The following is a 115,048-nucleotide window of genomic DNA, read 5'->3' as shown; positions in this document are numbered from 1 at the left end:
TTTCCCCCCTTATTGAGTACGATGCCAGCGCTTGTGCAAAAATAAGAACTCGTGTTGACCACTGCAGACATTTTTGGGCTAAATGCCCTTCCTCACAGCACCCTCAGGCAGATGGTCATCAACAGCCTCGGCTGTGATTATCAACAAAGAACGTCTTACCGCTTTTTTGAAACATTTTCACTTTCCAGTCTCATCTTCTGCTCCATCCCGGCCTCTTTCCTACTGAAAGACTTAAAATTATTGTGCTCCTCCCAGGTGGCCTCTCACCTCCATGGAACAAAGCTCAACCACTTTAGTGTATTCCAGATACGTTCCAGAATCAGTCATAGAATCACAGAATGGTTTGGGTTGGAAGGGACCTTAAAGCCCAGCCAGTGCCACCCCCTGCCCTGGGCAGGGACACCTCCCACCAGCCCAGGTTGCTCCAAGCCCCGTCCAACCTGCCCTTGAACCCCTCCAGGGATGGGGCAGCCACAGCTTCTCTGGGCAACCTGGGCCAGGGGCTCACCGCCCTCACAGCAAACAATTTCTGCCTGAGATCTTACCTAAATCTCCCCTCTTGCAGTATAAAACCGTTCCCCCTCGTCCCATGGCTCCCCTCCCTGATCCAGAGTCCCTCCCCAGCTTTCCTGGAGCCCCTTTAGGGACTGGAAGGGGCTCCAAGGTCTCCCCGGAGCCTTCTCTTCTCCAGGCTGAACCCCCCCAGCTCTCTCAGCCTGTCCCCACAGCAGAGGGGCTCCAGCCCTCCCAGCATCTCCGGGGCCTCCTCTGGCCCTGCTCCGACAGCTCCATGTCCTTCCCATGCTGAGGAGTCCAAAGCTGGATGCAGTACTCCAGGTGGGACCTCAGGAGAGCGGAGTAGAGGGGCAGAATCACCTCCTCTTCCTGCAGCTCCCAGCTTCACTTGGTGCCCGGCCTCCCACCACTCTAATAGAGGGGACAGGGACACCAAGGTGACGTTGCCCAGCACCTACGGTCCCAGTTACCCGCTCTCAGCACCAGCCGTGGTGCACCCACACCAACGGGACACCGTTGGCATTTCACTGGCATTTCACAAACTTTTGAGGTTTAAGCCAAGGCCATCATAGCGAGTTTTAGGAATGGGGGCAACACCCAAGGGATGTCCGGTTTTAACTTCCATGGCAGAGAGGCTACACTGAGCCCCCGCATCAGGAAGGGAGGGCAAAAGCCTGCACCTCTGGTGCCTGCATTCCTCAGAGATGTCCCTTGGAAGAACAGTTCATTCCCCATGGGGTACACACCCGCGGCACCCCACCAGAGAAACTGGCTCAAGAGGTTAAAGATGCTCAACTGGAGCACTAACACTCTGTCCTCTGCTGCCGACGAGCATAAGCCATCCTCAACCCTGGTTTTGTGAAGGAGGATGAAGAAAAAAAGAGGACGCTACCACGGGGATCTTTTTCCTTGCAATAGTAATCTCTACAGTGAAACATTCATAACTGCTCAACAGAGTAAAAATATGCTACATCAAAACTGTACCAGAAAAAGCAGGACCTCTGTAACAGCTGGAGAAGACTTTGCAGATAAAAATCAGAATTAAACAGCCAGCTTAAAAATATGCCACTGAAAACATATGAGGAAATAAAGAGAGTTGTCCTTTCTCTACAGTCTGGCAGACTTGGTGCCACTCACAGACTCCCATCTTCTCCTTTGATGTTGCCGATGGCATCTCAGCGTGTTGTCTCCCCGAGGAACAGTGCGGGCACGGCTCTGCAGCCAGACAAGCGTGGGGTGAGGTCCCTTTGACTGTACGGAGAGCTGGGAGCCCGCTCGAGCGCTCCCCTGAGGCAGGTGCTCGACTCTTTTGAATTAAGCATCGCACAGTACGCTCCAACAGGAAACGCACCGCCTTCCATCTAAATTCTCCTTCCAAACCACTGTAGAGGCGAGGACAGCCGCTTGGAATCTGCATGAGAAGGCGAGTGCACTTAATACTGAGAACTACGCCGCTCGCATGATCGAGTGCATCGCAGGTCCATATAAAATACAGAAAGCTAAGACATTCGTCTGCTCTCCTGGGAAGTACATACTGTTTGGATGGCAGACAAACTACCGACGAAGACAGGTTCCAAACTAACAGCGTTTCCCAGGGAATTAATTTACAAAGTGCCACTGGTCCTTGGAACCAAATATAGTGTACAGAATATATTACAGCAACACTGGCTCTACGGCTTGTGTTGGCCCATCTCTGCACTATATGCAGAAGGAATCCAATGTTCAGGCTCTTCACAATAGACTCCTTCCCTTTTTTATACAAAGGAAAATAAAAACATAAGCTAAACCAGCAATAAATAAAACTACAGAACGCGTGTGTCCTGGTCAGCGCCCTTTGTGCATTCCAATCAGACTGGAGAGCTTCTCACAGTGCTCAAGTTTCAGCGATTCCGCCTTCTGTTTTAACCGCTCGTCTCTGTATAGCTTGGCCAAATTTGACAAATCAGACTCTGAAAGATGAAAAAAATATATATATTAGGATGAAGCCGTCCGCCTGCTTTAAATAACTGCTTCCCGTTGCTCTGTTATCCTTGTGGCATGCTTTTTTTTTTTTTTAATTCACCTCGTTCCAGTGAAAATGGGCATGTTAATAACTTTCTTTAAAGAGAGGGCATTCTCTTTAACCAGGCTAGCTACTTAAGAAAACAGTATTTTATATATATTTTATATATATATAAAATATTTATATATATTTATATATATATTTTATATATAAATGCTTGAAAACTCAGTTATAATAACCCTTTCTATTAGTGCACTAGTAAGACAATAACCAAAACAAAAAATAAGTTTACTGTCTGCAAAGAAAACACAAACTATAGAAGTGTAGCTTAGAAGTCACGAAACACTAAAAATTCTGTTAATGATCTAAAGAGTAGCCGATTGCTGTAAAATATAGGTATATCGTTAAACTAACCATGCATAAAAAGGGACTAGTAGGAGACCACTTGGTTTGCCACACAGCACCTGCTTTAGGTGACACCGCTATTCACATTTGAACCGCATCTCGTCCCTCCTGCACCGATCCTCACCGGCGGGTCACCAGGCGCAGACTGGCTCGGAGCGGGGGGTTACCCCACACCTACCAGTGGCATTTCGCTGACAAGCCTCATGACTCCTTTTCCTCTGGCTGCCCCGGGGCTGTGTCAGCTGCCTGCAGCCTCCTAAACTGAGCAGGAATTACCAGACATACATCCCTGCCCACGTAACCCAGAAACGCAGCTCTTTTGGCACATCCACTCCGCAAGGGCCCAGAGCACCCGTCCAAATATATACTTTAAGGCATAGATAATCAGTTATTTCCACGCTGCACTTCTCAGAATTCAAACTGTCTGGCAAGAGGTTTGCCCAGAAGGCATTACAAATCCTTTTAATTTTATTTTATGTTTTTGGTATTGATTACAGGAAGGTGAACAGCTCGCCGAGGGACGTGTCTGAAAGGCCTCTGTGCCCTTCCATTAACAATACAATCTCGAATGTACTTTGCATATTTTGCCCCCTTCTTCTCAAAAGCAACATAAAAGTGAAATAATCCCATTGTTTAAATTATTTCCCCCCAGTAATTCAGAGAAGTTTCTTTTGCTGATTAGGTAAGGAAGTCTTAATATAGCTTTCTCCCTGGAGAATAATTTAGACTGAGGATTAGATGCACCTAAGAGAATCGCAGTAATTTGTTTCTGAAAAGGTCAAAAATTCCCTAAGCACAGGCTACCTGATGACACTCAGTTTTTCAAAGAGCTTTTATACACCCTACAAGTCCTTCATTTTACAAAATCATTCAGAGAGGAACGAACTTCAATAGGTCCTTTCATGCCTTACGTCCTCCGTCCCTGTCCCACTGAAATTTAAAGCCCTTTAACCCTCCACCTATTTATTGAAAAGCTTTACAAACTGACAGCCACGAATATTTTATTTCGGATCAGGAATCAATTTTTGATGTTTTATAACTAAAATGCCACGCAAGTACTGCTGGGCACACAGCCCCGACACGCCTTCAGCAAAACTAGACTCGGGTAATTGTCTCTGAGTCCAGAGTCCCTGGAGTTCTGCAGTGAAGAATTGTAGTTCACGCTTCTCCAGTGGGGCAAAATTACGCAAATGCTTGCACTTCTGACAGCATTCATTCTGTCACCTCTGTTTCTTGTCTTTTTCAATCTTGTACACAGAGTTGTTCCTTTGCACTTTTTAATGAAGTCCTAAAACACCGAATTCCAGCTCCACATCCATATTTACTCTGTTTTCAGTTGCCTCTCTGTAATTTTCTACAACTCGGAGCTCTTTGCCGTCTTACTTTACAGTTGTGCTATCACAGCTGAACAACCCCCTGCAAAAACCTGGCACGTGCTTTTTGTACTTAATTGTATCAAAAACTTCAGAAGACCAAAACCCACAGCGTACGCAACTTTTACACGCTCTTCTGCTGTGAGGGGAGGAACACTGTCTAGTGCAGCAGCATGAAAGTGACTGCCTGATAAATCAGTTACTTTTAAAGTTTTCCGTAAGGTAGTCGGACACCAGGTAAGACTTGTCAGGTCATAAAATCAAGGACTTTAAAAATCAACCTGTTCCTACGTAACTAATCTATGTCCATTGTGCTGGTGCTAAAGAGAAATGCACCCTCAGTAAACAAAACAAATGCGCTATTAATAGGCATTCAACTGACACACAAAAAAAAGCTGATTACACTAAATTAAACACTTAAACAAGAATTAACGGACCAAAGTTATGAAGCAAGAGCTGACCAAGAACTGTCTCGACATCTCCAGAGAACTCTTCCCCAGCACTCCATCTTGTATTCACAGTTTATTTTTACAAACGTGGCTGTGCTAAAGTTAGCAGAGTCTCAGCTGTGCTCATTACCTGCTCGCTGGCCTAGATGGTAATCATTCTGAAAATGTTTTTTTTTAATTACAGTGGTCTCCTCAGGCTACTGCTAATTGTGGACCTTGTAAATATATTTGCAGATGTGTGACTAATGAAGTCTCTAAGTGTAAAAAGCTGCAGAGGAGCATCGTTTTGCAGGCGTTAGTTGGCATTCGATGCTGGATCATCTCCCCCTCTCCGACTACCCTCTCTGTAAGCCTTGCAAACCCTGCTGCCCGTTTTGGGGCACGGCGCTCCTACGTGAGAGAGACAAGATGGCGACTTTCAGTCGCACAAGGTCAATTAAAAGGATTTTTCTGTAAGAACTAAATTCTCTCTATAGCAAGCCTACACACGAAGCCTACATTTACGGTTATTAACAGCCACGTTATACCTAGAGGCTGCTACCGCCAGCCACAGATGCTCAAAGATCACAAGTCAAGCACAGCAGAAACTAAGGGACTGTTTGGGATTTTTACAGTCTTATATTATGGGTTCTTTGCTTTTCTAACTTCAGAGCCTACCTCTGTGCATTTCTCTTCAAAAGCAAGATTGGTAACTTTTACGTAAAATAAAACAAAACAAACCTTCCCATCAAAAACCTGTAAATAGTTTGGAGTCAGCAACACTCATGTTACCTCTAGCCCAGGATTAAACAAGTCTTGTTTAGACAAAGTGTATGCTTCCATAACGATGCAATTGGTAAAGAAACTGTAAACAAGTGCAAAGTCAGTTTTTAGTAGTGTGCCGAGGACTGCAGCAATTTAGAAAGCCCTACTAGTGTGTGAAAGCAGCTTGCCGGCTATTAAACATTGACACAGAGACAACATCTTCCAGTTTCCTTTACGCACAGCAGTAGTTTGTGTTTACGCATTTAAAGGTGATGAGTTCTTTAGCTGAAAAAAAAAAAAAATCAGTCACGACATCCCCACTTCAGTTAGTCCTTGTAACTTGATTTCTGTACACTATATTGTCCAGATTCTGTACGATACTGTGCAGATTATTCTGTACAGTTACAAAAGAAGCTGGGATTTGCTCTATTTAAAATGAACTAGAAGAGTAATAATTAACAAATAACACATTACGAGGTTAAAATACACGCCTTTATAGGTGCCACTGATTGACTTAGGATTGACGTGAGAATAATCATTTTGAATGATCACATTTTTGTGTTCTCCCTTTCTGCATTCCATTCTTGTTTTTAAAAGGCAATCTTGACTATGGTGAAAAACATGATCTCAAACTCATCTAAAGATAGGAAATGCAAATAAGCGCACAAAACAAGTACGGGAGTACGCTCTTTGATAACTGATACCAGTAACACAGTCCACTGCAAGATTACCAAAAGCACCTAAGTAGGCCAAAACTTCTGATGAAGTTTTGAAGAACTTAAATGATGTTCTCATGGAGCCAGTCAAAGCAAAAATCATTTTGCTCCAGCAAAGGAAATGTGTAATAGGTGACGTCTCAAGATCTTTTCTAGCCCTAACAATCTGTCAGAGCCAGACAAATGGGGTGGATTATACGTTTAAAACATCATCGCTAAGAGTTATTCAAGCATAAAAAACTGAGTGGAAAAAAACGTCTCAAACGGCGAAACCTACTTTCCGCTTGTCTCTCAGAATCACCTAAAATTAATTTTGACAGACCCTCAAGAATAGCAAACACAGTGCTAAGAGCAGATGTGAGAAATACCAGTGCGAGGTTCGAGATCTTATAAGCATCAGAAAATGAGGCTAAAACCGGCAGTGCTTTGTGAAGCATAGCCACCATACAACTACTGATGGGTTGTAGGCACACACTTGCAACAAAAATAACTTACTTTGCTGCTTCTCCTTCCAGCAGCTGGTCTGAATATAGTCTATGTAATCTTTTTCAACCGTTTTCTCTAGCTCTTGAAGTTCCGCTCCTTGATAATTCTTTTCAAAGTTTTTATCAACATAGTAAGGCACCTGCAAATTCTCCGTTTCTCTACTAATAACATGGCCTATGGACCTGTGAAAACATCATGGAGAAAACGGATTTTTTTTTTTTAGCAGTTCAAATATAAAGAAATCAAGAGATGTTGCTTCATATTAGTATTTCCAGAGGACAATATTTACAACTTATTTACAGTTACTTTCCGCAGGACTATAGCTCCCTCAGCCATCCAATTAGGAAATTACAAGTCTCAGGCACAGCAAGCTGTGCACTACAAACAGAATTCACACGCACCTCCCCTCGCCTAAAAACCATAGGAAAGCATCTAATATTTGGAGAGATCTACAAAGAACTGACTCGGAGCTGACACTGTTCCTTCCAAATACTGGGTTTGTTCTCAACAGCTCAGTCAAGACAACTACCAAAATGTAAGAGCAAAGTTTATCTGTGAGCAGAAGCTCCACATGCTTTCTTCTGCTTGCTGGTAACTTCTGGCAAGTTAGGTCCAGAAATCCATAGGAATTCATGAAAAATATAGAAATTATAGGAAAGGCATACAGCCCTCATATTGCTTAGGGCATAATGCAATTGGATCTGGACTTTCCCGATTTCCGGATCCTTTAGTAGAAATAAAAATTATCAGGGGAGCGTCTTGTTATACTTTCCTTTAGGGTTTTATAATCATCAGTAAGTGAAGTGGGGCATGGAATACCCCGCAGAATATCCTGTAGGTAGACTTAGCCACTCTGACACAGCCCCTGGATTAAACTATACCCTTATACTGAACTTCCTTATTTGAGCAAAGACACCCAGGCGTTTTTCCAAATCACTGCCCAGAGAAAGGGGCAGGCAGCCAAAACACAAAGGTTACGCGCTACTCAATGGAATCCAGTTTGTGCCTTCTGTTTCCTGGACTCTCTTCTTTCTCTCTCACTATGTCTCAGAGATGTATGCTCGCTTTAGATAAACCATTTCGTTTAGTTTTCAGGCTGTTTGTTTTTTCAAGGATATGATTTAGAGAAACAGCATAACTGTGTATGAGGTTTGGGCCTGACTATCTCAAATCAACAGTAGAAGGGGAGATAGCGAAGACAAGCAGGAGAGATTAGCTGCTCTGGCAGCAGTGTGGGAGGTTTCACATGGGACTGACAGATAGCAAAAACACCCTGAAAAAAACCCCAAAATCCAAACCAAAAAACAACCACCCTCTTGTTCTCATGCTAGCTCTACACACTGACATCTTGTGGTAAAAAACGATAAAGGCTGTTGGGCTACTATGACAGTATATGGGCCTAAAGCTGAGTAGTTTTGCTGCTAGAAGGGAGCAAGGGAAGTCTTTGGAGCACTCTGCTACTGCTGCGTGCAGCAGGCTCTCCAAAACCTGCTGACTCCCACTCCTATCCCAGTAAGAGCCAGTGAAGGTGACTGAACTGGTCAGCTCTTTCCCACGAGAGCTTCCTTCCTCCCAACACTGGATGCCGAGAGGGGCAAGTAGATTTTCTTCTGTCCTGTAAACTCAGATGCCAGCAGGTTCTGCTTCCAGAGCTGACCAGTTCAGGTTGCCCTCTGCAACCCCGGGGTCCTGGTTCTTTACAAACGTTAAACCACGGCACTTCAAGGCTTTAATGATCCGTGGAGCTTGACAATTCTTCCAGAGGAATTCAGGCTCCAGAGCAGATTTGGATCTATATTGTGAAACAGCAGGCTTCATTTCTTAATTGCTTTACGGGGACCCTCAGCAGTCGTCCACAGCTCCCTGGGGGCTGGGCAGATGAGAGGCGGCTCAGCGGCGTAGCTGAGCTACTCCCACATTCCTGCTACTGTAGCGCTGTGCGAAAACATTTCACACCAGTTGAGAAGCGTTCTGGCTCGGCGCCTCGGTTTGTTCAGCACACAGCACAATAAAGCTCACCATAGTTAACTTCACAGCGATAACGCTTAGGAGAACTTGTCAATGGAGACTGTTGGTATTTCCTTATTTACAAATTGATAACACTTTCTAGAAAGAGGAGAAAAGAACACTGACATGCATTTTGCTATCAAGTCCGACTTCCGTCTACCTCCTTATCACAAACACCGAGGACCTGAAAAATGTGTTTTCAAATGACTTACGATTTGTAGAATAGGCTGTAGGGTGGGTTTGTGGCCATCAGTTGAGTTACTACCGACACTATTATTATTATGAAAATGGGCATCAACTGAATAAATGCAGAATATGAATTCTGAAACGAACAAAAGAAGAATTAGCAGTCAAGAAAAGATATAGATGGCAAAGGATGCATCTGTTCACAGAAACACGGCTATCTATCCAGATCAACAATGTATTAAACGTAAACTGAAAGGAAAAAAAGAGGAAGTACTTTCAAATTTTGAGAGGGATAACATCTTAACTTCAAAATATTAGCAATAATCTCAGGAAAGTCTTTAAAGCCATTTTCTTTCAATTATATTTTCATGACTTTTCTTTCATCTACAGCTTCCTTCGCAAGGTGATAGATGCCCACAGTGCTGCACCCGTCAGTCACCAGCTGACAACCCAAACTGAAGGAAGACACTGCAATTCCCATTTGTGCCTACAGCTTTCTGTGCATCTTCTGAAGCTTGCTACGTGCCTTCTGAAAATCTCAATCTCTGTTCAAAGACTGGATAAAATGGCTGCAAAGGAAAGAGTTAAGAGACTGTATGCAGTGTGACTTGGGACAGGATGCAAGCACTTGGGTTTTTTGTTTGAATGAATTTAGTAGAACAAAAGAGTGGGTAAAAAATATCAAAAGACCAGAGTTCTGACAGCCATAGAGAAAACACAGATCTGTACTTCTGCTCTTCATCTGATTTTTAAACCACCCTTCTAAAATGCCTTTTCTCATCAGGAGCAAAATATAATACGCAGCTATTTAGATTTTGCTCATTGCCCTGGGATAGCAGCAAGAATACCTGACGCAGCAGTAGGTGGGATTCATTTGCCCCAGCTTAGCTGTCTATAGGCTGTATCAGGTTTTCCAGAGCCTGACTGCAAGAGATTCACAGGGAAAAATTAATCCTCCTTGGAGAAGGATCTCATTAGGTTAACAGACTGCCTCCAGAGGAAGATTTTTCCAAGGCAGATGGCACGTGTGTATGTGCGCTAGCAACAAATGACACCTCGTGTCTCACCCAGAGGTTTCAGTTGGTAGAAAACTATCCCAGACCTATCCTGCCCCAGGCTGGAAAAAGCCTGTGCAGCACCTGGGCAGAAACTGTGAGCTAATTTACAGAAGGCTTAAATATGCCACGAGGACAAGCCAGTACTTCCGTATCTGTTATCAGTCCACATTTGGACTAATTGTTGTTGGATTACAAAACCATCAGAGCTTGCAAAAAGCAAGCACTAGCAAAACACTCGATGACAGAAGCTCCAGGGCCTGTAATCCTATTGATACAATGTATTTTTAATGTAGTGATTAATAACAAACAATGTAGTTACTTTTGAAAACATCCATTTTGGCTGCAGCACTTGAGGATAAACACTAAGCATTTAAGGATGGGAAAGTCTGTCCTGGCTTCAGATGCATAAGTGGCCCCCGCACCCTGGTGAAATATTTAAGCCCAAGAGATGCCTCCTCCTGGCTACCTGTGGCCTGTTTTCTTCCTCCTCCTGCTCCTGCGTCCATGGTCTTTCATGTCGGTGCCTCCGTGGATAATAGTGTGCATCTCTGGCTACATTTGAGAACATATGGATATTTCCTGTTAAAAGAAACCAAGAGAGAGTCACCATTTTCATCCAGTTGCTGGTATTCACCTGTATTTCTCAGAGTTTCTAGTTGATTATCTGCACGTTGTGAACAAGAGTTGGGAGACCTCAGATTACAAAGCGCAAACACACCTCAGATTTAAACGTCAAAATAATATGCCGTTCCAAAAAGCCTACCAGAGAAATCGTAAAGTATGCCCCAAGTCCTTCTTAATTTAAACCAAACTGCAGAAACATGCCAAAACTTTTATTGTTGTATCTCATATTTTAATATTGTTTTTGTCACATTCACTTGCAAGGCCATAGCTCGTGTTGCATCCCCAGGCGCTACGCAGGAAAATTAATCTGCCTCACCAGACTCAGGCCATGAATTATGGCTTCCCATAATTACTGAATATGGTCTTCTACGCTCATTTCTACTTCCTCTTCCTTCAAGCTAATAATAGTTTCCCTTAATGATTTTACAATAAGGAAAAAGACTTAAAAAATGAGTTAAAAAAAAAGAGTACAATTCAGGATTTCCTTTCTTGCACACTGAATGTAGTTGATTTATTTTAAAAAATTCTAAAATGAGGAAAGAATTGCATATGTTGTTTCAATTTGAAGCTTCAACCCTGATTTTATCGCCATATGAATATCTTAATAATCGCTGTGCTCTCTCTATTGAAATTCAGAATGTCTTTGTATTAAGAGAATTGAAATTTGTGGCCTTATCATGACAACAGAAATGCAAATCTATTTTTAAGCCCTGTGAAAGTTGCTACATTATTTTACATTGTTGGACTGTCCTTTCTCTGAATTTCCCAAAGAATTCTACAAGAAACCTGGGCGGAAGTGACCTTCGGTATTGTGTCAAAACGTCTGTTTCACTGCTTGTTCAAACATTTTTCCAAGGTTCTAGACATGTTTGTAGTCAGAGCTCCAACAGAGAGCCAAACAAAGCCCACGGGAAGAACGGATGTTTCTTTCTTGAAAAAGAAAGTTTGTTTCTATTATTCAACACTGCCCAGACAATATTTTACCAAGCTGTGAAAAAACAGAAGCACGTGCGGGAAGAGAAGAATGGATTTTGCGGGGTGCCTAGAAAAAAGTTTTCCCAAATCCTATGTTTCTCAAAGAATTTCTGCCAGCAGTTTCTTTGCTTCCATTGTGCATTTATTTTATGAGAAGGAAGTTCAACTTGTAGCCTCTGCCCATTATAACTGTAACACTATGACAAGTGCAGAGTCTCCTTTTAGACCTATGAGATTTAACATTTTAACTTTTAATATTTTTCCACTGAATTTCCATAGAGGAAAAATGCACAGTAAAAAAACCCAACAACACCATAAACCTGCCCACAACAGCTGTAGAAATGAGTTTACCCTAAGTGAACGAGTACTCCCAAGTTTACCCTAATGAGTTTAATCTTATTCAGATTTCCAGAAAGCCTGGTGACAGCAAGGCGTCACAAAACAAAACCCAGCACAACGCTGCAGCTTCGCACAAACTTCAGCTCAGGCACACAGGTCCTACTTAACATTAAGACACTTTAAAAAACATCGTCTTTATATCAACTATTTGCTCACCCTCTTACTAGTAGTTCTCTCCCTAAGTAGAAATTGTGTAGACTTTGCCTACTTGGAAAACTACTGAACTGTCAATTTTCCATGTTTTAAAACTCACTTTTAGATTTGGAAAACGTACATAAATTCAGACCCAAACACTTTTTTGGCGAGGAAACTATTGTTTACCACCAACGCCTATTACTATGACATTATCTTTTTATTTTTTTCTTCTTTGCCACTTCGACAAAAATTCCCATTTACTTCTTCATGCCACTCTACCTGTTAAATTTGCCATGCCCAGCACTCAAATTCCTCCCCTGGCTCCTCAATTTCTTGTCCCCAACTCCAAGCACCCCTGCCGCCCGCAGCTACATCGCAGTCATGTTCCACGAGGGCAACGTTTCACTGGTGGCTGAGGCAAAAGGCACACGCAGGTGCAACTTCTTGCAAAGTCAGAAACGGAAAACTTGCAAACGCCGTGTGCCACGCTGAGTTTGGCTCCCTTTGCACATCTACCGATGGCATTTTGAAAACAATTTGAGGTCCCCTGAGCTGCAAGATGCTACCACAGAGAATAAGGTTACAGGGAGCTCGTAAGTAACTACCTGGATCTGTGAATTTAGGCTGTAATTGGTGTGTATGTTGCTTTATACCACGCCTCAGAGGTGAGAGAGTTTACAAGAGTGCTAAAGCAATTCGCTAGATACTGCCAGGAAGACTCCTGAGCTCACCATACCTTTCAGATTTATTTTGATCCAAACCCGTATTCCACCAATCTTGCATATCTTTCTATTTTTTCTACAAATACAAAAGCCAAGGCTGGACTGAGACATGCACCGAGCTTCTACAGGTAGGGATCTGCTGTTCTGTTACTAGATATTGCATACCCAGTAACAGCCAGCCTTTCCTGGCAGGCATCAATTTCTAAGCTAAGACGTTTTAATTTCTTTACAGCGTGCAAGCTGCTGTGAGCAGAACGAACTCCCATGTTTTCCTAGTTAGAGGGGCACTGAGACCACAACGCCAGGAGCTGCTGCCACGGTGCACTGGAACACAGTAAGGTAGAATCATAGTATCATAGAATCACAGAATTGTCCAGGTTGGAAGGGACCTTTCAGATCATGGAGTCCAACCACCAACATAACATTGACAAAAAAAAAAAACACTCACCCATGTCCCTCAGCACCACGTCTACCCATCTTTTAAAAACCTCCAGGGATGGTGCCTCAACCACTTCCCTAGGCAGCCTGTTCCGATGTTGGATAACCCGTTCGGTGTAGAAATTTTTCCTAATATCCAATCTAAACTTCCCCTGGGACAGCTTGAGGCCATTTCCTCTCATCCTATTGCTTGTTACTTGGGAGAAGAGACTCACCCCCACCTCTCTACATCCTCCTTTCAGGGAGCTGTAGAGAGCGAGAAGGTCTCCCCTCAGCCTCCTTTTCTCCAGGCTGAACACCCCCAGCTCCCTCAGCCGCTCCTCACCAGACTTGTGCTCCAGACCCCTCACCAGCTCCGTTGCCCTTCTCTGGACCCGCTCCAGAATCTCAGTGTCTTTCCTGTAGTGAGGGGCCCAAAACTGGACACAGTACATCATCGTCAGCAAAGATGCCTCTGATACCTTCTCATTCACCCCTTATTTTACCTCCCATAACATTGATGGGTTAAGACAAAGGAGGGAAAAAAAGCAAAATCAAAAAGAAGGCTCTTTAGCTACAGCCAGTATTAAAACGTTGCCTTCCCAAGAATCAAACAGCTTAACCCCCTGCCAGACTAAAATGTTCTTACCCCTGACAAGTACTGTCAGAAATTTTCAAGAGAGGCTGGGAGGTTAGGAACTTCTCCCAGCAGCAACAACCATTACCCCACTGGCAGCTCTCTCTTCCAGGCGCATTTCTGGACAGCAAAGCTGGGCTCTGACAACATTTTTTGGGGAACAGAGTTGCTAAAATCTGTAGTTTAAACCATGCATTAAGGGAGCTTTTCCAGGCATAAAAAGCTAGGAAGGGAGAAAAGAGTAAAAGCAAAAAAGTTTTTCCTCTTTTCAGAAGTATAATCAACTCCCTGAGCAGTACCAAGAGAAGCTGAACTTCCTTTATGGTCTAGTGTCAGTGCATTGCATTTCAAAAACAGCGCAGACAGATACTGACCTGTAGGAAAGTGCCCACCAAAAAACACATTGAATATTTCTTCTGGTGTAATGTCTGCTTCAAATTCTGTGTAGTAATTATAGTGCCTGGCCTGGCCAGTGCTGACATGCTCTTGGTCGCTTCCGAATTCATCGTATCGTAGTCGTTTTTCAGGGTTGCTCAGAACTGCAAAAGCATTGCTTATTGCTGGAGAGTGAATTAAAAGAAGCGTTACACAGGCATATACCACGCAGTATTTCCAGATCTCAGACTTTTATAAGCAGAGTAGCAAAATAGCCCAAACAGGCATAGAAAATCTGTGCTTGATCAAAGACTGAGTTACTTTCGAAAGAACTGCCTTTGTAAAAAAAGCATTACAACACTGTCATTACCTGTGATGGAACCTGTTTCCTGCTATCACTGATACCAGGAGAAAGACAAAAGTGTTAATGTATATGGAAAGGGTCCAAATATTTGTAAAACTGAGGTGAGAGAGACCATTTCAGTTAAGAGATTGAGTGAGACTGCAACATTTTATCAGATCAAACTAAGTGCTGACATAGAAATACACCTCCATATACAGTTGATACAAAGTTAATAACGGCAGACACTAATTAAAATGCAGAACGAGGTTCCGAGTTTTTCTGTCAGCAGAGATGCTTGTGAAGCTGTAGAGCATATCTATTTCACACTTTATGTCAAACCACCCAGAAGTGCTTGTTTGGTTCATCTTCTTCCTTGATCTTCCTCACAACACGGCTGTAAACAAGTTCATAGAGAAATACAACCATAACACAAAAAAATGAAGAAAAGACCTTCAAAACCTCCTTAGTCTAATAGACTATGAATGACTATCTTTCTTTCCTCGCGCTGCCTTACAGTGCTCTTGCAGACAGCTGCAACAGAGCACAGAAAAGGCAAAAAGATGTAAGAGTTTAGATGCTAACATAGTTGATACAGGTTTAGATCGCAACGCTACTGAAAAGACAGTGAATATTGGACTCAAATTTCATATGCTTGCATTTATATATATATATAATTTTATTTATGACACAGAAGTTATTGGTTACACAACACCACATCAACACCACACTCTCCTGCATGGCCAGTATTATTTCCTTGCATCATTCTGAACCTTTAGCAGTACATAGGAATGAGATCTGGGATACATTTCCCTTTCCTCCTAATAGAAATCTATATTCTGGAGATTAAAAGGCAAATCTTGCCGAGCGGCTATGGGATTTTGTGGAGATGCGCATATCTGTCTATAAAAACGACAAGCTATACAGGCCTGTGTAATGCCTTTATTTATATAAGGTGCAGAACTGTAAGCCTGAGGCAGCCTGTCCCCGTTTTACTCTTGCTGTACGGCTTTGGAAAGCAGGCCAGCCCCCTTTCCCCTCACCTTTAAAAGCCTCTGTCGCCCCGGGAGCGCGGTTCTTGTCAGGGTGAAATTTCAGGGCCAGTTTGCGATAGGCTTTCTTCAGCTCCTCCTCGCCGGCGTCCCTTTCCACCCCCAGAATCTCATAGTAGTTCCGACACCTCTTTATTCTGGAAGGGTAAAACAGGGTTAGCTTCACCGGCCTGTCCCCCACAGACACCGCCGCGGAGACTTGATGTCCCCCTTGCTGCCTGTCACCAGCCTTCGATGCTCCCTCAGGAGCTCCATGGGCCCTTCATGCTCCCTCAAGGGCTCCATGGGCCCCGCTGCTCCCTCAGGCGCTCCTGCTGCCCCCTCAGGAGTTCTATGGGCCCCGCTGCTCCCTCAGGCGCTCCTGCAGCCCCCTCAGGAGCTCCATAGGCCCTCGAAGCTCCCTCAGCGCCTTCTGCTGCTCCCTCAGGGGCTCCATAAGCCCCCGCTGCTCCCTCAGGGGCTCCCCCGGCCCGCGGGAGCCCCCCCCGCCCCCGCGGCCTCTCTCACCGCCTCACGCCGTCCAGCTGCTCCGCCGTGTAGGTCATGGCGGCGGCGGCGGCCCCCAGGGCAGCCCCCCCCGCCCCCTCACCGCCCGCCGCCCCGCATCGCCCGCTCCGCCATGTCGCGCCGCGCGGGGGCTTGTGGGTAGGGGAGTCCCCCCGCGAGGACTACAGTGCCCAGCGGGCGCCGCGCTTGTGACGACATAGTGAAGAGGGATGACGTCACAGGCAGCTTCCTGAGGGGAGCGGGTGACGGGGAGGTGGCGGGAGCACCGCGGTGCTCCCGCCACCTCCCCGTCACCCGCTCCCCTCAGGAAGCTGCCCGTGTGTGGGGACTACCACAGCCCAGTGTCCTGCCTCCAGCTCTGGGGCACCAACGGCAGGACACGGAGCTGTCGGAGCGGGTCCAGAGGAGGCCCCGGAGATGCTGGGAGGGCTGGAGCCCCTCTGCTGTGAGGACAGGCTGAGAGAGCTGGGGGGGTTCAGCCTGGAGAAGAGAAGGCTCCAGGGAGACCTTCCAGCCCCTGCCAGTCCCTAAAGGGGCTCCAGGAAAGCTGGGCAGGGACTCTGGATCAGGGAGGGGAGCCGTGGGACGAGGGGGAAGGATTTTACACTGGAAGAGGGGAGATTGAGATGAGATCTGAGGCAGAAATTGTTTGCTGTGAGGGTGGTGAGCCCCTGGCCCAGGTTGCCCAGAGAAGCTGTGGCTGCCCCATCCCTGGAGGGGTTCAAGGCCAGGTTGGCCGGGGCTTGGAGCACCCTGGTCTGGTGGGAGGTGTCCCTGCCCAGGGCAGGGGGTTGGAACGAGATGAGCTTTAAGGTGCCTTCCAACCCAAACCATTCTATGACATCGCCCTCTCGGCGCTGCAGGGTCCTTCCTGGCAGCGCTGGTGGCTTGGCGGGGCCATGGGAGATGGTCTTGAGTCGTTGTGTTGAGACTGAGAGGAGCCCGGAGGAATGCCAGCTCCACACCTTCTGATCAGCCTTTGGTTGGAAACCCCTCACGCGCTTGTCCTGCAGCTCCTTCCCTGCATTGCTTCCCTTCATCCCACGTGCCAATTAAAGCTGCGCTAATGAGCTGTGCGAGTGGAGTTGTGGTGTGAGAGAGCTGGCGTCTTCCACCAGCCTGCTTTGTAGGAGCACAGCAGCTTGGAGAAGACTTCTCCTTTCATGTGAGCAGCAGCGACTGGAAGTTAGGGGCTACATCACTTCTATTGTTTACTTCTTATTCATTGTTTCTTTTGAACAAGGTCAAAGTTGGAAGTTTGCTTTTGGATGTGGATCAGTTTTAGGGCGGAGCAGGCTTGGGTTATTTGTCAAGACCCTCAAGAGTCTGTGGGAAGAAGGAGCGCACAGGATGGAAAATTAAGCATGGGGACACCTTTCAGAGGCTGTTGTGGAGGGGAGGTTAGTTAAAGCTTGACAGTTACTGAAGTGTCTGATACCACAGGTGCTTACCCGTGCCTTTGTCGTGTCTTCCTGGGGCTAAACCCCTACTTGTGAGGCTCCATTCACCAAGTCACAGGTCTCAGATCTGGAGCAGTCTGGATCCACCTACCTAAGAATCACCTGGGATCTTGTGCTTGAGCAAGCTCACCAGTCTGGTGGAGGCTGAGCAAGTGGGGTGGTGTCATTTTACTTTCCAGGAATTTTACCAGAACGGCTTCATTTCTTTAAAAAATACACCATCAAACTACCTGGTGTGTACGTGAAAGACAGAAATTGTGTTGGGATCTTAGCAGGAGTTGTGCAAGCGTTGCATTTATTTTGCTGAATGCTTAATTGCCAGCTGCAAAGCACAGCTACTTCTAGCACTGCGCGTTCCAGTAAACATCTCTTATCCATCCTATTAAATTAAATCAAGCTAAATTATTATGTTTCATCAAACTGTGCAGGGGATTGTGTGCAGTGCTACCTATCTCGAGTGCTTGGCTAGATCTTTTTTTCCTTAACTTCGCAGTTTACCTTCAGGGTTGATGGATGTCGATGCTCACGTTAGGAGAAGGCGGTATCTCGGCGTACTGCTGCTGGGTGGACGAGGTGCTCTGGAGGTCTGTGTTGACTCTGGAGCTGGCGAAGCTTGCCGGCAGGAGTCATGGTGAAGATGGGCAGAGGTAAATATAGTTGCAGAATTAGTGATTTATTACATTATGCTGCCGAATAAAGCAGTTGAGACCTCCGGAAATACCCAACAGCGCATCATTTCTCTTATGGTTGTGTGGAAGTTGGGTATGACAGAATCACAGACTGGCAGGGGTTGGAAGGGACCTCTGGGAATCATCTAGTCCAACCCCCTGCCAAAGCAGGGTCACCCAGAGCAGGTGGCACAGGAACGCGTCCAGGCGGGTTTGGAATGTCTCCAGAGCAGGAGACTCCACGCCCTCTCTGGGCAGCCTGTGCCAGGGCTCTGCCACCCTCACAGGAAAGAAGCTTTTCCTCACGTTGGGATGGAATTTCCCGTGTTCCAGTTTGTGCCCGTTGCCCCTCATCCTGTCCCTGGGCACCACCGAAAAGAGTCTGGCCCCGTTCTCTTGACACCCACCCTTTAGATATTGATAAGTATGGATAAGTATTGACATCTCCATCATCCTTTGTCACTCGGCTTATAAGGGTCTATTTTGCTGTAGGCGGTAGAAGTGGCTGGCAGCTGGGGCTGAGCTGGCTCGGGTTGTGAACCAGCTGGCTCCTAACATGAGCTGATGCACCGTGGAGTCTAACAGAGGACTGTTCTCCTTGTTGTGGCCACTCGAGGGTGCACTGGTGGCTCTTGGTGCTGCCGTAAGGTGGGTGCTCTGTCTGGACTGGGAGGGGCATCCGCTTTTCTGGTCTATTGGAAAGCTCTGGCAAAGCGGTGGTACAGAAGATGGATACTCTGCCAGAAAAACTGGGCTGCCGCACTTCCGAAGCTAAAGTAGCTCAGCATTTTTCTTGCGGCCACTCCTTTTTTGCACTCAGATAAAACCCTGTCTATGCAGAGACCTTGTTCTTTACACTTGAGTCTTCTGTGAGCGTGTTGGACCTGTGGGAAGATAGCCGTCTGCCTGCCTGAAGCTCAGTTATTAATAATGAAGTATTTACGATGGCAATTTGCATTTCAGCAGCACCTTTAATTCATGGCTCTCCAAATGCTTTACAGACATTGATTAACATAGCCTCACAACAACCCTGTGAGGTAGGTGGATATGGTCATCCCCACCGCTGCGGGGACAATGAGGGCACCGAGGATAAGGGACTTGGAGCAATGGTGCTGGGATTTGACCTAGCACTTGGCCATTTGCGTCCCATGAGGCCGTCAGCTTCAGACCGTGCTCTTCTAATGCAGGGGTTTGACTCAGTGTGGCGCTGTACTGATTAACGAGCCTGTACGTGGCTCGCGCAGACTATAAAGGCCATTAATCCAAGGCAGCAGTTTATTAGCGAAGTAGATGGTTCCTCGGTGCTTCTTGCTGCTGGAATAATCTGAGGCTTTGAAGGCATATAAAAAATAGAGTTAGATATCAACCATTGAGCATGGCAGGCTGTAACTGGAGAAAGCCCTTAGGCCCCAGGCGAGGAAGCTATGTGGGATGCTACTGTAAATGTATTGATCAGAAAGGACGTAATAATTTATATATAAAGTCCACCCTCGCTCTTCCCCAAGGTTGAAAAAAAGAACCTAGGTAGTCACTGCTGATTGTCACGAGTCAGCTTCAAGCTCCGGGTCCTTGGCTTCATAGCACCTGCAAAAGGAAGAAAACATGGTGCATCAGCAGCAGCCTCTTTGGGCTGGCAGAAGAAGTTAAGCAATTAACTTCAACCAGTCCCAGTGCTAGTTTAGCTTTAAAACAGCTTAAAATGATGTGAAGTACTGGTGTGGGAGGGATCTGAGAGTACTGATGGGAATGTGCTCCGATATCACCTACGGAGCAGGGGTGTGGTGAACTTGGACTAGAGGGGAGACCTCGACTTCACAAAGGTTGGCTTATTGACCTCTTCGTTTAGTGACAAACCACTCCAGCTCTGCTGGCTGGCCCTGGCTGATGGCACCTGTATACATGAGGTAGACGTGATGCCTTGAGCTCAGGCAGGTTTGATAAACCTGAGATGGGCATCCAAACTTTTCACCAGGCTCACAGGAACCAGTTTGGACCTCTGGGAGTTTGACGGCAGCTGGTTTTTATTATCTTTCTGAAGGAATAAGGATCAAAGGCATGCTCTTATCCAGCAAGATAAGTAATCCCCAGCTAACTCTAAAAGGTGAGGCTTAATTAAAAGGGAAACCTTTTCTGATGGTGGGTAAATCATGCTGTTGTTCATGTTGATGTTCTTCATGGAGATCAGAGTGATGCTGTTATCCTTCTGGCTTGTGCCTGCTGAGCAGCTGTCAAGAAGAGAAGGCCGTATTAACTACTCTGGAAAAGGAGAGAAGGGAGTTTCTTTGCACACAACTGGAGGCGAACAGGCAGGGCTGCCAGCTGGCTGGGACCAGGGCTGACCAGCCCTTGGAGCTGCTGTCCTGGTTCAGGCCCATCCTTAGTGCCAAAGTCCCCATGCCCGGTCTCAACACAGGTTGGGAGGTCTCAGGGGAAAGGAGAAGTGCATTTAAATGGTTTGCCCGACAGGAATCACCGTTGTCACCTGCATTGCTATTGTGGGAAGAACCAAGGAGCAGTTTGGATCTCGTTCCCAGTGACTGAATTACCTTCTAGCCCTGCAGAACTGGGACAAAAGGAAACATTACCGTGTCCCTCTGTCCTATGCCCATCAGTTTATTTGTCATACGAAAGGAGCCCTGGATATTTTTACATCCCATGCCGCTGCTCGTGTATTGCCAGCGCCGCTCTAAAGAGTGAGAGTTACCAGTGTTAGGACGGTGGAATTCCCCTTTCTCCCTACCCTGAGGGCTGGGATATGCATTTAGTGCCAATGGAGACTGGATGACTTTGGGGATTAGGGTGCCTTGGGGCACAGTGCTCTGCTCTGACATGTCCTGCCTCGGTGGCTGGAGATCACTCAGATCACGATCACTAAGGGTTTTTGTGAATCATTCATGGTGATGCAAATTTGGCACCTAAATACTGAGGGACTTTGCTCCCTGTGTCCTTTCTCTCTTTCCAAACTGGGGTTTATTACTTTGGTAGGAAACTATCAGATGGAAAAATAGGAGCAACGTGTTTTGGTCCCTTCCGGCTCTTGTTTTATGCTGCTTTCCCACGTGCAGCCTCTCTTCTTGGGTAGCAGTGATGGACCATGGGCTTCAGATGGACCATCTAGATGGAATGCATCCAGATGCATTCAGATGGACCTTGGTGCTTCTCTTCTGAAGGTCTCTGGATTGGGGCCCCCTTATCCTGCTCTTGCTAGATAACAGTAGTAGGTATTACGGGAGATATTTTTGGGCACCTGATCTCACCTCACTGAGGCTGCTTTGAGATCCAGAAACCTCAAGTCTGTATCTAGGCAAAGAAAGACAAGCAAACTGCTTTTGGAAGGTGGTGCGTCTTCACAGATGTCACTGCAGCGTTGAAACGAGGCCCCTAAGTATTGCACTTCAACCTTTGCCTCCATCAGGCAGAGGATGAGGTGCTATCAGTGCTCATTTTGTTTGTTTACCTGTCTCAAATGTGTCTTGAAATGCTTCCTTCCACCTGAAATAACCAAAGCAGCCTCTTTTCCTTGCTAAAATTAGTTCTGGAATAAGCAATTTCAATAGGATGTGAATAGCGTGAGCAGCCTTACCTCTCCGATACCATGGAGGTCCCTGGCTTCTGTTTGTCTGCAGGGAGAAAGGCAGTTGGTGACGTAGAGGTGAGAAAACATCACAGCCAAGCAATAAGTCAGCTATATTCAGAATTGCGTTGTACAGGGTTACAAATGAAATCCAAACGAGATTAGAGACACCGCGAGGGATACTCGAGAGCTGATGAGAGAAAATTCTTCAACTAGTGTGACGTAGGGGCAGGACTGGATGCTTTGCTGTCTCTTTAGTCACGAACATCCTTCGGTCTTTTGGCAGGTACCGGCTTGCTGTAGAGCAGCCTTGCCCTCTAGCGGGCACTGTCTAGCGGGAAATGGGATTCCTGGGGAAGAGGAGTGTCGAACTCCATGACTTTTGCTGGAAGAGCTGCCCAGCTCTGGAAATCTGCACATTTAACTTTGGAGTGTTTCCTTGTGCGGGAGGGTTTGGGCTGGGGCTCTAAAGAGGTGGTCACACTACATTCCTAACTGCGGAATCTGCACTCCAGCTTGGCTTCCAAACCTCCCCACCGCATAAGCTCTTTAAAAGCATCTTTTAGGAATTGCTAACTCCACGTGGAAGTGGATGACTTTTTCATTAGGGAAAGACAGATCGCCCCAAGGAAAATACCTTCTGAGTCCTTTGAGCGGTTACACTTGAACCTCAGGCTGACCACGCTGACCAGAATGATCACGACCACTATCAGGATAACTATGAAGCTGATGACACCTGGGGATGGAGGAAAGAACTGTCTGTGATTGATGTAACATCGTGCCTGTCCTCGGCTTCTGGGGTAGCGGAGAGACTTTGACTGTCATCAAAACTTGGGTAGGAAATCAATATTTTCATTAAAATGAGCATAGTACGTAATAGTCAGAGAAGTAAGAAGTCACTGGAGCGAATGGCTTATCTTCCTGAGTTTTAGCCTCTGAGGGCTTCTAATGAATAAATACTTAATTGGTAAGTCAGCGCCAGGAGGGCAGAAGTCAGCTGATTACACTGGGGATTGACTGAAGTCAATATGTCCCTACTACAGTTGGTAAATCTTATCCTAAAGGTGTATAAACTCAGATAAATACGTAATATAACAGGGAGAGACAAGCTAAAGACTGTGAATGATGTTCTCTGTCTCATAAACCAGTGGCTGAGTGTGGATTTGATTCTGACATCTGGCATCAATAAATCAAATTATTCTTTGCAGGGGAGCCTTGTCCTGTAAGACCGCTTCAGGATTTCTCCTGGCTTCCCATGGAGGATATAAGGAAACGATACTTACAGAATTAACACTTGACTTTTAAAAATGCTTCTGAAGTAACACTTTTTCCTACAATGTGATAGAAATGAGCAAATTGGGTTTTTTTGCTTGTCTTCACGGAGAAGGGGGCCAGTATAGCCCAAGGCAGAGTGTGTCTCAAATCTGCCCCGTGCCTATCTTCAAATCTATTGCCAGGTTAAGGTACGGCATCTCTTGCTCCATCCTTCCGCAGTCTGATGGATGCGGAGGACTTGGCTGCTTGCTGCCAAGCAGGGTGAGCTCTTCAGGGGAAGGCAGTAAGGCAGGGTGGGAATGAAGTCCCAACAGGTTTGCAGGGAAAAAAAAAAGCCTGTCTAATCTTCCAGGCGGGTAGCATATTTATTCTAGACATTATCAGCGAAACAAAGGCATAGCACGGGATCGTTTGTGCCCAGGTCTTGTCCTAACAGGGAGCTGGGGCAAACACTGGTGCTGGGAACGAGATCCCAAGCTCAGACATAGCTGTGATGGACTTCCAAGTTGTCCGTCCCTTGTGTACTGGGCATGGCTGGGAGTATTTCTAGGTGCTTTATTGCCTGCTGGTGACAAGTCTTTTTCTCAAGGGTTTTTCCTCGATCCTGAAAACTCCAGGATCAGGCATGCTGAAGAAGAAAACTGTGGAGCCATCTCCAGGGAAGTGCCTTTGAAGCTGGGTGTCCAAAATAGACCCCCCCTCCTCTCCCCAGGTTGCACAAGACCTTACCAAAAGCTGCCACCGTCAGCGGTGATTTATCATCTGTCGGAGTGGGCGCAGGCAAATAGCCAGAGGACTCCAGCGTTGGGGTGGCTGGTTTTGAGGTGCCTATAAGAGGGGAAAAAGGTAGCTTTTATATAAAAGTCTTTCTTCCGAGGTTGGGAGGATGATTTCTAGCAATGCTAGAGGACCTAACTCGCACTCACCAGCCCCATCAACGTTAACAGCAAAGTGTCCAAGACCTATGTGTGAATCGGATTGCCTTGGCGTGACCCCTTTTATTGACAATCTGAGAACACCCACAGGGTTTTCTGCAGGGACCTAGTGAGGAAGCTGAGCGGGGCAGGTGAAGGACTGATCAGGCAGCAGGGGGGGGCTTGTCCTGCCTCCCACAGCCTTTTGCTATAATAGCACCTTCCCTGCTGTGACTCACAACCTCCGTTCCCAGGCTCAACAGATTGCCCCAAAGTGCTGCTTCTGTGGAGCTTTAGAGGCTTTTCAAGGGCTAGATAGCATGGCCAGCATCCCTCGCGTATTTGTTAGCCCTTCACAACGCTGCCTTGAAGATAGCAGTGTGATGGCCTCGCTGTTGGCTGTGAAAAGGGCTATAAAATACCTAGTGGTAATCATCTCTCTGCGAGAGAAAGGAGAAAGCACCTGGAGCTGCTGATGTTGTGGTACTCTCGCTTCTCCTGGGCTCTTGACCTGCACAGAGAAATGCAGAATGTGAGTCTTGTCCTTGAGTGGCATCTAATAACCAAAAGAATTAATGGGCGTGCTGGAGGGGAGAAGGGATTCCCAGTAATGCTGGTCATATCTGGGAAAACATGGAACTCATACTTGGGCTAAAACCTTCCCACTAAACACACTTTAATACTATTTTCCATGTCCAAATAGAAGCTCATGGAACCAAAATTCATATACCCTTGTATAAACTCTGCAGTCTCAGATGCAGTTTTTTGGGCAGATACAGCAATTGGATACTGGAGGAGTGAACTAGGAAGGTTATAGATTTGCTATTGCTCATGAACATCGAGACTTTAGAAAGAAGCTGCTTAGGGGAAGAAATTCTGCAGATTATGGGTGTGGATTGACTGGTCAGCTTGTCCTTGGAATTAGTGGATATGCTGTCTCGGGTTAGCTAGAAGTAATTACGCAAGTGTGAGTTGGGCTAACTTGTACACCATATGCAGTCTAGCTGTGGCAGCGCAGAGGTTTGTTCGAGCGAGGACTCCAGTTCTCAGTGGGATGAACTGGCTTGTACGAAGCTCTTGGGTTTGTGACAGCTGCTGCCAATGCCTGTGCAAGCAAATTTAACGCTGGCCTGCGTGTTTCACTTGTACAGAGAAAAAACCCTTTGTTGCCCCCCTGGGTGTGTGTTGAACCACCAGATTATTTGCTTTGACCTTAATGAAGAGCTACAGACCCTGTCAGGAGGCTAAAAAACGATACTTTAGAGCTTCTGCAGATCATCTGCAGGTTGAGTAGGATCTTCTTTCCTCTTCTCCCATCCCCACCTTCCCAACAGCAGCATTGGCCAAAAGCACGTGCTGCCTGGAGGAGGGTGAAACAGCTCCTGGCACTCTGCGGTGGACCGCAGGGCGTGCAGCTGAAACTGGAGTTCCTGTCTTGCAGAAAACATCGCTGTTTCAGAATGTAATTTTGCCAAAAGCCAGAAGAAAAAAGGGTAACGTATGAAATAACACATCTGACTGGTTCAGAAGCGGATAACCACACGTAGCAGAAGAGTCTGGAGAGGCAGGGACTACTGCTGTGTGATTTTTTCCAGCAGTCATCATCAAACCCTTTGTTTCGTTCTGAAATTGTCCTTCTAGCCACAGGCGGCAGGCAGAAGCCGTGGTTTGCTGAGCCTGGCACAGATACCCCGTCCCTCGACGATGTTGGGTCTCACACAACAGGAAACCTGGCTTTTGGAAGCATCAGCAACATTTCTATAGCCAAAGATATATGGAGTTTTTTCAGATATAAAGCAGGGTTATAATTAATAGCGATCTGCTCTGATGCAAAGGGCTGTTGGCTTCGCTGGGCACAGGCATGCTGGTTGGACATCTGTGCAGGCAGAGCTGACCACGGGTTCTTAACCTTGCCTGCATTAGAGAAGATATGAGAGGTGCTGGGAGAGGCAGAGCAGTTTCTCTTGACCCTTGCAGATTTTTGAGGCTGAGTCTTTAATGGGGAACCAGCTCGGTTGTCAGATTTTCAGTCTTCCCACCCACTTGGATTCTGCCCTTATTCTGAGAAAACTCTTACTGAATTCTCTAATTTTTACTTACAAGCTGGGCTTAGCAAACTGTCAAAAGCAAAATGATTTTTTTTTTTTTAAAGGATGTTAAAAGGGCTCCCTTTTCCCATGCATCAATCAGTCTTTCAACTGTTCAGGTTCATCTCAGGCAGAGGATAAGTGCATTTGGTCTTGTGTTTTATCACTGCTTGTAGGGATACCAGACGTGATTTTTGAGTGTTACTCATGGCTTAACCCCAAGATAAAGACTTAGATAACCCGCACCATGTGAACCAAGTAAGCTAATTGCCACGAAATTATCTTAAACTTATTCTTACTCTATTAAAGGATAAAATACCTTGAGGTGACGAAGCTGCTGTGCTTCTGCTTCCACTAGACTTTTCATCTGGGTAAAGAAAACATGGGAAAGGACAATTAACTCTTGAAGCTGCTCCTAATGGTGCTATGGAGAGCTGTTGGGTTTCCATGGGGTAAGAAACTTTGTTTGGGTGAGGCTTCCCCTCCAAACAAACGTCAAGATGTGCAGCTAGCAAGCTGTGCAGTCCATGTAGAGAGAGTACGTGAGGGCTGAGCTTGGGAGATGTCAGCTGGGGAGGCTGGAGTGCCCGTAGCTCCTCCACAAAACATCATCTGGTGAAGTGCCACCTGGGTTTTCTCTGCAGCTGCCACAACCGGGTCATGGTTGTGTCCAGCCCTGTGCTTTTGGGGAGCTGCGATGAGCTGCTCTTTTAGCAAAAACTCAACGAGATTCAAAACTCGCTCCTGCTGAATAAGTAGCATGGTGTGGACCAGCCCAGTCTTTCTGATGCCCCCAGTTTTGCTTGGATAAGGTCCTACCCGAGCAATAATTTGAGTTTTCTATACTTACCTCGCATGGTCAACGCTAGCGGCGTTGTAGCAAGGGAAGAGGATTTGGCTGTAGTACTTTGACCCAGAGTGATGAGATTCAAGTGGGTTGGTGTCGTTGATTCTGCTGCAGGCTCTGTAGAGGAAGCGTAGCATTACTTCAATGGGCAGAGAAGAACCTAATGAGGTTCAACAAAAGCAAGTGCAAGATCCTCCACCTGGGGAGGAAGAATGCTAAGCACCAGTATAGGTTAGGGGTGGACCTGCTGGGAAGTAGTTCTGAGGAGAAGGATCTGGGGGTCCTGGTAGACAGTAAATTATCCATGAGCCAACGATGTGCCCTTGTTGCCAAAAAGGCCAACGGAATCCTGGGCTGCACAGGGAAGAGTGTGGCCAGTAGGTCGAAGGAGGTCATTCTCCCCCTCTACTCTGCACTGGTGAGGCCACAACTGGAATACTGCATCCAATTTTGGGCTCCCCAGTTCAAGAGGGACAGGGAACTACTGGAGCGGGTCCAGCGTAGGGCAACTAAGATGATTGAGGGACTGGAGCATCTCCCTCATGAGGAAAGGCTGAGAGAGCTGGGACTCTTTAGCCTGGAGAAGAGAAGGCTGAGGGGAGACCTTTTTATGGCATATAAGTATCTAAAGGGTGGGTTGAAGGAGGATGGTGCCAGACTCTTTTCATTGGTTCCCAGTGACAGGATGAGGGGCAACGGGCACAAGTTAGACCATAGGAAGTTCCATTCAAATACACAGAAAAACTTCTTTACAGTGAGGTTGACAGAGCACTGGAACAGGCTGCCCAGGGAGGGTGTGGAGTCCCCTTCTCTGGAGATTTTCAAGACTCGCCTGGACGCAGTCCTGAGTAATGTGCTCTGGGCAATCCTGCTTTAGCAGGGGAGTGGGACTAGATGATCTCTAGAGGTCCCTTCCAACTCTGAAGTTTCTGTGATTCTGTGATTCAAGGAGCTCTGCTCACCACCAGCTCTGCCCAGAGACAGCTTGGAGGAGGGCATGGCTATTGCAAAGGGTCCTCACACTCCTTGGGAGTCATGGATAATTGGCTAGGGAAAGCACAGGCATGAGTAGACAAGGAAATAGCCTTCGTCCTGCTCAAAGTCAGGGAGCTCTTGTACTTCAGCATTAGCTTTTGCTTTTTCAAGTGTACGGAGGTGCTGAGTCGGCAGAGCTCAGGAGGCACATGGAGAAAGTCTGCTTTTTGCCACCGCTTTTCTCCTGCTTTAAAAATGAAAGTATTTTTACCACTGGACACTGTCACTGGCCAGAGCTGCCTGGCACCTACGTGTTTATTTGCTTGCTATCTGAAATGCTAACTTTTACGTTTCATTTCACCGAGAGCCTCTAAGCACAAAGAATTCAGTTCATGCAGTCGTCTGGGGGCTCTGTCATCTTCCTCAACCTGCTGCTCAAAGCTGCACGGCAAGAACATGATCCGGAGCAAGATGGGGGGGTAAAAAGCTTTCAATACGCCCTCTGTAAGGAAGAGTGCCTCACCAGTTTGGAATTTATAGCCAAGTTCCTTGTCTAGACTTCTCTTGGCTTCGCAATAAAAAGGAGAAAAGAGTGAAAATGATTTTAAGGTTGTGTGGGTTTTTTTTTTTACCTTTTATCCAAATGCTCCACCAAAATATTTGAATTTAGAAATAAATTTCTTTTTTTTTTCCATAAGGCATGGAAGCAGAATCTGAGATCTTTTTGAGATCATTTTTCCTTTATGTTTTTGGGGTCCCTTTGGAAGGATAGCTATGCTTAGGGAGATATTTTTTCCCCAAACTTAGCAGGAAGAGATTTGTCTCCAGAGATCCAGGTAGGCTGCCAGATGTCGGTCTGGAGGTGGAGAGATCTCTTCTTGTGTGTTTGGTTTTGGTGTATTTTTCAGACTGAAACACGTAACTCTCTGCTAACGCCTCCCAGGGCTTCTGTGCGACCACGTACGCGTGGTGGTGTCCCGAAGCTGGTTTCAGCAGGAGGGGAGAACAGAAAAAAGAGAATAACGTAAGGGGATTCCTCAGAGGTTCGTATCCCTTTTAAATATTATTCTGTCCTTATGAGTGATTGCTGTTGCCGTGAAGGTAGGTAAGAAAGCAAAACCCCCAAGAAGAATAACTGAATTAGAGCTAAGGCAGTATTCATCCCTGTGCTGACACTTTGTACAGTTTAGGACAAGCTTCTTCATGCTTCCCGTTTTCCTCTTGGAGAAATGTGGAACATGTTGCACGGGAAGTGCTGAGGGTGTGCAAAGCACTGGAAGTTTTTAATTAAAAAAAAAAAAAAAGGGGGTCAGGTTTGTCAAGAGAGCGGTATTGAACTGTAATGCTTGGAATCTGTTAGAACAATGACTTCGTTGCTGTTCCTTCCTCCAGGACACTCGGAGCCGGGGCCAGCGCTGACGTGCGAGGCACCGTGCGTGCTCGTACTGCGGTCCGAGCACGGGGAGCGGCTACGCAGAGCAGGTGATGCCAGGTGGGATGATGAAGAAACATGGACACCACCCAGCCTGGCTCCTTGCCCGGGCAGTCGCATCCTTTGTGCGCACAAGGGGTTTTCCCTATTCAATTTTGCAATTTTTCCCTGTTCTTACTCTCGCCTGTGCCTTGATCTGGGGTGAGCTGGCTGGATCAGAAGCCCTTACGCCACAAATTTCCTTCTTCCCCATTGTTCTCATCTAATCTGCTGCTGTACAGCCCCATTTATGGCTGGATGACCCAGCTGGACTGAAGGCCAGACCAGTTACAAGCCAGGATGCCCTGAACTGCACTTTTAGGTCTTTAGATGATGGTTTAGTGGTGGTTTTTGTCAGTGTTAGGTTGATGGTTGGACTCGATGATCTTAAAAGTCCCTTCCAACCTAGGCAATTCTATGATTCTATTCTATGAGCGTTACCTGAGGTATGGTTCTTCACTTCAGGGCTGTGTGTTGTTGACCGGGATTGATCTGTAACACAAGCAGAGAGACATGGAGATGACATCTCCTACACATGCTCCTAGTTGGTGGGATCCCCCCAGGGAGGGTTGAAGGATGGGCTGGAAAGGGACCGTTATAGCCAATAAGAGATGAAAGGGTGACGGGGGCAAGAGACGCTAAGGAGGGAGTTTGTCACTGGTGTGGCTGTAGGGACCTGTGGGCAAAGGGACCTTGGCTCTGAAGATCCGTGGAGGAGAGCATGCGAACTGCTCGGAAACATCTGGGGGAAACGGGGAGCAGAGATGAGACAGGATCCCTCTCCTTTCACTAGGCTTCCTGGAATTGCTCTCTTTCAGGCAAAAAGGGGAGCCCCTGGAGACCTGGGGGTGAACGATGGCAGGTGGGGCAGGCAGATGTGGGCAACGCGGGGTCCTGGGAGAAGGTGCTTCAGCGGGGAGCAGTTCTGAATCTGGTTCCCATTTGTGCCCTCTCCGTTTGCATCCCCACATGGGCATATGCATCCACATCCCAATAGGCATCCAAAGCAGATCACAACCCAGGAGATACCTGTCACAGCGTGGACGGAGGAGTTTGTGGAGGCTGTAGTACCTGAAAAGGAAGAAGAAGAGTATTAGCGGTGCTAATCTGTGACTGTCACTAAGGCATTGGTGTTCTTGCCGGTTGTCTGGTTTGGCTTTTCCTCACCTGCTGTAGGAATGGCTTTGAAATACATGACTTCCCCAAAGAAGCAGTAGCAAACACTTGAGTGCAAAAGTATTGGGTTCTGAGTAAATTAGTACTGGAGTTTATTCGTCCAGGATAAATGCCTTCCTCTGCAGATGGAACCCAACCCTTCAGGGAACCATCTTCCTCTGCTACAGGGAAAATGCAAGGCCGTAGAAATCCGCGGGGTCGTTCCCTCCCTGTGAGCTGTTTGCCCCCAGCTCAATCTGGGCCGAGAAAGGCTGTTTGACATACTCTGGAGCTGTTTAAAGAGTTAAAACACATATTTGAACGCTTTATTCCCTTGAGACCTTAATGACTGGATGGATGAGGTTTGTAAAGGCTTCCAGGACCAAATGGGACTGTTTTTCCTTCCTTTCTCCTACCTCTGATCCTCTGTCCTGTGTATTTGTGTCCTGGGAAGCTGGCTGAAGGCTTGTGGCCGTGTGACCGTGGACGCAGCAAGGGGGCTGCAGCCCTGGGACTGACTGGGAGCTGCCTTCCCCGGTGGTGGTGGGTAGACCTGTAGGTCCATGCAAGGCTTTGCTCTCCCAGGACTGTAAGTGTTGCACCGAGTCCCTCGTTTCTCAACTGAAAGCTGGTTTTGTTTGGGTTTTTTTTGGGTTTTATTGTGGATTTATGACAAAGCATCCCTACACCAATCCCCCATCTTGCCTACTCTCAGGATCCCTGGTGTTTTTCTTAAAGGCCCAGCTCCTGGATTCCTATGGTTAGGTGAGACGCCAACTGAAAATGCTGACATTTAAAATGAGAAAAAGAAACGTCCAGTTCCCATACTTGGGGACAAGAACTGGAAAATGTAAATGCACTTTAAAAGCAGCTCAAATCAAACCCAAGTGATTTAACTTTGAAAAGATGACTGACTTTGAGTACGCTATTTTTGAAATGCACATCCTAATTGGTATTTTTAAATGCTTATTACCAGTGATCCTGGTGCTGCCTGTGGTTAAGATTCATGAAAGAAGCTACATTACAGTTACAGAAACCATCTGAATCTGATCCCACCGGTGATTTGTCTCACTAGAGTCCCAGGAGAGCTACAAGTTTTGGACAAAAAGATACGGCAGGAAGGGTTGAATCCTTCCAGCTCGCTGTCGCCGTAGTGCCCGTAGCCCCATTGCGTCGGTGGTCAGCCGTGCGGTGCAGTGCCTTTGTGCGCCTGGTGGGGTGGCAGGAGGGGACACCCAGCAAAGCAGTGCCAACCGTGGCAGAGCAGGGCTTGTGTGCCCCTTTCCAGCCCAAATCTATCCTCCCTGTACGCGAGAGTCATCTCACCTGCTGCTCTGCATCTCTTGTGAGCCAGCCTGCAAGAGAGCTCGGCTCCTGCCTCGCTTTCTCTCCAAAGAATCACAGAATGGTTTGGGTTGGAAGGGACCTTAAAGATCATCTTGTTCCAGTGAAGAAGACCAGGCACTTCTAAAACCCTCTTGCTCTGACCTGTTTCAGATGTCTACCTCATTTCAGATTTCAGATTTCTACCTTACTCCAGCTGGGTCTGGAGGAGCCGCAGCCTGCAACATCCCATTTCTTACCAGCGGCCGTAGAGGCGATGTAGGCGATGAACTTCGTGGCAGGTACCTACGCTGTAGGTGTCTGAAAGAGGTCGGATGAGTGCCCTGACAGTGGTGTGCATCTGGAACGAGATCTTTAGTGTCCAGGGTGATGTGAGTTACCGGGGCTTGGCTCAGAGCCCACCCCTCAGGACTGGCTGGGAGTAGCAAGCTCCTAATTGATCTCATTTTTTTTCTCGTGTAATGGTGTTGGAGCCATAATTGTTTTTTTGTCTGAGGCTTTATGACAATGATCCCAGCCAAACAGGAACCAAAACAGTGCGTAAATCACGGTGAATGCACAATAAAACTCTTTCCAGATAGGATTTGGCTGTGAAAATCAGACCTGACTTTTCAGATCTTTTCCCTGCTTTTCTCTTCTTAACGTACTGGGTGGCAGGCTGGCAAAACTCTCATGTTTAGTCCATGAAAGAGGAGACATGATCAAATCTTCAATTACACAGAGAGGAAGGGACTAATTTGTTTTCTAAATCCGTTGGGAACGGGACCAGAAAACAAGGGCTTTTAACTGCAGCAAGGAAAAGGGAGGCTGGGCAATAGGAAACTGCCTTAACACAAGGACAGTGAGTTGTTAGGAGCGATTGTGTAGGAGAATTACGGGATATCCTTCTCCGCAGGTTTTGAAGAGCAGGTTAAATGAGCATCAGTCTGGTAAAATAGAGAGGATTATGGACAGATGTGACGTCACTTACTAAATAAACTAATGTAATGGAAAAAAAGTTATTTTGGGCACACGGTTGCCCTTCTTTAAGAGGTAGAGAAGCTTTTTTTGGGGGAAGGGGAATGTCCCCCTTTGCAGCCCTGTCTGCTGGGGCGCTGTGGGGCACTGCCTGCCCCCGGGGCACAGCCGACTCCACGGAGAACGTGCGGCGACTCGGGCAGTTTCCATTGATTCCAAGAGTTTGCCAAGTTTTTCCTTTGTTGCTGGGCTTCCTCTCCTTTAACAGCTTTGCAACACAATTTCTAGATGCTGTGGTACTCTGTATACATTCAGCACAAAAAATAATGTGCCGAGATCATCACAGGGGCCAACATCCTCTAGCAGCTGCCAAACTCAAGCAGCTCCTCTTTCTCCAAATTTCCCTTGCAGAAGCCGTTGTGTTGTTCCTCCGTGGGGAGAAGTAGCTGCTTGTAACACATTTTCTTTCTTAAATTATCACAGGCGCTCGTTAGTGTACATGGCACGTGAAAGCGTCAAGAATCGCTACAGAAAGGGCTATTGTCTACACTTAGTCTTTGCCAAAGGACAAAGGGAATAGAGGTGCTGAGCTGGCCGTTTATTCTGGCATTTTCAGTGCAGCTGAGCGGCAACCTGAGCGCTTGAACTGAGCCTTGAGGAAGCTGAGGACAAGGGAGATGATGTTGCCCTGTAGTGCCACCCCTGGTGGGACCACCCCTTGGGCTGTCTCCAGCATCCCTGGCGCTAGGGCAAGAGGAGGAGGGTCGCACTCAACGCTTTCTTCCACCACAGCTCAGCCCTTTGCTGAAGGTCACACCACGGCACTGGCTCATGGGGAGTTCTCCGTTTGCAAAATTAAACCTTGGGGTTATTGTAAATAAGATGAATAAGCAGGTTTTTTTCCAGTGCCTGGAATTCACCTGGGCAAGTAGATGCTCGCCCTGGTCTAACGCGTTTGATCTTTGCTGTGGAGAAGTGGCCAGTCTTGCTGCGAAGAGGCCAAGGGATGGAGATCCCCTTTCGGCACTTTGCTCCTGAATAAATGGCCCTGGCTTCTCTAGACACAACCGTGCGTTATTTCAAAGCGGAGCAGGTCTGGCTCTGACTTCTGGCCGCTGCTGCTTGTTATGCCTTCCCGGCCAACTCAAATAATCAAAAGCCCTGTTACATTAGGTGTTTTCTTTTGGCGAAGGTGCTTTAGCATCCTGGTTGAATTCCACCAGAGGGAGACGGACGTGGTCAAAGTGGGAAGAGACCCAAGTCACGCCATGGAGCCGGGCAGCAGGATGGGTACGAACAAAGAAGAGCCACGTGTCCCGGCTCCCTGCGGACATTCCTGGGGGACTCTTATGCAAACGGTGCTGGAAACTGTTTCCTCCTGGTGCCGCTGCCAGCGCAGCCCTGCTCCCTCTGCGGAGCGCCCGGGCTATATAAACAGCTAATGATAATAGTTAGGACGCAGCCAGCACAGCTGTAATTGCAATAAACATCAAAGCCACTCAAATGACTCGCCATTGAGCATAAGCACTGCCGCGATATTTGTTGCATGTTTGGGGGCAAGTGATTCATAGCTGGATTGTGCGGTTCTAGGTGGAGACGGGGAGCCTGCTGGGGGATTTACGATGGGAAATATGGCTTTCTGCTCTTGCTGTGATGGGGAACTCCTCATTACCCACCGGAGCCACAGGGCTGCAGAGGAGCACGGCGGAGCTGCAGGTGCATTTCAGCCCTGACTCAGCTCTCGCTGCTTTTTGGTTAATTTTTCCAGAGGATGAACAGGGGAATTTAGGATTTCTGTTACTTGAAGTAGTTCTGTGAGGTTAGATGTGAGTGTTAGACTGAGAGCAGAGGGGTCTTTCCATGGAGCCTTCTCTTGCGGGAGCTGGGGTGTTCCCGGAGCCAGCGGCTCACCCTGCTCACCCCTCAGCACAAAAAGAGAATGACGTAAACCAAAAGAAAGATTAATTTTAGGTATTTCTGCCTTGGTGTTATTTTTAGCACTCGTAGACATTTAAAGCGTGGTTTCTCCAGATGCTGACCAAAGACAGGCACTGACATTTAAAAAACCCCCAATCTTTACATTGGAGCCTCCACAGAGCAGCACTGCTGTAGCTGAGACCTGGAGCAGCTGATGGAGACACCTCGGCAGGGTTTGGATGAGGCTCAAGAAGAGCTCGTGTTGTCCAGCCTGTATTCACAGAGGGACGGAGTCACAGGGGAGGATCGCTGGCACCAGCACGAAGGCACAGGGACTGGTCCTGTTCACTCAGAACTGGTGATGGAGAGGGACCGTCTATCTCCAATGACGCGTAACCCTGGACTTCTCCTCCCCTGGGGGGAGAAGTGGCAATGCACGCTTGCAGCCCAGAAAGCCAACTGCATCCTGGGCTGCATCAAAAGATGCGTGGCCAGCAGGTTGAGGGAGGTGATTCTACCTCTCTACTCTGCTCTGGTGAGACCCCACCTGGAGTGCTGTGTCCAGCTCTGGAGCCCTCAGCACAAGAAGGACATGGACCTGTTGGAGCGGGGCCAGAGGAGGCCCCGGAGATGCTGGGAGGGCTGGAGCCCCTCTGCTGTGAGGACAGGCTGAGAGAGCTGGGGGGGTTCAGTGTGGAGAAGAGAAGGCTCCAGGGAGACCTTGGAGCCCCTTCCAGCCCCTAAAGGGACTGGAAGGGGCTCCAAGCCCCTGGCCCAGGTTGCCCAGAGAAGCTGTGGCTGCCCCATCCCTGGAGGGGTTCAAGGGCAGGTTGGATGGGGCTTGGAGCAACCTGGGCTGGTGGGAGGTGTCCCTGCCCAGGGCACGGGGTGGCACTGGCTGGGCTTTAAGGTCCCTTCCAACCCAAACCATTCTATGATTCTATGATTCTATGTCCTACCTGTCCCCAGGTGGCAGGGAGCTGCAGAGCCCATGTGGCATTGTCCAGCCTCGCTGATGTACCAACCTCAGCATCACCCTCTGCTTGCCGGTTGCGTAAAACAAACGCTTTCAGAAAAGAGATCTAGCCACCTAAAATTAGACTTTTCAGTTCATATCTTGGCCCTTCCGTTAAAATGACAAAAATATGCCGACCGTTTCATGCAAGCGCAGCTGTTTCCTGGGCGAAGCGCAGCAGCTGCCGAAGCAACGGAGAGCAACAACACCCGATTCTTAGGACTTTCACGCGGAAGAAAAAAAGGCTGTATTAAGAAACCTGGAAAGGAGAGAGCTCTGCAAAAGCCCGGGTCCTATTTTATTAAGCGCCTAAGAAAGGTTGCCTCTGCCTTGAGGGTCTCACAGCAGAAGAGGTAAGGTGGAAATTGCGGTGGAGAGAAAGGAAAAGCGTTGTTACGCAGGCTGGATAACTGACAGCCTAAATCAGGTCCCACATCCACAGAGGTACTTAAGCATCTAATTCCCAAATGACAACGGGGCGGGGGTTGGCAGCTCGCTGCCAAGTGGTTCTGAATTGTAATGACTTGGCCAAAGTGTTACGGAAAATTTAGAGAGGCAGGAATTAAACCCGGATCTCGTCAGCAATTAAAAAGAACCTTAGCCTTCCTCTGCCCCTCCTCAAGGGCTGCGCCCGGCTCTGGGCATCCCTTGAGCATCACGCTCTGTGCTTCTCTCTGGTGAGCTGTGCTGGAAGCAGACCATAGCGGAAGAGAATTAAAAACCACTTGAATGTAAGAAAACAAGCCGGGAGACAAACAATGCGGGGAAACCGCGTGCACGGAGCGGGCTCTGCCGCATCGCCCTGCGTGCTGAGGGCTTGGTTTCTCCACCGAACGTGGTTGCTCTTGGAAGAGCAAAGCAGCGTGGCTTTTCTCCTGCCTGCACTGCCACTGTTCCGAGGTGTCTGGGGAGTAAACATCACGCTGCTGCGCTGCCACCCTCCCAGCCACTTACTGGTTCCAGTTTCCTCCGTCACCTACTTGTTTTAGAGCTCTGTGTTTGCTCCTGGTCTCCGTAGCACTGGTGATGTGGGTCTTGCCCTTCCCCTGGCTATGCTGCTCCTGGGATTTGACCGTGGGTCTGGGAGTTTGGAGGAGGAAACCGCTCCATGCCCAGTTCAAAGGAAAGATGGGGAGACCAGTTACCCAGGTTTGATGGGAGACGGAGCCCAACGTGGCCTTTTTGCCTACCCACAGATTTTTTTTAAACAATATTCATAGAATCACAGAATGGTTTGGGGTGGAAAGGACTTTAAAGAACATCTCTTTCCAACCCCCTGCCCTGGGCAGGGACACCTCCCACCAGCCCAGGTTGCTCCAAGCCCCGTCCAACCTGGGCTTGAACCCCTCCAGGGATGGGGCAGCCACAGCTTCTCTGGGCAACCTGGGCCAGGGTCTAATATTATTCATCAGCAGGTCTCAAAGCGCTTTACAGAGGAGAGGGGTGGCGTTAGCTCTGCTTTGTTTTCTGCAGATGAAGAAACTGAGGCACGGAGGAAGCATCCCGAGTTGCAGGCTAGTTTGGCAGTGCTGCTTTTACACCTTGATGAGGCTTCCAGCCAAGGTCCTGCTCTTGTCCAGGCCACCTCGCAGGTCGTCCTCATTAATTGGTATGATTCTCTTCCAAATGTTGTGTGCTCCAGCTGCTGTATTTGCTTTAAGGCTGCGCCTCCAGACAGGTATCCGTGAAGCCTGGGACAGCACAGGCGTTACCATGTCCTGCAGCATCACAACCAACCTGGTGGGTTGGCCATTGGTCCCTACCAGGCACATCTCGCTTCCACCGAGTTCATGGGGGCTCCTTGCTACCGTTTCCAAGTTTATTCACAAATTTATTAGTTTTTACAGTTATTCCAAGATTCCCCAGGTTTATTTGGGCGTTGCTGGTAGCAGCCGGGCTGTGAGGTGTTCATGAACCACCATGCAGAAACGTGATCTGCTGGGATCGGTTCAGCTCCCACCTTGTGATTGAGGTGTGTGAGGAGCTGGTGAAACAGGAGTTTCTCATAATTCCTTTCTTTCCACTTTCTTTGCTTAAGTCTCCTGGCTTGCGCCCCGGGGAAGCGGCTGAAGGACACCCCTGCCTGGATGCGGTCGTTTCCGCGTGTCGGTGCTGGGGAGGCACCGTGCGGCTGCTGCCTTGGAGTGTCGGAGAAGCAGCAGCTAAAGACCAGGTAAAGCATCTTGGCCTGACAAGCTTCGTCTGAGTCCAGATTTTAGGTGAGTGACCCCCTATCAGCTAGGCTTTATTCACAGATTTCAAAGCACTTTATGGAAGAGGTAAATTTTATTATCCCTATTTCATATCCGGGGACAGCGAGGCATGGGAGCATTCTGTGGCTGTGATAAGTGGCAGACGCAAAGCCCAGCGGTCCTGTGTCCCCATCTGGTGCATTGTCAGCTGGGACATGCTTCTCCCTGATTTCTAATTGCACTAATTTTAGTGCGATTCCAAGATTTTGAGCAACTCCAGAGTCACTTCTAGCTAGTGTCTGAGAGGACCTTATTGAATCACGTGTCTGGAGCTGCTCGCCCAGAGCTGTGCTGCCCTCGGGACCATGTTGGGTCTGCAGTTGTGCCTGCCGATGGTGGGAAAGGTGGGGGAGACCCACCTCGGGTCCCCTCCCTTGCCCAAAACTGGTGATGGCTGTCCCCAGTGGCTGTTCCCAGTGGCACAATGGTTTGCCTGGGGTGCTCCGGAGGGTGGACAGACATGCTCCACATCTCTGTGGACCCCTTTTCCACATTGCTGCAACAAACAGCTCCACTTGAGCTTTCTTTGCCTCCTCTTCACGTGGGGTGGCCAGCCCAAGCTTTATCTTTACTCCTGTACTATGATGTCCCTGTCCCATCACTGTGTCCTGGATCCCTTGATCTCAGGGAACTGGGTCCCAAGCCAGTGGTTTCTCACCAGAAAGGGGTTAGAAGATTCTTCCTAACCTGTGAAACCCAACTGCTTGTAAGGCAGTGCCATTTAACTGCATCCCTGATGTTTCATCAGGTTTGTAGGAAGTTTCATCAGGTACTGGCACTAGGGGCAAAGTCTCCTTGAAACTTTTATATCTGCAAATGCTGCTGCTGCCAGAGTTACTAGAGGGGACTTTGCTCCTTTCTGCTGTGCTGGGATGATTCAGCTGAAAGGTAAAACCAGCCCCCCCCAGCTCATAAGTCTACAAAAAAGACTGAATGGGAGGTTCCTCCTGGTTGTGGTGGTTGGGTCATGCTGAGTGGGCTCCTCTGGGCAGTGGAGTAACGAGACCTTCTCACCAAGGCTTGGCAGCGGTGCCTTTTGCTGGTGCTATGCAAGACACAGATCTCCCTTTTCCAGCCTCGGGCATAAGCCCATGCCTTGGCTTTCCCAGCAGGAACATTCCCGGTGTTGGCTTACCAGTACCGTCACCTTCAAGGACACCTGTTGTTGACTCACCTATTGTAAATGGGACATAATTCCTGGAAACCGTCTCTGGCCACTTCGGTCAGATTTGCAGAGTCATCTGCGGGGTTTCGTGTTACTAGAAGGGAGCAGTTTGTTTTGTGAACAAACATTTCTGCTCACCACCTCCTGCTTTCTCTTCCTTCTTCACCAGGTGAGGGTTGACCTGGCGTCTCCTTTGGCCTAGGATGCACTGGATGCCCCAGTTTAAGGATGCAGGTACCGGGTCTGGAAGGTCTCCTGGTAGCTCAATGTCTGTCCTCTCGCTGCACCCCATGTTTGTGATCATATCAAAAACATATAGTGACATATTTATAAGTTTTCAATGCTTCTCGTGGCATTATCCGTCCACTGGCTGTGGCGCAGATAAGGAGGGCCGTGGATGGAGTGACAGTGGGAAAACCCTGCTGGGTTCTCATCAGCTTCGAGAAGGAATTTTTCAGTGGAAATGTTTTGTCTGGAAAATGCCCGCCCATTGTAATGGAAACGGTTCATAGGAAGAGGTCTGTTTGGACAAAATTTCTGTTAAGTGTTTCTGGGGGAGGAAAAACAGGTTGGAAATGTTCCAAACCTTCCCACTCTGGTGGTTTCAAAATAACAGTATTTGAACCTCCCTTTAGAAAAAAACCGGAGAGAGCTTAGAAATTTAAATTAAAAAATAATAAATTCATTAATAAATTAATGAACTTGCACAAAGTAAAAAAAAAAAAACCAAAAAACAACAAAACAACCTATGTGGGAACAGGCAGGTATTAGTTTCCAGCCAAAGAAAATTCTGTCTCTCCTGCAAGGTTATTTCCACCTCCGCAGGTGCCGGGAGATGTCTGAGCGTTTCTGTCTTGGCCAGAAGCTTTTCCTCAGCCAAGTTTTATACCACTTTAGTGACTTTCCTATAAAAAGTTTACTGAGAGCGGTCCCGGCCCCGTGATTTTAAGCAGGCTGCAGGGGATAAATACGATGCGCTTGGGACCAAAGGACGGAGTGTGACATCCCTTCCATCTGCTGCCGGGTCCCCCCCGGAGGTGACTCCCAGGGGCTGGATCTGGGTGTGCAGCCGAGCCAGGGAAGGTGCCATGCAGCCGAGCCAGGGAAGGTGCCATGCAGCCCCCGTGGCATTCGTACCCCGTGCGAACCACAGCAAGTAGTTTTAAGGGGAAAACCAGCGTTCTGGCCAGGCGTTAAGGAGCATCGCCCTATGGCCAAGGGTCTGAAAGCCCCTTGCCTGACACCAGGCACAATTCGCCCCTCTGCTGAAGCCAGCAGGATCGCCGCTAACAAAGAGAGAACTTTTCCGATCCATCTTCTCTTACTTCCCAGAATTACACGGCTACCAACTGAGCTGGTTTCTATATTCTCCGCCTTTTAAAAATCCTGTTATTACCAGCCCAGTGGCTCTGACCCACGGGCAACTTCTGTATTTCAACGACAAACGCTTTGGATTGGAGACACGTTATTTTTAGGTGGTTGTCTATTAGAAGCGGCGGTGATGTTGCAGTCTATATTCCTTTGACAGCTTTTCGGCTCCTCACTCCTACGGCTGTCAGCAACCCAAGAGGTGCCCGACCAAGCAGGAAAAAACAACCTGTCACCCTTCAGAGCAGGAGTCTGGTCCCTTCAGCCCACACCGATGTGGGAAAGAGGAGTTAAAACAGAATTATCACAAAGAAGCAGAACGGCTACAATAGGGACAAGAATCATTTAGGTTGGAAAAGACCTTTAAGACGATAGAGTCCAGCTGTAAACCTAACACTGCCAAGTCCACCACTAAACCACGTCCCTCAGCACGTTCTGCACGAGTCTTGCCCATGCTCTTTGTATTTATAGCGACGAGAGGAAAAGATTAAAACCAGCCAAAGAAAAAAATACCTCTGAGGAAAATAATGTCCTGTCCACTTAAATGTTCTACCTTTACGCTTATTTGACAAAAGTCACTACAAACTGCCTCTGCACCGCAGCCCTCACCACAAACACTCCTTTCGTTAACGAGGAAACAGGTTCTTTTATTCCAGCGCCATCAAATAAACCCTGTAAACCTGGTACGGCTGCATTTTTTCCCGCAACCTGACTCCTGCCACCCCTGATTTTAAAGGCTGAGCTTTCCCATGGCAGCTACTGGACGTTTGAACCCCCTGGTACCCCAAATCCCCCGCCTTGGTGCCGCTTCTCCCTCCCCGGGGTGCGAGCGGAGCATCTCACCTCGGAACAGCACGCAGCCGCAGAGCCAGAGGAGCGGATGGATGGACGGAGCCAGCATCTTCTCGGTGGCTTGTGGCTCTGCAGCCCCGCGGAGGCTCTGGCCATCCCGGGAGGGGACGAGAGGGCGAGGAGCGATTTGCCTGCCCGGGCTGACTCTCGCAGAGCTTCCTGTTAAAGAATAGAAGGAAACGGGCTGAATCCACTGGGGAACTGTGTTTTTTAGCCCATTATGGTCGGAGAGGATGTGAGACATCACTTACCGACGGCAAAGGAAACCTCGCCATCAGTTTGTTGGGGGGATTCGGCTCTCACAGAGGAGGGGGAGCGGTGGCACGGTGGACCTGCCTTGCTTTGGGCCTTTTTTTTGGGCTTCTTTATGGCGCGTGGGTTTTTTGGGGAGATGCTACGTTTGTGATGAAGGTGTGCACCCCAGGTCCAATCCCCACAGCATCAATCCTGAGGGCGGCAGGCGGCGTTGGTCCTTCCTGGGCGAGGAGCTGCTGGAGGAGCCCGTCCTCCCCTCCCACCTGAGAGGGGGTTTCTTAACACCTCCGGGAGGGATGTGGAAATATTTCCTCCTCCTGGGGCCGGGGTAACCCAGCAGCTGGTGCTGCCCTGTCCCCCACGCCTCCCTGTGCAGCTCCAGAGAGGGCACCGGGATGTGCTGGCTTTGGGACACTGGTTTTCAGGGGGCAGCAGCATCCTTCCCCGCAGGACACGCAGCCCACGGCAGGCTTTCACTCACCCCAACCCCGGTTCCTTGACAAGGGCAGGAACTGGAAAAATGGGCCAGTTCTGCCCCCAGTCCAGCCCAAAGGGTTCGGGGTGGCCGGTTTCTTGGCCCCGACCTTGTGACACACTTGTCTGTGCACGTCCTGTCCGTCTGTCTGTCCCTTGCTGGCATAGTTTGAACTTAGGAGGTAACAAGTTGCCCTGTGTTGGATGCGACCGGGTGTTTGTGGAAGGAAAGGAAGGATCTTAGCATCCCCATGTGGGAAAGGCTCCTGTGGCCTCCCATCTCGGAGGGTTCGGGATGCAAATTCCTGGGATTGTGGCATTGTCACCCCCTCTGGGAGCCTGGCCTGATCCGCGTAACACCGTGCTGGGGTGGTGTGAACCTGCAGGAGCTCAACCGGGGCCCCAGAGGAAAGCTTGCGGTCCAGCCCAGCCTCTCGTCACAGCCCGGTCCCCGTGTCCTGGCTCGGCTGAGGGCGGCGGAGCTGCTCCTTCCCTGCATGGAGCGTGTCTTACACCCCCGGCAAGATCCTTGCTTTCCACGGCCAGGAGGCAGCAGCAGGAACAGAGGGAGTGATGTCCCGGGCGCTGCGCGGCTCCTTACGTTTTGGTGGGTCTCCTCAAACACCTCCGAAACCCCGAGGAAACCGTCAGGCCGAAAGCTGCCCCCACCAACCAGCAGCTCCTTCGGCTTTACAAAACCTCGGTGAGCAGCAGCCTCCCCGCCCCGTTTTTCCTCTCCCTTGCACAGATGTGATGCTCAGAGATTACGCTGTAGATTAAGGTTTTACCGAATCCCGAAACGAGTGCAAATTCCCAGAAGCTCTAATGTGCGGCCAAATCTCTTCTGGACACTCGGCTGGATGGGGGAAGAGGCATTTCCCACCCCGTCCTCCCCATGTGTGGGAAAGACGGAGCCCAAATACTCACCCCAGCTCATCTGCTGAGAGCCTCCAGGTAAGAGCAGTGCTGTTTTGGGATGGAAAGATGGAGAGATGTGTTTCCTAACGGCTTTGCAGACATAAAGCTCTGGAGGATCCATCTTTTCTCTGCGATGTGCTCGGGGTCACCCCAGCTGGCAGAGGGTCCGACGGCCCGGCATCCCTGGACCAGGGGGATGGTACCGGCCTGCGCGTGGGGGAAAATGCTGCCACACTCGAGGGCATCCCTGCGAGCGCGAGGGGAGGGATGTGTGAGCACCGACCTGGCTCCTGCCCGCGACCCACAGCGGGTCCCAGGGTCCAGAGCTTCAAAACATCTTCAGCGTGACCCCACGGCACTGCTGGTGGATGGTCCTCCCGCAGCAGTGGGATCCCCCTGGCAGAGAACATCAGCCCTTGGGCTGCATCATCTCATGGGGTGAGGGTCTTCCCAGCCCCTGGATACGCTTTGCCAGACTGTGCAAAGAGCTCACCTGCAGAAGAAGGGTGATTTTTTTCCTTTTCTTTCGTTTTTGTTTTTTTTTTTTTTACACCCATTTCTTAACCGCATTAAATTTAAACGCCGGGTGGGTGGAAGGAGGGAAGTTTCCTGCCGTTGGGCGGCCGGGGGTTGCGTGCGTGCAGCCGAAGGGGCGGTAGGTGCTTTCTCCCCGAACAAAAGGGCGCTTGTCTTGCAGCGGGGCGAGAGGAAAGGTTTTTTTTTCCGGCGAGGGTGCGTGTCAGCGAGGGAGGGGGTGGTGGAGGCGGTGATGTGGCACCGGGCGAGGTAAGGGAGCACCTCTCCTGTTCGCCAGGATGAGCAGGCGCTTCCTCCTCGGCCCCGGGGAATCCCGGGGGGGTGTGGGGCCGAGGTGTGACGTGGCAGCCTGCGAGGTGAGTCGGGCTGCACCTACGCCGGAGAACCATCCCACAGGTTCTTCTGCTGGTCCTGCCCTCAGCCTCGCCGCTGGAGAGGATGATTCCCACGCGGCAGGGACGGCCAGGTACCCCCGCAGGGCTGGGGAGGGCTCTGCCTCCCACCTCTTCCCTCTCCCCGGCTCCCACCCGTGCTGGCTCCAGTGGGATTTTTGGGGTTGCGGTGAGGGATGCCTCGGGGGGGGGTGTTTTGATGGGGTTGGGTCTCCCAGGGAGATCCCCGGGGGTTTTGGTCTTGGGTTAGCACCGTGGGGCTGGGGGCCAAGAGGGGAGGGTGGAGGGCTCCCCACCAGGGAGCAAGGGGTAGCGAGGAGGGAAGAGCCCCATGCTGAAGCTGTCCGGGACGCGGGGGTGCAGGGCATCACCTTCCCGGCTGAAGGTATCTGGGCACAATCCTACAACCCCAGATACAACCACCAAAATCTACCCCGTCCCACGAGCCTGAGGGAGGGAGCACTTACGGGACTGTCCCATTCCCCGGCAGACACAAGCGCAGGCAGGAGCTGCCGAGTCGAGGGCAGGAGGTGAGGACACTGGGTGGCCTCTGCTCGGTGGTCACCCCTTTCCACCTCGTGTTCTCTGTCCCAGGTCAGCCTGCTCAGCCATGAACGCCTCTGCCCCTGGCAGCCAGCTGAGACAGCCCGAGCCCCAGGATGCCGCCGCCTTCACCCCCGTCTCCATTGTCCGGAGCATGACAAAGAAATCCGATGCCCTGCCCATGATCTCAGTGATTGTCGTCATCTTCGTCCTCTTGGCTGTCTTCATCATCCTCGTGGTGCACTACGGCCCTCAGCTCCGCACTGTCCAGATCACCCTCTATCACGAGCCCATGCCGCAGGACCTGGACAATGGGGTGCACCTCACGGACTGGAAGAAGCTGGGCTCCCAGAAGAAGCCACCTGCCCAGCCATGCCAGCAGGAGCCGGGTGGCATGGACGCGGCCAGGGTGAGCTGCCACTGCTCCTGCAGGCATCACCTTCCCTGCGGGAGCGCTGAGCCCAACATCATCGAGATCACCTACCTGTGACAAGGCTGTGGGCCACCTGGGCAGGACTCAAGGGACCACGTCCCACTGGAAAAATAGTGACTGGGACGTTAGCTTAGCCTGAGACTCACCAGTTCCCGCACGCTGAGGTTTTAGCTCCCCAGGATTGTGTCTCTAGGCTCAGGTAGGAGGTTGAGTGTCACTGCGGTGATGCACCATCAGCCCCCAAAAGCCCAGCCGGGGGGTGCCACTAACCCCAGGCAAGAGCTGGGTCCCCAGCCCAGGCTCTGGGGCTGGGTCAGCCTGCGTGGGACAACGTTAGCACCTCTTCTGGTTTTTCTTGCCCTCGTTTTACCTGTCCTACGCTGCCTGGGAGTGCCCAGGAGAGCTGCCTCGGTTCTTGCTCCAGCTGGGGAGCACTGGGCGTACGCTCGGCCCCTTGGCAGGAGCTGGAAGTTGCATCATCTGGAATCGCTTTCCAGATTAAAGGTGTTTCCACATGCGTGGTGTCCTCATTGTGCCCTTTATATGGCACAGGAGAGCCCCCAGCCCCTCTTCTCCTCCACGCCGCAGCCCCGTTCCCTCCATCATAGGGCTGAAACACTGTCCTCTCCCTGTCAGCCCCGGAAAGGAGGCAAACAGCCGGAGGAGAGGAGGCAGCACCTCAACCTTGGTGTTTCAGCGGTGGAGCCAGCAGCAGAGGACAACGCGTCTGGTCTCACTGTGGAGGTGGGTGAGAGAAGAGAGGTGACACGGCAGAGGCAGGAGAGGTGATAACGGCACATCGCCCCCTCCTTGCTGTTGGATGAACATCTCGAGGTGTTGGCACCAGTGGAGAAACACGTACGTCTCTGGGCAGAGCCTGCAACATCTCTGTGCATGATGACAAGGATGGGGAGACCTGAGGTCCTCTTCATTGTGGTCGTCTTTGTTGTCCCCAGCAGCGTCTGCTGTCCCTGTGCCAAGGGATGCTCTGCCCGGGGACCTGGGCACTTGGATGGTTTCAGCATTGGAAGCAGCAGGGCACGTCCCAGCTGAGGAGGGAGCGACGGTGGGGTCGGCGTAGCCAGCAATGTTGGGATTGACGTTGATGTGGCTCGGTCACCATGGGCAGAAGCTTGTTGAGGTGGCACAGAGGGAGCAGATGGAGGGGTGAAACTTCATCTGAAATTCCTCGGTGGTAGCAGACCACGGTGACCTGCTCAGCCCTGGGAGTCTTTCTGATGGTGCTGGGCATCGCTTTGGACAAGAAATTGGTCTCAGTTTCTCCTGGATGAGTGGAAGCTGGACATCAAAGCCTGTCTTCAGTGTGTGGGCTCGGAGGACAGTCCCTGGGGAGGGAGCGCAGCCTCTGGGATCACCCTCAAGGTTTGATTTTGCTGAATAGTCACAGGAGTCAAAATATGGTTCCTGCCTCTCCCCATCCCAAAACAGACAAGCCAGATCCCTGTCCGTCCTAAACCACATCCGTGGCACAGACGCCCCTGTGCACTGCTGGACAAGAAACGGGATGTTTTACCTGTTCCTCCGGGTGCTGGAGGTATTTCTGACACGGCAGATGCTCCAGCATCCTTCCTCTCGCTTATTTCCAGCTTCTTTTCTCACTTACTTTAAAGCTAAGTAGTGGTTGGACTTGCTGGAAAATTTTAGCCTTTACAATAAACGTAATTTATATGACTTTTTTGGGGGGGGTTGTTTTCCCTTTTGTTTTCCAGAGGTGATAGTGCATTATCAGCTTTCCCACGCCTGCGTTAGAGGAGATAAGGTCTGTCACTGCAATCGAAAACCACCGAGAGTCCCGTTGCCCTTTATGCGTCTGCGTTGGGCTGATTTTCCATAGACTCATAGAATGCGTTGGGTCGGAAGGGACCTTTGAAGGTCACCTAGTCCAACCCCCCTGCAGCAAGCAGGGGCATCTTTAACTAGATCAGATTTTTATATGTCCCGAATTAACAAGGACCACGTGAAGAGCTAACCACCTTCCAGGGACACCTCTTTAAATGACAGATGTAAGTTGTGATAACCTAGGTGTCACCCACGCCGAGGATGAGGGCTTGCTCTGGGAGCTTAAGAGAAGCCCTTAGGACCATCACCCGGTACCCAGGTACCCACCGTGGTACCCAGGCCGGCTGCTTTGCGTCTCGGGGACACCGGCTGGGCACTGAGGTGGTGACACCCGTCCTGGGTGAACCAGCGGAGGCGTCACCCAACTTTTGTGGTTGTGTCGTTTTGGGTCAGGGAGCAGCTTGGTCCCATTTGAAGTCTTCAGTCGGAGAAACGGGGGCCTTCGTGGCAGCACCCGCCGAAGGCCAACCGCGGCAGGGAAACATCGTGTTTGCAAAGAAAAGATTAAAAACTTCCAAATATTAATAAAGAGGAAGATAAAATGGGTGGTTATTACTAAAAAACATTGATTTGCAGCTGCTGGGGAACTCGTAAAGGTCTGGTTTGTGTCCCAGCGTGCTGTGGCCTAGATCTATCACTTCTACAGAGGAGCAGCTGGGGAAACCCCACTGTTGCCAAAAGCTTTGCCGTCGTTCAGGTATTTCAGATTGTCAAACTAAAAGCAAATATAACTGGCAGTGAACGGTGGTGCCGATGGGGCTCCAGCGTCCCCTCCCTTGGTCCCATGCTCTGATCCTTCCGGCCCGGTCCAGTAGCGACCCTTCCTCCTGTAAGACCTTTTCCGGAAAGATCAAGTATCGAAGTTCTTGCCTTTAGAGGTTTTTTTTTTTTTCCATGTATTTCATTTGCAAACAGACATTGAGATATAACATTTTGAAATACAGGAAAAAAATTTAGACTCGTAACAACAAACCGGATCCTATCAGCAAGCGACAACCTTTTGCCAGCTTTCTCCTCCGGGAGGACACCAAGGCTTATATCCCAGCTCTGCTTCTCGCCGCTTTCTCCTACACAATGAAATGCCATTTTTACAGATTCTCCTCTTTTATATTTGGCCAACTCCACCGCTATCCGCTTATAGGATTGCTCTTTGTAGCACAAGGCTTTATAAAATACATTAGGGTTCTCGAGCGGCGGAGGCTCTGCATGCAAATTATCGTAACGTCATTATTCTCTATTCAAACACTGAGCTTGTTCCAATTTATTTCCCTTATAACTTTCTTCCCCTCCTTAACAATAATCTTTTTATGAACGCGGAGCAACAATAACTCTCCTTATCACACCCTCTGCACGGGGGAGGCTCCTGGAGCACAGCAAGCAGGAGCTGATGGAGACTTGTACAGTCGGTCGCCTTTCTGGAAGCCAGATTTGTGCCTTAGGGATCTTTTTAAAAGCTGCTGCATCACCTCTTAACCCTGCCCCGGTTAGGGGTTGCCTGCACCTCCTTTGATTTCCCTGCTAATTAGGGCGCTCACCTGCTGGGGGGGGTGGTGGGGAGAGGGGACAGCTACGCAACCCCTGCACGGACACAGAGGGTTTTAGCAGGGGTTTTGCGGGTGGGGATGGGGGAAGCTTTGCTTTGTGATGTTGCAGCGTTGCCTAAAATTGCGCAAAAACTGAGGGGTGCACCCAGAGCATCGGCTGAGGTGGGAGGGATGGGGGGATGGGGGGATGGAGGGATGGAGGGATGGAGGGATGGAGGGATGGGGGGATGGAGGGATGGAGGGATGGAGGGATGGGGGGATGGAGGGATGGAGGGAGGAAGGAAGAGGCTGCAGCATCACTCGGTGCCTCCTTGCGGGGCCGGGAGCCACCTGAGCCCCGCTGGAACCTCTGCCTTGGGGCGAGGGTGGGCAGAGACCCCCCCCCGGCCGGCGGTTCGTTGCTCGCCCGCGGGCTCGGTGGCTCTCTGCCCGCCGGGCCGGGCCAGCGCGGGGCAGCAGTGGGCTCTTGCGGCGGAGGCGGGGGCTGCAGGGGGGGCGGGCAGCGGGCCGGGATGGCGACTTCTGCCTCCCTCCGCCCTCGGTGAGGGCGCACTTGCGGTGAGTTCGCGTCCGGAGGGATGCGCCCGGTGTCGGGCTCCCCGGCGCCGGGAAGGCGCTGCTGGAGGAGGGTCCGTACGGGAATGGTGCGGCCGGGAGCGGGGGAGGGATCACCCCCCTGTACTGGGCACTATGAGGCCCCACCTCAAATACTGCGTCCGGTTTTGGGCCCCTCACCACAAAAAAGACACTGAGGTGCTGGAGCGTGTCCAGAGAAGGGCAACGGAGCTGGTGAGGGGTCTGGAGCACAAGTCCTGTGGGGAGCGGCTGAGGGAGCTGGGGGTGTTCAGCCTGGAGAAAAGGAGGCCGAGGGGAGACCTTCTCGCTCTCTACAGCTCCCTGAAAGGAGGGGGTAGCCAGGGAGGGTCCATCTCTTCTCCCAAGGAACAGGCGATGGGACAAGAGGTAACGGCCTCAAGTTGCACCAGGGGAGGTTTAGGATGGATATTGGGAAAAATTCCTACACCAAAACGGTTATCAAACATTGGAACAGGCTGCCCAGGGCAGCGGTGGAGTCGCCATCCCTGGAGGTATTTAAAAGACATGTAGATGTGGTGCTGAGGGACATGGGTGAGTGGTGGTCTTGTCAGTGTTAGGTTGGTGGTTGGACTCCATGATCTGAAAGGTCCCTTCCAACCTAAACAGTTCTATGATTCGAAGTCTTCACTGTGATGTCAGGTGAGGTCCTGAGCAACCAGCCCAAAAGGGACCTGATCGGGGTGGGCGGCTGGACCAGGTGGCACCTGAAGGTCACTTTCAGCCAGTGTCAGCTTCTGATTTTACAGAGAAGATGGGCAGAGGGAGAGGCAGAGCCCCCTGAGAGAAGGTCCATCCACCTCCTGCAGATTTGTGTGCTCGCTGTTTGGTGTGAGAGGCTGAATCATTCCCTTCCTCCTGAGAAAGGTGCCCCCAGAGCCCCCCCAGGCAGGGAGCTGAGCATGGGGCAGCTCCTGGGTCACCTCACCCATCCGCACCCAGCTCCTAAACCATCTAATGCACAGAGAGAGATTGAGAAAACATACTTTCTTTCTGCTGAAAAGGGAGTGAAGCCTCTAGAGAAGCAAAGCCTGTCTTTGAAGGGCTGAGAATTGGGATAGTTGAGGGGGAAAAAAAGCGTGATCCCTGGTGTAAGGGCCCCAGCTGGTGAGAAGCAGCCATGCTTTTGTTTGCTCCGTCTACGTTCGCAGCCGTCCTCCTGCTGAGGATGGCGCTCTGCGGTCCGGAGCCGAGCCTGGAAGAGAGCGTCCCACCATGGGATGCATCCCGCTGTCTACGGCCTCTGTGTCCTGCCCCCCAGACACCATCTCCCACCGCACGGAGCAGCTGCAGAGCAGAGATGAGACCAAATCCTGCCTCCCTGAACGGGCCCACAGGGTCTGGGGAGCCCTGAGCACCCTAATGAGGCCAAATCTTGGCACGTCTTTAGTCATGCTCATTTTGTACTCTTCTCCTTTGGATGTTGTTTTTCATTATCAGATTTGGGGGGGAAAAAGAAAAAAAAAAAAAAGGAAGAAAGAAAATTCTCTTCCCTTCTCATTTTTATGTTGCCCGATGCACCCTGCTGGCGACGCGCAGCACAGCTCGTGCTTCCCGGCTTGCACCAAGCCACCCCAAAATGTCCAAACAAAGTCTGAAGACCTCCAGCTGCGCAGCGGAGCTCGAAATAACGTGGTTGGGCCGCTCGCGGCGAGCGCGTGGTGCCTCGAGTACAGCTCTGCGCCCCTGGGAGGTTGGGGCGTCCCCTGTGTCTTCCTCCGGAGCCTGGAGAGCAGCTGAGCTTCAGAGGAGCCAGATTTTCGCACCACTAAATAGCATTTACATCTGCTTCGGGCACTGATGGCATCAGGCAGAAGCTGATGAACGCTACCGCAATAATTGAGTGTAACTGATGCTCTTTCTGAGCTTTAAATGATAGGTTTTAGGTGCAGCTGGGGGGGATATTGTATGTTCATAGGCACAACGTTGTCTGTGAAGGTCTTGGAGCACCTACGCGTTGGAAACCTGCCTGCGTGTGCGCAGGAAAAGGGAGGAGCCGCGTTCGGTTTTTAGCACCCCATCTTATTTCACTGCGCCTGCTTCTGGCAGGTCTCGGCTCCACCCCGTTTTTCTTTTCTCTTTTCTTTGCGAGCATCGCCTTGCGTCTTCCACCGAGACGCGGCCGGCGGGGTCTGCAGCTCAGCAATGCTTTCGCTGCGTCCTGCAGCCGTCCTCCCTGCGGACTGCTGATGTCCTGATGGCTCGGGGCCACGGGTCTGGTCTATAGGGATTCATTCCTGAAGCATCAATAGTAATTAACGCGTTGGCTCCTCCAGCTCCACTTCTCCTGGGCATCTGACACCGGTATCCGCACAGCCGGAGTGGGCACAGCCCAGCTGGTGGTGGGGGACGGTGCTAGGAGGGGGTCACAGCCCTCGTCTCGGTGACTGTGGCTTCTCCCAGCGCCGGGATTGTCACATCAGCCTGTCCCTACGGCGGCTGAGCAAACTGCTGCTCCAAATCCCATCTGCCTCCCTGCCTTTGGGGAGAAAAAGGAGGGGTTTGGGGCTGCAGCAGCCTAAAGGGGCTTCATCCCTCCGGCTGGTGGGCTGGGGGCTGCACCGAGCGGGGACCAGCACACGGGGGTGTTGGTGTCGGGGGGAATATATCTCCTGGTGCATCAGCGCTGGGCTAAATGTGGGACACTTGGTGAGGTTGGCTTGTTCCGCAGAAGGCCCGGGAGGCGATGGGGAGAAGGATTCGTCTTGCGGGGCTCTTTGGGGAACCCCCCGCAGTTCTCCGGCATAAGATTTATTTCCTTTCCTTGGTGTTATTTCAGTGCGGTTCTTCTGTTCCTCTCCATCCCCGAGAAAGGAAGGCATAAAAAAAGGGAGGTGGCGGGATGAGACACCCCCCCCCCCAGAAGGAAACAGCCTTCCCACCACCCCCCCGGCCCCAAAGCAGGGCCCGGGCTGGGAGACATCCGCTTCTCCGTCCGCAGCTCGGCGGGCAGCCGGCGAGCGGGAGAGCATCCCTCCGGGAGAGCCCGCGGGATGCCTTCGCTCAGCTGAGGAGGAAGCGAGAGCACAAAGCGGGGAAATGACTTGGCAAAGGTCACCTGGAGCTGGGGCCGAGCCCAGGAATAGCACCGGCTCTCCTGCGTCGTCCCTTCCTCCCGCTGTGCGGAGTGGTGGCACTGACCCACCTGGGGTGAAAGGGCTGGTCGGCACGGGGGTGGTTCTGCTTTTGCCATTCGTTGTGGCTTTAAAATTTACGATAATCAAGAAAAAAGATGAGAGCAGGGATGCTGGCGATGGAGACCCTCAACTGGGAAAAGCAGAGCTGCGAGGGGAGCAGGGAGGGATGGGAATAGGAGGGGGGTACAGGGGTATCAAGGCTGGAAAAGCAGCAGGAGAGGGACAAGCTGGGCATGGGACACTAATGGCAGGCACAGGGCCGCTGGAAGCTGCCTGGTAGACGTGGGGAGCAAGACAAAGAGGATGTGGGTGGTGGGACTCAAACCCCACCATGAGGATGCTCCGCTCTCTGTAACGGCCAGGGAAACTTCTGCAGTGACTGTCCATTGAGGACACCTCAATCACCTCGAGACCCGAATTACAGCCCAGCTTGGGGTAAGCGGGCTCCCCAGCCTGCTTAGGAGGGATACACGAAACACCTTCATGCTCGTGCAGGGCTGGCCAGGGGGTGGGCGGTACGGCTGTGCCAGGGTGGGGGCTCCGGATAAGGTGTTGAAATAAGGCAAAGAAGGGATTTGGTGGTGCAAAATCAGCGCTGGGTGAGGAGTGACCCTGGGGGTACCAAAGCAGAGCCAAGTTGGGGATAGAGCACGTGCCAAGGCCGGGGGAGCTGGCCAGGACAGACGGACGTAGGGGACGGGGAGAGGCCGGACAGGACACAGCTCGCATCTGCCAGAGGCTCCTTTCTTCCCGCGTGCCCACCCGGCCCGTGTTTGACGTGGCAGCTCTCCCAGTGACTCATTAGGTCACCGTGGTGTGTCCAGATGAAAGCGATGCAATGACATAATCAAAAGCCGTATGTTGGAAAAGGTGGCATGGGCGCGATGCCCTTTAAAACTGACGGCAAAAGGCAGAGCGAGGAGCAGGGATTTAGACAAAATGAAAATAAATCGAAGAAAGTCAGGAATTGGACAGCGTGGGGAACAAGTCTTTGGGATAACGCAAGAGCAGGAGTCCATCATCGCTGGTCCTTGCAGACGTCTTCCTGAAGCAATGCCCGAGGCTTTGCAGATGGGTTGGGGACTGTCTGCAGGGATTGTGCCGTCTGTAAAAACGCGTTTTGCAGGTGACAGCAGGCAGCGGTGGTGGTGGTCCCTGCAGGTTGGAAACCCAGGGCCCTTCCACACCCCCACGAGCCCCCACCCCGCCCAGGCATTGTACCAGCCCGGTCCTCCCTTTTCCTGTAGGTGGGGTTTCCATAGGAAACACGGCTGGTCCACCTCCCGGCCCTGACCCAGCCGGACGGACGCTGCTCCCCGGCTGAAGCTGCGGTAGTGACGGTCCCCTCTGCTCCGGGCTGAGCGTTTCAGCCCGGGGAGCAGCTGGCTCTCCCGGCTGTCCCCTGGCGATGGCGGGGTGGGGGACAACAGCCGGACTCACTCGCCATTTCTCCTTCTTTCCAACTGGTGGCTGGCCCCTATGGGACTTGGGCATGGGAAAGGATGCCGAGGACTTGCAATCGCCGTAAGGACCATTGGGGGATGCGGCGGCGGGCGGGCAAGCCCGCAGTGGCGTGCCGGGGCAGCGGGGCGGTGGGCTTCGCCAGCAGCATGCTGCTGCTGAGCCGCTCCGCTCTCCATCTCCCCACCTTGTGGTGGTACCTCTTCCTCTCTGCCGATGCCCAGGAGGTGGCCACGTTCACGGTGCAGTACCGGGTGTTCGAAGAAGTGCCGCCGGGAACGGTGATAGGGACGCTGGCCGAGCACGTCGAGGGTGGCGAGAGCGGCGAAGCAGCGGATGCCTTCCAGCTGATGGAGACCCCCGGGAGGTTCCCACTGCATGTGGGGAGCGGGGACGGGGTGCTCAGCACGGCCGGGCGGGTGGACAGGGAGCAGCTGTGCCGGCACAGCGATCCCTGCTGGGTCTCGTTTGACGTGTTGGCTGCCCGAAACCTGGCTCTTATTCATGTGGAAGTTCAAGTGCTGGACATCAATGACAACGCGCCGCGGTTCCCCACGCCCGAGCTGGAGCTAGAGATGTCGGAGAGCGCATCCCTGCGGACGCGGATCCCGCTGGACCGAGCCCTGGACGCCGATGCCGGCCCCAACGCCCGCTGCTCCTACGCCCTCTCCCCCAGCGAGCACTTTGCCCTGGAGGTCGTCTCCAGCTCTGATGGGACGAGGCACGCAGAGCTCGTTGTGGTTAAAGAAGTGGACCGTGAGCTGCACTCCTCCTTCGACCTTGTGCTGACAGCCACTGACCATGGGGAGCCACCAAAATCAGGTACCGCTTTAATTAAAGTCATCGTCCTTGACTCCAACGATAACAGCCCCGTCTTTGCAGAGAGCTCTTTGACGGTTGAGGTTTGGGAGGATGCTCTGCCCGGGACCCTCCTTGTGACAGTCACGGCCACTGACCCCGACCAGGGTCCCAATGGGGAGATCGAGTACAGCCTGAGCAAGCACGCGCCCCCAGAGGTGCTGAGCACTTTTGGCATCGATGCCCGCATGGGCAGCATCATCCTGAAGCACCCGCTGGACTATGAGGAAACCCACTCCTACGAGCTGGATGTGCAAGCCCGGGACCTGGGCGCCAACCCCATCCCAGCACACTGCAAGATCCTGGTCAAAGTCCTGGATGTCAACGACAACGCTCCCGATGTCCATGTCACCTGGGCCGCACGGGTGCCCGTCCTCTCCGAAGCCCTCCCCAAAGACAGTTTCGTGGCTCTGGTGACGGCCAGCGACCCTGATTCGGGGAGCAACGGGCAAGTGCATTGCTCCCTCAGTCAAGGGTATGAGCACTTCAGGCTGAAGAGGACCAACAGCCACAGCTACGTGCTGATGACCAACGCCACGCTGGACAGGGAGCTGCGTGCCGAGTACAACCTGACGTTGGTGGTGCGGGACCAGGGTGACCTTTCCTTGGCGGTGCTGAAGCATCTCACTATCTGCATCAGCGACGTCAATGACAACGCCCCCTCCTTCGAGAAGGCCACCTATGAGGTTGCTGTTGCTGAGAACAGCAAAGCACCTGCCTTCTTGCTCACCGTCCGTGCCACCGACCCTGACCTGGGTTTCAATGGGAAAATCACCTACAGCATCTCGGACTCCTCTGCTTCAGGTCTGGTCTCAATCGACCCCACCACTGGGGATGTTTTTGCCCTCCAAGCTTTTGATTATGAGCAGGTGAAGAGTCTGGAGTTCCTGGTGACCGCGGAGGATGGTGGTCACCCCAAGCTGGCGTCCAACGCCTCCATCAGGCTGGCTGTGCTGGACCAGAACGACAACGCACCTGCCATCACCACGCCAGCGCTGGTGGGAGGCGCAGCCACACTCTCCATCCTGGTCAATGTGGAGACGGGGTGCTTCTGGGTGGTGCCTGGGAATGGGAGCACCCAAGGGACTGCAGCGGTGACCAATGCAACACTCGTGTCATGTGCCAGCACTCCCTTCCTCTTCACCATCGCGGCCAGGGATGTGGACTCTGGCATCAACGGGGCTCTCCGGTATGATCTGGTGGGTGGGGATGATGTTGGGCTCTTCATCCTGGACCCTCTCTTGGGGCAGGTCTTCCTCAACGCCAGCAACGCCAGCAGCCTCGCCGGCAGCGAGCGGGAGCTGGTGGTGCAGGTGAGCGATGAGGGGGACATCCCCCTGCACACCCTGGCCCGGGTCCGCTTAGTTTTCCGGCATCACGGGGCGTTCTCCAAAATCTCAGCCCAGGATCCTGGGTGGCTGAGCCCGGCCGTGGTGGTCGTTATCTGCCTGGCCGCTCTCCTGGGCGGGTGCCTTCTCCTTTTGGCTTTAACCCTGTCTTTGCGTAAGAAAGAGAAGAAGGACAGCATGGCCTACAACTGCAGGGAGGCAGAGGATGCCCGCAGGCAGCAGCAGCTCAAGAAGCCCCACAGGCAGATCCAGAAGACGGACATCCACCTTGTCCCGCTGCTCCGGGGCCGTCCCCGGGAGGCTGAGCCCCCCCGTCCCTGCCAGGAGGACCTGCCCAGCACAGCTACCCCCGCGGTGGGTGGCTGCCCACAGGCTCCCCTTCACCTCACCCCCACTCTCTACAGGACCCTGAGAAATCAGAGGACCCAAAAGGACTCAGACGAGCAGCAGGGGACCTTCACCCTGCCCATCCTGCAGCGCCAGCCCCACAGACCAAAAAATCCGGCGAAAGAGGCTGTGAGCCCCCTGGATGCACCACCGCACTGCAAGAGCTTGGTGAAGCCACCAGAGGGGCCCATGGGAGAGCCCCCACTGCCACCCAACCAGCCCGTGGGTGCTGGGGGACCTGGGCAGCCCCAGCCCCACCAGCACATCCTCAGGAGCCTGGTCCGGCTGTCGCTGGTGGCACTGGCGGAGCAGAGCCCCACGGGGGAGTTCGCGATGGAGTCACCCCCGGTGCAGGTAGGAGATGCTCTGCGTGTTGTTGGAGGTGTGGGCACCCCTCTCACTTCCCCCCAATGCCTTCCTTGCCCGGGCCTTGCACACCCTGGGGTGGTGGGAACGTGCAACCTGATGGTCTTTGCTTGGTCTCTTCTCCCAGCCCTGGGCAGAGGTGCCCCAGCAGCAGGGGTTGGGTAGGATGAACGGCCACCACACCACGGCCAGGGTCTCCCCACACCCACCAGGACACTCTGGGAGCTGGGGGTGGAGGATGGCTGTCACGGGGAGAAGGGGACAATCCTGTGCTCGCTTCCCCAGGGGAGGGGGCAGGCAGGGAACGGTGGGCAGAGATGGGGCAGGTGGGCTGCCCGGCCGCTTGTTTCCACCCCCCCCGGCGTGGGGATGCTGAACCATCTGCAGGAGGAGGAAACGCTATAAAAAGGCCGGGGGGGTTCGGAGGGGACGTCCTGGCAGGAAGCAGCTTGAGTGGCGACCCACCGGGGCTCAACAGGCTTTTCCTGCCTTACAGCAAATCTCCCAGCTGCTCTCCCTGCTGCACCAGGGCCAGTTCCAGCCCAAAACAAACCACAGGGGAAACAAGTACACGGCCAAGAATGGCAGCAGGTAAGGCTGGCTCTCAGCCCTTCCCTTCCCCACGCCCCGTTGCCCCGCGTCTCTGCTGCCTCTGCTTCAGCCCCACTGGCCCAAGAGCCTCCAAGGGCAGGAGACACCAGGGCAGCAGACACCCAAGGCAAGACCTCGTCGCCGGTTTTGCTGACCTGAGTTGGGGAGGTAGGTCCTCCCTTCAGGGGCTGGCTGTGCTCCTCTGGTCCTGGCTCCCCATTGGTATCCAGCAACCTCCTAGGGCTGCTCTTTGCCTCCTTCCTGGAGGTCCTTTGGCAGCTCCTTCCATACTCGCCTGAGCTCCTCCATGGCCACGAACCATCTGCCTGTCCTTGCTAGGGGAACACCGATGTGTTCAAGCGTGACGGGAAGGTGTGCTCATGAGCACAGAGGGTCCCAGCTTTGGAGGCAGCAGCAGCACAAGGGTGCGTTTTCCCACGGCTCTGGGTACCTGCTTAGAGGTGCTGTTGCCTGTTGACATGAGTTTAGGGCATCTGTCCCTGGGCCAAGAGGGAGATGCTGCTAGCAGGGATGGGAAGGACTGAGACATCCCAGCTCTGAGCTGAAGGTGTTCCCAGAGACAAACTTTATGGTGTTCCCATTAAATTATGCTATTGACATCTCTGGATGAACGCTCCTGAGGATGCCAGGGCTTCATCACTTCTTCGTCATGTCCTCCCTGTCCCGACCTGCCCAGGCCATGGGCAGACACAGCTTTCCACCTTTCTCATCACCATCTCCACCTGGTGAGGACGGAGAGGGAGGGAGAGCCGCCCTGGGGCTGCAGGGGCAGGGCTGGCCTGGGCTGCTTCTCGCCTGGTCCTGCACGAGGGAAGCTCCTCCGAATTCACGGGGAAGAGCCAGCAGCTCCCTGTTTGCGCAGGATCTCCCCACAGAAGGATAAAAACAGACAATGCCCACATCCCACCTCTGGGAAAAAGACAACCACCTTCAAAGTAATCGTTGGGGCAGGGTCGTGCTGAGAGTTAAGTGTGACCTGGGTGTTTTGGCCCCCTCGCAGGGCTGCGGGGCTGGACGCTGACTGCCTGAGCACGAAGGACAGCGGGCACGGCGAGAGCGAGGCGGAGGACCGCGATTCGGAGAGCGGGTTTGAGCTTTCCGTACCGCAGCTGGTGGGAGAGGAGCTGGAGACCCTCCTGGAGCCGCAGGCAGGTGAGGTGGCCTCGCTACCGGGAGCACTCTGGGGCTGGTGGGGGGGGTCCAGCCGTGGGATCTCCTCAAGTAACACACTGAGCCCATTCAGAAGAGAGAACTGGCTGGTCTGCAGCAAGCCAGGGGACATCTCGTCTCCTAGGGTGGCTCTGACAGTGGCAGATACTTGGGACAGTGTGTGTGGACCATCCTACGCTGCTGGTACCAGGCAGTTTACAGCAAAGGGACTTGCTGAGCTTCATGTTGGATTTTTTCATGTGTTTAATCGCGCTTGGTAGATCTTTCCTCCCATGGATGCGTCTTCTGTTGTTGAGTTGATTTGTGAGGTAGACCTCTGTTGGGGTGAAGTCCAGTTTAACTATGCACCACGTGAACCGCGTCCCATGCTGACCTGAGCCCCTTCGTTTCATGGTCTCCAGAGTGAGAAAGGTGAAGCGTTGTCCTAGTCACGCCTCTTAAAATGTTATATACCCTTTGAACCCCATCAGGCTCCTATTTGCTACCAGGCTGAACCAGTCCTGTCTCATCTCCTGTGGCCAACCTGTTACTAATTTTAGTTTTTAATCTTCACTGAGATGTGGTGACCAGAATTGTGCGCAGTGTTTAGGATACATTTACGCTGGTGGTATAAGGAGGTCTTCTGCTTTGTTCTTCATTCCTGTCCTGCCCAAGCTCCACGCTGAGCTCTGTTACCAAACTGTCCATGGTGACTCCCAAATCCCTCCTCTGCGTGATGGGAGAGTCATCAACACATGACAATCCCCGTGACAATTATCCAACAGCGGATGACACAGAAATCCACCGGCCACTTTTTGCTCATGGCACTCGGTATCATTAGGTCCTTCAGCAACCCTCCCCCCTCCGCTTTTATGTTGTTGGGTGTTTTAGTGGAGTCAACACCAACATCCACCTCTCCATGTCATTTATCGCTGGGACTCCACTAATGACCTCCCTTTGCAGGGAAGATTATTTATTCCTACCCTCGCTTTCCAGCTTTTAACACATACCAGTCCCTAACAGAACCTGGCCGCTAATTCAGGGGCAGCTCAGGTCCCCTGGGAGCCTGGCTGGTGCTCTTCTGAGAGCTTGGGTGTCCTCGGTCAACCAGGACCCCTTCACCCACCTCTTCCAAAGACGCCAACACATTTGCAAAATGCAATTCCCCACCTTGCAAATGTCACGTCCGTTCTTGTCCGAGTGGCAGGTACCCGGCTCTCCCTCTGCTGAGTCTCACATATGATGGTTTCTGTCAATCTGCCTGCTCTAGGTTCACCTTCATGCGCTTAAAAACTTACGTCACAATTTCTGCCTTCCCTTCCTCTGATACCGTATTCATTTGAAGCAGTAGTTAACGAACAGCAGTTAATAAACCAAGCAATTTCATATCTGAGTTCCTCTAGCACTCCGGGGTGAATACCATCTGGGCCTGACATTTTCTACATGTTCCTTTTATTGATTTGTTCTACAAAATCTCTTCTACTGGCATTTCAATTTGAAAGAGTTGGGCTGACTCACGTCCTGTAGCAGAAATTTCATTGTGGAGCCTCCGCGCTCCTCCGCAGCAAGAGGAACTCATTGAGGTTTGCGGCTGCGGTGGTTTTCATTCCAGAGCTGGGCGTTTTCTGTCCTCTTGCTCAGACGGAGAACCACGCTGCTTCTCTCCGTTTGCCTTCCTGCCCTTTTATTCTAGTCAGGAGCAAGTGAAAGAAAGGTTGGGTGAAACAAGAGCTGGAAGTTCCCTCAGATTTAAAGGTCCTGCAGCCAAGAGCAGGGAGCAAAGAGGCTGCCCAGCTCCATCCCATGCGTGCACTGACATGCACTGGTCCCAGTAAAGGGACTGGTGGACCTGCTCACTAGATCTGTCTGGATGCAGTCATGCCCCGACAGGTAGCCTGCTAGAAAATCTGTGTTATGGCCAGCCATATCCGTGAAGGGCCGCCTCCCATACGTCGTGGATTTGATAGGAAAAAAACCAACCCACCCTTTTACCAAATTAGTGGAATTTCACAGCAAACGCCAGTGGCGCGTGCTGAGGCCATGTCAGTGCGGCTTCCGGCCCACGCAGCAGTGCTGGCCATGACAAAAGAGGCTGCCCTGCCTCAGTGGTGAAAAAACAACCTTAACCGTGAGCCCAGACCTTCCCAAAGAGGCAACGGAGCGCAGACGACGGAGCTGCCGGGCTCCTTCCTCCTCTCCCAAACACAAACAGAGAAGCGGACTTGCATCCGGAGAGAGGGAGGAAGGAAGCATTGCTTGGGCTCAGGAGTATCGTAACAGCTGGCTGAGGCCGTCTGGCTCTTTGTGCTGTTCGCAGCGGGGGGTGTGTGTGTGTGTGTGTGTGTGGGGGGAAACAGCAGGAAAATCTGTCCCAGCCACAATCGGGGTTGTTTATGCTCTAAGCATCAAGCCAGGGGCTGAACTCTCCGCGCTCAGCACCGTCTATTAACACCTATTCCCCCACCAGCGAAACAAGAGCGTTCGCAGCAGCAGATGAGAGGTATAACTTTATTCATTATAAAAATAATAAAAAAAAAAACAACCCACCAAGGCCAAACACCATTAAAATAAGGCAGTAAAGAGTTATCGGTCAAATTAAACATACCTAATTACAAGGTTTCATGGTCACAGGACCATCAGCCTACAGCGTCTCGGTTCTCCCCGCAGCGAGCGGACTGCTGCTGTGCTCTGCTCCAGAGCCGAAGCGTCAAAATATTCAGGGAATGCTTCTCGCAGCCCGAGGAGCAGACAACTGTGAATGTTTTAGAGCAAAAATGTGGGATTTCAGCACGCTTGGGAGATCTCATAAAGAACAGTCACCGCGACGGAAAGAAAATACTGCGATTGCAGAAAGAAATCCTGGAAGTTAAGCAACACAAGAGAATTTTGGGGCTTCAGCTGCAACAAAATCGAAGCGATGTACTTGCCCTTTTCTCCCCACTAGGTTTGAATCCCAACCCTCACCCCCATCCCACCCCAGGACAGAGTTGTTTTTTAGAGAAAAAGGACTAATTACTTAGCTGGCTGAGGAAGGAGACTTGTCTCAGTGATTGAGGGCCCCTGCCAGTGACTGAGGACCACGTGTCCCAGGCGGTGGCAGGGTATCGATTACCTTCTGGCAGCAGCATTAAGTGCATGAGTACGGGGACCCTCCTCTGGGAGGGCACTTTATAAGTCAGAGCCACAAAATCATTATAATAACACCAGCTCTTGCTATCTGGTTGGGACTGCCGGGGTTTTTGGTGTTTTGTTACCAGACGCCAGCGATATGTTTTGCTGCCCTCCGACTCAACGGCGTTTCACGAGCCGGCGGTCGCCTCCAACCTCCCGGTGGTTCCGGGTTACGCTGTGGAAACGCAGCGACGCGGGGCTGGACGGCGGCGTCTGTGCATCCCATCACGGAGCCTTGTTTACCAACTGCAAAGCTCTACTTTAAAAAACAAGAACCCCCGTTTCCTTTCCTGCCGTCTGATGAGGAAGCTATTCCAGGCTCACCCTGCTATGGGGTCCTTCCTTTCATTTCCAGTTTATGTCTATTCATGGACAGTTATAATCACTTCTTCTTTTGCCAACGCTATTTTAAGCATAAAGATTTCCTTTGTCGGTGCTTATCCCATCAAAATAATGACAGGTTGCAGCCGGATCCCCAGTGAGCGCTTGCTTCCTTAGGCTAAGCAATCCCTACCTCTTGGGGCGTCCGTCATCTAAGCCTGGACCCGCTCCTGTTCCCACCTCAGTAGTTCCCTCTGCACTTCTGTCTTTTCAGATCCTCTTCCCTACAGAGGGATCATCAGATTTGTACGTAACGCTCCCAACCAGGTCTCGCCAGACCTAGTGACAATGCCACGGCTATGTCTTCGCGCCAACAGGGAATAGCTTGACCAGCACATTGTCTGATTTCATTTGCCCGTTTCGGGGCAGAATCGCATTACTGGTACATTAACGAGCCCGCAGCCACCACCCACACCAGGCTCCCGCTGCTCCTCATCTGTTTCTCTAATTGATGAACTTTACAGCTCAATTTTTTTTGTTACTAGTCTTCTACCATCCAGCTGTGCATTTTATAATCCAGAATTTAATTCCGCTTCTGTTATTATTGCTTTTGTAATAACCCGTTTCTTCGCGGACTCAATATGCTGGCTTAGCAGCAAATTCCCACCTGAGAGTGACCCTTAAGGGAAGTCCACTAGTGACCTTCTTTCTGTCCGATACTTCCCCCTCGAAAGCTTTCCATTGTCATCTCCCCTTTAGTCAGTCCTAAACCCTCGCTTGCCCCGGCTTTGCTCACAATTTAGTGAAGCGCCACTTGAGGCTGCAATAAATGAGAAAGCAAAGCGATCGTAATGGTTATTATATTAAAAAAAACCAAAACCCAACAACCCAACACAAAACCTCCAGTAGCTTTAAGCCGGTTCTAGTTTGTTTGTTACAATCAGTCCTCTCACAGTTGATTTCAGGAAGTCTCCTCATCTCTCAGTATTTTTTTTGTCTTTCTTTTGTGCTTTTTTTTTTCTTTTTTTTTTTTTCCCCTCTCGTCCACTCCACGTCTCACCAACAGTTCTTGTTTTCGCTCCCTGCAGAGCTGGCCCTCAAGAGGCTGACGGCTGCTGACCCGGCCTGGGTGGCTCGGCTCTCCTTGCCGCTCACCAGTAGTTACAAGGACAACGTCTTCTCCCCCGACTCTCCGCATTCACCTCAGGATGAGGAAGCTGCGAGGCAGGAGAAACCAAGGACCTTTGAAACCTTCGGCAAAGGTGCTGGGTCTGACTCGAACGCCGCTGGGACGAGACTGGCCAGCACTTTCCTTTCAGAAATGAGCACCCTCTTTGAAATGATTTTGTCCCAGAAGGTCCAAGTCCACAACGAAACAGGCTCGGGGCTTCTGCGGCAGCTGTCGGCGCGTGGGAAGAGCCTTGGACTGGAAGACGGTGCTCCTGTTCTGTAGGCAGCTTGGTGGCTGTGATAAGGAGAGAAGAGTCAGACAGAGCTTCTTTCCGCTTTCGGGGTGCACACGTGTGCTTTAACAGGGTCATTGTATCATCCACACCTAGACTGATCACGACAGGCATTTTTCTTCCTTTGCTTCGCCCCATCAAACTTCTCCACGACTGATGTCACCTTGTTTAGTTCCCTTCTACCTGCCTGTTCTTGCCTTCCCAGCTTTCCTCCTCTCCCACCCTCATCCTTCACCTTACCGTCGCACTCCAGTCGCACAACAGCAGGAGGGTCCTTTCCTCCCAGGGCAGACCGATCGGGGTGGGGGGGGGATGTTGTTAAATTAACCACAAGCACAACACAGTCGAGCTACACCCACGTGATTGTAGACTGTGCACCACGGATGATAAAATATTACAGTCATGGACTCTGCAACATGCTGCAGAGTCGGGCTCCAGGATCTCAGTCCTTATTTAAATAAAATTGATTTTTTTTCTAACACTACCGTCTCGGGAACAAGGTGCACTACAGGTGACATGATGATCTGTCTGCAGAGAGCCTGAAAAGGCAACTCAGAAAGGGATATCTGCCTCTTGTCTCCCGCCGATCCTTTCAGCTTTTGTGGTTCTACCACTGCGAACTTGGCATTTTGTAAAACGCCCCAAAACCAGCGCTTCTGCTCTGGCATCCCTGCTATGGCTGCACTAGGTGCCCACAATTTCCTTCTCCAGGCTCTCTTTTGAGGCCATTGGATTTTGGAGCGTAGTCCTTGCCCAGAAGCAGACAACAGATGGCTGGAGTCTGCCAAAGGTAACCTGGGAAAAGGGAAGCGCGAAAACACTGTTCTGAAATATTCAGTCATGAGCTTCACCCATACTAGGGGTTTTCACTTTGATCTGCGTGTATGTGAGCTGTAAGACAGTTTTAGGGTAATAGCACGTGTAGGAAAGCTAAGATACGGATATTGGTAACAAAGGAAGGTGGTGTAACCGTGGGGATTTGCGCTCGCAGAGAATGGAAAGACAACAGTGGCGTAACCACCCGGAGCGCAGTTGTAGGCTTACGCAGCGGTGCACGCACGGCAGGTAAGTGCTTCTGGATGGTGTACACACAGGGCTCTCTTCTGTACCATAGTTTGCGCCTTGCAACTACGACAGAAGACACCAGAAGAAATGTGGGGCACGCTGGCAAAGCGGCCGTGTGGGCGGGTGGGCAACCACGCTATGGGAGTGAGGGTCAGCCACCACCTCTGCTGCCAGCAACGCACAACATCCTTGCTTGTGACTACATAAGCGAGGCTGAGAAGCGACTACCAGCCTCCCCTCCGGCACAGCGCAAGGCCAGCAGCGCTTTATACACACGGCTTTCATTCCTTCACCATCTTTACCTTAAAAATACTGCGCTGACTTCTCCACAGACACCGCAGTTCACAACGCAGGTTTCTCCAAAGCTAACTTGCTGTCACGCCAGGTGTCTCTGGGTGATCTTTTTTAATTTCCTCTTTACTGTTGAGTTAAAAAAGGACAGGCAGCACCACCCGGCAGCCATGATCCTGGAGCATCTCAAGGGTGTCTTACCTGTGTTCCTTTTCCATGCACCTAGAGGTGTCAGTGCCCTGCTTTTAGTGCGTGCACACACAAGCCCCAGCAGCAGACAATCATACAGATAATTTCAAGCAGAGTAAATGAGAAAGTTATCCCTTCCTGTTGCTCTTGGGACCAAAGGGCAAAAGCAAGAGAGTAAGATTTCCCCAGGCAGACTCTTTAATATTCAAAATACCCACTGTTGCATTTGGAGTTTCTGAAGTGCTTTGCAGATGACCCCATCGCTGACAATAAACTACGCTGATGGGTTTGCCCCAGCCTGCTTACACTGCCGTTCTGCTAATAGAAATGCCCTGCTGTTTTGTTTCACAAACAAAACCGCCTCTTGCACCAAAACAATGACAGTGAGCCAAATTCTAACTGAGATGCAGCTGTGCAAACCACGAGGGAGGCATATCTGTGACTGCGAGGAGATGCAGCCCTACGGGATTCCTCTGCATCTTGAGAACACACACAGAGGACAAACACGCGGCACAACCTCACGTCTTGCTCTGGAAAGTTACTTTGATGTGCCTGTCAAAGGACAAAACTTTACACAAAAATACATTATAATAAGAAGACTAAAAAGGAGACAAATTCCTCTCTCGGTTCAATTTCCTGATTCTGCAAACTCCTTTCAACCCCCCCCAGCCCTTACCCCCGTCCTGTCCTGACCAATGCGTAAGCACGCTGCGGATTATCACAGAATAGGAAATCCACCCGAGGAATTTCCTGCTAATTGTATCCTGCTTGATAAAGGAAACGGGCTAAGAAAATTTGGTCTGAGAGCAGAAGGAGAGACCAGACTAGAAGAACAATCGGACGTGTTGAGCGCTGGCTGTGCCCCTCCCTGGCTGAATGGAGCCCACAGCAAGTTCAGGATGGGGCCGTTGGCTTTTGTTTTTTAGAGCCTGATCTACACAAAGCACCAGAGCACCACGGCTACAGGAAGCTGGACAGTTTGTACAGATGCCCTTGAACCAGTTTAAACTGGTGTGGACAAATGTCTTTTTCCGGATTCAGCTGCCCCAGTGGAAGAAATTACTGTACCAGCTGCTTGCGGCTGTCTGCCTGACGGTGGTTACTGCCCGCTGGGAGCATTCCTTATCCACTTCAGTGAAAATGAGCTCGCGTGCTTAGCAAACACGTACAATATAAATTTTGAAGCAAACCTTGCTCATTGTGCCTCACAGGGGTGTTCCCACGGGAGCAGCTCACTGCCAGAGCTGGAGGAATAATAACTGGGGACAAAGGACGCTGACAATGGTGCAGGATGGCTGAGGACAGCCGTTAGCGTCACCAGTCCAGCTGGATCCATAAGCCATATCCCACAAAAACCTGTGTCCCAATAACGAGAATTCACTCTCCTGCTTGCACAGGTTTGAAAGCAGATTAAACTGCCACGATGGCAATGTAGAGACAAGCCCAGATTGTGCTGGTGGCAGAGCCACTGTGGGCACCGCTAGCCTTGAAGTGAGATCAAATCGCCCCACAGGGCGCAGGCCAGGCCCATCGCAGAGTCAGCTGCCAGCATCACCATACGGTGGCTTGCAAAATTCACTGGGGGACCATGTGCAAGATGTGGAGGGCTACTGGGATTATAGCCCCAAATCACAGCACCGTGGGTGGCGTGGTGGGAGTCTGTATGTAGCTCTATGCAGAAATGCAGGAGCCTAAAAACGTCCTTGTATTGGAAGGCAGAGGGCCAGACGACGTGGTGGCGTAAGAGATATCACAAGGTTTATTCTCAAAGCCCTGGTATTTAAAAATGGCTCCTGTTCCATCAACAGAAAGCTTTCTCTCTGCGCTCACTGCTAGCCTGCTTCCAGCTCCACACAGCCTAAGGAGGGCTGCCTTCCCTTCTGCCTGCGTGTGTCACTTACCGACTGCTCTAGAAACAGCAGTGGTGGGGCTCCAAGCACTGCAGCTCCAGTGACGTTGCCCCGTTTCCGAGGGCACGGCTCCATCCTGCACCGCCGAGCATCATCATGTGGAGTCCATCTGCGCTCCAAGAGTGGGGCAGGGCGGGGGCAGATTGTCTTGGCTGGGTGGCGTGGAGTCCCGCAGGCACACGCTCAATAGTCCAGAAACAGGGGCTAGAGGAAGAGGCTCTTATTCCGGAAGGGAAGGGATGCTTTGTTTGCACATCTGAAAGTCCATTAAAACATGATATTAATGACACGTCGTACTATGGGAATGGCTTCTCCACTTCAGCTCAACTGGAAATAGCTGGTAAGAAGTAGAAAGAACTGAAAAGTAAAAGCGTTCCCTTCCCTTCAGTAAAAAGGACTCCTTTTTGCCATGGCCCTGCGCTACCCTTCTTCTGGCAATATGGGCCTGGCTTTCACGGGGTCACTACACGACGCAGTCCCGCACACCCTCTTCCCCCGCTGCCCGCGGTACCTTTCACCTCCTCTTCTAACACTCGCAGTCTCTCCCGGGCGTTCCTGTTCCCCGCAGCAGCTGACTGTCGGTAGTGCTTCATCGCTTCTGCCAGGTTCTGCTGCACTCCAAGGCCCTTCTCATAGCAAACGCCCACATGATACCTGCTTTGGGCATCCTAGCCACAGGAGAAAGCACGGCAATCAGCCCCGCACGACGGAGAAGTGACGACAGCACATGAAAGGAGAACAGAGAGTCTTTAACACCTTCTTTAAAGTTTACTGCTCTATCTTTGGTCACCTTCTTTAAAGTTTACTCCTCCATCTCTCAGACCACATCTTCAGTAATTGAGTCCCTTCTCCGAGCACACCGAAGCAGAATTTCTTACTAGCTATCCCTGACTCTGCTCTTTCCTATCGTTTCGCAATTAAATTCACTGATTTCCCTTGGACATCCAGGTCTGTGTCATGGGAACAAAGAATTGGCTGTCTCTGGAGAACATCCCGATTGTCTCAGGGGTCAGAGCTAAGAGGACTCGGGCAGCCTTGACTGCACCCACATCCTGATCACACCCAAACCCTGAGCACGCCCTGTGGACTGCCCTAACGCACACGTCTTGTGAAAATATAACAAATGCCAGAGAGGTATTTGCTGCCAAAGGTTGGAAGATTCCCCTTGGCAGCATCAGGCCTTCAACACCACAGTGCACCGCTATCTTGCTCAGCCCCACCTAATTATATTCCAGAAGAAACCTCAAGCGACAGAAATGAAATCAAGCAAGTTAAGTGCCAGAGAAAAAGCACCTGAACTACTCAGACATAACTACCTGCTGGGCACGAACTAGAAAGCAGAGGATGTCACTGCAGATGGGTCTGTGAAGCCAAATCCAAACCTGTGATACGTTTCCATGTCGGCTGTGGACTTCATCTTTGAGATCCAATAGGAGACAAAGAGCGTCACACATAGCAAGGAAGCAAGATGATGGTCCTGAAGACATTGAAAAGACAGCAGGGGCTAGTGGTCACCCAGGCCTTTTCCAGCAAAAAAGCCAGCAACATAACTTGAAGAGGATGACTGCCAGAAACAGAATCTAAACAAGGCTTTGCAAAAAAAGAAAATAAGAGGAAAAAAAGGAAAAAAAAAAAAAAGGAAGTAAGTAGCAAGTTTTAATAAAGCCATGAGAACAGAACATATTGCAAGCGTTGCTGTCTGGGATGGAGCTGGTAGAGGAAAGCGAAGAACTCAATGAGTGGGTGCTTTGCAAAATGTTGCAAGTCTCGGTTTATGACAGCAATAAACTTCTTTAGAGAAGAGATAAACATGTTGAAGGATTGGCACTTCAGATGTGACAAGAGACAGGGTTAAAGAAGTATGAAGTATTCCACTAGCCATCTCTTATATGATGAACGCCTCAAAGACAAGACCGCGAGGAGAAGAGATCCCCAAATTAGCATGGCATAAGTGACTGCGATATTCTTTGAAATCTGAAGGTCAAACTCGGTTCTCCGACAACACTTTTTAATGCGGTCTTTATATTCCGTGGTTGCATGCAGAAAATAAGGGAGGATAAAAAGTGGTAACCAAAGTAAAACAGTTCTCTGAAGCGTTGTTGTATTTGGAAGAACACTCGTCTGAGTTCCCCCCTTGGCTCTAGCACAGAGCAACAACCTGAGAGAAACACTGAACCCACAACTTATTGTGCCTCTTTTCCCTTTTTTGGAGTCGTAGCTAAATGGTGCCATCCTTGCTTCACCCATGTCCAGTAAACCTAAATTCATACTCCAGCATAACGGGAAAAGAACGTACTCACAGAGCCCTTCTCCCAGCAGAACGCGTGAGGTTCCATCCCAGGGAGCCGAGGCACAAGCCTGCCGCCAAGGATGAGGCTGGGGCATTTCCACAGCCAGCATTCATCAGGAAGCAGAGATGGGGAAAGATGATTGGGTTCCGAGAACAGTCATGGCTGCGATTAAAACACGCAAAACACCAATCTACTGAGGTGTACCCCTTGGACCTGCAGCTACCTGCTAGATTTTTCTGTTGTTAAGGGCTCACTAGGCGTTCAGTAAATGAAAATCGTCTATTTCATGAGATAATTCATTGTTATACTGTGCAGCATACGCCTCTGACATCAGGCTGGAAGAAAGGAGTCAATGATGCAGCTTATGAGAGATCTTTAGCTGATTTGGAATGAAATACTGTATCGTGATGTCTGAGCTGCTGTGGCTAGTCAGGTCTAGTCCCACCAGTGATCTGACAGTGTCTGCATTCTTAAAAGTGGGTGAAAACTGAAGTGGCAAAGTTTGCAAGTATTGTAATATCATTCGGCGTGATCAAACTTACTGTAAAGAATTAATTGGAGAAGACCTCACAAGATCAAGAGTGGGCAACACAATCACGGAGGAAACTTAGTGTTGACAAATGCAAAATAGTGTCTCTAGAAAGAAATTTGTGAGTCACTGTGATAGTTCCCTGAAGCCATCAAGTCACTGCTCAGTGGCATGCAAAAGGGCAGACAACATCAGGAATTATTGGACGGGAAAACAGAACAAAGCAGAGGATCTCATTATGTCAGATCCCTGGCACACCTCCATCCTGAATCCACTTTTAGTCCAAGCATCTTAAAATGGTCAAAGAAGAATTAGAAAAATAGAGAGAAGGCTGACAAGCAAAACGGAACAGCTTAACTACATGGAGAGACAAACTAAACTAGCGCTCTGCAGCCTGCAAAAGAAATGACTCAGAGAGGACACACTAAAGGGCGACCGAATCACAAGTATTAGCCAGAAGAAGAGGGAATAGCTATTCATTATTTTCCATTATACAAAAGCTGTGGGGACTGAAGTTAAAATGAACAAGTTCTTCAGAAAAAACCAGCTATTACAACACCGTGAGAGCTGAAAATGAGCGAACAATGTCGCAGCGCTGTAAAGAAACAGAACTGTGGGATGCAGAAACCTGGCTGCAAGGCGTGGCATGTCATACTTCAACTGCTCTAAGTGCTGGTAAGGGTTGAGGAGCAGTACTATGCCAAGATTGTGGCACTGCCCTTCAAAAAAATAAGCCTGGGTCACTTGGAGAAAGTTCAACAGCAAGCCAGAAAATTGTTGGTGATCTAGACCACGCAATGCATCAGAACGAACTCAAACGACGGGGGAAGGCGGAACGGAGATTCAAGTATTTAAGTACGTTACAGGTCCCTGCAAAGAAATAGAAATAACTTTTCATCCTCTCTACAGAAGGGAAGAAATAGCGGGGCAATTTTGAAGAAGAGATTCAAGATAGACGCAACAAACTTCTCAAAATGATACAGTAGTGAAAGAGCTTGACTGAAGAGGGTGTAGATGCTCCATAATGGAAACCTGTAAAATTATGCCAGATGAATATAAACACCGGTGCTAGAAGAACTACTCCAACCCAATAGGGATATTTCTATATTCATGTTTTGTAGGGTCTGTGTCCCAGGGCCTGTTTCGTCTCCAAGATGTGCCAAGGCTCCACTCTGTCCTTTCAGACAGCATGATAAAGTCCCAACACTCAGTCCCATCTCCAAGAAGCCCTAAAATCTGCCACCTATAACCTGCAATGATCCCAAACTGAGAACAATCGTAGCTTACAAAGGCAGTACTTACACCGTTCTTCGCTGCCAGCAGCAGGTACTTCAGACCTCTCTTTTCCTTGGGTTGCAGCCCCCTCATGTAGAACACCCCAAGATAAGCCTGTGCCTGCAACAAAACCACATAGTACAAATCAGCCTGGATTTTCCCCCTTAATTACTCCAGTTCTTTTACTGATTTTGCGAGTTGATCAAATGCTGGGGTTACTGAGGCAAGACGGGTGTGCTAAATACCCTGCTTGCTCAGAGCCTGACTGAGAGAAGGAGGGTCTGTCCTAGGAAAAATGAGGCTGACATGGTAAACATGAAAAGTCACATTTCATCGATAGAACTCCACTATACGTGCAGTAACATAGAATCCTAGAATGTGTTGGGTTGGAAGGGACCTCTAAAGGCCATCTAGTCCAACCCCCTGCAGTCAGCAGGGACATCTTCAACTAGATCAGGTTGCTCAGAGCCTCATCCAGCCTGGCCTTGGATGTCTCCAGGGATGGGGCCTCCACCACCTCTCTGGGCAACCTGGGCCAGTGTCTCACCACCCTCAGTGGAAAGAACTTCTTCCTAATGGCTGATCTAACCCTGCCCTGCTCTAGTTTAAACCATTGCCCCTCGTCCTATCGCTACCTGCCCTTGCAAACAGCCCCTCCCCCGCTTTCTTATAGGCCCCCTTCAGGTACATCACCATGCTAACACCGTAAGACCCAGAATATCTTTTCTAACTGCACGGTGGAAGTCAGAGCCAGAGAACGGCTCCTACCCGTGAGCTGTCCCTAAGATACAGCAGATGCACTTCCTGGAACAGCGTGCTACATGAGATACAGTCAGACTGCCAGGACGACTGCCATTCGCAACACAAGATGGCACATGCCTAAACGCATCTCCTAAAGAGTGGGAAAGGAGGGCAGGGTACACAGATCCATGCGGATGAATCATCTCGAAAAGTCACAGATACAAAATGAGGATCTGTTCTTACTTCAAGCAACTCATGGAAGTTCCTCCAGCAAAGTAAGCTGTACTCTCGGAACTGAGAGGAGATGAAACACAGAGCTGTTTTCAACTGTAGGTCAGTTCTCCTAAGCCAATGGTCTAATCTAGGTGTCTAATCTAGGAGCTGCATTAAAAAGCCCAACAGCAAAACAGACAACCACCACAGTGAGTACCTAGTTGCTTCCCATGTGCAGGCAGAGCAGTCTCCCATACACTCTCAGGAGTATAAATACGTAGGAAGCATTTTGCCTCCGGTCCCACAGATGCAGCTTTCTAGGATGTCTTGTGGTTCAAATCCTTTAGACAGGGTTCTCTGCTGGCTCTCTCCGATGAACCCCCATGCTGCGGACACTAACCTCTGTAATCCCGGCCGTAGCTGCTTGCTCCAGCAGAGTCACTGCTTTCTGATGCCTGTCCCATTCATTTTCAGGTCTGTGGCACAAGAGGTATCGAGCGTAGCGGTACTGTGCCATGGGGTGACGGCCGCTGGCCGCGTGGTAGTAATAAAAAGCTGCCTGGAAAAACAGAAACACACTCGTGTGATTCAGGCAATACATGCCCTCAAACATGACATGACTCCCCTCTGGCCGGGACAAGCTTAACCTCTCTGTCTAGATCTATCATAAGCTGCACACGCTTACCCCAGCAGCTCTCCCGCGCCTCCCCGCTGAAGAACACGAGAGTCTTTAAGCGAGACAGTGGACTGCGACTATACGAGAGCCCTCTAACCACCCTGCCTTCTCTAGTCAAAACTCCCCGTGTTGAAGGGGGTGGCGCTGGGCCAACGACACCAAAGCTTACTCTGTGCCAACGGGGATCTGCACAATTACTCCAAAGAAGCCGCCTTTGCAGATCTTTCCAGCTCCAGAAGATGCTGACTACGGCCAGCGCGCGCTAGGTGGCAGGCTGTAGCTAAGGTACCCAAACTGGACGGCTCGAGATGTAAAGAAGCCCTCGGATGTGCAACGGTGTTTTAAATACAGTAACATGACAGGTTTCTCCTTGGTACCCTCCCGGGTGCCTGTGGCACAGCCTGTGTACCGACGAGAAGACCTCGGCAGCTATGAGAAAGGGGATTTCAGGAGCACCTCTCTGGGGGGATCTATGACACTGAAGCCAGCACTGCAGACCCGCAGCTTCTATTATTTCCAGCATTTTCTAACGAGACTTCAGACTGTCACACCCATGCATAAGGAGAAAAGCGTCCGCGCGCCCAACAAAGACCACTCTCCTGGTCTGTGCCGCACATATGCAACCCGACAAGCCGTGGATACCTTTTCCAAGTCTTTTTCCGTGCCTCTGCCATGCTCGTAACACAGACCCACGTTGAACTGGGCTTTGCTGTAGCCTCGATCCGCTGCCAGTTTAAAGCAGGTATAGGCTACCCTGTAATGGCCCGCTCTCATACTTTCAATCCCTGAGAAGAAAACAAGGTAAAAACAGGGGAAAAGAAAATGGACAGAATGTAGCCTGAAACGCAGCAACCTCCCCCCCTGTCCTGCTCCTGGGCCTTCTCTGGCCCATATGCCAAGTGCTCTGGTCCGCTTCTGGCTGGCTCACCAACCCGCAGTCCACAGGAGCCAAGTTTCCTTAGGAAAAATGGCAACGCTGCGTTTTAGGAATTTTTCTAGTCTCCTTGCAAAGAAGGATCACGGGCTAACGCAACGTATGGTTCGCACAGAAGCGGCTCGTCGCTTTTTTAGTGCCGCAACTAGTGGTGTATATAGGGCAGGGATTTTTTTCTTAGATCATTGCATCTTCTTTCAGCTCTTCTTAGAGTTGCAATTCTGCAACTGCTTTTTCAGCTTGCCAGGAAGACTGAGATCTCAGACAATGAAAAAGGATACAAGGATATGACAGCTCGTGTCGCAAAAAAAGACAGAGATGGCTTAATTTCCAACTACAGATGTCAGGACAACAGTGCAGGCTTCAACCAAGCCTGGATTTAAATATGCTGATATAAATCAGGTGGCAGGATGGGACAAAGGGCAATAAATCTCTTAAAGCACAGTCGAAATTGCTGAAAGGAGGCTTCAGCTTGGGTATACGCCATCTCTGCCTTCACACAAGACCTGCAACGATTTGGAGGTCCTCCAAAAAGAGAAAAGTGTGGTTTAAGGACAAAACAAATCCAAGTCCACATTACCGAGGATATTCAATGCAATGGAAATGTCAATCCGGAAAATCTGCTGCAACTGGAAAGCAGCTTCCTCTAAACGTCCTCGCTGAGCTGGGTCACCCTGAGGAGTTAAAGAAGAAAGCTATTAAGACAACAAAAACATACCAAACCTATAGGAGATTATTTCTTGGAAACTGAGCAGTGAGACACATTTGTACTGTACTGTAGTTATCAAGAGGATGATGTAATCTGGTGTCATGCATCCACAAAAAAACCTCCCTGTCCTACACAGCCATCTAGCTAGGGAAGCTGTATGGATATTGCTCGCCTCCTCCCTGGCCAGGGAGCTTGGTGTAGCCTCTCGGACACCATCAGACCTTTCAGAATTTAGCAAATACCTGATACCACTCACAATTCCCTTTTCACAAGGAAAATTAGCCCTTGTTCACCCTCTCATATCATGTCAGCAGCACAAACAGTCTCTGCCAAACATGCACTGATGTATTTGTACACACTTTACACAGTCCCAGCTGAGCCCACACCGTGAGCTTACTGAACGCTGCAAACTCCTAATAAAATCCTGCATGGCAGACAATGCCTTTTCTTTCTCAGTAACGAACAGTATTTTTTACTTTACCACAGCTCTGGGAGGTGGGAGGCGGATTAGCCTGGCCTGCAGCTTTAGCTTCCCAGCTTGCGTACAAACGCAGTGCCATCGAGCGGCAGCAGTACACACTGCACACCACCGGAGATGCCACCGCGCTCCGGGAAGTCACGCAGCAAAAACGCCCCTTGCCACCCAACAGCTTTACTGCTCAGCCAGCACTCAGAGCTGCTCACCAGAGGACAAGACATGGATCAACTCCTCTCCTCTCCCGAGAACCTCCTGAGACCTGTCCCACTGCCTACGAACGAGCCAGAGACTCTTCCTACGGGCCCTGCAGAAAGCAGCGTCTCCCAGGACGGGGAGCTCGACGCTCATCCCCCCAGCAGATCAAGCCAATGCCTTTCTGGAGGTCACTTCCATGTCAAAGAGAGGATCCCGCTCTGTTAAATACTGAATTTACTCTGTTCAAACTGTCCTTGAGCAATTGCTCCGCTGACTGATTTTTAAAATGGGGAATTGTCCGCACCTATGACTGTGAACTGCAAGAAATTAGCAGGTTTAATCGCAACAAGAACAATAACAAAATTCACAGCCTTGCAACTCTCAAGCTGAGGCACCCTTTTCAGGCCCAAAGTGTCTTCCGCTCCATAACAGACAAAAGCCAGTCCTGACGTCCAGCTGTAGGAGGAATGACATCCCCTTCTCCAGTCATGGGTTGTCTGGTAAAAACCAAAATAGCACCAGCATGTAATCACCTAGTGAAAGACTGCATCCAAATGCAAACGTGAGAACAGACTGGTGCTACTGGACAGGGTTTGATTTTTTTTTTTTTCCCCATTTTCTTCCAGTTCTCCTCTACCAGCACCACTGTTAAACAGACACCTTAAAGGATGGGGATGCCAATTTGTAGTTCCTGGAACTTTGCTCTGGCTAAAGGATAGGGCAGCATATCACGTCTCTCCTTCTCCTGGCCTCCAGCCACTCAGGGCAGAAAAGAGTCTTGTGTGTGAGCGGATCGCTCAGGCTGGGCTTGGGATCGCATTGAGATGTCCTCCTGTAGGAATGGGTCCTCAGGTGCAGACGGAGGGTGTGAAAAAGGAAAGCTCACCTTTGGAGTGCAGAGAACTGTCCCCAGGCTGGAGCTCTCAGAGGTGCGGAACTGCCCTACGTTAAAAAAAGAACAAAAAAATGAAGTTGAAGCAATGCTGTATCTTCACCTCTTCCTCTTCTTCCCATCCTCTCTACTCCACAGCTCTCTCCTAGAGGACTGGTCACCTGCCCAGCCAGGGACATTAAGAACAGAAGGGATGTTGACCAGCCTGACCTTTGTAAAAGCGACAAAATGACACGTGAATACAGTCCTGTAAGGTGCAGCTGGCTAACGCGCCTCCTCCAGAAAGGCCCCCAGTCTTGATGTGAAGACACGAAACGGTAGAGAATCTCCCGCTTCTTCTGAAAGTTTGTCTCAACAACTTGTAATCGCCGCTTTAAACCTCTGGGCTTCATTTCAAATTAAAATACATCTGGTTTCTGCTCGCAGACACTGGCTCTTCTAGGCCTTTTTTCCTCTTTACTAAAAAGCCCATTCTCCTTTGGAAAGTCCTGATACGACTAATCAACCCCTCTTGATTCTTGTCTGTGATTCTAAACAGACCGCGCTGTTCATGTCTTTCAACTGAAGTACTTTTCTGCCCGAGTTGATTAATTTTCTGACTTTTTGCCACTATTCCTGAATTTTCAACATTGTTATTGAAGCGCGGACCCTCTCAGCAGTGTCACAGGAAGGGTAAAATTGCCTCCTTATTCAAATTTGTAACTGCCTCATTTGCATGTACCAGAATTGTGCTCCTGTTCCCATTGCCCAGGGCATCACACCAAGATCTCACGCTTAGGTGCGTGCCTCCCTAGCTCCTTTTCCAGGTAGTTTCTTTCCAGGATACAGTTCTGCCGCTGCAAGGGGATGATCAGACGTGCTATTCTGGCTGCATCGGATGCAAGCTTCGGTTATCACCCCAACGTGCCCCCCTTGCTCATCTCTGCCCTCTTAGATACGCTGGCACAGCCACGTGCTCAGCCACTTTCAATCAGAATTATCTAACGAAAACATCACAGCAAAGGCTAAGCCACCTCGCTTTTAGCAGAATTGTGCTGGAAGTGATTACACAGGCATTTACTCCAGCTACTCCAAGAGGACGGTGACCTCCAGCAAAGAGGATGAACAGGCGAGGGCTGACGGAGGCCAATTATTTTTAACCTGAATCGCCACAAGCGGCTGGATCCCACTGGACACCCAACACCAGGTGCTGAAGCCCGGACCACTTCAAGCCAGTGCTTCTAACCCAAGAAGTAGCTGTGTCCCCCCGTTCACCTCCCAAGCTGCGTGGCTGCAGAGCAAGGAGATAATACGAGTGAAAAATCAGGTTTTTTGGGTGCCCAGTTCCCTGATTCCTGGCACTATACAGCTACACCAGCACTTGTGTTGGCACAGCGGCGGAAACGAGTGTGCAACAGGCGGAATTGCCTCTTGCAGTGCCTGCACCGTCTTACAACGCATGCGGAGCCCTGGCCGATGTTCCAGCCGCAGCCTCATTATTCCCAGATAAACAATTCCCCTCTGGCTGTATTAAAATGTATTTTATCTGAACAAGCCCCACTCACCCAACAAGCAAGATCGCCATGGCAAACACAATTTCTATTCATCATTCCATCAAAAGTAATACAATCTGCGAATTTATTAGTTGTGCTTTACATTTATTTTCAGATCAGGCATAAAATTATCTGATCTTTCTCACTGTAAGACTCTATCTTAGAGTTCAGGTATCTCCCTCATGATGTAATTTATTTTTTTGCCGTACATACAACGACAAATCTCATTGAAAAAAACGTCTGTATTAAAAATTCTCCCAACTAGTTGTTTAAACAACATTAGTACGCTCACGCTTTCAGGAAACTTTACATTTGGCAGAGACATCTACTCCTAAATCAGCGATTCGTCATTTACTAAGAAAACATGCTGCAATTTGGACAAACTACTACCCCATGAAAAATAAACAGAAATTAATTCTGAATTTTATCAGGCTGCAAAACTGTCGCCTGCCTCTCTCCCACTGGAAACCCGTCTTCACCCAAATCCCTGCAATCTCCCTAGATTAGAGTTACCGCTCCCGAAGAGCATAAGGTCATCTGGAAGAAAAAAAGAGGGATGCACCGATCCCGACACCCAGCCCCGTCTCCTGAAGGACTAGATTAATGAATTCTCTCAGAACTCACCTTTGAGGCTGGGCAAGCCTCAAACCAAATCTCTTCACGGCTGTCCTGACTTTGAAGACTTGCCGGTTTCAGAGCAGATGCCTCAGTACCAGGCACACAATCTAAACACATCACCTAGGCTCCTTCAGCAGTAAATGGAGAAATAAAAGCACCCCCCGGCAGCAAAGAATCCCATCCCAATTCAGAAGAATGAGACGACCAGCCTAGATTAACCTTCAACCTGATGTTAGTTCATACAAGTGCACCCCAATTGTTTGTTTCTTACTTCCCAAAGAACGGTCAAGCTTCAGCAGAACTCCCTAGGAAACTAGGCTTTGAACAAATTCATCGCTATATTGAAGACACAAAACCACGTTAAATTATTCTTGAGGTTGTGCGTTCAACGCACGCAAAAGCTGGGAACACCACAGTTGCAATTTTCTGTGCAACTTCATTTCTACTTCTCCAAACACGTGCTACGATGTAACGTGACTATTCATCCTTTATTCCATGCAATCTTGCAGCTTTCAGTGTACTGGATGCCCAACGCTCAGATATTCAGCAGCTAATAAATATTTTGTATTTTCCCACTGTTCATCCTGTACTAATCAAATGTTGCTCAAAGCTAGCTCCAAACAAGGAATTAATAATCTTCTCATAGACAGTCTAGATTGCTCATCCCAAAACATCCAAAAGCTTCACAAGAATGAATTCACAACAAGAGCTGGACAAAATCCAGGATTTCTGCCTCATGGAAAATTTTAGTGTTTCCAATTGGTTTCATTGTGCTTTGAAATGAAAACACGCTTTCGAAATGTCTGTAATCTCCGAATTGAAATAACGAATTTTACAGTTCTGCCAGGGGTAAAATACAACTCCCCAGGGCAGCATTCAGCTGCTATAACACTGAGACTGGCTGTAATCACCCGCTCGTTCAATATGTGCCTTTAACTTTCGGCAAAAAAAGCTTCGAGCGAAGCACGAATTGCATGAAAAAAATAAGATGCGATCGTGCAGCTGAAGACTTGCTGATAGTAATATCCAGAATGCTATTTATAGCAACTTTTAAATGAATTTCCTCAAGTTTTTTTTTGTGGGTTTTTTTTTTTTTTTTTTTTTACAAACACACTAAAAGTAATAGATTCTATCATATTGTGTTATGTTAAATCTGGAATGGCTCATCTGCAAAGCTGGGATGTTTGGATCCATCGCAAAGATCTTTGCAACTTGAGGTAACGAAGCAGCTGACAGCAATAGCAGATTGTCACTGTACACCGAGACCAGCACAAGCAAATCTGGAAATTAACTGAAACTGAAAGAAAGGGTGAGGACACGGAATTCTCTCTACAAAGTCCTTTGCCATTGCTGGCAGCAGCAAACCGGAGAAGTGAAAGGTACATTCTGCTCCGCTCCGAGTTCTGGAGGTCTGTTCTCTAATGGTAAGACTTTGCTACCAGATTCCCCTGCATCATCTGCCAGGCGTCTGTCCTTCCCTTCCTTCTGCTCTCCCCAGCTTCTTGCTGCATTCTGGTTTAGCGAGACTCATTGCCTTTCGGTAGCTAAACACCAGAAAAAAAAAGATAAAATCCTAAATCTTAGGCAGCTTTTTCTGTAGGAAGTAAAACATACGCTGCGAGAAAGGTATCGCCAAGCTTCCTGTTTTCCACAGAAAGATTCACAGGACTTCTCACGTTACAAAACTACGCATTTTTTCAGAGCCCTCAGTGAAAATTCCTGAATCTCTTCACCCTGACTTTTCTCAATAAATTCCCACAAAATGGCTGTAGAGCATAATGTAAGAATGTAACCTGAGGACTTATGTGTTGAGCAAAATCAAATTATTTCTGACATATATTATCTCTGACAACTGAGAGTTGCAGATGCTTGGGCAGAAAGTGTAAGGAATAAGGATTATAAAGTCACGCTTTTCCTGACAGAACTTTCCAGCAATCAGCTGTTCTGTGATCTTCTGAGCAGGAGGTTTTGGCTGGACCAATTAAGTTTAATTTCAATGTGCAGTTTTTCCTAATCACTTCTTGGAACCCATTTATACTTCTGGCCCGCAGCAACGAGTTCCACGATTTACCTGTGCACTGGCCAAACTTGTACTGCCTTTGGCCTTTTTGCAAACCCGTTACCTGACCAATTCTGTGCTGCTTATTAGACGTGTATTATGAAAAATATTGTCCCTATCCACCTTCCCTCAACACTTTTAGTTTCACAGGGCATTAGCACACCCGCTGCCACTTCTTTTCTTAAGCTGAAGAGTCATTCTCTATTTGTATGCAATTGTCTCCTTGTCCTCCTTTTCTATGCCATTTTTGTTACAGTTTTTATGCCAGAGTGTCTTTTCCTTAAGAGTTCAAGATGTGGCTGCGTCGTAGACTTACACAAACCTACGATACTGTCTTGTCCTCAGTTCCTTCCTTTACAATAATTAACATTTAATTGGCCTCACTGCTGCTCAGCACTGACTTAACCTTATCAAAAACATACCCACGGTGACTTTAAATGTTCCCTCTGCAATATAACTATTAATTTGACACTCCTCATTCTGTATGTGTATTTACAGTTACATTCCCCTGCGTATAGTAATTTAACCTGCCTTGGGATTACCCTGGTTTTAGTTCTGGTGTAATCTTTTGCTGTGACTTTCACATTTAACTGTCCTGAATAATTTTGTACCATTTGCTTCTTCTGTCACCCAACTCGTCACCTCTTTTTTCCAAATCACTGCTGACTGTGCTGAACAGAACAGGTTTCAACAAAGGACTTAGGGGAATCCACCAGCAAATGCTCTCCAGTGTGAAAACTATTTCTTGTACTTTAAGGAGTTACTAGCCCAAGAGTAGCCCCTCTGTCTTCCCTCACATCAGCTTTATTTCTCCAGACAGCTTTGTTTTAGGTTCTGGCTGAAAGATTTTCTGAAAGCTAAAAGCTGGATAATCTTCCTCCACCAGCCTGTTGACTTCTCCAAAGAACTCTTAATAGATTTACAACTCTCTTAAATCTCTGCAATGGAGCAAGCTGGCCTGAGAAATGGCTTCCTAAATCCTTCCAAGACCTTTGATTCTTTGATATAGCACAATCATCCAGGTATCTAACATCTCTATTCTAGAACACAGTTTCTATCAACTTAGAATTACCTTTTTTGCAGTTCTGTGGCTCAAACCACCCCTCCCCTATCCCCCCCCCGCCTTTTTAAAAGCCAGTGTCCAATTTGTCAGTGTTCATCCTTCTGGTCATACAGTGGATGTGAGCACTGGAACACATATCATCATTAGAGGCTTGGCAATTTCATAGCTTCTGAAGAACATCTGAACAAAGAGCACGTGGCCTTACAACTTGCCACTGTTCAATTTATCAAGTTTGCCTAAAAGCTCTTCCTATTGACTCTCAGTTTGGAAACTGTTTGTCAGACACACGTTCACTCCCCGAATGTTCAGCAGTGCCAACTGAAGGCATCGCTGTCTCCACTTATTCCCCACCACTTCTCCCAGAGGTCCATGTCCAGTAATCTGCCAGCCAGGCAGTGTGTTCCAGTGCTTGTTAATATGCTCCAGGCAAAAGCAGATGGGTTAAACAGTCTAATTGGCAGTTTAGGTAAATTAACCTGGCTGTTTTCCTGGAGCTAATTAGGAGACATGGAAACAAAATGCTCCATTTGCCAACTGATGGGAATGGTAACCTCTGGCAGGAGATGGGTTTGATAAGCAGTGATGGGCAGTAGCTTAAATCAGCACAGAAGAAAGCCAAAAATCTGGAAGAAAGCAAAGAGGGGAAACCCCTCTGACTTTTTCTGAAACACCTTACATCATCTCATCAGCATTTGTGGGCTGGCTTTTTTATGTGCCTCTTCTACACCAGGATCATATGCTGTCCCCCCTTCTACCTGCTCCAGCAGGTTTCCTGCTTCTAACAGTTTTCCTGAAGCCATTATTAGTGTTTATACATCTAGTGAGCAGCCCTATTGGAGGCCTCATCTGATCTTCCTTGATACGACTTTAAATTTACCGTGTTAAGTCATGCTTTCCTGGAAGAGACTTCAATTTTTTTGAAGTATATCTTCCTATTTTTACAAACCTCATTTTAATGAGAATGTCTTTGATACCTCCTTCCACTGTCTTATCTACAGCGTAAGCGGTTGGAAATACATCCTCACCTTCCTGGAAGAAAATAATTCCTTTAGTTTCACACCAGGTACACAAGTCTCCCGGATCACTGGTACGCTATTCACCTGAATCCTGCTGACTGCAAATATCTGTCCACAATAAAAGAACAGAAACTGGATACTGTAATTACGTTGCTAAAGCAGACCAGTATTGGTAAAGCCCATGTCACCTGCACAGTTACAGTGCAGGCTCCTCCTTGCCTTCAGGAGCTTTTTCCTCCTGTCTCTGGACTCCTGACTGATCTCTCTGAAGTTCTGTCTTTCCACTCTAACCTACCTCCTCAAGCGTCAATAAATACAATTCTTGGCTCCGAGCTTTGCCTTGGGGAACCTCAGACTGAGAAGTCCTCCTGCCACAAGTATCCTGCCCCGCGGCACATAACACATACCCACTTCTGCCCAGGGCTGGCTCTCTCCTTGCCCTGAGGGGATACCTGAGGATGAGTTCTCTGATACGACCTCTGGACTTGCTTCCTGCTGGAAGCGGGACCCCAGCTGCGCACTGGGACAGCTGGTTGAGGCTTCAGTCACCCCTGAAATATAGAGCACAAAAGAGTTCCCGTTAGCCATGCAGTGTCTGCTTTAGGAGACACCACCATACCGTATATCTACCCAGCGTCCTTCTGCTCTGACCACAAAGCCAAGCAGGAGGAAAGTTCAGGGAGCAGAGTCCAGAATGGAAAACAAAGGTATGGGCATGTGGGATGCAAAGTGGGATTGCACCGAATTGTTAAGAAACGAGATTCCCCTGACAGATACCAGCCCTCACTCTCCCCAGAGAGCTTGAAAGCTGCTTGTCGGCTTCTCACAACAGCTCTATTCCAGACTTAGTTAACATATCACGTGGCAGAAATCCCGTCCGACAGCCGGGCCCTCCCGCAACCCCTTCTCACAAGCCAGAGCTGCTAACCTGTCTGCTGAGAGGGCAATGAAGAGAGCCAGAGAGACCTGTGCTCTCTCCTGGCGTCCGGCAGCGATCTCAGCCACGAGACCTGTCTGACCAGCTGCAGAAGCAGCGCACCGAGCGCTCCCTGAAGAAAAAACAGACATAAGTCACAGACGACAGCCCCGTTCCCTCTTTCTGTCACGCTTCCATGTGGCCGCATGTCCACAGCTCCATTTTGGGGAGCTTTCCCACCACGGGGCGTCTCGCAGCGCCCACAGCTCCCATCCCCTTTCACACCCCTCCCCCAAGGGGCCCCCAAGGTCTTCTGGTGACACCCCTCACGGGCAGGGCCACCAGGCTGCTCCTCACCCAGGTGACTGCCTCCAGCACCGAGTAGCGGGGCACCAGGCCTGGCAGGGGCTGCTGCCTTCCTCCTCCTTGTCCATTCTGACAACCGGGCGCTCTAAAACGACCAGAAAACACCGACACCGTGAAGCCAGAAATCAGCCCTCACACACCGCCCCCCGCCCCCAACCCCATTCCCCCTTCAAGCAGTGCCCTGAGGGCAGCGCGTCCCCCCCGGCTCTCGCTGCGGACCGGGCCGCACTCACCGCTCGGGGCTGGACCCGCGGCTGTCGTTCGGCGGGGTGGCGGGGCCGGCGGCGCAGGCGGGGCGGGCAGGGGGCGGCCAGCAGCGGCCCAGGCCGCGGCCCAGCAGCAGCCGCCACATCCCGCCCGCCGCACCGTAGAGAGGGCGCGTTGCCCGGCGACGGCGGCCTGGGCCATAGAGAAGGGGGAGAGGCCGAGGGAGCGGCGGGTCCCGACGGGCTTTCCGCGGGGCGGCGGCGGCGGCACCAACACCGGGCGAGGGGGAGAGGGGAGCCCGCACGGGCAAAGCGCCGGGGGGCGGCTTCGGGCGGCCCCAGCCCCTGAGGCGAGGGGGGATAGAGCGGCGCCATACCATAGAGAGGAGCTAGAGCGGCGCCCGGCGGAGCGCGGGAAGGGCCGGGCTGTGGGGCTGAGGGGGCCCCACCAGGCCCCGGGGTCCCCTTGTGGGTCAGGGTCCCCTGTGGGCCCAGCGGGTGCCGAGGGGCTTCCCTGAAGGCCCGGAGGGGGGTCCCCTCTAGGTCTGGGTGTCCCGGGGAGGGTCCGTGGCGGTGCCCTGCAACTCGGGGGGGATGAATCCCCCCGGGAAAGCACAAGCAGGTGGGGGTAGGCGGTTGTGCTGCTTGTCTGGGGATTTTGTGAGGGTCCCTGAGCCCAGAGATGAGCCCTGGGGATGAGGGCTTACAGCGTAGGGACCAAATTAGTGGTGGGAAGTGCTGAAATGTACCCGAGCTTGCGATTACCTAATAAACCTAATAAATGGTGCCTTTTCCTGAGTCGGAATGACCTGCAACAGCAGTGCGGGTGGACATTTGAGCGCCCTGCAATGGGTTAGACAGGAAAAAATAGCATACCGCTATTTGCATAGCACTGCAAAGTACTTTACTTACAACAAAAAAAGTAATTTCAGGTGTGATCGCAAAGTCAGCCGGTTCATCTTCCTGTAACCAGTGATGGGATTAATTATACTTGGGAAATGGGTATATATGCGAAACATTTGTGAATGAAAATGTGTAAGAAACGCGTTAAGATGCGGTTACAGTTTGGGTTGTGTGTGAACCTGCATCCGCGCCTTGTCGGGAGTCAGCGCGGTGGTGTGATTGATGGTGCTCGCAGAGGCCCTGCCTTGGCTTGTGTCTGCTGTACGCCTGTGTGTTTGTTTCAACCGTGTTGCAACAGGAGATGGCAGAGTTCCCAACCGAAAGCGTGGCATGCCAGTGTGAGAAAAAGATATGCTTTATATTCTTCTTACCCTAGTGACTTCCTTCAGAAGTATGAGTATTGCTGCCCTGTTCTCGTTCCAGCTGAACAGCGTACTTTGGTGTTTATTTCTTCGTTCCATAGACACAGAAATTCTTGGTCATTCTGGCAGTTTGTCTCCTTTTCCAGAATATGGTTTTCTGTTTGCTGGTAATTCCTGTTATGAACTCGTAGTTCTTGTTCAGTATTATCCGTGTTTTATGCTTGGCTGGCGGCAAGTTTAGCTCCAAGTGTGGCTTTCCAGGAGATACGTAATCGCTCTCTTTCATCAGCTTAAACGCTTGCTTTAAACTACCGAATTTTTTCTGGTTTTCCATAGCTTTTATTTTTTTGTAGTGTCATATGGGACACAAATCCTTTATCCTTTTCACCCCAGATTTGGCTTAATACCTTAATTATGAAGCCATTTAGTTGTCTGTTTTAGTAAATGTGTCTGTAATTGTCTCGCGTTAGTAGACTGGTGTTTCCTTAGCTACTACAGTTTGTTTTGGGATGAAAATTACATGGAAAATAGAAAGATCAGCATCTCCACTCTATAATCTTGCCTTAATTTTCTCGCTCATCAAGTTGATATCAGTAATTAATGCTCAAAAAACTTAAACTGCATTTGTTGGTATTGGTTCACCCAAGATCTCATTGGGTAATCGCTCTATTTTTAATGCCGTTAGTCCTAGTTTCCTTTCAAGTCCCCAGCCATTTGGTGTGCGAGACTCTCTGTCTTTTCTGCAACTGGCAAGTCAACAGCAGAGCTAAATTCATTTGATTCATATCGTGGGGATACCACAGGAGCTGAACAATGTCCGTTGTGCCATTGCTGTGTGTTTGTGTCTTTTCCTCTAGAGAAGGAAAATGAAGATGAGACAGGAGGGGGATCTGAGAGACAAGGAAGGGGACCGTCTGAAGCAAGAACAAAGCTGAGATAGCGAAGATCGGAGATGTGGGCTGGCATGGAGTAACGCGGCTGAAGGAGTAAATGTCGCAGAGAGAAGTGACTCAAGCTATGCAGGCAGGAGGACAGTGTGTTCTGCTTCTTGTGTCTTCCCAGCTCAGCTAGTTCGCGTCCTTGCAGCTTGCAGTCTGAGAGCGGAAAGGACGTTGAGAAGGAAGAGGCGATAAGCCATGAGGAATTGCTGCAAGTGCAGGGTGTCTTCCTCCATCTTTTCTGACTGTTGGTAGTGGGATTTTGTTCCATGCACCCACGGGTGCTGAGGGAAGTGACCGTTGTTGCAGGGCCACTTTGAAAGGTCACAGTAATGCGGAGAGGATTCTGATGACTGAAAAAGGGCAAACATCACACACTCGTTCAAGAAGGGTAAGAAGAAGGGTTGGGCAACTCTAAAACACTCTATTTAGCCTGGGTCTCTGGGAGGCGATGGCACACCTTCTCCCGGAAACTTTGTTTTAACAACGTGGAGGACGAGAAGGTGGTTGGGAACAGCCAGCGTGGACCTGACACGGGCAATCATGCCTGACCAACCTGATTGCCTTCTGCCATGGGACTGGCTCAGAGAACAAGGGGAGAGCAGCGGGTGTTGTTTACCTGGACTTTAGCAAGGCTTTTAACATGGTATCCCATACTGTCATCTTACCAAACTGGTGAGGAATGGATCGGGTAAATGAACTACGAATGGGATGGAAAATGAAAAAAGATGACGGTGATCAGTGGGCCAGCACACAGAGCGTACAAGAAGCAGCTGAGAAAACTCTGTTATCACACAATAATTCTAGGAAAATAAATACTTTGTTCCTTAGGGAAATAAATACTGTGTTCCTTAGGAAATATATCTATTTTGGCAGAAAGAGGAAATCAGACTGGTTGTAGAAAGCAAGTTGAAAACAAACATTGACGTTTTAGGAGGTTATATACCTTCTGAAATCTTTAAAAGATCTTGTAATTGAAAGCACTCTTCCATTCACTGGTTTAAGCACTCATTAATGCCAGTCCCCCGTTAAAGTCCAGACAAAAATCAGCGTATCTCTGAGTTCTTGATTATTTCTTTGGGGCACATTTGCCACTGGAACTATATTCCCTGGGTGCTGGAGCCGTTTCCTCTTGTCTCATAGTTGTCTTCTGATAAGTTAGATTTCCATCTGCATTTTTCTACATCTTGAGCAGAGTAACTTAGTGAAACATGTAAGCTTTGGTACACAACAGGGCGGTTTTTTTTTTCCTAAAGCCAGAAATTTATGGCTAAAAAATCCCACCGTGTGACTTTGACCAAGTATATTTGAAATGCTGTAATTACAGATGATCCAGTTTCACAGCTCAGAGACAAAGAAAAGGTGTTTGGTTTACTTTATTAGATTTCTTATAATATGTTCATACACAAACAAATGTGCATATACACACTCTGTCAATACTGCCAGCTGCAATTTATTAAGTTTTATAAATTTTTTCCACTAGGTCGCTGTATTGTTAAACAGACATTGAATGCAGGATCAATGCTGGAGATGGGAAGGCTAAATTTCAAAGTAAACAATCTCATCTTTCTCTTAGTAAATTTGTAAGGGGCATTTTTGAGGAAGCCTTAATTAATCACAGGCCTAAAAACTTCTCTTAACGCGGTTGTATTTTTCTAACAAGAAAAATAAGAAAGGGAAGGTGTTTGGGCATAAGCTGTAGCTCGTGCTGCCGTTTCGCTCTTCCCTGACTGCTGCAAAGCCCCTCAGTCTGTCATTGTAATCCAGAGCTGGAACTGGGAGCGCGTTTTTGGGGATATATCTTGTTGCTTTGTGATGAACTCGGAGGCCCTGGGAGAATCTCCTGGTGTTGACAGCCCCTGACAGTAAATGTCACATGAATTCGGAGGGAGCTCAGAGCCTTCTGGTGACTGCTATGAGAAGAGACATGATGACAGAAAACCTGATTGATGAGCCATGCCACAAGTAGAAGGAGCGCTGTGTGGTGATTGCCTATAATTGAATGGTCCGCGGAAGTTATTTCTGGGTTTCCTATGAACGGTGACATACACTCCAGAAGTGTTTTCACAGGGGAGGCCTGCAGATTTTAACCCTGGTACTCGGCAACTCCCCGTTAACGCGGCGTTAACGGACTTTAAAACTGAACGGGCTGTTGCAGCTTCGTGCCTGGTGTAACAGTTAAGCAAATGACAGCCGGAGACGGTCAGTCATGCAATTACCTTTAGAAATGCTCCTTTGACAGTTTTGCCTCCTCTTTTTAGTGCCTTCTCCTCGTGGCTGGGCTCTATGATCTGACAATGCGGGGACGCTGATTATGAAGGTTCTTCCCGCCGCTGACGATGCGCTCCTCTGACATGGCTTTGTCGCAGCCATGTCAAGCTCAGCGGTGACGCTCCTGGCATTAAGCGGGAATGTGAGACGTTGGAGCCCACTCACCCAGCAAAGCATCTGCTGGCACTGACCAATTAAATTGGCTTCTCTCTCATTAAAAGCCTTGTGCAGGCTCTGGTATGTCACAGATCTTTAAAATCTCCATTATGAATTCCACTTTCTTCTGGGTATTTTTAGCTTATACTTGAAGAACTGATTATTGTCTCTTGCACTTAAACATATCAATTTCGGCTCCACAGACATCTCCTCTGGGCCATATTCAAAGACCTGAGCTGACTGGAACTGCTGAATCCGTAGGGAGGATTTCAGCACAGCTCTAGGCCCTTGGACATTGGAGCCATGCAAGGAGGAACAGGGAGAGAGACTCAAGCCCTCCCCCCTTCCCTTCGGTAAGTCAGGAGCACATCCCTTACAGATTTACTTGGTTGTGCCAATTTAATGTGATTTCTTCTGAGGGCCAGGAACCACTCAAGGAAGGCTGACAGGTTTTATCAACAGAATGGAAACTGAAGTGATAAGGTGAGAGTTATTGACCTGATAACTAACAAACAGAAAACTTCAGCGTCCCTCAAGCTAAATATTGCACTCAGCAGGTAAGTAAAAGATGGCAACAGCTGTGGTCTTGTCGCCGAGTGAGAGTGTGTTTTAGCGTAGAGGAGCAGGAGGTGAACTGTGAAAACAAACACGTTCAGTTTGCCACAGACTATTTCCCTCTATTACTTTTAATGAGAGCTAAACTCCAAAATGCACAATGGGACAATAATATCTTAGATGGAAGGAACTCTTCGTCCAGCTCCTACATTCTAGGCGCCCGGTTGCAATTAAAATGATTGCTTGCGTATTATTAATAGCTCGCCAGTAGCTTAAGGCTGTTACCAGGTATGGGACCAATTGGTACCAGCCCCTGCCCAACCGAATGAAAAGCGGTGCTGTCCGTGAGGGAGCTGAGTTAACAACCCGAACCCACAATGCTCAAAGCAGTTTGAAAAATGAGAGAGATGTAAAAAGGTGAGAGGAGCTGTTGTAAAAATGCACCACCCTAGAGGCTGGCAAGCAACATGGCTGGATTGCCGTAGTCAGATGTTAGTAAATGCCGCCTAAGTGCTTTTTTATTTATTTTAATTCTGAAATCGTAGCGTGGGGAGGGCAGATGGGAAAGGAAGTGGAGACTGTAATGAATTATGATTTAGAAGTAATGGATGCAGAAAGTACTGCAAGTACAGCAGTCTTTTTGTTCCTCCTTTTTCCCCTTATGTTTTTTCCTGAAAAAAATGCTGGCATTGCGTATGAAAGCTAGCCGTCGCGATTCTCACACATCCCTTGAAATTCTTGTCTGACAGAATATGAAGGCTTTGGCAGCTGAACAAAAAGGCACGCGACAGAGCTCTTGTACGATGTCCGTCTCCCCTTTCTGGCAGCTGGCCTGCTCAGTACAGTTGGGGAAGACAAACGGCAAGTGATCGCTTCCTATTCAACTTCTGCCCGCTAACTTTGTTTTTCAGATGGAAGCAGTTTTGTACTCCTTACCATGTTTGACATTCTGCCGTGTATCTTTTCTTTTAACTGTTTGTTAGAGTGTCTTTTTTTTTTGAGGTGAGGCTACCAGAACCGCACTTGGTATTCGAGAAGCAGACGCACCATGAATTCATACAGTGGCAAAGTCCGACTTTCTTCTCTTAAGAATTCTGGACTTTTGTTTTTCTTTTTTTTTTAGCTGCTATTGAGCAATGAGGAGATACATTCCTGTAACCAGCGATTATCATGTCAAGATGCATTTCTGAAATTGTGCAAACTAGTTCAGAGCCTGTCGCTCTGCGTGTAAAGTTAGTGTTGCTTTTCGTGGATAGCCAGACTATAGCTGTCGGGGCTGAAATTTATCTTCCACTTTATCGTGAGGCTGCTCAGCGTCATGAGATCTGTTAAGATTTTGTAGTAAATATCATCCTAATTAATTTAGTTTTTATCAGAAATCTTCACTATTCCACCTAATTTCCAGCTCACTTCTGAACACCTTCATCCCCATGGGACTCCACTGATGCGCATCTTCCAATGTGAAAACTCATCCTTTAGTCTTATCTTCTTTTTCCAATATTAAACTATTATTTAACTCTGGGGGGTCCTTACCTGTAGTCCCCGGCTGTTTAGTTTATTTAAGAGCCTTTGATGAGACCGTCGGTGTCTGAGGTTTCTGGAAGATTGGTGTGAGGTAGAAATACAGGGAAAATTTCTCAGCTGGATCTCTGTTATTTACATGCTTTTGAGTCCTTCAAAGAATTCCAGCAGATTTAGGAGGCTCAGATTCCTTTTACAAAAGTCATGTTTACTTTTTCTTAATGTGTTACTTTTATTTATGTAGTCGCTAATTTTGTTCTTTACTAGAGCTTCAGCCAAGGTGACCAGTATGGACGTTAGCTCTGCGGTTTCTTGAATTGCCGCTGGATTTATGTTTAAAAACTGATTTCTTATGAGTTACCTTCCAGTCCTTTGATAATTGCAGCAATGTTCAGCTAAAGGTTACATGCTAAGCTCAGATGATTCATTTTCAACATTCCGTAAAAGTCTTGTGTGAATATCGTCTGCGCCCAGTGATATGTTGTTACTCATTTTGCCTGGTTTGTAATCTACTCTTAACAACCTTAAATTAAGACAAGCCTTCCGTGAATGCCTTATAAACAAGTTGCCGGTTTCAGAGTTTCTCCGAGATTCTCCAGGGGAACAGAGATTTTGAAAGAAAGCGGTTGGGATTTTTTTGCGATGGCATTATCTTTTCTGAGTGCTTCTTTCATATCTGTAGAGCTCACTGGCTCTTGCAAGCTTCTTGCGCTTGATGCGTTCAAGAAGGATTTATTACATTTTTTTAAATTTCTTTAGCAAACTGCTCCTAAACTCTTTCTTCAGTCTATCTTATTGGGCTTTTACATTTAGTCTGCCAGAATTTATGTTCTTTTTAGTTTTCCTTTTTCAGACACAACTTCAGCTTTTTGCAGGATACCTTTTAACTTCCAACAGCCTCCCTGATCCTGCTGTTTTATGATGCTAGCTTTTTGTTTTTCTCTCAAGTCTTTTTTTGACAGGTTATGTGTATTTGCTTTGAGCCTCCAATATAGAATCCTAAAATAGTCTACCTGCCATCTGAAAACATTTTACCTTTCTGGCTGCCACTCTGAGCGTTTTTTTTAAACAAGTTTCCTCATTTTTGAATTCCCTTTCTCTGGAATCAAGCACAAGTGCTGCATTTGCCAACGTTTCTTCATTTCAGAGTATGGAGTCATGAATTAGATAAAAGGATTAAGGGTTTTGGCCTGGCCCGGTCTCTAGGAAGGCTAGAAATACCAGCCATTAACATTTCACTAATGTTAATTTCACTAATTTCATTAACTGAGAAACAGGGGAGGAAGTGTCTTGCCAGAGCTGGAGATGGTGGGAATTCCTGTCCTGGAACATCAGCTTCTTTCTCTAACCTACAATAGATAAAATGACAGGTAATTGGGAAAAAAAAAAAAGCAATCTGGGCTGATTTGTCGCCACATCACTGAAGTTTGGTACGAACTAGCTTGAGTGGTTTTGGGCAGAAGCCATCTACGCTGTGCTGGTGGGAACCAGAGCGAGACAGCAGAGTCATGCTGACCACATCCAGTTCTCGCATTAGTGGACACAGGACTGGTCCGGTATACCAAGAAGTCTGGAAGGACAGCGTGTGAATGCAAGTAGTTCTTCACCGCGACAGTGCTAGAGAATGAAAGCTTAGACTGATTTCTGAGGCCAATGGTGTGAGGTTCAACAAGGCCAAGCGCCGGGTCCTGCACTTGGGTCACACCAACCCCATGGACGCTACAGGCTGGGGGCAGAGCGGCTGGAGAGCTGCCTGGTGGAAAAGGACCTGGGGGTGTTGGTCGACAGCTGGCTGAGTATGAGCCTGCAGTGTGCCCAGGTGGCCAAGGAGGCCAACAGCATCCTGGCCTGTATCAGTCCCAGCAGGACTGGGGTGGTGATTGTCCCCCTTTACTGGGCACTATGAGGCCCCATCTCAAATACTGTGACCTGTTTTGGGGCCCTCACCACAAAAAAGACACTGAGGTGCTGGAGCGTGTCCAGAGAAGGGCAACGGAGCTGGTGAGGGGTCTGGAGCACAAGTCCTGTGAGGAGCGGCTGAGGGAGCTGGGGGTGTTCAGCCTGGAGAAAAGGAGGCTGAGGGGAGACCTTCTCGCTCTCTACAGCTCCCTGAAAGGAGGGGGTAGCCAAGGGGGGTCGGTCTCTTCTCCCATGGAACAGGTGATGGGACAGGAGGAAACGCCCAGGGGAGGTTTAGGACGGATATTAGGAGAAATTTCTACACCAAAAGGGTTATCAAGCATTGGAACAGGCTGCCCATGGAAGTGGTGGAATCACCATCCCTGGAGGTATTTAAAAGACATGTAGACGTGGTGCTGAGGGACCTGGGTTAGTGGTGGACTTGGCAGTGTTGGGTTGATGGTAGGACTCGATGATCTGAAAGGTCCCTTCCAACCTAGAAAATTCTATGATTTCTGTGACTTCGGTTTACATATAACAAAATCTTGGATAAGATCTGAGCACAAAAGGAGTAGGACTGCAGATGGCAGAGGCTGGTTTGCTAGCTGACTCTTTCCAGGTCTCTCCAGTTCCAGACTGTAAGTAGTAGCTGCTTACTGACAGCTCCGAAGGTGCTCTGAAGCTGGTGGGGGTAAGCGGTCTTTGCCAAGCAGGTGCCGCACTTCGACGTGTGAGTAAAGCTTGCTTATCAGTGAAAAACGTTTGCTCCGAGGTTGAAAGGCAGCACCGCTCAGCCACTGCAAAATACACTTCAAGCCAGGGTGAACCAAACAACGCCAGCTACAGCGCGACTGCTGACTGGCACGGACTGCTTAGCAACAGCGAGAGTGAGATGGATACAGATGAATTGACTGTTTTCTGAGCAAGCTGGGTAGGAACAGAAGTAATTAGCTGCTCGCTGATGAAAAGGCATGCTTAATTATTAGTATAATTATAGATATAATAGACCAGGAATTATTCAGTAAAAGTAAGAAAGCCAATATGTTACAAAGAAGGTAATCAGAATGGAAGAGAAAATGACAGCAGTGTGGATTCCTGAGAAGAAACGTAAAGAATTAAGATGATAAATCTGGTATCTTTTGGGTTTCCACTCTCTGACATATCAACTCAATTTAACAGTGGTGTAAGGGTATACAGAGCTAACGAGGTCCGTGGTTGATATTATTTCTGGTTTTATATGATGTTGATTTAACTGATTGCATGCCAGTGAAGTTGAGCTGTATTTTCATAAATCTCAGAACCTGCACAACTTCGCAAGGGTCTTTTGTTCTCCTTCCAGCCGTACGACAGCACAGCCATTTAATTTGATGGATCCTGTGGCGAGCCGAGCTGTAGCTGGTTCTGATTGATATTGGTAATTGATTATAATTATTTGATAAGGCAGCACCGCTTTCCCTTGGCACCCCGAGTAAGTAGTTGTGAGCAAGAAGCAGTCATGTCAGACAGTGCCCTGCCTCGCCGCTGCATCTCAAACTATTTTCCATGCCCAGTGGGGGGACGGCTGGAGATAACAGGCTGAACTGCACTAACGGAAACATTAGGAATGCGTTGTTAATGTAGGATGTATAATCACCGAAATGGGTAATCTGGGGAAGATTTTAAGTACATCTCTTCCGATTTCAGGATGGACAAAGGTAGCGGCTGGTCCTGCCTTTGTGCCAGGGCACGGACTGGATGCTAATGGCAGCAGCAGTGATTTGGTGTCTTCTAGAAGAATCTGGAACTGAGAGGCCCAAGATGTCTAGGTTTTTTTCTAAAATTGTAACAGTTTCTAAAATTATGCCAGTGGAGTGGGAGACGGGCACCAGCAGCTCTAATCTAGGTTCTTTGAGGCTGAGAGTAGTGGTGCCAAATGATTACAAACCCTTTTGCCCATTGCGCTGGTTAGAAAGGAAAATCAAGATGCAAAGATTTTATTGAATTACTATTTGAGGACTAATTATTAAGATGGCTTTTGATTAATGAGTTGCGAGTCAAGCTGGTTTGGCAAATAGCGTTTTGATAAGGTATTTGTAAGACAGATGGTCTTAAGATGGTAAGATGAACGTAAAACACTGTAACCTTAATGATGATGTTAATGCAGAAATGATGTAAATGTGCATGAGCAATTACTGTATGAAGTCACTGGGGTACACCAGGACAAATTGAGTACAGACAAACCCTAATCAGCATCAGCTGAGTACAGAATCGTTAAAAAGTGAAGCTGGAAGAAATCTCAGCTGATCATCTAGTCCATCTCCCTTCTTCCACAACAGAACCAGATCTGCTTATGACATTCTTGGCATATGCAGAACCGTTGTTTCTCTTCCGCTTTGTAGCAGACTTTTCCCTGCTGCAGGACTGTTACTGCACTGATCCGGACTCTGTCAGGACTGTTACTGCGTCTCTCCATGGTCTTCTCTCTTTTGAACATCTCTTGTTCTCAGTCTCTTGATTCAGGTCATGTTTTCCAGACCTCTCGCCATTAGTGTTGTTCTCGCGGCTTAGCCTGGCAGCCTTTCCTGAGGAGCGGTACCCAAGACGGGATGTGCTTCTTCACTGAGGAGTTACTGAGTACAGCAAAAGGACCTGCAAGATGTCTTTAGGTAATAATTCTGTTAATATACCTGTGTAGCGTTTTCTCCTTGCTCAGGGCAATAACTCCTGTTCAGCTTGTGATCTATCAGAACCTTCAGATCTTTCTTTTTTATTTTTTTTCCACACTGCTTTCTGCCCAGCTGATGTCTATCCTGTATTTGTGCACTTTGCTCCCGCCTAAGTTAAAACGCTCCACTTTTTACAATTGAGATGACTCCTATATTTATAGACAACTTGTCCAAGTTGTCAAAAGTTTTTAATACTGCTATCCCCCATGAATTTGTAGCTACTCTTCACAGATTTAATCTTGGCAGATTTAATAAACACACAGTCCATTCCTTCATCCAGGCTATCAATAAAATATTGAATGGAACTTATGAACAGCTGAGTAACCATTCAATTTGTCCTTTAAATTTCACAGCGAACCCTTGGAAAGTACTCTCAGACTATGGATTCCAACCAGATTTTGTCGCGACTTCAGGCAGGGCATTCCTGCACTCATGAATGTCGTGTTGGACAATGTCAGGAGCCTCAGTGACACTGAGGTGTGTGGCATCTGCTGCTTCTTCCCTATCCACAAAGTCTCATCCATCAGAGAGGGAAATTAGATTGACTCAGCTTGTTTTGTTCATGAGGAGTTCAGGTGGACAAGTACTCATCCCCTTATTAGTTTCTATGCGCTTAGAAGTCATTCGGGTTATTCCGGTGTTTTTCTTTTCTGGGAGGTTAAATCTTTTGGTTGTTCTGTTTGACTTGTAGACGATGACCGCTAGTGGTTCCAGTTGTTTGAAAGTGTAAGAACTTTGGGGACAGTCTGTGAAGGCACCAGATACAAACCTCTCACCAAGAGAAACCCAGTGCCAAATGCGAAATTCCTGCGATAAAGCACAGAGACACAAAAGGTTCTCAAGAGAGCGGTGGAAGGAATGTTTTCACAGAAAGAAATTATTTTATTTCGATCTGAGAAATTGTGATGCAAATCAGCTTAATTTAAAAAAGAAATTTCAAGCTAGCTTGAGAGAATTCTGAACAGTTTGAACTACAAGTCTGAACAGTCTTGTAGAAATATGGTCAGGGTCATGTAAAAGAAGAAGCTGGGAAACCTTAATTTTGGTCTGCACTGACTTCTTTGCCTATAATAGATTGGTAGTGAACATTTAAGAAAACAGAAATAGAGATTAGACTAAATTTCATAACCTTTTAACCCAGAAAGCCTGGATCTCCTCAGTAAAGTGTTTTCTGAACTCTAATATATGCTCACTGTTGACACGGGCTTATTCACAGAGCAGAATGACCTTTGCACAGCTCAACGAGAAGTGCGTGTGTGGTAAGTTTTAGTATCTCCTGTTCAACGCGCCCACGTGACTGTAAGTTTGATCTTACCAAAACAAGGTGTTATACTTCGTCTTGTAGCACTTCTGCGGGAGTGTTTGATACTGTGCATGTAAGAAGAGTATGTATATTTATATGAACACTCCAGGATATGAGTCAAGGAAGAAAGAATATGCATTGCATTGGTATGAATGACTTGCTGTTTTTCAGAAACTTTGATTTTGCCTGAATTCAGTATTCTAAAGGGCAAAAAAAAAAATACCACCCAGCAAACTCTTATCTATGCTGTGCGTTAAAAAGCCTTTGGGTCAGTACCATTTCCACTGTGCATTTTGTTGTGTAGAATTATCATCACGGTTGTGCCTTGAACTGTTTGGGAGATGGAACTGCTGATAGAGGAGGGAAATCAAAAGTGTCATCAGACTCCCAGAATAGAGGCAAATCACAGAATGGTTTAGATTGAAAGGGACCTTAAAGATCATGCAGTGCCACCCCCTGCCCTGGGCAGGGACACCTCCCACCAGACCAGGTTGCTCCAAGCCCCGGCCAACCTGGCCTTGAACCCCTCCAGGGATGGGGCAGCCACAGCTTCTCTGGGCAACCTGGGCCAGGGGCTCACCGCCCTCACAGCAAACAATTTCTGCCTCAGATCTCATCAAAATCTCCCCTCTTGCAGTTTAAAACATTGCCCCTCATCCTATTATTACGCTCCCTGATTGAGAGTCCCTCCCCATCCTTCCTGTAGGCCCCCTTTAGGGACTGGAAGGGGCTGGAAGGTCTCCCCAGAGCCTTCTCTTCTCCAGGCTGAACAACCCCTATTACGGCTCTTTCTTCTTTCATCCCTTTTTTCATCATCATCTGCAATATAGATCCCCGGCTACTCCTGGTCCTTTAGGCTTAAGGAGCTGTAGAAGTACTCCAGAAGTCATTCGTGTATGGAAAAGCATTCCTGCCTTCTGGTATCCTTTGGATTTGCGTCTACCCTCCACAGGCGGATACTCACTCCAAAGTTGGAAACGTTCGTGGTGATGAAGTGGAGACACGTGTGAACGTACTGAGGACAGGGGTGCAAAGCGATGCGGTACAGGTTTTATAACACAGAGGTGAGTCATTTCTTAACGGCGAGGGCTTTTGAGTGTTAACTCTAGGTGACTTCCACTCCAAGGCAGCTGTTAACATACGACTTTGAATTGGTTTGGGGAAGGGGGGGAAAGAGAGATTAAAATTGCATAAGTAGATAAATTTTAAAGAGACAGAAATAATAATGACATTACAATTGGCTGAAAGAACCGAGCTCCAGTAACAATGGAACATTTTAAAAAATAAATGGGTAGCTCGGAAAGGGTGTAGGGAGACATGCTGCTTGGAGATCACAGAGGCACCTAAGCTTGACAGTTTCTATGACTGCATGGAACAGAGAAACACAGCCAAGCCCCTGCTCTCTCCCAGCATATTATACCGCGCAGCGATCAGGTTTAGTAACACATTGCTGAGAAAAAGACTCCCACTATTTAGTATTCATTATAGATGGCATTTTTCAGATTGCAGCGCAGCAGTGTAAACAAGCCGCACTGGAGGAAGAGCGGAGAGCTGCATTTATCTGAGCTCTGATTTATTTCTTGTTAATATTCACTAGCTGCACAAACCTGTGGTAGCACCAATTTTAGGAAGGGAAAGTAACTCTCAAACTGCCACCATTTTCCGGCGTTCTTGCAGGAAGCCAACACAACAGGAGGCAAAACACAATTCCTGCGGCAGGACAGGCGTGTGGCTCCCTTGTGAGGCTGAAACATCTGGTAGATTTGTCTCCGTGAGTCGTCGTGGATCTGCAGGCCTGCCTGGGTTCTGCCAGCTGCCTGCTTTCTATTCCGTTTACGTTGCGTTTTGTAAACCTTGTCAGCGCGAGGAGGGGGCCTGTCCCCACGGACAGGGTGCTGCTGCGCTGAGACACCTACGTCTGTGAGCAGAAAGCCGCCGGACTCAGTAGCCTTGGCACCCTGAGGTTGACCAACCGCTGTGACGTCCAGGTGTGGGATGACACCAGACAGCGACACAGCGACCAGAGGGGTGTCCTACCTGCATGCTTGCCCTTGCAGAGGAAGGTGCGTGGCCCACGCTGCATCCCATGGGGACTGGCCCTTTCTTTTTTGGCGTGAGATCGCTTCTTCCAGGTGAGCCAGGTGCCAGCTACCCAGAAAAGCAACGCAGCTTTTCCATCAGCCATGAATCATTAATTCCTGTGAGCCGCAAGGGTACTGAGCACTGCAGTAGAGGTGGGAGCCGTGGTGTAGGGAAATGCACACGGGCTTTCACCCCCAGCTCCCCACGGCCTCCCCAGAGCCTGCCTAGCGGAAGAGTGATCCGGCACCCTGAAGAAATGCCACGTATGACAGCTCTGCTCCATGCGCACCGCCTGTGGAAGTATAGAGAGCCTGTAATAACGGAGAATCTTTCCGGCTCCCCTCTCTGATCGAGTGAGTTCACGTCATTCTGCTGACACAGGTGCATTCCTGCTTTTGAATGTGAATCCTTCTTTGGGAGTTGCTTCTCCCACATTCCCGGGTCTTTTACCCAGCCCTGATACAGCCTCCTCGCAGGCTTTTTTGCAAGCTTGGTGCCAGCCTCACCCAGCATCCAGGTCCCTGCTCCCTGCAGTGCCGTGGCAGAGTCCTCTCCATCCTTCTTCTTCCAGCTGGAGATGTTAGATGTCCTTTTTCTTCCAAAGCCTCCCTTCTTTGAAAACACCTTGGTGGATACCTATCCTTTTTTTTTTTCAGAAAGATTCGTGACAGTGTATCTTAAAATTATTTGATTTTTCCCCACAACTACCTCACAATAATACCTAACTTAAAAATGGGACCTATTCAAAAGTGCTGAAGCTTCTTAAAAGGAAATTAAAAGCAGCTGCTATAAGGATGCAGAAGATGAGAAACTAGATAAAAACACCCTATCTGAAGCTCAGAGCAATATATCACTAAGTGAAATAATTCTACAAGGGACCAAAAAGGCAATATTCTAACAGCAGAGTGGGAGAGAGTATTCAAAATCAGGGATTTCTGAGCAAATAAAGAAACTATTTAAAAAAAAAAAAAAAAGCATTAACTGTGAGGCTAAATCTGTAGGGCAGGCAAGGAAAAATTTTAAGGTGCAAACTCACTAAAGGAATAATAAAAATACTAGTAAAAATATTTTTAAAATTGCCAAGATCAGGTACTTTTCCAGAGGTTTGGTCAACAGATGACCGGTCTCTCAAAGGATTACTGTAAGAGAGACAAACTGCTGTTGAAAAGTAAACCGAAGCTTTGTGTTCCCGATGGTTGAGGTAGGTTATTCCCCCATGAGAGCCAAACTTATGGGGACAAGTGTAAGGAAGTGTCTAAAATTAAATGACAATAAAATGCATTTTAGGACTAATTGATAAGATGAAGAGTCAGAAATTGCCAAGACCATATGGTAATCACTCAAGAGCTCTGGAGGAAAACAAATATGCAATTACGGAGCTACGATAGTGTGTAACCCGTCACTTAAATCAGCCTCCCTGCAGGAGGGGTGGAAGATGGTAAATGTGACAACAGTCCTTGAGCAGGTCCCCAGGAGCGAAGTGGAGAACAGCAGACCGTCGCACTGGAGTCTGTACCGAGCAAGTGAGTAGAAATTATAAGGGAAAAAAAGAAGATTAAATGGATAAAATCCAACATACTAGGGAAAGTTTTTCTAGTGAGGAGCCGTGTCACAAATTTGTTAGAGCTCTTGAAAGCGTCCTGAAGATGCAACTAAGATGACCTAGTCATAACAACGTGAGAAATGCTCTGGTGGGTCAGACCCGTGGTCCATCTGTCTGCACTGTCCACCAGTTAGTATGACCGTGTCCACATGTTAGTATGACCATGATTTTATAAGTCTCACTCGTATCCCTCTCGCTGCCTTCTCTCCGAACTGAGAAGCCGCTTTAGTGTCTCTTCCAAAGCAGCAACCAGAAATCAGTTTAATCTGGTTGATGGTTCTTTACAAAACTTGTAATTGAGCTGTAAAATCCTTTGCCGTAAGATGTTATGGATGCTCAAAGTTTACTTGTGCTCGGGGGGTAACAGGAAAAGTTAATGGAGAGAAGTTAAAGCGTAACCTGTTAAACAGTAAAACCAAGGATTGTGACTCAAAAAGTCCCAAGACACATATTGTTGGAGAAAAGAGTAATATTCCAAGAAAGCACCGCTGCATGCCTGGTATGTTCTTAAACTCCTTCCCCAGGCATCTGTATTGAAAACCAGATGCTGCAGTAGAGGAACCTTCGATCTGACCCAGTGCAGCCTTTCTTGTGCTTTGTTATGTTCTGTCAAAAGAAAATGAAACATAGATATGAATGTAAACACTTCTGATGGTAACACTGAACACTGAACAGGGAATGCTGAACTCATCTCCCCACTATGCAAGCAAACAATGAATTTTTATTTGAATGCTAATGAAGATCTCACCATGATGGTGCGAGGTCTCATCTAGCGATATAAAGAGAAAAGCTACACGGTGGAAATGAAGAAAGGACCTTTATAAAGGGATGAAAATGTATTGCGAATATTGATGTCATTAACCACTCACAGGTCAAAAATACACTTGAAGCTACCGATGTCATTTGAAGTAGGTAAACAAGTATTAAGAGGAAAGTTTTCTTACAATTAGTGCATCTGGCATGATCTGAAAAGGAGAAATTTGTATTTCTTGTGTCCTTTTAACTCCAAATTATCCAGGGTTTGCAGTCAAAAAGCAGATCTTTCTATGGCTGTCTAATCTATTCTAGATCTTTTGGTTTTTGGATCGGAGCTGAGGCAAGCTTCTTTTACCAATTTGTGCTGCAGTCTACTAAAAGAGCTGTTCCTTGCCAGGAGAATATTACATACAGTTCTGAGAGAAATGAACAGAGTCAGCTTGTTTGAGAGCTAACTGATGCTTACTCACAACGCTGATAAGCCTGACATTTACTGAGAAGTGCCACAATTCTCAGTCCAATGAGAAATCCCAAGAGGATGTTGTTTTTTCTTTCAGTGATGCTTCACATTCTATTGACTCAGGATAAGCTGGTGTCTTCTAAACCATCTTACGCAAAAAAAAAAAAATAAAATCATAATGTGGAGCCCAACTCCTCCGCTTGAATTATGTACAGATGTACTAGCCTTCCTTGGCACATTTGTTAATGATCGTGGTATGTTTAATGATGCTCTACAAGTTGTCACTGCCTTATGTGTCATATTTCATTCCTGTAGTGTAGTAAAAGCACTTATGCAAGAGTTCTGGGGGCCTTGATTGCAATTACAAAAATTATACTTGGGATAATGCCACTTAGCGCATCAAAGCCAACGCGTGTAGCGAAATACTTGTTTGTGGTATTAGGCAGTGCTCTGGCTGCTGGGGTAGCCTTTGCGTCTGGGGCTGGGCTGTGGCTTTCTGTGGCATCCACAGTATCTGGCCACGCAGGATTCTTCTGGAATAGGCCCTGCCTGAGAAAAGGCCGTCAGAAGGCTTTTAAGCGTTCAAGTAGATTATGTCAAGCAGTTCCCTTTTGATCGTTATTATGAAGATACGTTCAAATAATTCTGAAATATTAGTGATGCAGAATTTTCATTACAGGCACTGTGATAATTAGCTCCTACCGTGTCATACTCCTTATCTTGGAATTCCATTATTCTGCTTTTAATTATCATTTTGACCAACTTTCAATGTATAAAGCTGTTTCTCTGGCTCATCTTATATCCTTTTAAAGCAGACAAGAAACCCAAATAGCGGCTAAGAATTTTCTGACAAAATTGTTTTTCAGGGAAAAAAAATTTTCTTATTTATCAAAACTTGAACTTTTCACAGGAACATATGTTCCAGATGTCAAGAGTTGCAAAATCCATCACTTCAGGTGGTAGTTTGTTCCCAAATTTAATCATCACTGCTGTTAAAAAATGTGTGTTTCATTTCTGGTTTGAATCACTTTCATTTTTCAGCCCTTAGTCTTTCTTCTGTCTCTGCTAGATTAAAAAGTGTTGGTTGATATTTTCCCCTTGTGAAAGTATTTATCGAATGGCCCCACAATTGAGCTGTTTAAGTTTCCCGGTTACGTGTTCTTCTCTCCTCATATACTTTTTATGGCTCTTTTCTGCCCCCAATCTAATCTTTCAACAGCTTTAAATGTGAACATCGGAATTAGATATACTAGTGGTTTCAACGAGGCTGTACCCAGAGGTTGAACGGATTCCTTATTTCTAATCACTTCTCCCATTTTATCGTGCTTTTACCTTGAGCGTTTGTGGTGAGCTCCCTGCCCATTAAAACCTTCTAAGTCGTAACCATTGCACTCCAAGATAGAGTTTTCTGTTCTGTGAGAGCAGCCCATATTCTCTGCTGGTTCATTGACTGCCTCTTCTTGAACTCACTCCTCTTGTACCTTGCATAATATTAAGCAGAGAGCAGCCTCTCTTCTTGGGTGTTCAGGATCTAATAATTCTGAAAAGCAGTCAGACTGTGTTTCTCTGAATTGGTTCTCTAACCTTTTTTTTTTTTTTTTTTCCCCTTCGTGCCGTTATATCGATTTATTTATGAATAATAGAGGTCCCCATGTTTAGTATTTCACCTCTCAACATTAAGCACTCGGTCTTCTTTCTCTGGTGACTGATGACATAACGCTACTCATATATTTACATTCTTACTGCCACTTTCAGTGTGTGGTCTTTTCCAGTAAGAATTTCAGTCTGACTAGATTCCTGAATACATTTTCTTTGATACAAAAAGAATTCTTTCACTTCTGTACTGTATGCTCTCTTTTCTGTAGGTTCTGGCCACACGTTATGGTATACCGTTGGTTTTGTCACTGGGGTTTACTACTTTCTGCTGTGTCAAGATGTGATTTTATTACCTGTGTTTTACTTGATCCAGCTTTTTTTTTTTCTAATTAAAAAAAAAAAAAGCTTTTATGTACATGCATTTATAGTTTTTAGTTTGGGGAGCACCTTCGTTTAGCTGCTTACTCCAACGTCATTTTGATATAATAAAATTTCCCCTATGAGCTGATCCTGTCCCCGTACTAAGCTTTTTCTCTGAAGTAGCTGGATACACGGAGTATTTTTGTTTTACCAACCCTTAGCAATCTGTTTGCCTTAGCTCGTGACAGATTTCCCCCAGCTCCCACTTAATTAAACACATCATATATGTTTTCCTTGTGAAAAGTCTGATTTCACTTTTGACTTTTGATGGAGACCGTCACCTCCGGATAGCGTCTCCTTCCCCTCTGCCTAATTGGAGTTGTGTGTATAACTGGAAGGATTTCAGAGAAACTGTCAACAGTACCCTGGGGCTAAATCTTCCAGCCAGCAGTCTGACTTTGCCTTCCAGGATCCTTCGCTTGCTTTTCGCTTTAAAATTTGTGACATGCGGTAGGACCTCATGCTCCTCCCCAGCACCTCCTAGCATCCACCTCGGTGTCTCATAAAAGACCCCTTCATGTTCTGCCTACAAGTCAGCAAATCTCTGTCGTCATATGCCCGGCTGCTGGTATGCTCCTGCTATTTAAATTCCCATCAGCACAGCAGACCAAAAGTTCTCAACTGAAAATGTACCTTCAGATACAGCCTTCCTGGAGTTGTCCGCTTGCTTTTCCTCAGCTGGAAAGCAGCTTCCTGCTATGTTAATACCAGGCTGTGTTACGCTATTCTGTGCTATGCTAAACTATCCGTTAGGAGAGGAGAGCAAGCAGTCTGAGCTCAGCCGAGTCCCTCGTGCCCTTTTACACTGGCTTTCTGCCTTATATTTTATATATATATTTATATTTTGTGCCTCCAGATTAGAAGCTCTGGCCTCAAACCGCTCCGAGTACGTGCTGTGAGAGCCATGTGGGCAATGAAGACAGTCGCTGAAGCAATTACTGAAGAATTAGTGACTACCCTGGAAGCTTTTGGAAGGCAGGTAAGATCATTGAGCACTACAGAAAGGCAAACACAGTTGTTTTGTTGGGTTTTTTTTTTGAAAAAGAGAAATCAGGGAATTAGAGACCCATCTTCCGAGAAATAAGTCTGAAAAAAAATATTACACGATCAATTTAAAGCAAATAGAAGATAAAAAAGAAAAAAAAAAAAGACGTAGATTTCCCAAGAATAAATCATGCCATCTTACTCTAATTCCCTTCTTTGAGAAAATAATGTCTAGTAGATGAAGAGGAGGCAGCAGATGGGACATATTTTGCTTTAGGAAAGCTTTTGAAACTGTTCCACATGATTCTCTCAGAAGCAGACTAAAGAAATATGCTCCATATCAGTGTGCCCAGTATTTCTGGCTGGGCGAGACACTTACCTTGTTTCTGTATAAGGGAGAGACCATATGTTGCAGCCCTTTCTCTGATGCATAACTGTATTGTGCGAATGTACAAAAGCCAGTGCTTCCTGGGGCAGTGAGATTTATTGCATATGTGCAGACAGATTCACATACTGCCACGATCAGAGGCACTAAGTGGGCTCCCAGCAAAGATGGCCCGCGGCGTACTCAAAATAGTCCATCCGGCGGGCAGCCCTTCTCCCTGCGGACTCTGGTCTGGACGCAGAAAGGAATAAGAGAGACCACAGCCAAATTCCTTGTCCTGGCAGGCCCTGTGTGGTTCGTAGCTCGAGGTTCGTCATTTAGAAGGTATGCGATATTCCTGCAATGTGGGTGGCAATGGTGCACTGTCAGACTGGGAGGTTATTTTGACCGGAGTCCTGCTGGCGTATGTCCTGGGCCCAGTTCTATTCAGTTTTTTAATTAATGACCTATATGATTTAACAAAGAACTCGCTCATAAAATTTGTGGATAAACCAGGATGCGCTTTTGAAGGTCAGGATCAGACTTCTAATGATCTTGGGGAAACTGGAGAAAATGATCCAGAAACCCACGGTACGAAATAAAAAGAAACGCAAAATGTGCCACATTTATGAAAGAGGAAACAAATAGGAAAATATAAGAAAAGGTATAACTGACTGCCTGAAGCATGCCAGGAAAAGACCTGGGAATTAGAGGAAATAAAAAATTAAACATGAGTGGGCAATCACAAAAGTCTCATACTGGGAGGTGTTAATGAAACGTATTATTAAAACACGGGAGGAAGTCTCATTTTCTGCAGTGCTGTTGAGGGCTTTGCTGGACTTTTCTGTCTTTGTGAATGGTGTGGGTACTGACGACAGAGGAACGAGTAGGAAAGAAATTTTGAAAGTGGAATCACAGCGTTATAAATTGTCACGGTACCAGGCAAGCAGATTCTCAGCCGTTGGTGAGGTAGTTTTTACAAGAGAGATAAGCCATATAAATCAACGTGCAACTAAATTGCAAACTAGGTTTTAACATTCAAAAGCAATGAGGTATTTTTATAGCTGACAGTTGTGGAAACTCACCAAATATGCAACAGCGCATGGTTCGAGATCGCAACTCCCCTTCAAAAGAAATAAGAAAACTCTTGTAATTTAGAAAAATGGAAGGAACTGAAATCAATAACATTGAGGAAGGAAATAGCAAAGAATGGTCTCAGCAATTAAAGTCCCAGCTAAGCAGGCCCCATGAAAAATGGGCAACCAGATCAATAAAAAATGTAGAAATATATCTATACAAATGCTGCAACTCTGAAGCCTAAAAGAGGTGAACTAGAATGTCTGATTTTAGAGGAAGTTATTGACATAATAAATGCCTCAGAAACTTGGCAGAAGGGTAGGAAACTGTAATAATAGGGAACAAATTATAGAGGAAGGCTGGAAAGGGGTACATTAGTGGTGAAGCAGTGGAGAGTATGAGGAATTGTCCCTAAATGAAGTTTCAGCAGAGGACATTTTGGAACGAATCAATAAAATGAACAGTAAGAAAGCACCGAGATAAGATGATACTCAATCAAGAGTTCTGAAAGACCTCAAACACTAGATTAAGAGAAAGCTAAATGTAGCATGAAGAGTGTCATTTAAGTTGACCACACTGCAAGAAGGATGGAAAGTGGCAAATGTGTCTTCAGCCTTGAGAAAAAGGACTCCAGGACAAATGTGGAATACCACACGTCAGTAAATCTCACTTCCAAACTGAATAAGTGGGTAAAAACTACAATAATAAAGAAGAGAACCAGTAGACAATTTCATAAATGTGATTTATTTGGAAAAAGTCATTACGGTTCTTGCAGAGGGAGACCATGTCTCATAAATCTGTTTGAACTCTTTGAAGATGTCAACAAGCTTGTAGGTAAGGCTGATCTAGTTGATAAAGTGTGTACGGACTTCCAAACAAATGTCAATAAGTCTTCCTGCAAAGACTCTTAAAGTAGTTAAGCTGAGATAATAAGATGTCCTCTTGTAAGTAAATAAGGTGGAGACAAAATGGGACAAAAAGTGGGAGAAAAGATCAGTTTTCCCAGTGAAAGGAGCTCTACAGCTTAGTCACGCAACTGTTTGATTTAGGAGCTGTGCTTTTCAATATCCTTATAAACGGTTTGGAAAGGGGGGCGAATACTGCAATGACGAGGTTTGTGGGTGACACAAAATTAGCTGAGATCGTCAAATCTGACCCTGAGAAGAGAGGCAGATGGTTCTCATGGCAGTGAGTGACTGTGTCAGAAATGGCATGTCAAAGTCAATGCTAATAAATGCAAAGTAGTTTGTCCGAGACTATACATATTCAATTATATACTATATTTATTCAATTACGGGTTGAACATTACGTTATTATCACTCAGAAATAGAGTTGCTGCAGGATAACTCTGCGAAAACATTGGTGCAGTGACCACAGCAATGAAAAATTCGAACTGAATGAGAGAAATTTTTAGAAAAGGAAAAAAGGAAAAGAGAAACACGATTATGTGATTATGTCACGGTATAAATGTTTGGCAAACCCACGTATTGATTAATATGTGCAGTTCTGTTCATCCTGTCTCATAAAGAATAAAATAGAACTAAAAAGGATGGGTGGGAGTTATTTAGCTCAGAGGTTTAGGCACCTAAATTTAGCTTTCTACCGGTAGGTGTCAATCTATGAGGTAGATATCTAAACTCCAACACTGAATTGAAGCTTTTTAATCTGAATTCCACCCACAAAAACTGGATGAGGACAGAATGGTTTTCACGTCAGAACAGAGGAAATGGGCATGGGACAGAGATCTTGAGATCCCCTAGCAAGCTGGGGGAAAACGGAGGAGGGGATGGCTATTCTTTTTAAGAATAGGAGAAGCTAACGATAGCCCAGGAAATTATTAGGCATCGGGTCTAAACCAGAAAGTCATACATTCTCATATAACGTATAATTAAATTGTAGAACTTATTGCCAGAGTCTGTTGTGTAGGTCAAAAGTATAAATGAATTAAGAATTTCTGGAAGGCTGATGGGAAGTCAGTGTCCTGCCAAAAAGAATTACGAAAGCCCATTCAGCTGTCAAAAGCCAGGTAGAGGTACATGGGAAGGACTCCGAGGCAGCTAAGTAGGACAATAAAGGTAATTTCTAGGCCAGAACAGAGATCGTGAGTGAGAAACTGCTGTGCACCCTGCCGATAGTTGTTCTTGTGGTCAGTAGGACACCATGAAGGGAGAACCGCTGCCGGGATCTCAGGTGTAGGAATTGTGGTAGACTCCAATGCAGACTTTGGGGAAAGAAGGGGGAAAGGCAGGGAGAGAAATCCTGTGCAGAAATTATAGAAAACGAGTGAGACTGATGACAGCCATAAAACAATAGCTGTTAGCATGGGTAATATCCAGAAGATGGGAACAAGAAGCGGTGTTCGGAGCTCATGGTCTTCAGCACCTCAGAGTTGACTGGCTGAAGAAAATCCTGGAAGCCACGAGCAGTCGAGCTGTTCCCAGGGCTTGCGGCTGGTTATGCTGCTGCCTGGGGCTTCAAATGGAGGTACTACGACTCACTTGCTAAATCTAGTCTTCGCTAAAGCAATGCTCTAGTGGTTCTTGAAGACTTAAATTGCCAACAATCACATTCAGCTCAGGTCCAAACTCCCTGCAGGACCAGCGGTATTTCAGTCATTACCAAAGTTGCAGGTGGGATCCAGAAGGCACCCAATAATGACCCAAACAGAGTCAGTTTGGGTGGATTGTCTCAGAGGAATAACTAACAAGACATGCAGGGCTGTGGAGAGCAAGGCTGGAGAACATCTCCAGCTCTCCGATATGGGAGAGGACTGAATTATGAATGTGACTACCACTGCAGATAAGTTTAGTTTAGTATAAAGCTGTGTATAGTGGTCCCAAACTTTCCTCTTTCAATCCTGCTTTCATTTTCCATTTTGTTTGGGTGTATTTTCAGCCTTCGTTTTGTGCTTTAGAAAAAGGCTTGTTTCTGTTTTGAGTTACTCCGCCGGCTGGCTGTCCCCAGGGGATTTCCCCCTGTCTCTTAAACGGTTGCAGGTATTTTCTGTGTGCGCAGGCAACGGTGAATTGGGCTCCGCAGACTTCAGAAGGACTCGGAGTACTCTGCAAAGCAGTATTGCTCATGTGCAGGGTGCAAACTCGGGGAATGATGATTTAATTAGGTCGGTAGCACTACTTAAAAGCGAACTTGGAATCTAATGCGGCTGGCTTTAAAACACACTTCAGTATTACATAAGAAGCCCATAATAACATCAGAAGTGAGGGTAAATTCGGTGGTGATTTTTACACCCTTTATTGTAAAGCGTGACGAGCTGCGACATGGTGAAATCCATTAGTACTTTGGGGGTTATTTTTGTTTTTTAAGTTCAGGAACTACTCATTAGTCCTCTTCCAGAACAGCCCAGGGCCCTTATGTCCATGAGCCTGGTAGAAGCACGCTGCAGCTTCCCGCTCCTACAGGAAATTCCTGCTTTATTAAGCACCTCAACCAAAGGCCATGACTACAAGTACGGTTCTTCCAGGGCCAGCATGAGACTTAAGCAGTGGGCACCGGCTTCTGTCCACCGTCTCTTTTGATCATGATTGTCACCGTTTGAGGAACCCACAGCAGTTTATTGTCGTTTAGACAATTATTCTTTCACCCAATGACCCCTCCCCACCTGCGAAGGGGGAACTGGGGGGAAAAAAGGAAACTGGAGGGTCGAAATATAAACAGATTTGATAGGATAAGGCTAGATAATTCCCATCAATAACACCACAGAACCAGTACTGGTCCCCGTACCAATATAAAATAGACAAGGACTATGCCCAGCCCATCCCACCAGCAGGAGCCGTGCACTCCCCGCAGGGACAGCCAAGGTGGGACCCTGCGAGCGCTGCGGCTGCGGGAGGAAGGGAAGGGCTCAGGGCTCCGGCACCGGGGCGAGGAGTGCTCAGGATGGCAGCCAGCAAGGGGGGGAGGGAGAGAGAGAGAGAGAGAGAGAGCTCCTCAGCAAACTTTCCAATTTCTACTGAATGTGCCATTCCTGGTATGAAATAACCCTGTTGGCAGCTTGGGTCAAGTGCCCGGGTCTCGCTGCTCCTCGTCCCTGCACCTGGGGAGCTCGAAAACACTGAGACCTTGAAACCCACGCACCAGAGCTGGCTGGAAAGTAAATATTTTCACAAATTTGGACACTAGAGTCTTCTAGCAGTGCAGTTTTCCCAAGGATTAGAAGAGATCTTACCGGAAAGTAAAATTTCTGAAAGAGAAATTAGTTTTGTGTCGCTCAAACCAGGTCAACGATGAGGCTGCCCAGGAACCCGGGGCAGAGAACCGGGCTGCCTGAAAAACACTTTTCCCAAAACAGGGCTGTTCTTACCTGGGACCCACCTTGATCCACTTTCATATGTAGCCCCGACACAGTTGTAGTGTCACAGCCGTGGGGCTGTCACAGGCGCTTCTTAGGCTGGCACGGCCTCTGAAAGGAAAAGATTTGTAATTACACGCAAAAAGAGAGAGTGCTCTGAGTAATCTCAGAGATTTGGTATGCATATGTATGTTCTTCAGTCTCTGGATAGGGATGATCTGCTTTACATGAGTACTTGTCACCATGGCAGGACTTTGAGCTTACCGCCTGATGCTCCGTTTGAATTCTGTGACCGCAGGACTGTTCCTCGCGTTTCTGACCTAGAAAATATTTACTTTTTTTTCTTTTTTTTTTTTTCTTTTTTTTTTTTTAATAAATCAGAACTGCTGTCCCTGGAAAAGTTTAATAAGGTATTTTGCTGCCTGTCAGGGAGTTGGTAATGGAAATCAGGGTCAAAATGGTAGCGTGGTTCTGGACTTAATTAGAGAGGCTGCTTTTTTGGGGAGAAGTCATTTAAAAGAGTTGGACGCTGGGGAATTTTCTGCCTTGAGTTAAGAAGAAAACAGCTTTAAAACTTGTTTCTCTGTTTCCTAGAAAATGAGTTTTCTACACGGTTTTGGAACGTTCAGCCAAACGCCTCTGTTTTTCCATGATGTATTTCACAACATATTTGTTACGTCCAGACATAGAATGTTAGAATTAATCAAAACTGAAATATTTATGGAGAAAGCCATTTCACGTCCATCTCTGTCATGAGACTGGCTGCTCTGATAGGGATTAGAGGTTGTTACACTAATGACTTAGACTTTTGTCTCATTGCCAGAGCAGTTTCCCAATTTAGAACCTTTTCTCCTGATTAATATTTGTATTCCTCCCACAATTCCTCTTCTTATAGGAACTCGTACTGGGAATTATTCCAGACCTACATAATGTGTCTGAAATCTTTTTATCCCTCTGTTTGCTGATCAGTGGAAAGGATTTTAATGCCAGGTTAGGTAATCGAGATAAATCCTAACTTCATCTAACTTTATCCCTCGACCATGTCTTGGATATTCTAGAAACATTTTTTGTGATCCATAAATAAATTCACATAGGATTTTGATTAATCTTTTTTTTTTTTTTTCTCTTCTTTTTTTTTCCGGTGGAGCCTCATTACATTAAATGGGAGATCAAAGAGAGTGTATTACAACTTCCACTATGCACTAGCTTGTTTAGTGCGACACTTTTTTTGGGGGGGTTGAAAACATCAGTAAGTTCCAAAGACAAAGTTTGGTGCGCAGCTGGGCGTGTATAATGTATTTTGGTATTATCCTGAAGCAAAAATGACTTCTAGTAGCCGATAATGCTTTCTAGCCCCGTTCAGTCGTTTGAATTAGCATACATAGTGGTGCAAAGTATGCACTGATTTAATTCACTTCACTTCTAACTGCAACTTGTGACAAGGAAGAGGGACTCAAGCTTGTTTAAGTCGGTCTCTCGCTGGCATTTGAAGCCAGCCAAGGCGCGGATGCCTGTGCGCTCTGGGAGAGGTAGGGCTCCTGAGAGCCACATCGCAGCGCCGCGCTCCTGAGTGCTGCTCCCTGAGCTTCTCTGTGCCCATCTGGGACGTTGCATGGCCACAAGCCAGCCACTTCTCACGCACAGTCACCGGCAGAAGTAGACATCTAAGGAAAAAGCTTCACAAAAAGCTACATCCTGGTTAGAAAGCTACCTGACCTTGCGCATGGTAAGGGAGCTGGGCTTGCGCCCGCATCTCTTTATCCTTTTGCATTTGATTGTCTTAACTCCAGCAGGTTTCAAGCTAGCCTTCTGCTTCAAAGTTTTCTTACCAAGAGGAAAACTTTGGTCTGAGTGACTGCTGAGTGACAGCTCTGTACCTCAGAGCTATCAGGTTAAATCATAGAATCACAGAATGGTTTGGGTTGGAAGGCACCTTAAAGCCCAGCCGGTGCCACCCCCTGCCCTGGGCAGGGACACCTCCCACCAGCCCAGGTTACTCCAAGCCCCGTCCAACCTGGCCTTGAACCCCTCCAGGGATGGGGCAGCCACAGCTTCTCTGGGCAACCTGGGCCGGGGGCTCACCACCCTCACAGTAAATGAGCCTGGGAAAGATGGTGGCTCCAGTTCATTAGGAGAACTGGACTCCGTGTTACCCTTGACCGTCCTAACAATAGATGGGATGGAAAAAACCCCTCCCTTGCTTTGACCCAGAGTTGCTCTTTCCTCTGATGGTTCATTGATTCCCTTTGCTTCCCTTCTCATTTAATAGATTTTTATAAGTTGGGCATTTACAGATCTGCTGCTATTAACATTCAACGTTAGTGGACCCGAGAGCTTCTCTGCCAACTATGCTGGAGCTTCTGAGCCTGCTGATTTAAAAATGTTCATTGTTGATAGATTCTAACATCTCTCACAGTTACTAATAGACTGGAAAGTATTTCATCATCTTCAAGCAATGAAAGCAAATCATCCTTCTTTCCAAATACCGAATAAAAGTCTGTTTGAACACTTCTGCGTTTTCTGCATAATCCTTCACAATTCTCCTGTCTGCACCGAGCAGTGACCCCGTACTGTTGCTAGGATTTCTTTTGCAAACACAACTTTCTTGCGCTAAGCTCTGTCAGCCATGGATTTTATTCTGAGGTTTCTTTGTTTCGTGCTTCTGTTCATGTAGGTCAGGAGTTTTCCTGGCTATTGATTTACAACTAGTTATATGCAGTACTAGTGTCTGACATTTCTGTCTTTGTTTTTCTTTGCTGATATCACTACCAAGCTTTAACCACGCGAGTCAATTGTTTTAAGACTTCCTGTTGAGTGTCTGACTCAGGTCTGATATTTTTCACGTTTTTCAAAGTGTCAGGTAAAATGGCAAAAGGATTAGGAAAAAGATATCATTTTTCCAGTGTTTTAAATGCATACATATATCTTTGTAATATATGTTTAATATGGAATATATATAATATATATAAAAATAAAACCCCCAACACTAATGCCATATAGTCTACTTTTGACAAGCTGGCTTCTTAATATTTAAATTCAGGGCTTGAAATTTAGGAAAGGAATAACCCCGGTGAAAGAAAGATGTGCATTTTTTTCTTTGGTTTTCTTTGAAATCTGACATGTTCCGAGTCTCTCACCGTGTCAGTCTACGTATGTTCAGCTGAGACTTGCCAGCGTTCAGCTCTGTATTCCATGTATTCCGCAGAGACCTTCTCCAACAACAAGCACCGCTTCTGGCTTCAGGCGTGAGCAGGATTTTACCTGTGGCGCACAGAAGAGCCGGTACGTGCCGGCAGACCTCAGAAGCAAGGCAGGTGGAAGGACTTAGAAGGTAAGCAGGTGTAAGGTGGGAAGAGGAGTAAAAATAGCTGGCCAGGCACAGGTGGGGCCAGGGAAAGTCTACAGGATAGAGGTGGGAAGATCGGTGCTCGTCCAAGTTTGTTGGACTGGAGCCCAGCACCGTGCGGTGCCTCCTGTGCAGGGCTGGCAGCAAATATGTGAAACCACCAGCACAGCATGTGCGTTCAGACTCAGTCTACTTAAGGCCTTTATAAAGGATGACAACATAGGATCACAGAATGGTTTGGGTTGGAAGGGACCTTAAAGCCTGGGCAGGGACACCTCCCACCAGCCCAGGTTGGTGGGAGCCCCGTCCAACCTGCCCTTGAACCCCTCCAGGGATGGGGCAGCCACAGCTTCTCTGGGCAACCTGGGCCAGGGGCTCACCACCCTCACAGCAAACAATTTCTGCCTCAGATCTCATCTAAATCTCCCCTCTTCCAGTTTAAACCCCTTCCCCCTCGTCCCATGGCTCCCCTCCCTGATCCAGAGTCCCTGCCCAGCTTTCCTGGAGCCCCTTTAGGGCCTGGAAGGGGCTCCAGGGTCTCCCCGGAGCCTTCTCTTCTCCAGGCTGAACAACCTCAACTCTCTCAGCCTGTCCTCAAGGATCTGACCATTACCTCATTATTTGTAGATACCAGGGCACAGAAGGGGATGAGGAGAGCAGAATGCTGTCGTCTTCAGCAGCAGTGTCTGGGGAAGAGCTCTGTCCTGGCAGGACTACCTGTACTCCATCTGGAGAGGCATCTCGATACCACATCGGCGGAGCTGGAGGTAAGGCAAGCAGTAAAAGGGGGCTTACAGATGCAGCCTGACCACCGCAGTTCAGGTGGCAAATCCGCCCTCTCTTTTAAAAGCTATTCATTCTTCCCAGGCTCTCGTACCCCAGACTCATCACCGTATGTCAGAGATCCTCGTTCCTTTATCAAAGCCGTTATCTCTTGTTCACACCAGCCTCCTCACGGCACGATGCCGTCCCTGGATGGAGTACATGGGCAGGTCAACATGCAGAATACATACATGCAGAGAGACATGTATGCAGCTGCTCCTATGTGGACTAACAAAGCCCTGCCGTCGTGCTGTATTGTCTCCCTCTGTTTGCTTGTGTTTGCTTTGGACTGTGAATTTCGGTGACCACAGGCTATTAACTGACAATCCAGAAAATTAGCTAGGAAAAGAATATATATTTATCCTCTGCTGCAAAGTTTTTCCCATCGCACACACTACAGGTCACAAGATGTGAGCAGAGAGAGTCTGTGGCCCTTTGATTTGCCTGAGTAGGATGAGCTTTGTGTTCTTTGTACCTTAAAGCCCAGTGGCTTTCTTCTCTCATAACTACAGTTACGGCACGTCCAATCTGAAGGGCTTTTCCTTAGTGAACCTTTCTCTTGTACTCGCACCGCTGTATCTCTTCATTTTCATTATGAGCAGATGGAGCATGAGTCCCAGGCCTTTCCTTTCCATCCTTCCTGCCAAGAGATCTCTGGTGCCTAGGCATCTTTTGAGGACACTTAATCTTGCGCTACTTTTCTTCCAGTGATTTTGATGAATTTTATCCATGTACATGAAATTATTTTGTGAGTGACACTTTCCGTTAAGAAAATTATGTTGAAAGTTGGGTTTAGTAACCTGATTCCAGCGAAATCATTTCATGCTCCTTTTTTTTTTTTTTTTTCCAAATTTGAACTTCATTATTATTTTTCTGTAATCCACTTTTAATTGTAAGTACCCAGCATTCTGCTAGTTCGCGCGGCACCAAATGACACAAGGTTGCTCTGGAGTGCTCCAGCGAGCGTCTTCTGGGGAATATTGAAATTCCATGGAAACTACATGAGGACCATTATCTGAAACAGCCTCTTCAGGCAAACCATATGGGGTGAAATATTCTGCACTGCTTCGATAATCCAAGCACAGATACGTTCACTGGTAACTCTGCAGTAAGCATCACTCCTTTGCTTTGTCTGTGCGGTATTAATGAGCCATTTCAATAGACAGCAGGTTTCGTCTATATTTGCTGCATATTCATGCTGCTTCCT

At 48.5% G+C, this 115,048-nt stretch overlaps 5 protein-coding genes and 1 long non-coding RNA gene across 10 annotated transcripts in view; 3 read left to right on the top strand and 3 right to left on the bottom strand.

Annotated features, from left to right (window-relative positions):
- Positions 1-1,416: 1,416 nt before the first annotated feature.
- Positions 1,417-16,251, bottom strand: DNAJC18 (DnaJ heat shock protein family (Hsp40) member C18). Its single transcript, XM_063348994.1, has 7 exons — positions 16,126-16,251; positions 15,610-15,755; positions 14,226-14,411; positions 10,409-10,521; positions 8,911-9,020; positions 6,701-6,873; positions 1,417-2,465 (listed from the first exon to the last, which is right to left on the bottom strand). The coding sequence occupies exons 1-7, from the start codon at positions 16,161-16,163 to the stop codon at positions 2,341-2,343; spliced, it is 891 nt and encodes a 296-aa protein (XP_063205064.1). The 5' UTR covers positions 16,164-16,251; the 3' UTR covers positions 1,417-2,340.
- Positions 16,252-19,228: 2,977 nt separating this feature from the next.
- On the bottom strand, positions 19,229-41,544 carry ECSCR (endothelial cell surface expressed chemotaxis and apoptosis regulator). The gene is made up of 11 exons (XM_063349028.1): positions 41,413-41,544; positions 30,426-30,467; positions 29,838-29,888; positions 26,954-27,067; positions 26,423-26,470; positions 24,480-24,527; positions 23,832-23,930; positions 22,465-22,563; positions 21,837-21,873; positions 20,379-20,478; positions 19,229-19,837 (listed from the first exon to the last, which is right to left on the bottom strand). The coding sequence occupies exons 1-11, from the start codon at positions 41,468-41,470 to the stop codon at positions 19,829-19,831; spliced, it is 705 nt and encodes a 234-aa protein (XP_063205098.1). The 5' UTR covers positions 41,471-41,544; the 3' UTR covers positions 19,229-19,828.
- Positions 41,545-43,710: 2,166 nt separating this feature from the next.
- On the top strand, positions 43,711-46,510 carry SMIM33 (small integral membrane protein 33). Of its 2 annotated transcripts, none has more exons than XM_063349296.1 (2): positions 43,711-43,723; positions 44,592-46,510. In XM_063349296.1, the coding sequence occupies exon 2, from the start codon at positions 44,608-44,610 to the stop codon at positions 45,028-45,030; it is 423 nt and encodes a 140-aa protein (XP_063205366.1). In that variant the 5' UTR covers positions 43,711-43,723; positions 44,592-44,607; the 3' UTR covers positions 45,031-46,510. The 2 variants fall into 2 exon arrangements, with proteins under 2 accessions (XP_063205366.1, XP_063205365.1); XM_063349295.1 differs by lacking the exon at positions 43,711-43,723 and adding an exon at positions 43,942-44,071.
- A 6,909-nt stretch (positions 46,511-53,419) lies between these two features.
- Positions 53,420-63,235, top strand: PCDH12 (protocadherin 12). 2 transcript variants are annotated; one of them, XM_063348786.1, is made up of 5 exons: positions 53,420-55,616; positions 56,181-56,517; positions 57,026-57,120; positions 58,142-58,293; positions 62,871-63,235. In XM_063348786.1, exons 1-5 carry the CDS (start codon positions 53,611-53,613, stop codon positions 63,233-63,235), a joined length of 2,955 nt encoding a protein of 984 aa, XP_063204856.1. In that variant the 5' UTR covers positions 53,420-53,610. The 2 variants fall into 2 exon arrangements, with proteins under 2 accessions (XP_063204856.1, XP_063204855.1); XM_063348785.1 differs by having other exon boundaries at positions 53,420-56,517.
- On the bottom strand, positions 60,896-83,696 carry DELE1 (DAP3 binding cell death enhancer 1). 3 transcript variants are annotated; one of them, XM_063348788.1, is made up of 12 exons: positions 83,437-83,679; positions 83,195-83,288; positions 82,850-82,970; positions 82,329-82,472; positions 75,628-75,683; positions 73,940-74,033; positions 73,068-73,210; positions 72,150-72,308; positions 70,823-70,915; positions 67,212-67,368; positions 66,692-66,956; positions 60,896-63,247 (listed from the first exon to the last, which is right to left on the bottom strand). In XM_063348788.1, exons 1-11 carry the CDS (start codon positions 83,553-83,555, stop codon positions 66,700-66,702), a joined length of 1,437 nt encoding a protein of 478 aa, XP_063204858.1. In that variant the 5' UTR covers positions 83,556-83,679; the 3' UTR covers positions 60,896-63,247; positions 66,692-66,699. The 3 variants fall into 3 exon arrangements, 2 of the variants coding, with proteins under 2 accessions (XP_063204858.1, XP_063204859.1); XM_063348789.1 differs by having other exon boundaries at positions 82,374-82,472; XR_010072879.1 differs by lacking the exons at positions 60,896-63,247; positions 66,692-66,956 and adding an exon at positions 68,017-68,290 and having other exon boundaries at positions 67,234-67,368; positions 83,437-83,696.
- A 20,114-nt stretch (positions 83,697-103,810) lies between these two features.
- The window catches only part of LOC134521963 (uncharacterized), a 15,914-nt gene continuing 4,676 nt past the window's right edge, over positions 103,811-115,048 (top strand). Inside the window, exons 1-3 of the long non-coding RNA XR_010072914.1 lie at positions 103,811-103,918; positions 112,879-113,004; positions 113,647-113,786. This is a non-coding gene — a long non-coding RNA (uncharacterized LOC134521963). The remainder of the gene's footprint in view (positions 103,919-112,878; positions 113,005-113,646; positions 113,787-115,048) is intronic.

Source organism: Chroicocephalus ridibundus, chromosome 11 (assembly GCF_963924245.1).
Source record: "Chroicocephalus ridibundus chromosome 11, bChrRid1.1, whole genome shotgun sequence".
NCBI lineage: Eukaryota > Metazoa > Chordata > Aves > Charadriiformes > Laridae > Chroicocephalus > Chroicocephalus ridibundus.
Note: the sequence above shows the minus strand (reverse complement) of the source record. Positions and strands in the feature narration are given on the sequence as shown.

Coding starts and splice junctions, on each gene's coding strand:
- DNAJC18 (XM_063348994.1), bottom strand. CDS start 16,163: ATGACCTACACGGCGGAGCAGCTGGACGGCGTGAGGCG. Junction 14,412..15,609: donor GGCGACAGAGGCTTTTAAAG/GTGAGGGGAAAG, acceptor TTCACTCTCCAG/CAATAAGCAATGCTTTTGCA. Junction 10,522..14,225: donor TGGTGGGCACTTTCCTACAG/GTCAGTATCTGT, acceptor TTCTTTTAACAG/GAAATATCCATATGTTCTCA.
- DELE1 (XM_063348788.1), bottom strand. CDS start 83,555: ATGTGGCGGCTGCTGCTGGGCCGCGGCCTGGGCCGCTGCTGGCCGCCC. Junction 75,684..82,328: donor CCAGCCCTGGGCAGAAGTGG/GTATGTGTTATG, acceptor TTTTTAACGTAG/GGCAGTTCCGCACCTCTGAG. Junction 72,309..73,067: donor CGGAAAAAGACTTGGAAAAG/GTATCCACGGCT, acceptor CTGTTTTTCCAG/GCAGCTTTTTATTACTACCA.
- SMIM33 (XM_063349296.1), top strand. CDS start 44,608: ATGAACGCCTCTGCCCCTGGCAGCCAGCTGAGACAGCCCGAGCCCCAG.
- ECSCR (XM_063349028.1), bottom strand. CDS start 41,470: ATGCTGGCTCCGTCCATCCATCCGCTCCTCTGGCTCTGCGGCTGCGTG. Junction 29,889..30,425: donor CTCCGTCCACGCTGTGACAG/GTATCTCCTGGG, acceptor CTTGTGTTACAG/ATCAATCCCGGTCAACAACA. Junction 21,874..22,464: donor CCGCTCAAAGGACTCAGAAG/GTATTTTCCTTG, acceptor TTCTCCCTGCAG/ACAAACAGAAGCCAGGGACC.
- PCDH12 (XM_063348785.1), top strand. CDS start 53,611: ATGCCGAGGACTTGCAATCGCCGTAAGGACCATTGGGGGATGCGGCGG. Junction 56,518..57,025: donor TGGAGTCACCCCCGGTGCAG/GTAGGAGATGCT, acceptor CCTGCCTTACAG/CAAATCTCCCAGCTGCTCTC. Junction 58,294..62,870: donor CCTCCTGGAGCCGCAGGCAG/GTGAGGTGGCCT, acceptor CGCTCCCTGCAG/AGCTGGCCCTCAAGAGGCTG.